Source organism: Prinia subflava, chromosome 4 (genome assembly GCF_021018805.1).
Source record: "Prinia subflava isolate CZ2003 ecotype Zambia chromosome 4, Cam_Psub_1.2, whole genome shotgun sequence".
Lineage (NCBI taxonomy): Eukaryota > Metazoa > Chordata > Aves > Passeriformes > Cisticolidae > Prinia > Prinia subflava.
Genome location: NC_086250.1, coordinates 13,024,792 through 13,137,798, shown reverse-complemented (window position 1 = coordinate 13,137,798; position 113,007 = coordinate 13,024,792). Strand labels below are relative to the sequence as shown.

Here is a 113,007-nt window from a genome sequence, read left to right as displayed (position 1 = left end):
GTCCAGCTCTGGGTGCCTGTTCAGAGCAGCCCCCGGCTGAGGAGCCGCAGGCAGCCCTTTATCCACGTCCATCCCAGCGCTGCCCAGGAATGCCAGAGCCCTCCCCGGGCTGTGTGTCTGGCACGCTGCTGCCCCGGGCAGGGCACTGCAGGCACAGCTCCTCCCCTGCACATCCCCAGGACAAGAGGGGCTGCTTCCCTCTCTGGGGCTCCCGGCCTCCTCCCACCCCGCATTCCCAGCCAGCTGGGACACACAGAGGGGACACCCAGGAACATTCCTGGCAGTGAGCAGGAGTCACCGAGGGCTCTGGGCCAGGAAAGTGGCCCCAGCCTCAGCAGCTGCTGTGACTTTGGGCTGGGAACACTCACCTGCAGGAAACGCCCCTCTGCAGGGGGAACCAGCCCTGCCACTCTCCAGAAGAACTCTGGTCATGGACCAAGTGAACCTTCAGGACTTGTCCTGCTCATTTCTCCCTGGAAGAGCACATGGAATGAGAACCTTTACAGCTGCTGGGTAAATCCTGGAAAGGGCAGGAAACCAGGGTTATTAGAAGAGTCAGGTACCAGGTGGTTCTACTCTAGAACCTTTCTAGGGGGTGGTGTGTAAAGCAGCATTACCAGGAAAGGAGAAACTGTATTTGCTTCCCTTGCTGTTCGCAGCCATTCCCATCCCAGGCAGGACCTTCCTCATGACCCTGAGATCAGCTCAGGTGCTTGGAGCAGGGTGCTCAGAAAGCCAAGATTCCGAATTCAATCCCCACATAGGCCAATCACTTACCACTGTTTGACCTGATGATCCTCGTGGCTCTTTCCAACTCAGAATCTCCTGTGCTCTGGAAATAAAAGAGTAAACAGTTCTCAGTGCCTTTTTACACCCACAGGTTTTTCCATTGGAGAGTGTGAGGCACAGGGAAAGGGGGAGAGAAGGGACAGCATCAAATCTCACCCGGCAGTGTCGGATGGGGCTGGAGCAGGACCGAGCCCCGCTCCCACCCCGGGCAGAGCCGGAGCAGGAGCGACAGCGCCGGGCTCGGCCCCAGCACCCGGCCCGGAGCGCTCCAGCCCCGCTCATTCCGCGGGAGCCCCCGGGGGCGCTGCCCATGCCCGTGCCCGCGGTGCCCTCGGGGGTGCCGGGCCGGGGGCGCTGCCCATGCCCGGGGGAGCGGCGGCCTCGGGGGGTCCCGGGGCCGGCCCGGGCCGTGCCCGCGTCCCGCCCGCTTCAGCCGCGACCCAGCCCCTCCTCCGGCACCGGCACGGCCCCGGCTCCCCATGGCCACGGCGGGACCGTGCCCGGAGCCCCGGCGGGACCCCTGCCCCGCCCCGGCCGAAGCAGGAGCGGCAGTGCCGGGCCCGAGCCCAGCGCCCGTCCCGGAGCGGCTCCTCCCGCCCGGGGCCATCCCGGGTCCCATCCCGGGCCCCGCCCGCCGAGAAAAAGGCGGCTCCGCCCGGGACCCCCAGCAGACACCGTCAGGACCCGGAGCCAGATCCCCGGGCTCGGATCCCGGTGCCGGCCCCAGCTCAGCGCCTCGGGCTCCGCACGGCGCTCCGAGCGCCGGTCCCGCCGCGCCCCGGGATGAGCATCCCCTGCCCCGAGCGGGGCGGGCGCGGATCCGCCGGGATTTGTGGGCGGGGCCGGCTCAGGTGCGAAGGGCGGGGCCGGCTCAGGTGCGCGGGGCCCCAGGGGATTTAAGCCCCGGGAATTGACTTTGGAGCCATTTGCTCCTCGGCGCTCGGGGCGGGAGTCTGCGGCCGGGCCGGGCTCTATATCTTTTTATATCGCTTTTCTTCTGTCCTTTTTTTCTATACCTCTCCTTCCTCCCCTCCCCCACTCCCTACTCCCCCCCCCCCAGGGATCCCCTCCTCCGGAGGGGGCCCTCCCTCACCCCCACCCCCCGGGACCCTCTCCTAAGGAGGGGATCCCCCCTAACCCACCCAACCCCCTCCGCCCCCCAGGACACCCTCCGGAGGAGGGGCCCTCCCTGACCCCCGGCCCCCCGGGACCCCCAGTGCGATGTGAGGACAGCCGCAGTGCCGGCGGTGTCGGGCCGTGTGTTTGACCGGCATGGGGGGACCCGCCGGGCGGGCCCGGCCCCGTGTGGGGACTCCAGCGAGGGCGGGGGCGCCGGGCTCCGGCCCTCTGGGCTTTATTCTCCGGCACCCCGAGCCCCGCGGCTGCGGGGAACGAGAGGGGAGGACGGGGAGAGAGAAGAGACGGGTGGAGAGTGAGGAGAGGTAGGAAGGGGGTCGGGGTGAGGAGGGAAGAGGGAGGGGAAGGGAAAGGCCAGGTGGGGGGAAGAGGGAGGGTGAACAGAGGAGGGGAGAGGGGAATAGAAAGGGGTAGCGGGGTAGGGACAGGAGAGGAAGGCGCGTGGATGAGGGACCCGGGTTTGGGGGGAGGAGGGAAGGGTTTAGGGGCAAGAGGAAAGGGGGAGAAAGAAGAAGAATACGGGGAGAAGGAAGGATGGAGGGGGGGACAGGAGGGGAGGCCGAAGCCCCCGCGCCTGACCCGCGGAGCCCGCACAGGGAGCTCCGGCCGCACCGCACTCGCAGGGAGCAAATGGCGCCGGGCCGATTTCCGGGCTTAAATACCCTCGGCCCCGCCCCGCGCACCTGAGGTGCAGCTCCGGCCCCGCCCCGGCTCCTCCCGGCCCCGCCTCACCGAGCCCGGGCTCCCCCCGGGCTCCCGCCGAGCCCTGCCCGGGCTGGGGCCGGGACCATCGCTCGCGGCCCTGCCCCTCACACCTGGGCCGAACCGGGGCCGGGACCGGCACCGGGAGTTCGGGTCCGGGTCCTGCCCGTGCCCGCTGGGAGTCCCGGGGCCGGAGGACCGGCGGGGTTGGCGCTGCGGTGCGGACCGGGCTCGCCGCGGGCGGGAGGAGCCGCTCCGGGCCGGGCGCTGGGGCCGAGACCGGCGCTGCCGCTCCTGCTCCGGCTCTGCCCCGCCGGGGCTCCGGGAACCCCCAGAGCCGCCCGTCCCTGCAGCGCCGGGGGAATTTGGTTTGAATTTTTCATCCAGCATAGGCAGGTAATTGTCATGGAGAAACCCCAAAAAATAAAGGTCGGGGCACGGGCACGGGCAGTGTTCTCATTTAAATTAAAAAAAAAAATGGGAAAAATAAATCTGTGGAACAGCTCATTTCCAATCTTGGCCCGGCCTCTGTGTGATTGGCTGATTCCAGCTGCTCCCACGGGATTTTCGGCCTGCGGGTCTCTAATGAAATGCCAGTGCTGAGCACGACAGAAAATAATGGGAAAACTCTGGATCAGGCAGTGCCTCAAAGAGCTGGCAGGGCCCAGCATTCCTGGCTGGAATTTGGGGATCCCAGCACAGCCCCTCCACCGTGTTCCTGTGTCTCTGGCACTGCCCAGCAGCCCTGCCCAGGGTTTGGGGGTTCCAGCACAGCCCCCCCAGCACATCCCGCTGCTTCCTCAAGTCCCCTTTAACCAGGATCATTATTTGGGGTGGGGGCACCCAAACCCAGGATTGGCTTTAACCAGTTTGGGGGATCTCCCCTCTGCCCTCCTCACTGAATTCCCACTGCCACAACCCAGCCTGAGGCTCAGCTCCCCATCCCCTCCATCTCTGAGGAACTGCACCTGGATTTCCCAATCCAGCGGGGCAGCACTGCTGTTCTCCTCATTGTGTATCTTGATTGCAGAAACTGCTTAAGAAATAATTCAAAGAAATTCGGAGAATGAAGAGACAATAAGGAAGAGCTGCCAGCTCCAACCAAGGGGTGCTCAAACCCCTTCTCAATTATTTGCTTTAATTAACCAATGCAAATGAACCATACAAAACCACATTGATACAGTTTTATTCTTTTTAATCAAGTTATAAATACTGCTGAATATAAAAGAACTTTTTGAACCTCAAAAACTCTTGTAAGAGTTACACAGGGCAGGGCTGCACTGCACCCCCAAACTGAGAACTGGGAGCAAAGACAAATCCAGGCTGAGATTCCCGGAGATCGGTGCAGCTGCTGCCAGCCAGAGCAGTCCCGGTGCGGCCTCACGGGAGCGCTGCCGGGAGGCGCCCGGAGCCGATCGTGCCCAGCCCCGGGGGAGATCCCTGCCCGCAGCTCCGGCCGTGCCCGGCTGTGCCGGGGTCCCCACGCTGGCAGCCACCGCCTCCTGCGCCCGCTGCTGCCCCGGAGTGTCCCCGAGGGCCGCGGGGAAGGAGCCTCGCACGGACACAGAGCTGGGAACGCGGGGGAGGAAAGGAGCTCTCGGCCTCCAGCCTGAGCCAGCAGCGGGGCCGGGCGGCCGTGGGGAAAGCCCGGCAGGGCCACCTTGTCCAGGGCATTGCTGCCAGAGGCCATTCCTGCAAAATCAGGGGGAAAGGGATGAGCCTTGGAGCTCCTGCAGTTAGCCAGAAGCTTTGCCAAAAGACTGGAAGAAAAATTCACATCCCCAGCAGAGATAAAAACATGGAGAGAAATGCAACCGTGGTGGTGAAAAGGGAATGGAATTATTGGAACCATTTGAAATGGATAAGAGGAAATGGCCTCACGTGATCCCAGGGGAGGTTTAGGCTGGATACTGGGAAGTCTCACAGTGGAAAGGCTGTCCAGCCCTGGCACAGCTGCCCAGGGCAGTGCTGGAGGCCCCATCCCTGGAGGGATTAAAGCTGTGTGGAGGTGGCACTTGGGGACATGGGACAGTGGTGGCCTCAGCAGCACTGGTTGAGCACCGTGACCTCAGAGGGCTCCTCCAACCTGAAGGATCCCATGATTCCAAGGACACCCACACACACACACCCACATGGCCAGCACACACACACCTGTGCCTGCTGCAAACATCATTTCACTCCGTCTCCTCTGCTTGGCTGCCAAATATTCCCTGGTGACAGGGAACACAGGAGCAGTCCTTGCTGCAGGACAAGCCAGCAGGATTAGATCAAATTCCCTTCAGAAAGGGCTGACAGGATCCAGCCAGTCCTGGAGCTGCTTGGGAAGCTCCCAGTCCCTTCCAATAGCAAGAGAGGGAAATCACCTCGTGCAGAGGTGTTGCCATGAATTTTCCTGGTTTGCTAAGCGTTCATATTAAAGGAGAAACGTGCAGTTTCTCACGCTGGTGAATTGTAAACACAGGACCATGTTTTGTAAATATTGGCAATGTTATGAATACTTTCTCCAAGAGAAGGGGAGGCTGAATGACAGCCTCCTAGACCAATGTGACAGGAGAGGTGGCGATACCCTTCTCCAATCCATGGTCACCTTGACACAGATATATAATGGAAAAATAAACTAAGGGCAGGGTCTTCTGCCCTGCTGCTGTTGTTGCACCCAGATCTCTGTCCCCAGTCTGTGTTCCTGGTTGGGCCTCCACAGTGATAACTGGCGCCCAACGTGGTCAAGTTGCAAGCTAGTGAGGAAAGAAAAAAGAAGAAAAAAAATCTGCCTTCTACAGCTGCAAGAAGAAGAAACCCACGATGTTCTCAGAGGAACGATTGATGATGGAACTGCTCCACTCCTTTTTGTTGTCCTGTGACGCTGACTTAACCAGGAAACACGTGAGAGAACTATTTAGCTGGGGAAAGAAACTTGGAATTTTTTATACTGCTGAAAAGGCACTTTATATTGGCCCATGGAGAACCCTGGGAAAAAGCCTTTTCTCTGCCGTCCTTGACGGAAACTCTAAGGCAGGCACTCTTTTACGGGCATGGACAACAGTCTTCCCACTTCTAAAAGAGGCTGGAGAGGACTTTGAAGTTGATTCTGGGTTTTCGACAGGAAGCAGGACTGGCTCCCCTGTGAGCTCCGTCGCTTCTGACGAGGATTGCTCTGATGCAGGGTTAGACCCGATGCAGAAGACCCCCACCCCCATGTCGGGGGTTGGGCGCGCCCAGCGGGGTTTTTGGAAGGGCGGGAAAGCTTTTTTCGGTCTGCTCCCCGCGCGGTTGGCCGGGCGGGGAGCTGGGGTGCCGAGGGGGCGGAGCGCTCGGCATCGGGTCCCACGCCGAGCGCGGGGGATCGCCCGCGCCGCCCCGGGCCGCCGTGCCGCGGCGACCCCCCCGCTGCCCGCCACCGCTGCGGGGTCCGCCCTGCAGCTGCCGCGCGGAGCCGCGCCGCCTCGGGCCCCCTGCGGGGAGCCGGGGGGGCCGTCGTGCGCCGCCTCCCCGGCCCGCCCCGCCCCGCCGCGACCTGCTCCGCGAAGGATTCGGCAGGCGAGCCCGGCGGGGACGGCCCCTCCCTGCCCCGTCCCGCCGCCGCGCCAAATGCTGTGCGCGGGGTCGCCGCCGCCGGCGGTCCGTGCGGTGCCCGCAGCGGAGCCGCCGCCGCCGCCCACCGCGCCGCGCCCCGCCCCACGCGTCCGGTGCCGGTCCGGCGCCGCGGGGGGAGGGCTGGGCGCAACGCTGCCCGCTGCTGCGGGGCCACCCGCGCTGGACAGCCCCCCCGCGCCGCCGCGCGGCACCGCCGCGCGTCCCCTCCCTGCCGCTCGGGGAATGCCCCCCCGCACCGAGCGGGAGGGGCTCTCGGCTGCCGCTGCTGCCGCCGACCTGGCCACCGACCCATCGGCTGGCCGGGCAGGAGCTGAAGGCTGTGGCCGATCGGCCACGCCTCCCTGCCCAGCGCGACAATCGCCCCCCCGCTCAGAGAGGAGTCTGAGCGAGTCACTGTCCCCCGCCCACCCCCCCTACGGGGCCGGGTCGGCTGTGGGAGATGATAACGGGGCAAAAGCGTTGTCTGATGTGCACGCTTTCCCTGTCATGAAATCGGATGAGGCTTTTAGTCCGCAGGTGAACCAGGCTGCTGACCTAAGAGAGCTGCTGCCTGAAGATGCAGCTTTGCCCGAGCCAGTTCAGGGAGCTGTGGACGTGGGTCCACAGCATCATAGCCATGATGACCCATCATGGGCAGTTCCGCTTCCCTTATCAAGGGACGTGGCAGAAGATAATATAAGCTTCACTGAGGCAATTCAATGGATCAGTGCAGAATTTGAGAATCTGATCTTTCCTTATGTAATAAGAGGTCTTGCAACAATGATGCTTGAACCTCAACAGGTTTTTACCTTTGAAAGAAATTGGAAATTCCTAGCTGGACAAATGGCTGTCGAAAATAGCCACCTGCCTCGAGATGATCCCTTGTTTGGGGTCGGAGTTGACCTACTTATGGGGAGGGGTCAATATGCTTGCCCTGATGTGCAAGCTGGCCTTTCTTTCATTGTTTTAGATTCGTGCAGATACATAGGGATATCTGCATTGATAAAAACCAAGTTATCCTTCTCCCCAAAGGAAGACTTCTTAGACATAGCACAGAAGCCAGAGGAAGCTTTTAATGAATTTATATCGCGTCTGATGCATTTTTTAAAGACGAGAGTCAAGGATATAACTTTGAAAATGATATTGCTGGAGCAATTAGCAAGAAGCCATGCTAATTCTGCTTGCCAGAGGCTCCTGGAAACCATTCCAGAGACTTCTAATGTCCTGGAGATGGTCCAGACCTGTGCAGTTCTAAACACCTGTGATTCTATGGTGATGACCCCAACGGCTGCTTCACAGCCGGCTGAACAGAGGCAGAATGATGGACATGAGACACAGGCAGATATTCAGCCTAGTGGAGAACAGGAAAAGGAGGCACAGAAAGTGACTCCCTTGTTTCTCTGCGCACAGTGTGGGGGTTCAGACCATACTGCAGAAACTTGCAAAGCAGTGGGTCATGCTGAGCCCACGCCAAGCCCGAAAACTCGGAGGCGAAGAAAAAGACGAAGACGTCAGGGGGACGAAACAGTTTCCCAAGCTCTAGAACAAGAGCAAAATTCTCTGGCTGGTGTACAGCCAGCATCTCAAGTGTAGGAAATGTTGATGTTGCCACATAGCTATGGTCAGTTTTCCTTGGACCTTGCAGTGGGTTTCTACGTCCACATCCTATGTTGCATGCATTCTTTGAGAAAAAGTCAATTGCTCAATTTGTGTTTTCTAAGTTCTCTATCCTCAGGTTCTGGGATCTTTGCCATGGAGGTGGCCGCTGAAAGTCTGCTGAGCTGCCTCAGGTGCATTGGACTGATCCTGTTTGATCCTGAAACCTTGTGCATCCTGTGCCACCCTAGTGCCACCCATCAGAGAAGCCTCTTCGAGATCTGATTGACATGGACACGGAGTGGCATCCTCTCTTTTCCTATATGGCCTCCATAGAGACTTTGGATCCTGTGGAGCTGCTGGACAAGGACAGACTGAAGCAGTGTGATGCTGAGAGCCAACGGACTGTTAATCATGGACTCAGAGGAATTGTTTGCTACGGCTCAGTTTTATGTATGGTAGCCATTGTGACCTCTGTGGGGAAAGTGCATGTTGTTTGGGGGTTGTGGTTTTGGGACAGAACTTTTGGGGCTCAGAATTTTGAATTGAGTGATTAATTTTTCTTGGAATGCTCCTGCCTTTTGCACCGTATATTCCCTTGTATCTTATAAAAATTTAAAAATATGAGGGTGTTGGTTGAATTATGTTAGACTATGCTCGAGATATTTTGAGCAAGTTATTGCAAGGGGTTCAGGGTGAAACCCTGGGTAGCAAAGGCAGAATCAGACCAACATGTAGCCCTCACACCGTCACCTAAATGAAGGTCGGTGAACTTTATACAGGTTTTTTTTCTTTCTTTTTTCCTGTCATAGAATTGTTCATTTTTCTTTTTTTGTTTTCTTTTTAATATACTTAAAAGGGTGAGATGTTGCCATGAATTTTCCTGGTTTGCTAAGCGTTCATATTAAAGGAGAAACGTGCAGTTTCTCACGCTGGTGAATTGTAAACACAGGACCATGTTTTGTAAATATTGGCAATGTTATGAATACTTTCTCCAAGAGAAGGGGAGGCTGAATGACAGCCTCCTAGACCAATGTGACAGGAGAGGTGGCGATACCCTTCTCCAATCCATGGTCACCTTGACACAGATATATAATGGAAAAATAAACTAAGGGCAGGGTCTTCTGCCCTGCTGCTGTTGTTGCACCCAGATCTCTGTCCCCAGTCTGTGTTCCTGGTTGGGCCTCCACGGTGATACAGAGGGACAATGACAGGAGAGCTGTGGGGAGAGAGCGGCAGAGATGGGAGAGGAACGGCAACACCAGAGCTTTCCAAAGGGAACACCTGCCAAATCAACCTCCAGAACCTGTGCAAAATGTTTTCCAGCTGAGCTGTGAGTCCGTCTACTCCTGTCTTCCACTCACTGACCTTTCAGCCATGGCCAGGAGCTGCTCTGGATGGAAGGTCCTCTCTGTGTCCATGGATGTTTTCCCTCACTGCCCCCGTGGTCCATGGGGAGCTAAAGGAGAAGAAAAGGAATGAACAGGGAATAAAGTATCCATAAATACAGCAGATATGGCCACATGTCCTCACTAAGTTCATACAACAATACCCCAGGTTATTGTGATTAAAGTACCTTTTAGCTGGGAAAAGCAAGAGGAAACATTCCTGGTCCTCATTTCTGACACCTTCCTTTTGCAGTGCCTGTCACCCTGGAGTGCCAGGACAAGGGGGAATGGCTTTCCACTGACACAGGGCAGGGATAGATGGGACATCGGGAAGAAATTCTCCCCTGTGAGGGTGCTGAGGCCCTGGCACAGGGTGCCCACAGCAGCTGTGGCTGCCCCTGGATCCCTGGCAGTGTCCAAGGCCAGGCTGGATGGGGCTTGGAGCAAGCTGGGATAGTGGAAGGTGTCTCTGCCCATGGAACTGGATGGGCTTTAAGGTCCCTTCCCACCCAAACTATTCCAGGATTCCATGATTCTACAGAAGATGACCAGTGCTCAGCTTTGAGCTGGGAATTTTAGGGAGTCAACTAAATGATCAAATTCAGTCTAAGCCGCTATTATTTTAGGGAATAGCAACCTCTAGACAGTAATAAACACATAGAAAGTCAATGAAAGTGCCCAAACTAGCAAACAGCCCAAGGCTGTGGTGTCTGAATATTGGGTTGTAATGAGGTGAACCCCCCACCTGAGCAGTGACTGCCGGGCTGGGACACAGCTGTGTCTTCCCAGTATGGAATTCCCCGAATAACTCTGTTATGGATCCTGTTTCTATTTCTCCTGAAGAGAAAATGACAACAATAATTATTAATAAAAATCAAAAGGTCACATGTTACACACAGATATCTACACACCTATCTCACATATAAAGTATTACATGTATAGAGACTCAGTTAAACACTGAATTTGGCTGAAAGCTTCAAAACTAAGAGGCAAAACTGCTTGTCATCCTGAGGTTTGTTCATGCCATGGATAAGAAGTCCAGGTGTGTTTCTGAAGATGTTAAAGAGCTGAAATCGCTTGTTTTCATTTTTGGATTACCAGAGGAATGGGGAGATGGTGATGCCTGGTTCTGTTTTCCCTAAACACATCACGGACTTAAATAAACCAGAAACATCCACAAATGGACAGCTCTGGGTCTTGCATCACGACTAAAACGATTAAAGACTATTTCTGCAGCTTTTAAAATAAAAGCAATTATTCAAGAGCAGTCCTAGAGGTCTTTCAAGGTCTTTCCGACCAAGACTTGTCTTACTTGTCTTTGTTCCATGCAAAGATCAAACTCATGGGAAAACCCCACCCCAAAAACTGAGTTTAAGCAGGAAAGAGAAATAATAAAATGCTGACCTTGAAGCAGCTTGTCCTGCTCTTTGGAGCCAGTGGTGATCTGGATGATCTCTGACCATTGCTGGTGGAATTCCATGACCGTGGTGAAGCCCATGGGAGCCACTGCATCAGCCTGAGCAGTGCCAGGAGAGCTCATGCCATTCGTTAACCCCCAGTAATTAATATTTCCTGCCTTGTGGAGAGGCACCTGTATCATTCCATGCACATTTCACAGACCTTGCACGGGTTGGTACCTCTGAATAGAACTGAAATTCCACTCCAAGAAAAAGCTCCATCCCTTTTGTGTGTTTTATGGAAATATCCTCCCCTTCAGTTCAGTCTTGTCCTGGTGCATTTTGCCTTTTCCCACCACAAGTCATGTCACACCTCCAGTCACCATCACTGCCCTTTGGAGAACTTCCAAATTCACCACAACGCTTTCAGCCAGCAGAAATAAAGCTGTGGAATATCTTGGGTTGAAGTTCCAGAACATCCTTACTGGGATTTTGTCGGCTTTGGTTTCACTGATGCCTTTAATGTTCAGCAGCTCCTTCCCTGGTGCATAAGCCACAGCCCCCACTGTGAGAAATCCAGCTTCTTCCAGCTTCTTCCAATTACTGGAATTCGGGCCACATTGCTGGGAGGGAATGGGAAAAAAGGACACCTGTTAGTATTTTTGGATTGTCTGTTGTTGTTTTGGGGTTTTTGTTGTTTTTTTTTTTTTTTTCCTTCACAGAATAAAAGTAAGAATTTAGTGAAGAAGTTTGCAGATTCACCTTGTTTTGAAGGAAAACTTTAGGTTGGCTATTATGAGGGAATTCTTCCCTGTGAGGGTGGGCAGGCCCTGGCACAGGGTGCCCAGAGAAGCTGTGGCTGCCCCTGGATCCCTGGCAGTGTCCAAGGCCAGGCTGGACGGGGCTTGCAGCAAGCTGGGATGGTGGAAGGTGTCCCTGCCCGTGCCAGGGGTGGAGCGGGATGAGCTTTTAAGGTCCCTTCCAGCCCAAACCATCCCGGCATTCCACGGCTCCGGCTTTAGCAGGGCCCTGCCGGGGCCAGCAGCCCCTCCCGGCTCCCCCCGCCCGCGGTCTGGAGTTCCCCGCGTTCCCCGCCCGGGGTCCCCTCACGGTGCCCCATTCCAGCCCCTCGTTCCGTGCCCCTCACGGCCCGGCCCCGCTCGGGAGCGCGCACGGCGGGAGCGGGAAGCGGCGCCGGGAATGCGGAGGGAAGGGGCTGCGGCCCTCGGGCTGCGCCGAGCTTGCTTTTAACGGCCTCTGTTCCTCTTTTCCCTTTTCCTTTTGCCCTTCCTCCCTTTTTCTTTTCGCTTTCTCCTGTACGGAAAATCACGCTATGAAAAGCCAGTGTCCGTAAAGGAGACAGAGCAGTCCTGCCACTTTATTGGAATAAAGGGGGAGAGTCCACTGGGGAACGCACCCGCAGGGTTTTCCCTCTCGAGGGTTCGGAGGGTGCAGCCTCCTTTCATCCTGAATTTCCCTTCCCCACTGGCTGAGGTACTGGGAAGGTACATCCTTTCCAACCCCTTGAACCTGTCATTTGACCCCAAAGCTCAGAAACTCAGGCTTGTGCCTCTGTTTCAGGAAACTCTGTCTGTTTCAGGAGTCAAACTGTCCGGTTCTGAAACAAACCTGGGCTTGAAGTTGGTAGAGAACTGCACCCTGGATGACACCCAAGGGTTCCTCCCCCGGCTCCAGAAGGCTGCAGAGGCATTCCCACAGCTCAGCCACAGGGAGAAGGGGAGGCAGAGCCAGGAGCAAAGGCCAGCAGGGGCAGTGCAGCAGCCGAACAAACGGGGAGCACAGGGGGGCAGGGATGAACGCGGGGACACCTCAGCTCCCGGCCCGGCGGGGCCGGATCGGTGCCGCGGCACAGCCCCGGCTCCGGGCACAGCAGCTCGGGAGGGGCAGAGCACACGGAGCCGCCGGCACAGAGGGAGTTTGCCTTTCCCTGAACCCCTCATTCCAGCAGTTCTGGGCTCAACACCCATTCCTGCTGTGCCTTCTGCACGGCGGGCGGATGGAACCTTCCCAAAGGGGACGCTCTCCCCAGCGTGTCCTTCTCGGCCCCTTCTCCGGGCAGGGGCAATGCTGACCCTCCGAGCAAGACCCCGAGCGAGGCCGAGTTCATCCACTGCTCCCAGAAACCAAACGGGCTGTGAACCTCTTGGTGAGAATGGAGGAGTTTCCATCCCATGCAGGGACAGGGCTTTCCCCCTGTATCCCAGCAGCGAGTGCTCAGAGGGAAATTTGAACAGGAAACACTGCCAAGGACAAAGGTGTGAATTCCAGATTCTTCAGAACCCAGGACAAACACTGTGTCAGGCTTGTGCAGGTTTCCTGGGACAAGCTGTTAAACCAAAACTAGAAACATCCAGTCCAGGATGGGACAGAGCAGCCAGAGGGTTGCAATGCCTGGGTCTTTTCAGATCCAGGCTGGGAAGTCTCTGCTTGACCATAACTGAAGTCCCTCACTGCTGCCCCGATATTCCTGGCTCCTCTCTTTCTCCCCTGGCAGACCCTCTGGATTGTGGAGGGGATGAAAAGCAGGAGCACAAAAATGTTCCCAGTGCTACCAGCTCTGCTCAGTGAAACACAAGAGAGCAGGAGGGGAAGGAGTCAGCAGGAACTCTGTCAGTTGTCACCAAACTTGTCCAGCAAACACATCCGACAAGCTCCTTCCTGGGCAGTCATTAATAAGGAGACTCCAGAAATTGTAAACAACCTTAAATGCAGGACACCAAGCTCAGCCTTTTCCTTGAGAAGCAAATAGGGATAACCTGTGCCTGCTGAGGATCAGAAGGAGCAGCTGATCTGGCAGGAGCCCAGGGCTGAGCGTGGAGCAGAGCTGGGACTCTGTGGTGGAGCCCTGCCACGTTCCTCCCCACGAAGCTGCCAGTCCTGGGAAGTGCCCATTCCCTGGGACACCCTGCTGCCAGCAGGTGTTCCCCACTTCCCACTCCACACTAAAGTTTCATCTCTGGCACTTCCAATGCTTTGCAATTCAGGGGAAGCGGGGAGCCTGTCTCCCACGGCAGCAATGCCAGGAGCCAGGGCAGGAGAAGGAGCTGAAGGGAAGCACAGACTGGAGAGGTTTCTCACCACAGCTCAGCTGATTGCTGCTACCAAAACCCAGTTCTTGCAGTAAATCAATCCCAAGTGTTTGCTCCTCCAATCTGCCACAGCCCACCTCAAACACCCCTGGATCTGGAGCATTTCAGTAGCCAGGGCAGCTGCGGGTGCCACACAGACAAGACTTTGGCAAGGACTTTTGCTTGTCAGCAATTTGCCAAGGGACCCTCAGAACACCAATCCTGTTGTTTTCATTCTTGGAACTAGTGGGATTCTCAACCCTGCAAGAGGCAGAAGCAACAATAACCCTGGTCTTTCCTCACTAGGACTTCCAAAATAAGGCAAAGTTTTGTGTGTCTGTTCAAATCACCTTCAAAGACACTGATTTAACAGAGAGGGGATCCCACCCCTCCTGAAATTCATTGGGAATTAGAAATGGGCACAAAATAAAAATGAATGGTTCCTATGTCCTACATCACTGACTCTTCTCATCAGCCAGCAACACTCCCCCCAAGTGGCAGAAAAGACAAGGCACACTCAGGTTGGGTTAAACTGTGTTTCCTTTCTCTTTCCGGGCCAAACTAAGGAAGCAGATCCAGAATCCCCACACTTTGGAGTTGGTGCATTTCCTGTTTGAACCACTGGAATTGGGAAATCTTATTCCCAGGTCCACCAGGAACTCACTTTTTATTTCTAGTTCACACTTAGAAGCAGACAGATTGTGCAGAAAGGTTAGAAAACTGCTCCTGTCTGGCCACAGCTTTCTCAGGAACTTCCAGAAGTGATGCTGGTTGTTCCCAGCCACTGATCCAATTTGCAGCTTGAAGTAAATACAGAAACCTCAGTATATATGAATCTTTCCACCCAATCAATAAAGCATCACTGTGAATAAAAGGGGCAGCCAGCCGGGGTTCTCACTGGGAATCTGCCTGGTTTTACCTTCAGAAAAACATAGAGCAGTATTTGCACTGAAAATAGGAAGCACAAATCCCAGCTTGGAAAAGGAGCCAGGAAGCACACACAAATAGCAAGGTATTTTCCATTTTCTAAAGTGCCAGCTTGTAAGGTCTCTAATAACAATTCATTTGTAGATTAGACTTTGTTTTGACTCCAATCCAAAAAATTCTCACATGCCCCTGAACTGTCCAGGCTCCTTCAAAGAGTTAGGCTGATGTTCCTGCCTCCCTGTGTATCCAAATTTTGACCATTTCCTGCACGTTCTCTCCTCTGTGTGTGGTTTGTGTGTGACCCAGATCCTCAACAGCTGTGGAGGTCCCGAGCTGGCCCAGTCTGTCCTCAGCCCACTGTCTTCTAATGATACCACAGATCTCTTCAGAGACACCTGACACCCAAAGAGAGAAACCTCCAGGATTCCCTGAGGGAGACATGGACCAGATCCAGAGGAGGACAGAGCTGGCATCTCCCCAGGCTCCCTAGGCAGAGGGGATGCTTGGATGCCCTGATCCTCCTGTTTCTCCCTGGCGTGTCCTCAAAGACACATTCCTCGGGAATGTCACCTCATATTCCCACTTTGTGTCCCAGAGCTGAGTGGCCCCAAGACACGAACATCCCCACCTCCATCCCCAATTCCACAAGGACTGGGTACTGCCCACAGAAATCCCTGTCACAGCTTCGCGGGAAAGAGATACCAGACACTTGCAAGAGGAGCTCAGTCCTATGTCCCTGGGGATTTTCTCTTTCCTCTCCTTCCCCCTTTTCCAGAGGGATGGAGCTGTAGGGGGTGTGGTGGTGTGCAACTAGTTGGCTCAAAACTCCGTTGGGTCTGGTCACTCCAGTTAAATACAGAAAGCAAATGAGGCTGGAAAAGGCAGCAATAATCAGCCTCTCCAGCTCCAAGGCAGCAGGACCCACAATGAGTTCCAGGGACACCGGCTTCCCTGAAGGACATGCTCAGCAAAAGCTGCCAGGCCATCACTCATCCACCACTGTCCCTCCTCTTTACTGCCATCGGATTTCCCCCTTCCTGGTAACACTGACCCCACATTTGTCTTTCCAGCCAATGGATATCCCACCTGGAACTCCTCACTCCAGCATTGCCAGAGGGCTGAGCAGACACAGGCTGGGGATGCCTTCCACCAGAACATCCCTCGGTATGGAAATAGGGAATGGATCCACACCCCCAGAGCTTTGGCACCCACCTTGGAACCTTGGGAACCCACAGACAAATACAGTGACACTGGGGATCCTGGAGACAGCTCCCTGCCATTATTAATAACCACCAAGAGAAAATAAAGATCACCCGGGGGACTATTCCCATAAGCACCGCAAAAGTGCCCCAGCAGCTCTGTAAGCAAGGAATCCCAGGTGTTTTCCACCACAGGAGGCTAAAACATTGACTGACTTCATCAGTCCATCCATAGGTCTTGTTTCCCAACATCAGCCCACCAAAGTGACATTAGGGGTCAGGTGCCAAAGATGCTGCACCGTGCTTTAGCACTCTTTATGGGTAGAGATGTTGGAATCATGGAATCACAGAACGGACTGGATGGGAAGGACCTTAAAGATCATCCAGTTGCACCCTCTGCCACGACCAAGGACACCTTCCACTATGCCAGACTGCCCCAAGCCCTGTCCAACCTGGTCTTGAACAGGGATGATCCTTCCAGGGATGGGGCAGCCACAGCTGCTCTGGGCACCCTGTGCCAGGGCCTCCCCACCCTCATGGGGAAGAATTTCTTCCCAATATCCCATCTAAGCCCCCCTCTGGCAGTGGGAAGCCATTGCCCCTTATCCTGTCACTGCAGGTTCTTCCCCGAAGTCCCATTCCAGCTCTCTTGGCACCCCTTTAGGCACTGGAAATGGCTCTTAGGGCTCTCCAAAGCCTTTTCTTCTCCAGGCTGAATATTCCCAGCTCTCCCAGCCTGTCTGCATAACAAAAGTGCCCCGGCCCTTGGAGCACTTCCTGCCCTCCCTGGCCTCCTCTGGATTCCCTTGAGGCTCTCTCCACCCATCCCAAAGCCCCCACAGGTTGCACAGACAGAAGCTGCCTACAAGAGAAATCTGCCCTAAGGGAAGGGCACACACAAACCTTGCCCTGTTGGAAACACAGGGCCAGGGAAGAACAGCAGGAGCTCCCAGTGCTGCTGGAAAACATTTCAGGTAAGGAAGGAGACAGCAGCTCCTTGCTTTAGACACAACCAAAGGCGAACCCCCCAATTAGAGGCTGAATAAAACAATATATTCCAGTCCTGCAGGGAACTGACAGGGTGCCAGGTTCAGACAACAATTCTTAATGAGAGAGAATTCTAAAAAAATGAGGGAAAAAACCCCTCTCCTTCCTTCAGAAATCTTGGAAAGTTCAGTTCCAGCCCCAGAACCAAACAGGCCACACCCTTGCCTCAGGTTTTTTCCCAAGGGAAAGATGGATCTTTCAACAGCCTCAACACTCATTTTCCATGACCAGTTACTCTGTGGCACAAAGCCTTCATCAAAGTACTTCTAGTTCAGAGGCTCCATCTCCTTCCCTGTTTACACAAACTCACACTTTGGAAACTGTCACATCTCCAAGTTCCATCCAACTCTTCCCAAACTCCACATGAATCCTCTGCTGGAGGAAACACAAAGTTTTCAGCTTCTAATCTTTCAAAACTGGAAGCCCAGACCAGTAAAGCACTTGACCATCCAATTTTCTGTAGCCATCTCTAGCCTGGTAAAAACCCTTCAGACCAGGCTGTTTTTCCATGGCTTTCTGTTCTAATCTAAAATACTTTTAAGCTTTACTACAAAAGAGTTCAAATCCACAGCAAAATACCTAGAATCCAATTATACCAGGAAAATAACTCATTTTTCTCATGCACCCCCATCACAGATCCTGGTGGGACTGTCAAGAGGTACAGATGCTGTGTGGAGCAGGGAAAGAATTAGGGTCATTTCTCCAATTCCAGTGTTCTCGGTGAGGTTGGGAAAAATAAGGACAATTCAGTTTACATGAGAAGATAGGACTCTGTTTTTAGTGACTGGCAGACAACACTCATAGGGAAACATTTCCACCTCTCTCAGCACGGGCAAACCATAAATAGCAGGATGGAATCCTGGAACAGAAATTATCAGATGCATTTTCCAAAGGTGGCATCTCCTCAGACAGCAGCCAGTGTAAGCACAACTCACAGGAGAGGAGGATCTCTCTTCTCCTGGGATAGATGTTGTCCTTGTTTCCCTGCCTTTTACATCCTCAACAGCAAATTTTCCTTATGGGTAGCATGTAAGAAAAAAAAATTCCAAGTGAATTGTTAATTTGCCAGGAATACAGCCATGGGACAGACATTTTCCCTGCAGTGCTCCTGCTCTTTTCAGAGTAGTCTGAACAAGTTTTCCAGCCAGGAGACCCCTCATTAGCACAAAAAGGCACCCCTCAGTAGTGCAGTTATTTTCTGTAGTATTTTCTGCAGCTCTTGCCTGCAGAGAAGTGTTCTGAAAGCCCCAGAGGAGCACAACCTTCAGCACAGGTCCCTTTGCACAGTCCAGGTACACAAAAAGGACACACCAGTCTCAAACTACTCCCTCCTGACTCAGTTACCTTCTGGAATGCCACAAAAAAAAAAAGGAATTCCAACTTAATTCAGGCTTTCCTCCCCTTCCCTGTCTTCAGGGCACTGCTGGGGCAAGTGCTCCCTCCCTGGCCTGCTGGATTCAGTTTGACTGCTCCAAGCTCTCCTCCACTATGGAATTAAAACTGAAATTGCAAACCCTTTTTGAATTAAAAGGTAACACTTCTCTTGGCTGGAGATGAAAAAAGTGAGATCTGCTAAATTTCCCTAGCAGAGGCAACATAAACCAAAACAAACAAAAGACCCCTTTTCAGATTGGGTCAAAACCAATCTTTCATTCCACTTTTTCACCATTTTCAACAATCTACCATATTCATTTTGTCTCTCTTCAAACAAAAAGCCAATTCAACTTTGAGAACCATATTTTCTGGTGTCCCAAGCTAACACATAAATGCATTTCTCCTCCCCTCTGCCCCAAATATATCTTAGAATAGAAACATCCAAACTCACTTTTCCTGGGAACCTGCAGAATTCTGTGTCAGCACCTCAGCAGTGCCTGATGAAAACCCCACAGATTTCCAGTGGGTTCTGCCTGCCTGGATTTTCAATTTCCCCGGCTCAAGATCCCTGCCCTGGCAGCTGGGTCAGTTGTTTCCCCTGGGCAGAGCAGGGAGGGGGTCACACCTCATCCTTCCCTGCGCTGCCCTCGGAGCCTGTGGGTGCTGCTGTGTCAGCCCCCAGGCCCTGCAGAGCAGCGTTTCCTTCCTTCCCCCTCCGGAGCTGCCTCACAGCCCCCGGGAATGCCCCTGAGCAAACTCCACGGCTTTGGCTGGCTTGCTTGTTCCCAGTCCCCAGGGATTTCACTGAAACAAGGCCTGAAAGTTTTCCTCAGAAAGAAGAGGAACATTTACGTGTGTCTGAGCACCCCCCCAGATCCCTCCCTTTCTCTCCGTTCCCTTTGCTGCTCTCCTGCCCACACGCAGTGCCCGCCTGGCCGGTTCCTTCCTGCGGTGGGAATTCCACAGTTCAAACAGGGATCCGCATCCCGCCTCAGCCTGCATGGCTCTGAGGGTCACAGAGCAGGACAGAGCACACCGGGAACGCTCAAAAACTGCTCAGCTCTGCTGCTTCAAGGACTTTCACACCCAGGGAACTGAGAAGTCCCAGACATAAACACCACATTTGATACAAATCTGATAAAGGTTTGATTTGGCTGCCAGGGCTAGAGCTGGTTCCGCACAAAGACACAGGAATGTTGCCATTTCAGCAGCTCCCGGGACACGAACACCAGCCACACCCCCCACCTCCTCAGCCGACTCCGTCCAGCACTCCCAGAGAGCCGCTGGGAGCCGGAATTCCCCCTGCTGGCCCTGCCTGGCACACCCTGCCCGCAGCCGCGGCCCCGCGCCTCTCACCGCCTGCGGAGGAGGAGCTGCATCCTGCTGGGTGCTCCCGGCTCCACTGACCCCACAACCCGTTTTCCCACATCGGGATACGCCAGAAAAAGCCGCGCTGAAAGTGCCGGGTCAGCATCAGCACCGCGTTCACGCAGCCGAGTGCACCGATCATGGTGTTTCCGGGCCACCATTTTTCCTACCCAAGGCGCATGCGCACCATGCCGCCATCTTTGGAAGGCAATTAAGTGGCTTACCAAACCGCCATCTTTGGTGTGGCATCACATGACCTTCTCCCTTTGTCGCCATCTTGGGTGCTGGCGGAAGCCATTTCCTGCTAAGCGCCATCTTTGGTGTGGTACAAATAGGGCCTCCCACTCCTCACACAGGCGTCTGTATTTTCGGCTGCCTGAAACCCGCTCCCCCCAACCCGACTCCGACTCCGACGTAGCGCTGTCAACGCGATTTTTCGTGGCATTTCCACATGTCCGGTGCGGGGACACGGGTGGTGGCGTCAACAGCGCCGGGGGCTTGCGGGAGCCGCGTGAGCGGCAGCAGGCAGAGACACGGACGCTTCTGTCAGGGTCCCGCCATTTCGGCTCAATCCCGACCAATATATGGCATTCTGTCACGTGATTTTTGCCACTTTCGCCATCTTGGGAGCGGCAAACTGCGGCTCCCTTTTCGCGCCGCCATGTTGAGAGCGGCACACACGGGCAGCTCCATCCAGGCTGTGCCCGCCCGGTGTCCCCGGGCCGTGTCCTCCGCCCGGCACAGCCGGCGCCACGGCTGTCATTCTTCTCAGCCACCGCCTCGCACGGCGGCCGTTCCTTCTCTGGCCATGGCCCCGCTCGTGCCCGTGCCTGTTTGCATTCCTGACTCTCCTTCACCCCTCCACTCTGTTGACAGCCGCTCGGTCCCGGCTCTTGCCCCGGCCATGCTCGCGGCCACGGAGGCCGCCGGTGTCCCGTGTCCCCAGCGGGGACAGCGGGAGGTCAGGGCGCTGTGCCGGGGCGGCAGTGCCGGTCTGTGCCGCCAGGCGGCAGCAGCAGCGCACGGCTCCGGGAGAGCTCGGGGCCGGGAGAGAACAGAGGGAAGAGTAGGGATAGAGCCCCTTTTATTTCCTTCGCCCCCATCATCTTTCCTTATGGTGTCAGCCACTTGATTGTTTCATTCATATATAAAAATGTTATGTCGTTACTTTCAAACCCTACAGATCTCTATTTAGAGCTTCTTACATTCCTGTATATAATATAGTAGATAGGGTTTATTTTGAAATGAATATATATATATATAAATTAGTATTACTTGTCAATATATATATAAATTAAAAACTTGACAGGTTTTAGTATTCTTCACACACCCCCTCCTGCTCCTCCCCTGCAGCGTGGCTCTCCCAGGGACACTGGGGTGCCCCAAATGACATCAGAGCCCCCAAGGCCCCACTGCCCTCCCCCAGCCTTTTTTCCTCACCCCCAAAGAAAGGTGAGTCAAACCAAGTCAAACTGCCCTGGAGATGAGCATGTTGCTTTAACAAAGCCATTTACATGTGTACATCCCCCTGAAAGGGCTCTGCTGGAATAAGAAACGGGGTCAGCCCTCAGAAGGATTGAGGTTCCTCCCCAGCTCCAGTGTCGCAGGCTCGTGGCTGCCCCACCTGAGCGGGCAGGGAAAGCCTGGGCTGTCTTGGTTCAAATCAACCCAAACTCAGTCCCTGTGCTCTGAAGGGCAGAGAAGTTTCCCCACTATGGTTAACAGGTTCATCTCCATGCAAGAATTAATACATCACCTGCTCCTGCTGTGTTCCTTGCCTGTCATACAGCATTTTCTGGTCATGAACAAAAGCATTTCAAGAGTTTTTAACGATTACTGACCAAGTATTTTTGTTTTGAAAAACAACCAAGAAAATACCATGGATAGGAGACAATTCTGTTTGAACAATCTCTGAATTAACAGTATTTGAAAGGAAAAGTAATGGGATAAGTGCAGGAGTATACAGCCATTACCAATAGAATCAGTAAGTTTCCCAATATTGCTTTTGGTATTTCATGGAAAAAAACCCCATTCAGCCCAAGATTTCTCATCCTGATGTTTTTTCCCTAAAAAGCACAATTTCACAAGAAAATAGCTCAATCTGGGTCACTTTCCCTTAATTTCCCCAGTCCTGGCAGGAGCCTGGGGAGCAGCAGAGTCACTTTGTGACTTTGCTGAGTTCAGTTTTTGACCAGGCCAGTCCCTCTGCCAGTTCACAAGCAGCAGCTTTGGCCTCCCCTTCCCCAGCAGTGAATCCTGCCCTGGTCTGTGAAGCTGCACCTCCAGCAGAAACAGAAGGATCCACCCAGTGCTGTGCTGGGAAGGCCGAGACTGAGGAGAAGGATGACAGTGTCAGCACTTGAAGTTAAAAATAAGGAAAACAAAGTGAGGAAATGACAAAAAGTCCAAACTGACTTCGGCTCCTGCAAGTGGCGTTTCAGGGTTCTGCAGTGTGTATTACCTCCAAGTAGAAAAATAATCTCCTTATAGGACTGTTAACTTCTCCATTAAGCCTCTTTTGTTATTAAGATTTAGGGATTTATTACATCCAGCTTTAGTTCCTGTAACTTTCTCAGTTACTTCTCTGTAAAAAAAAAAAAAAAAAAAAAAAAAAAAAAAAAAAAAAAAAAAAAAAAGGAGGGGTAATAAATAAAGAGACATCAACTCAATTATAACCTTTTCCCTGCTTTTCAGTATTTCCTACCATCAAGCACCTCGCACTGGAGAAGAAAGAATAGCTTCTTTCTACACATCCAAATTCCTTTGAGTTTTAGTATCACCTATTTCCTGGCATCATGAGAAGTGTTTTGCACAGCACAATGAATAAAATGGTCTAATTTTCAGAAGAGACAGTTGCACGAGAACAGACAGCAAAACCGCCTCAAGAGGCAACTTGGGCACACATTTCCCTTTTTTTGCACTCTGCGCTTTCTTTTGTGTCACATCTGATATTCTGAGATTTTTACTACAGTCCCCAGTCTGTCCCTCTCCTGTCAGTGCTGCTGTCACAGGAAAAGAGAGGAATTTTCTTTAGCACTGGATGTCAGCCTTAACATCACAAGAAGTGGTTCAGCAGGCAAGAAACCTGCCTGCTTCTCCACGGCTGCTCAGGCCAAGGATGCCAACTCAGTGAGGGAGCTGGCGTGTCCTTTCTTTGCTCAGAGCTTGTAGTGGGACAAGCAGCACAAAACCCAGCAGATCAGTCACCAGTACATGAAAATTTCCAGTGTGAACCATTCAAAACAAAACAAAAAAAAGCATCTCCCAAACCCCACAGCACCCAACACCCCAAACTATAATTCGGAATTGTTCTGTGCAACACTCACCCTTTACAAAATGAGGCACAGACCCGTGCCAGGGGTCTCAGGTACCTGGCGAACTGACACCATGGGCCCATCTCCATAAGGACAGCGCACCTTTGCAGCCCCTGCCTGGTGTGACACTGCTCCCAGCAGGCTGGGGAGACCCCCCTGTCCATGCCAGCCCTCCCTGCCCTGGCTGGGGTGCAGAGTGTCCCCCACACCCTTGTCTGGCTGGGACAAACCCACAGAACACTTGCATTCAACACCGAGTGATGTCCATCACCGCTTCCTGCCAGGAGACAGAACCAGCAGACTGATGGATTTCAATCCTAAATTAGGTTCTCTACATTCTTTCTCTGCCCCTTCTCTACCACCTTTTCCTTCAATTTTCTCTTCCAGCTCCCTAGTTCTGTCTCAAACAATGCATCTGAACAATAATACAGGAAATACATCGAGTTCAGATAAAGGCACTGAAATCAGCAGCTCCGATGTTACAACCTTCTTACTGATAACAGAAGTTTCTTAAGAGCTCTCCTGGAACAGGGAAAGAGGAGAAACTACATAGGCTTTCAATGCAATACTCTAAAACCAGCAAGAGATTTAGTATTCTTGTGTATTAAATGCTAAAAATCACAAGCATAATTATAGAATACTTTATAATTAAGAAAAATATTTCAAAATCCAACCCTGATAGTTTACTTGCAACTGCTATAAAAACTTCATATCTATCTATGTATATGTGAATATATGCATATACACACACATATATAAACGACGATTTTCTGTAATCATACAGGCATTTTAAGTCTGCTTTGCTTCACAGGTGCTTTTCTGCCAAAGGCATTCCCATCTTTTTTTTATCCTAAATAAAGTTTTGGAAAGCTGAGTTTCATGAGAACTGATTCATATTTTGATTATTCTTAACTTGGAGTTTCCCTTGAAACCAAAATAAGTGGCGTAAACCCAACATGGCCTTGAAGGGCCATAACATCCCAGAGAACCATAAGATCCCAGTTCCCTCAGGATTTGTTTACTGAAGCTTTTCAGGGTTAATTTAGCAGACTTAAGGTTTTGGTGATTTCATGATCAAAACAACAAGAAATCTGTGAAAAAGAAAGTTAACGAAAGCTGGCTAAAACTGGTTCTTGCTGATGACTAATTAAAACAACTAATTAAAAAGGAGATGGTGAGAAAGGTAAAAGTTTAACAGGAAAGTTTCACAGATATATAGGTTTAGCAGAAGGCTCTTTGAATGTGGAACTTAAGAATAGAATAGAAATTAAAGCAAGTTTTGATACAGAAGAATAAAGGATGCCTAAAGTAAGAATTGCTGAGCCAGTTGTTACTGGACAACTAAGAAAGCAAAGGTTAAGTTGAATTGCAAGGAGATTTTATGACTAGAACAAAGGGGATATGTTGACCACAAAAAAAGAAAAGATGTTTTTACCAAGTAAAGATAAATCTCAGGAAAACCCTAGGCAAACAAAAAGATGTTTTTACCAAGTAGAAAAAAAAAGTCTAAGAAATTTCCACTTCAAAACAACTGTAGGTTTAAATTGTAGCATACTAACTCGAGGTGATTGGATTGTACTAACCATAATGGTAATGCTATTAGTTGTGATAGGCTATAGGTAAATGTAAAGGTATTGTGCATGATGCTAATTGGTGTCTACGTATTAAGATACTCAGCAAAGAAAACTATATAATACATTGTAACCAAACCCAAAGTGGCTCCAGGCATGTCTGTAAGCTGTAGCTGGCAGCTTCAGACCTAGGCTCTGTTACCCACGACCCAGGACTGCTGTAACATCATCCATGTAATAAACAGCATTATGCAAAAGAGCCGCCTGGAGTCCCACAGCTCTGGTTTCAGGCTCTTACAAGGAGGTAGGATTGATTCAGTACTCACAAACCCATCTTGCCAAGATCAGAGCTCTCTGCCCACCAAGGACCCAGCAAGCAGCAGGGACGTTTCTCCCACTCTCCAGCAGAGACCTCCTCCCTCCACATCCAGGGAAGTGCAGCCACTCAGGGGACACCAGCTTAGACCTGGGCTGGGAACAAGAGAGGGACAAGGAATATTTTTAAGTTATTCCAACCTCAGTGGTGTTCAGACCTGGGAGAAAGCACTTCCCACCTCACTCTTGGAATTTTCTTCCCTGTCTCTTCCACCTTTGGAAGGTTTCTGTGGGAGCCTGACTTATTTGTGCAGTTCAGAAGCTGTACATGCCTAAATCATTCCCTTGGGAACATGAAGCTTCCCTCATGCATTTCAGTTCTTTATCCTAAATATTCTCCCTAATTATCCACAATCTAGAAAGAAAAGAATGGAAAAGAAGGAGGACAAGTTAATTCTGACATAAAGAATGTTGGTTGTCCCAACACACTTCCAGGCGAAAAAACATTTCTGCCACTCTAACAAATCAACTTTTTATTGTCTCAATTAAATATTAATCATTTAAATATTGTATTAAGAATTTTGGGGACACAACACTTGGAATTCTCAAAAATGGCTCAGCTTTGCTACTTGAAGGACTTTTACAGCCAGGGAACTGAGTGGTCCTGGATATAAACACCACACTTAGATACAAATCTAATATAAATTTGATATTGTTTGCCTACTAAGCTTTTCCAAAAGCTGTGTAGGCTGGAAATCCTTGCTGAGGCTTTTCCTGTCACATCTGGATTTACCCTGTGGAAAACCCTGCTCCAACACTTTGGCTTTAAAGAGGTTGCACTTGGTGTTATAGACACAGAATTCCTTTGGGATGTGGCATTTCCTGCATCTCAAAACACATTAAAAGAATGAAGTGCAGAGTCCTGAGGCTCAGTTATTCCCATTCTCCTCACATCCCTTTTCTCAGGTCCATGTGGATTTGGCCCTTCTCTGAAGGTCTGGAAAGGAATTTGGGAATCCCCTTCAGTTGGTTTGGTTTCCAGCTTTTCCTCTGAGGTGGCCCAACAGGACAAAAAAAGAAAAAAAAAAAAAAGAAAAAGAAAAAAGAAAAGAAAAGAAAAAAAACCAAACAAAAACAACAAAACCAACCAACCAACCAAAAACAAACAAAAAAACCCCACAAAAACCCAACAAAAAACCAAAACAAAACAAACCAGAACAGCACAAATTCCCTGCCCCTCCCAAGATGCAGCTCCTCACACCAAACCCTGGGAGAACCCGTGGTGGTTCCAACATTGCTCCAGTCCCACCCTGAGCTCAGCTTATAAGGTGCTCTGCCTAATCCACATCCAAGACTGGATAGCCCAAAGCCTGCAGGAAAAGGGGAAGCAAAGTGAAGGGGAGAGGGGAAAAAATGAAGTTTTGGGTTTTTCCTCTGTGTATAACAGGATTGAAGGGCAGGATGGAGAGGTTTTATGGAAAAGAAGTACCCAAGGATGCTTAATTCCCAGCAATTAGCACTGCTGAGGTTAAATACAAGAGGACAAATCCACTGGGATCAAACAGGAGTGGCTGACAGAATGGGTTATAACACAGACCTGCAAAGCTGGAGTCTTCTTTCTTCTTCAGGGCTCTCCCAGAAATTCTCCAGGTCCAGACATACGCCCAGTCTCCCCACTGGGGAGGATGGACTTAGATATCCCAGGTTACTGGTTAGGCTAAAACAATAAAGTTATGCAAAATATTTTTCCCAAGGAAATGACATATCCTCTGAAATTGGGATAACCTATCCCACGGCTTTCCTCAGAAAGAGTCACAGTTGGATACGGTCTCTCATAAAGGATTCCACATGGGCTCACTTTTTCTTGGAGTTTGGCTGAATTCCTCAGCAATGCCAGGAAATGAGACCATTTGAGGGTTTTGACAGATTTGGCTCATTTGCGTTTTTAAGCTCTGTTTCCTTCTCTCAGCTTTCCCACTGGATTGTGGTGTCCAAGAAATACGTCGATGTGATTTTATACTTGTTCTTTTGGACAATTTTTGCACGATTTCTGTACAAAATGAGTCCCCCTATTAGGATGTTTTCCCCTACCATTCCCCAGCAGTTTTATCAGCCAGTCCATTCCCTACATTACTTGGGGTCTTCCCAGATTTCTGAGCTTCACAAGGCAGGAGACTGACTTGCCTTAGGAACTAAACATTCCTGAGTAACTGTCTGATAACACCTCCACGTTTGACAGCTGATCCTTATGCTGTCCTTCAGACAATTTCAAGGCTCACTGTTCCCATCTGGTAACAGTCCCCAGTCTGGATCTTCTCATGGAGTTTCCCTGCTGGGATCCTGCTCAGGAATCCATAGGGTAGAAATTTGGCAATTAATTCTTCTCACCCCTGCCCAGTTCTAAGGATTTGGTGTCTGCCCTACCTGGCTGGAGTCTGTTCTTCCTGCTTCTGCTGCTTTCCATTTCCTAGGAATTCCACCAATGGAGGGACAGCATTTTTCACATCCTCCAGGATTTCCTCTGTTGGGTTTGGTTGCTGGAAGAATATCAAAACCTGGGCCCCCAGGGCTTTACTATCAGAAATTACATACCTGGATTTGTTCATTTCCTAATAGTATCTCTTCCCAACAAGACACTGGGCATCCAAGGAATACAGAAATGGATGTGTAAACCACTGGTTACTCCTCTGGAATGTCAGTGCTTGGAGAAATGGGCAGTTTGGGCTTTTCCTGATGGCACCCATGACGTGTATTTTACCTAAGAACCCCTTTCCCACATCTTTCCCTGTATCCACAAAAAAGCCACCTGTTCATTCCCCAGCTGCTTCCTCCCTCTTTTCCTTTATCCAGTAGAGTTTTAACAGGTGACTATTCCCCTCTGGAATAGCACCTTTCATTCCAAACCTAATAACAAATGAATCATTCCCTTTGACCTTCATTATAGGATTTCACCAAGAGCTGATGGATGCAAAACGATCCTCTCCTGCTCCCTGCTGGATTCTTGGATTACTGCTCCTTGATGGAGCAGTAACCACCGCTTATAAAGTAGCATTAGTCCTAAACAGGAAAAAATAAGGCAAGCTTCAGTGGCATGATGATGACCCCACCTAATGTTTATTCATTTTCCTATTCAAGTAATTTATGCCACTGGTGGGGCTAATTGCTATCATTGACAGCATATTTCTGAGATGAATATCCCACTGATCCAAGACCAATCAGAATTTCACCCGGTACTCACACAGAAGTTCTTAACATGGAAAGAGCCTTTATGCCAAGAGACAGAGGTGTGGATAAGGAATAATTATGCATTTCCATTTTATTTTTTCCTGAGACTGATACAGGAATTTGATCCACTCAAATTCTTGAGCTGCTTTCAAAAACACCCTGGAAGGTGTTCATTCAGCACTGAAAAGCATATGGGTGATGGAAATTCAGGACAACCATCTGCTGAGAGGCACAGTTTCCAACAGTGCAGCGGATCACCAGGAGGATTCAGCGTCTGTAGTGAACATGTTAGTCTGGATGCCACCAGATTTTCACAGAAACCACTTCAAATCCAAAGGAGCCAAAGGGCACAGAGGATGAGGCCACTACTTGAAGGCAAGTGAGAGTTAGAAGAGGTTTCCTTTTATCCTGAGAGATTATGTACCCTTGTCATTGCAATGGCACGTAAAGAGACTAATGAAAAGTCAGATGGCCCTGACCCATGTTTTACTGTTCTTGGAAAGCCTGGTCAAAAATTTTTTTGGAGTGGATACAAATAAAGATAAAAATAGTCCATCAGTAAATGTTACTCGTATCAATGTGAAAGAGACTAAATATGAAGAGACTCCACCTTCCAAAACCACTTTTTTATAAAGCAATAAACCAGTCTGTCAATAGAAATCAGCTTTTCCACAAGAGAAGGGTAGGACAACAAGAGAAGGAAAAATGCCATCACAAATATGTATTGGCCAAGGTGAATTTTGCAAGTAATTTAAGCAAAGAGATACTAATTTATGCAAATAATGAGGTTTCACTCACAGTGGTCTCATGGAGGACCATGAGGTCAGGAAAGACTCAACTATAGTTTGTATTGTGCTGAAAACTCATTTCTAGGGCTGTGGTTTCAGACTTCGTAGACTCCTGTAAAAAAACTTAGGTGGCGTAGCAGACAAGCTCTTGAGTAATTCGGATTTTGTTTCTTCAGCAAAGCAAACTCTGTTCCCCCCAGGCAATTTTAAGGCTGCAGAAATTGTACAAGCAATGATGCATCATTTCAATTCTACCTTGATAGAGCAAAAACCTGAAGCAGAGAACACCTAACAGTTGTCTCTGTGAGAACAGGTTCAAGAACTGATGCAAAGGCTGAGAATTGATGTCTGCAGCAACAAGGACTGAAATGTTGCCAAAAGAAAAAAATGAGCTGTGCAGATGCAGCAGTAACTACATTATTAATCAAGGGTTTGAACACCAAAATCAATGCAACCAGTGCTCAAAGTCACAAGCAAGAAGGGAACTGAAAAAAGATCACCAAAGAATGCGCCCTGGCATTCAGAAATTTGGGATATAGACATAATGTTACCAGATTAGTGGGCTTAATTGTGATTGCATTATTGCCCATAGATTGTCAACTAATCAAGGAGAAGAATACCAGCAAGGAAGTAACAGAAAGTTGCAGTGCTGGCAAAGCAGAACCCACTGCGTTTGGGTTGTCTTATCAGGGGTCCCATGATAGCACTTTCCAAACATTTTCCAAAAGATGTCAATATCCACCAAAAAAACCAAACCAAACCAAAACAAAACCCCCAACAACAACAAAAACAACTTGAAGAACCAAATTCATACAAATCAGAATCTGAAAGGCAGAAACCCAGAAAAGACATGCCAGTGCTGCATTAATGCTAATGTGGAACTTAATAAAATAGAAGAGGTTTTTTTCTTTGCAAAGTAGAAGGCCTGGAAATCCAGCTGCTGATGAAACAAACCAAGATACTGGCAAAAACCCACTAGGGGACATATTGGGTTATCTGAGTAATCCTGTGAAGAATCATAGAATATCCTAAGTTGGAAGGGACCCATTGGGATCGTCAAGTCCAACACCTGGCCCTGCACAGACACTCCAACAACCCCACCCTGTGCCTGAGAGTGTTGTCCAAACACTCCTTGAGCTCTCAGGCCTTGGGGTTGTGACCATTTCACTGGGAAGCCTGTTCCAGTGCCCTTTTCCTAATATTCCTAACTAACAGGAAGAAATATGTACAGAAAAATACATCACTTTAGCTTTCAGCACAAAGGTGGTGGAAAATATTTAATATGGTGTGTCCCCAAAGATTCACTGGGTCTAATTTTAATTTTAAAGGTAACAAATTTTAGTTTTCAAAGGTAACAAATATATTTGCTTTGAACATTTATTGCATTAATTAAGATGGTTACATTCAGAAATGTTTCTGAAACATTCTAACAGCAGTTTCATGTAACAAAGAAATATTCACATTATAAATATTATGAGTTGTTCATTAACATTTTTACCCATGTTGCTGATTTGCTATGGGTTCCAAGTATCCACATCTTAGACTCACAGAAACACAAAGATTGCTCCTTGAACAGTAAATCTAGTTCAAGAAACTACTTTACCAGAAATACTAAAACAATGAATTTAGAAGACAATAGAGGTCTACAGGATGTGAATCTTTTTGAATGAAAGAATATGCGAAAATATACTTACAGGCTACAAGGTTTCATATGAATAGACATAAAATGCGGTCTGCTTGTGCAAAAAATCTTTAAATGTTAAAGCAAGAAGGGCATTTATTTAGAAATGTACTAGAAAGCATAACTAAAATAACAGAGGTAAAGTAAACACCAGTAAATAATTGTTCCCCTTCATCAAGATTTATATTTGTGTACTTTGCAGCTGATCCTGGCCAGTCATCCGTGTTGTTTTATGAACATTTGCACAGCCAGGAGATAAACATTAAGGTTACAAAGCAGGCCAGTGAATCTGACAGCTCACACCTTTCTGTTCCTTACAGCCTACTGAATGTGTATTTGCCCCAGTTTGAGCATGTTTCCACTAGCACTTGATCTGGAATGACTCCCCACCCTCACAGGGAAGAATCTTTTCCTAATATGCAACCTAACCCTGCTCTCAGTCAGTGTGAAGCCATTGCTCCTTGTCCTGTCACTCCAGGCCCCTGTCAAGAGTCTCTCTCCATCTTTCCTGTGGGCTCCCTTCAGGCACTGCAAGGCCACAGTGAGGTCACCCCAAAGCCTTCTCCTCTGCAGGCTGAACAATCCCAATTCCCTCAGCCTTTCCTCCCAGCAGAGCTGCTCCATCCCTCTGATCATATTGGTGAGACCGTGGCACAGGTTTTCCAGAGAAGCTGGGAAGTGGCTGCCCCATCCCTGGCAGTGTCCAAGGGCAGGCTGGATGGGGTTCTGAGCAAGCTGGGATAGTGGAAGGTGTCCCTGCCCAGGGCACAAGATGATTTTTAGGCACCTTCCAGCCCAGGCCATTCTATGACCCTATGACTCTGTTGAGTTTAGTAAACAAACTGACTCTCTGCACCCTAAAGGTCTCTGTGACACACCTGAGACTGTAGTGGGTCCACATGGACAGGTAAGAGCTGTCAGGAGTCCACAGGAACATCCAGCTGGAGTGGTTAAGAAAGAACATAACAACCTGAAAGTGAGTATTGGAGGCAGACGGAACCAAGCTTATTTTAATATCTGGTAATGGACATTGAATTCCTGCACTAAAGTACGAACATTCGCTGTGGGAGTCCAGAGATCTCCCATGGAGCAAACACAGACCTTCCCTTCACTGCCATCAGCTGCTTGGACTTGTGCTTATGGCAGGAGCTGCTGAGTGTGCCACTGACAGAATGGAAAACTGTGTTAAAAGAAAACATTGACACCAAAATTATTGCTTCTGGACTCTGAGGAAATAAGTCTCTGAAATTAGACTGTTGTTTTTCTCTGTAACTGGGTAAAATAAGTGCTGCCACCCATATAGCAGGTGGGGTGTAGGATTTCTGTCATCTCTGTCTAGCCAGATTTTAAGGTTCCTTGCAAAGGCCTTGGAATTGATTGCTCTTATCAGATGATGAAGGAATTTCCCTCAATGGCTTTGGATTTCCTTGTGAACAGACAGGTAGGCAACAGAATTAGTAGCCAAGGCATGTAAAAGAGACTATGTTTAATAGTTTGCAAGAGTCATTGTCAATATCTGTATATGTGGTGAGGTTTTTAGCCTGTTCTTGTCTTGATTTGGAAAGACAGGTATCTGTCAGGGAAAAACTGGAGTTTCCCTTGGAATGGAGAATTTAAAACCTCCTCCCTCCAAATTGTTACAAATTTGCAATTAGGAGCTTTCAGGAGAGAAAAAAAAAAAAAAAAAAAAAGGGGTCCTAGAAAACCCTGACAGAATCAGGAATACAACCTGACAGCCTCTTGGCCAGGGTGTTGGAAGCAGTCCAAATAAGTTCTCCTGGAGTAACAGATGTGGTTCTGTTCGGGTAGAGATGATCCTGTAGGCAGGATTCAGTGGTGGTGAGGTGAGTCCAGTCTTCTTCTGGGAATCCAGTGGAAAAACAGGATGCCTGGAGTCTCTGTGTCCCCATTTTATCTGGGTAGGGAATGGTTGGTTCCTCCCCACTGGGTGGAGCATCTCACAATGGGATGGTGTAATGTCCATGTCACTGGTGATCCTTAATGGCCCAGTAACAGAAGATATCCCCCGGAGGGTGGACAGTAAATGAAAGAGATAAGAAACACTGCCCCACCTGGTTTAACAGCTCGTCTATTATCAGAAGGCATCTGCCCCCCTCCACCCTGAAGTTACAAGAGATAAAAAAAAAAAAAAAGAAACCATCTTCCAACTGCTTTCTACAGATGAAATAGAATACACATTTTTTTTTGTTACATAACCCAAGACAGTTCTTCATGCTGCTTTCTGTGATTTATCTCATCACTTGAATTCTTTTCCACTTACTTGCCTAGTGTTTTCTTCCAACTACTCTCAAAAATGTTGAATATCCAGTATTGGTACAATTCTGTGTCCCTAGAAGCCAGCAAGAGGAAATTTAATCTTTACTAGTGTCAGGGAGTCAAGACCCTCCTCAAACTGGGGAGGAGTGGAAGAGTGCCTTCTGCCTTGCTCTGTTGGAAACAGTGTCCAGCCTGATTGTCATCAGGCCCTATCTCTGGCACAGCTGATGGTCTCCAGCTGAAGCTTCAGAGACTCTCATTTTCAGTCAAGGTATAAATCAGCTGGTAGACTCATACCATGAGTGCTGGGCGATTTATTTGTGTGCCTTAGCTTGCAGCAGCAGCAAACCTGAATTTAGAAGTCCCAGCTGAGCTCCAGCTGTTATAGTGGTGCTTAAAATACATCTATCTGATTCACTGTCCTCAATCAGCCTGAAGATTCCTTTGTAAAATAAATGATTTCCAGGTTTTGCTTTCCCACTGAGGATATTATTTAGGATTATATTTCTCCAAATATGTTAGCATGCATTTTCCAGGCTGAATCCTGTTTTATTTTCAGCCCACATTTCAAATGCCTGCGTGTTATTTCTCTGTCATCTTTCATTTGCAGTTCTTCATCTCATATGTGTATTTTCTTAAACTTTAGTTTGTATATAAATGGATTTAAAACATTACTGTACACCTTCCCAAGTTTAGCATGTTCTTGGCTAACGATCCTGTTTGTAGGCACAGAATCCAAGAAGATAAATTTACAGGAGACCTGAAGAGATCTCCTGCTTTATTCTCCTGCCCCACCATAGCATCAGCACCACCTAAATTGCTCCTAGCAAGCATTAGACTGGTCTTTGCTTAGAATTCTCCAAAATTAAAAATTCCATCATTTCTCTAGACAATTTATTCTGAAAAAGTGTTACAGTGTTTAGTTTAGTTTTCTCCTGAAAGATTTTAAATGGCTGAAGAATCACTCAAGATCCTTTGTCTTAAGCAGTTTTCATTCCAGTGTCTTCCTTCAGGTTCAACCTAACATCTGTGCTTCTGACTAATTATCAATGAGAATGGAAATTCCTTTACAGTCTCATTATTGCTTTTTGTTATTATTGTTGTTCTGTTTTCCCAGTTTAACTTCAGAGCTGTCCATAACAGAAAAGTTCTCAAGGAAACACTCTGACTTGCCATTTAAAATTTTTCACAGCACATCAACTGCAATAACTAACAACCACACAAAGACATCTTGGGAAACATTTTACACAAAATTCACAGTGAGAGCAGATTCTAAGAAGTCTCAGTTATGTTTGGCAGTGTAGTAGTCATAGGTCAATTCTTGGATTTTTATTTTAAAACAGCAGTTCAGGGAGTAAAGGGAGTCAGCCTGACCAGCACAGCGACTCCAGCCTGCAGCTCCCTGCATCCTTTGGGAAACAGAATGGCATTTACATTTCACTGTTCCTCCAGACCCCTCGGTGGGAGCAGGTGTGGACTGATAAATTCATTATTATTGCCTTCATGCCTTTTTCTCCCTAGTCTTCTGACCCCAGACCACTGTGAAGAATGAAAAATATTTTGTGTCTGCAGCCATTGGTCACAAAATATGTTATTGCAACCATCTTTTTGCTTAATGTGATCCTCTGAACAGTCATTGGTTGGTAGCAACTTCTGGTAACTATGGGCCTCAATTGGATCTCATCCAGTCTCTCTCAGACCAATTCAACACTCAGAGAGACAGAGAAATCTTTCCATTGACTTGAAAATGCATTAGCTCTGGCCTCTCCATGGACTTCACCTTCTATCACAGTATTCTGAGCCTCTCAGCTGTTACTTGCAACCTTCTAGAGTCTATCACTTAGCCACAAGTAGAGCTAAAGATTTCCTCTCAAAGTGCCTGAAAATTGCATTTTAATTTTATTTTAATCTGTAAATATTTCACACCGGTGTGTTACTGAAGACAGCCAGACCCCAGACAGCCAGAAGGTTTTAGCAGGATTACATTAGCATAGGTCAGGGACGACCCTGGAGGACTAATAAATGCTGGCAGAGTGGTTGTGCTGGGTCCTTAAGGAGAGATTCCACTGCCTTAAACCAATTGTTTTACAGGTTCATATTACTGAATGTTTTTTAGAAGTTCATGAACTGGGAACTGGGGTTAGCAGAGGACTGGTGAAGGGCAGGATGGTTTCCCTGCTCACCTCTTTCTCTTTCAAATCTCTTTCTCACCTCTTCCAAATCTCCCTCGGGATAGTGGGGAACAGCAGGCATCAGCTGATTTTGGAATGACCATACTCTGTCTGTGCTCTTCTGCTATTTGTTAACTCCTTTTCTCACTGTTTTGTTGTTGTTGTTTGTTTTTGTGGTTTGTTTTGTTTCTTTGTTTTGGTTTTTTTGTGGGTTTTTTGTTTTGTTTTTTATTTCAAGCCATTCTTTCTCCCTGTCTTTCCTGCTCCTTCACATTCTTTCGCCCATATCTCTTTTCATGCCCATCTGCACTCTTCCACCAGCTGATTTGGTTGGTTTGTGTAAATTGTTTACATGTTATTATTTCAACTGCAGTAGCAGCAACAGGCCTGAACTGAGTTCCAATTGTGCAGTTTAAATATACAGGAACGGACAATCATCACCCTCAGGAGTTTATACTATGAATGGGCAAGAAAACAGAAACAATTTGAGTTTCCCAGATCCTGAAGCAGTTCAGTGGTACAGCAGGAGTTAGCTGAAGTCTCTCAGCCTGGTCTCCTGAGTCTCAGCCTAGTCCCTGTCTGTCATCATTCTTCCTCTTTTGTGTGTGAAAGTGCATAATTTGTTCCTGGCAGTCTCGATCATCTGTCCATGCAGGACCAGCCTGGGGAATGTTGGTGGTTTTGTGTTGTTTTTATGTTGTTGTTTTCCCAGAGTTTTGTCCCCAAAGTTGAGACACCCTCCAGGATTTGCATACAAAAATGTTATGCTGTGTGTGCTCCAAAGCCTTATAAGCTTTCAGCAGTCTGTGGAGGAGCAGAGCTGGAATAGTTTTTGCTTCTTAAGGTGTGTCAGAGCTCCTCTGTGCAAGGCATGGAACACAGGGAATAAGCAGGAATAACACAAGCAAGGCTATCGGGTTCAAACCACAGGGCAGACAATCTAAGGTCTTGTTACAATTAGTCTTGATAGAAAGCCACTTAGCCTGGCCTGCTTAATGCTGCTTCTCACCTCACAATACAGGTTTAACACCAGCTATTCCTCCACTTACTACAGCAGCTGGGAAAAGTCAGGAATTAACACATTTCTAGAAGGAATTATTTCAGAGCTGTGTTTCCCTTGGAGAATGAGGGATGACATTATCTTGTTAACCACTTTCACCTTGCCCTTGCCATATTTGCCACCTTTGTCAGCTCAGCTTTTGGTGGAAACTCTGCAAATGTACTTCCAAGAGCTCCTATGTGTCATAAGTAGGGAGTCCATGCAAAGAACAAAATTTAAACTACAACAGAAGTACCCTCAGAAGATTAATCCTGAGAGATTTTCCCCTTTCCCCCTTCCTTTTTTCTAGATATTCTCCCCACTATATCCAAACATTGATCCAATCACTTTAACAGTCACTAGGTAAAAATACCCCTGTATTTTCAGTCACTTGAACAAGTGTTTGTATAATTTTTTTCCAGTCTTGTGGTAAGAAATCTGAATTTCTAATCACCAACTTTGTCAGTGAGTCTGTGCCATATTAGCATTTAAGAAAGCAAAACAAAGACAAAACCCAACCCCAGGACACAAGCTCACCTGAGAGGCATAAAATTAAGAAAAAATCTGTGTGGACAACAGCCTCCTCTCCACAGTAAATCCTGAGCTTGGAGCCATTTTGACAAACCAAGTGCTGGAGTTGCATGATTTATAGGTGCTGCTGTCAGTAGATTTATTTTGTGGGTCTCTTCTGAGATTACCTCCAGTTCCGTGGTTTTGTATCCTGATGCAGGGCTCATTTGGTACTTTGATTGTCTATGTGCTGGAGATGTTCATTAGGCTTTCAGAGGGATATTCCATAGCTGTAAGCCTTTTAAATCACATACAATGTGTTTCTTATTTCCCTATGGCATTCTGCTTGCATCTGCTTGGTATGTGGGACATCCAGGCCAGCCGCATTTCAGTGGCCCGTTTGTCTCCCAGGGATGGAGCACGTGGCCGATAATACAGGGACATGTAAGCATTCATGGTCCTTTCCTTTCAAAAGCACGTGCCCAGTGTCTAATACAGTCAATACTTTTAGGGACAGAAACAAGACAGGATTGTCCCCTGTGCCCAAGAAGGCAGCGAAATCCTGGAGCATTTGCAGTTGTGGAAACTTTGCATTTAAGGTTCACAGAAAACAGGCTAGAAATTCATCCTCCTAAGGAAAGGATGAGGATTCATAGAGAATGTTGATTATGTTCGTGAGTTTATTTGCTAGCAAAGAAACTGAATATGTCTCAGAGGCTGTGGAATCACTGCATTGCTGCTTTACAATAAAATTGTTTAGTGAGGGCTGCAACAGACAAGCAGAGTGAAGCCTGAGGAATGCTGAAGGAATATCTGAGGGAGAAATCCTCCTGCTCCTCCTTTTTTTTTTCTTTTCACTCATTGCAAAAGAACAAGGAGAAAAGCCTAGGACATGGGCTGGGATTCCTTAAATTCCACAAACACCATGCAGCTGCCTAAGTGCCCTTGCCTCTCCCAAGTGTTTTCCCACAGGTCACTAAGCATCCGAACATCTGCTGCTGGATAGATGTACTTCCCTCCTCTCCCTGGCCAGGGTGAGTGCATTGAACCCTGGTTAAGCTCTGTTAGTCTCTGCAGGAGCTCTCCGTGTAGTTCAGCTGCAGAGTTGAGTCTAATCCATGTTTTCAGAGCACACTTCCTACTAGGTGAGACTCCCCACAGAGGAGGAGTTTCTTTCCTCGCCTCCTGCTGGGCACTTGGATAAAGTAGTTAACATCCAGAGTAGTTAAAATCTCTCCAGATCAAGCACGTGTGTTGGAAAACAGGTGGTGAATACTCAGGACAACAAGTTCAGAAAAAAAGACTTTCTGGGTGCCTTCCTCAGTCAAGGGCTCTGATTTCCATTGAATACTTTGGGAATATTAAAAAGCTGAGAAGCCTGTCATGGATCTGGCATGGAAAGCATCCCTACTGGAATGGTAGTTTTGCCGGAAGAACTCCACAGAGTTATTGGGACAGCTGTTCTCTCTGCCTTCCCTTTTCAGCAGCTCCCAGTTTTATGTAAAAGGAATGTTGGGTATATATTCTGCTGTTTCCAAATTGAAGATATTTAGGGAGACAGAGACTCAGCTGCATTAAGCCATACTACTTCATAAAAATTGGGAGTGTCAGTTCATATTCACTTAGGAACTGCCATGGGTTTTAGCCTTTTTACTGCTTATTAGTGTGATTCAAAGATCAAAAAATCTCCATATCATGCTTTTTAACGGAGAAAACTGCAGTGTTTTAGAAGCTCGGAACATTAACAAGACATAACTGTGCCCATTTTGTTTCTCCACTTAAAATTTTGCACGGCCTGACGGAGCAGGAGGCGCCATCAAATGGGCTCAGTATCCCCTTTCACAAATAAAGCGTGTACAAAGTGTGTCAGCATTTCAACTGGGGCCCTTCTCCTGAAGGCCTTTAATTAGTGCAGAACGCAGACTTCAGTTCTTTTGCCAGGGTAGATGAAAATGATTTTGGAAGACAGCCCAGACAGAGGAATTTGTCATAGGTTAGAAGTGTTCCAACTCTAAGAACCAAGTGTACAGCTTATGCAAATCACTTTGCTAAACACAGATTCTGTGTTAATTTTTTTAAGGCTTTTTCTTTGACTAGCAACAAGAGCTCACTTGCCAGATCTTGTCTGAAATCAAAAAGAAGTGATTCCTTCTCTACACCCAGAAAAAAAAAATGTTTCTAGTCTAAAACATGCCGAGAAAGAGCTGGCACATAAGAATAAGGCAAACGTTCATAGGAAGTAGAAATGGAAAAGTCGGATGACATCACCTCTCCATCTGCCCAGAGCCCTCAGATTCCTCAGGACAATGTGCTCCACAGTCCACTGGGGATGAGGCTGGATGGAGCACTGAGCAGTGTCTCAGACTGAACTGAAGAAATGGGCCTACAAATGGAATGTCAGACTGCTTTCCTAAAAACTGGCAGGTGCTGCCACCATTGCCCCCCACAGCCCTATTCATCGTGCAGGTAGGTCTGACACCTGCTTCAAATTATTAATGCCAAATTACATCAGCTGTTATCAAGTTTTTTTGGTGCTTCAAAATCTGCCAAACCAACATTTGAAAAACCAACAAAATCAACAAGAAGGCAAAGCTTGATTAGGAATTGCCTAGTTTCAGGTTTTCCAAATGTGGGTGCATGCTTATACCAGAGATGAAATTCAGCTTCAAAACAAGATCTCATACACCTTCTTCAACCACACCACTACTATACCTCCTTTTAGGAGTTCCTGAAAACTGCAATTCTCCGCAGGGATTGGCCATCACCAGTGCTCAGCTCAGTACAGGGCAGCAGAGAGACTTACAACATTGTAACTTCCAGTAGATAGTTTCTGCTCATCTGGTTTAGATGACATATGCAATCAGAGGTCAGTGACTTTGTCACCACAGAGTGATGCTCATTCGATTAATTTTGTTGTGATATTTTCACTGTATCACCTTAAAAACTGCTTTTGAACCCTGAAGTTGGGTAACTTCATTTTGGATCCACAGAAAAAAAGAAATCACCCTCTCCTTGGCGAAGCTGGAGATTCAAATAGGAAGTTGTCCTCAAAATGTAACAGGTTTATATATATTTAAGGTTTACTGTGTGACCCCCAGCTATCATAAGGATTTAACCATCTTTTAATTTATGACAAGACATAAAATACAGAGTAAAGATAGCTAGTAAAATTTAAAAATTACTAAGAAATATGTATGTTATGATGTTTGGGAGTTAAAGCTTCAACAATTCCATGTGATTATATTATATATATATTATATAATTATATTTTTTGTATATATAATTATATAATTTTGTATATACAAATATACAAAATATATTAAATACACAAATGAATGATACATACTATATATTATATACACATTTAATATGCATATTCTTGTATTAATTTTTAATAACTAATAAAAATATGAGGGATATGACACAAACATAAATGGTACTTTATACCTTCTCCTAATTTTACATTCCCAACAATCTTGTGAATCTAATTTCTATAGTAATTCCCAGATTTATTAACTATAATAATTTCCAGTTACAAAGTTTTATTTGAGACTGAAAATGTAATAAAAACATATTTTCCAATTTGAATCCCTGTTCCTGTGGTTCTCAGCTTGTTAAAATCTTGCTCTGAGATCTACAGAAAAAGAGTTTGGTTATATTGTCACAGACTGATCCCTGTTTCCTGAATCTTACACAAATCAGGGAAGTGCTTCAGTCTTTCTTTGAGGCTGTTCTTTGTCTTAGTCTTCTCCATTTAAACTCAGCAGCCTCCTTCACAAATAAAATCAATTTCTACAGTACCTGGACAATAGGACTCGAGGCTATAGAATTATAGAATCACAGAAGTGTGGATTGTTTGGGTTGAAAGAGTCCTCCAAAGGTCATCTAGTCCAATCCCCCTGCAGTGAACAGGGACATCTTCAACAGACCAGGTTGCTCAGAGCCTCCTCCAACCTGCCCCTAAATATTTCCAGGGATGGGCATCCATCACCTCTCTGGACAACCTGTTCTAGTGTTTCACTACCCTCACCATAAAAAATTGTCTTCCTTATATCTAGTCTGAATTTGCTTTCTCTCAGTTTAAAACCTTGTCCTATCACCTTTATTAATGTGCTTAGTCTCAGCATCAAATTGTACAGAAGATTTTGTTGTTGCCTCCCCAATCCCAGGCAATACCCAGGACTGCAGGGAATTGCTGAGGTCTGGTGAATGCAATCTAAATCTAGCACAGGTGTGGAAAAAAAAACCCAAACCAAACCAAAAACCACCAACCACCCCACCCCCACCCAAAAAAAAAGAAAAAAAAAGTAGCTATATGAGTCAAACTGGGAATACTTGGTATATTTATAGATGCAAGGACTGAGATCCTCGTACAGCAGGAAAGGCTGAGGGAATTGGGATTGTTCAGCCTGGAGAGGAGAAGGCTCCAGGGTCACCTCATTGTGGCCTTCCAGTGCCTGAAGGGAGCCCACAAGAAAGATGGACACAGACCCTTGACAAGTGCCTGAAATGACAGGACAAGGGACAATGGCCTCACACTGACAGAGAGAAGGCTTAGGTTGGGTATTAGGAAAAGATTCTTCCCTGTGAGGGTGGGGAGGCCCTGGCACAGGGTGCCCAGAGCAGCTGTGGCTGCCCCATCCCTGGCAGTGTCCAAGGCCAGGCTGGATGGAGCTCTGAGCAGCCTGGGATAGTGGAAGGTGTCCCTGCCTGTGGCAGGGGGTGGAATGAGATGGTTTTTAAGATCCCTTCCAACCCAACCCACTCTGTGATTCTCTGATTCTGTATTTAGTGGTTGCAGTGACAAAAGTCCCAGCAGATGGTGCCAGCACTTCCCTCAATGAAAGAAATTAAACAACATTTCAAAACAAGGCACTGAGTGTTCATCAAAGACAGAGTGGATAAAGGCTTTAGGCTTTGTGGTCTGTCTGGTTCAGAGAAGCCATGTAGTGATGACATTGGTGCATATAATGGCAGGGTAAAACAAGAAAGATACATTCTTTTAAAAAATTCAAATAATTTCAGAAATATATTTGGGTTTGGACTGTTTTTAAAACAGTTTCTTATTTTATCTTTTTTAATCCACCGAATTTTGCTCAGAAAACTGCTGAGTTCAGTGAAAGGAGATGACAGACCTGGCTTTGAAGCAGAGATATTGCTACTGAAAGTAGGATTGTCACCACAAGCAGTGTGCCATAAACACATCAAGGCTTAGGAAAAAGAAAAAAAAATCACTGGTTGACGTTAAACCTTAGACTTAACTATGGCAAAAAAAAGTGGGTTTAAAATTGACACTTTTACACTAGAAGCTGGTTAGCACTTAAAGCTCTATTAAGTACCAGTGCTTAACTATTGCAGGGGTTTATTTGTTTGTTTTTTGTTAAGTCCAACACCATCAAAACTTCAGAGGTACCATTTTTATACTCTTGTAAAGGCAGTGGGAGGATAAGAACTTTATTCACATTTAACCACAGCTCTGCAATGGGAGTTTAGAGGAATGTTGCATTACTTTCTCTTCTTCCCATGGTGTTTTCTACCACAAGGATTAAGTATTTCCTTTTTTCCTGCTCCATCCTTCTCAGATCAGCAGAGATCTGAAACAGAACCTCCAGTTACATTAGTGAGACTGCAGTTTGTCTCAAGGTCCTCTTAGAGTGCCATGCAAACTTGCCCCATGCCTTACTGCACATAAACCATTACAGCTGATTGAACTTACAGGCACGTCAGTCGAAGAAAACATAGGTACTGACTGCTGCTGGAGACTGAAAAAAAAACCCAAAGCACACCAGTTGTGCCTTTTGCAAGGGAAACGTGTTGGCCAGAGAATAAGCTGTATTCCCAGTAGGATCTTTCAAAACTGACACAAAGCATTTCTAGGAATTATGCATGTTTCTTTCGATGGCAATTCAATGCATTTCTCTCTCTCTCTCCCCCACCTGCCCAAATCTTTAGCTTCAGTTCGCCAGAGTGGCTGAGAACAGCGGCTGACACCCTTCCCCAGACATATAAATGTAAGGAAAACCCCAAGGCCTGATTGTATCTGTCATTTGTACCAACAGTTGTGGGCTGCGAAGGCTGAAAACAATCGTCCCCCCTCCTGTGCCAGGACCGCGCCGTTATTGTTGTTCCCACTGTTTTGTCCTGCGGCTGTGACCCCGGGATCCCCAGCACAGAGCGTGGAGAGACAGGGAGCAAAACCCAGGGCAAACCATGAACCGCTTCCAAAGGGGTTCAGTAGATAAACAAGAGGGGGATGATATTTGTTGTCTCCATTTTGCAGTCAGAGAAGCAAGAGCTGGGTCAGTGACACCAAAGGAAGCCAGAAAACCTCTGGCTTGTAGGTCTCAGCCAGCTCCTCTGGTCAAAGGTATCACTGGCTTCTCCCAAAATATCTGCTGCCTCTCCAGTGGATGGCTGCTGCTCCCAGTTAGCACCTCCCAAGACCTCAGGCCTGGCGGGTAAAGAGTGCAAAGTCACAAAATCATGGAATCATAGAACAGTAGAATCACAGAATCAGAGAATCACGGAATGGGTCGGTTTGGAAGGGATCTTAAAAACCATCTCATTCCATCCCCTGCCATGGGCAGGGACATCTGCCACTAGCCCAGATTGCTCCCATCCAGCCTGGCCTTGGACACTGCCAGGGATGGAGCAGCCACAGCTGCTCTGGGCAACCTGTGCCAGGGCCTCCCCACCCTCACAGGGAAGAATCTTTTCCTAATACCCAATCTAAACCCATTCTCTGTCAGTGTGAAGCCATTGCCCTTGTGCTGTCACTCCAGGCCTGTGTAAAGAGTCTCTGTCCATCTTTCTTGTGGGCTCCCTCCAGGCAGTGGAATCTCACAATTAAGTCACCCTGGAGCCTTCTCCTCTCCAGGCTGAACAATCCCAATTCCCTCAGCCTCTCTTTACAGCAGAGCTGCTCCATCCCTCTGATCAGCTTGATCTCCCTCCCCTAGACTTGCTCCTTGTAGTCCTTGCCTTGTTCATGACTGCAGCTCTCCATGGCTGGGGTGGGAGCATTTCTGCCCCGCCTCATAATCACACACATCTGTGCCTCCATCTCTACTCTGGTCCCATTTTTCCACATACAAGCTATACCTTTCCCCTTTAGCTCATTTTCTTCTCTGCTCTTTTCAACTTTCTGCCTTGTGTGTATCTGATACTTTTATTAGTCTCTTTTATTTTCTATTTCTGATCTGCCATTTAATTCCTATTATGACTATTTGGTTGCTATAAAAAGTGAAGTTTATTGTTGGGACTGATTGAAATCTGGAAGGAAAATGTCATTGCATTTTTTCTCCCCATCAAAATTTGAGGTTTCAAATTCAGCTGTCTGAGTGGGTGAGGGCTTTGTTATTTTCAGAAACATTTCAGTCAAAATCTCCTATTCTGTTGTCAAACAAAATCTGAAATTGTGCTGAAAGTTTTCACTGAAGCTCTGAGTTCCAGCCAACTCTGTCCTACTGCTCAGTTCTACTATAATGACACTTTGTGGCCATGTTCTAATAAACAGCTCCCAGTATGGGGGGAAAACAGCCTATTCTCATTAAAAGGATTGCCTACCCTGCAGAGTCCATTGCATACAATAATAAGACACCTAGAAGAAATCAGAAAGATGCCCCAGCTTCAAGAGACTCAAATTTTGAAGGGCATTTCAACTTTGTTAACAGAGAGAACAAGGCTCTTCACAAGCAGAGTTTATTCTGCTTCGTGTTATGGCCAGCTCTGCACATTTAGCACAGAAAGATGTGGATATGTCAACTCGAAAGATGAAGTACGACTTCTAAAAGGTACCAACAGCAAAAGCAGCATGAGTTCAGAGCGGTTTCATAGCTCATACCATGGGTTAAACCTGTATTTTCTGCTGTATTCCTATTCTTGCTTCCTGACAGGGTAGCTGAGATGCCCAGAAAATGGTGGGGAAGACATCTCCCAGGATATGGCAAGATCACTTGAGGGTGTACCACAGCTGGCTCGGGAGGGTTTTGTTACCTTCTGGCTGCACCTTCCTGAACTGTGTTGCAGCTCTCACTTTCATGGTTCAGAAATGCATATCCCATGTGGCAGCGTACAGGATGCTGTTCCTGGTAGACACCAACATACAGGCATTGCACAGTGGATCATTTGAAGAAGTGTCCTCCTTTGCACCCTATTTCCAAGCAGTCCAGAAGAAGTGAGGACCTTGGTTACATCTGGTGTAATATCAGGTTAATACCAGATATTAAGGTAAGGAGTGACAAGCATGTAAAGTATGATGCTCTCACTGCTTTTCCTTGTGGAAAAAAATGTGTGTGATAGTGCTTACCTGCATGGTCAGGAGATCTGACCACAGCAGCAATGAAAGACCCAGCTCAGCACTTAAGCACACACTGAATTTTATAAAGGTCCTTAATTGTTTTCTGCTGGCTGGATTATTTCTTCAGATCTCTGGATCACTCTGCCAAATGGAGGGACTCAAACCACACCACTGAGGTATCCAGAGCACAGACAACAAGAGCACAGTCCCACTATTCCTGTCCACAGAGAAATGGCTGGAAGGGATACAAACCCAATGGCTGTCATTGTCATGCGAGGCTCTCTCTGGGCACAGCAACGTCCCAGCTCTGCATTCTGCACGCAGCTCTCAGGGCAGCTGCTCACAACAATGGGGCCTCTATTCCTTCTGGCCCAGGCAGGGAAACAGAAGCATGGTGAAAACATAAGCTACTCAGACAAGATTAAATGCAACCCATGTAGTGATGAATCCCACGAGAAGCATTTAGGTTTCCATTCTCGAGTCTGTGCCCTACTGCCTCAAGTAGAGGCCTCTCTGGGACTCCGGAGCTCACCTCCATTTCTATCTCCATTTGTGTTTTCATCATCCCCAGGACAGACATGGAAATGCTGGAGTCCTATTTGAGCTCAGCTAGCAGAAACTCCTTAGTAAATCTGTGAGCAGTTTTGCAACTGAATGCAAAGAAAACATTTCCACCATAACTATCATAAAAGGAGTCTCCAGGACAGACCCCAGTACAGATCCCAGAGCTCTGCCAGTTCATACCATCTAACTATGCTTTCTTCTACATGAGAAGACAAAGATATTTTCACAAATAATCAGAGGGGCAGGAGGAAAAATTTCCACCAAGGTAGAAATTTTCAGAGTATTTCATACTCCAGCTTTTGTGCAGAAACAATTAACAAGCAAATACAAATGTTGTATGTCTGATCCTGGAAAATTCTGTCCCAAATCAGCTCAGCACTGTGATTAACAGAATGCGTTGCACTGCATAGTCTGTCCTGTAACAGTTGGAAGAACAGTCTTTTCCCTTGATAATGCCTGAGTGTCAGGTTCAGGGAGCCGGTGTAGATTTGGTGGCCATGCCTTCTCCCCTGACTGAGATTAGCCACCATCTGGTAGTGCTTCAGAGAAGAACCTTTCCCCATTGTCACTTCCTTTGTCTGATGGTCTGTAACATCTGACCTCTGCTTCACAGGTCGTGGCCTTCACCTCCTTTCTTTCCAACAGGAATAATGACAGCAGGGTTAAGTTTATATGATACCTCTGGTAAGTGCTACTTCTGAGCACTGGGCTTTCGCAGCACTCCTCCTTTCTTTGATGCTAAAGTTTCTGTTTTGACCTCCGTGCAACATTAAATCAGTCTGTCCTATCTGCCACCAATCTGGCTCCTTGGTTGCAGGGCTCTGCACTCCTGTTTCTCTCTTCTGGCACATGGTCTGTGGAGAGCTTGTAAGGTGTGTGACAGTTGTCTTTGCAAAGGTAAATATTTTTTTCTTTTCCCATAATCAGAGCCTTAAATTCTCTCAATTATATAGCTTTTATTCTTGTTCCATAATGGAATAAGGGACCACCAACTATCAAAGCAAGAGACAATCTTGCCCCAAAGTGCTTCCTCTCTGATGTCAAACAGGAGACATTTTACATTTTTCTTTATTAAAGGACTGAATTCCATGGCAAGACTCCCATGAGCTGCTGTGAGAACAAGATTCTATATTAAGTGATTTCCTTAAATTCATGGCAGAATGCTCTGGTGAGACAAGTATGGAGCCCTAAATTCCTCAATGTTGAATCCTGTGGCACACCACTAACAAGAAGAGCACTGAGGGCTTCAGTGTTAAAAGGACACCATGGTGTTCCAGTGTCATTCTTCCTACCACTGTGGAGTGTCTTCCCATTCTCATTCCCTAGACTGAGAGATTCAGGCTGACAAGGAAGTGAATTTAGACTCCATATAAATGACAAACTTGACAATGTTGGAAATAAACATTTAGCCACACACAAGAGGTTTAGACATGGAAACAGAAATACAAATGTTCCTTGCATGAACCCACCGATTCCTGGGCTTGGGATAGAAGCTCTCTCTGTACAACAGCAGTTTTACTTTCCCTGAACATTCAGACAGTGGGACTGTTTTTGAAGAATTTGGTCAAATGTTGGTGCTCTGCTCTCCTGGAAACCAGTTCAGGTCAGATACTTGATTACTTTTAGGTCCCCTGACTGTCATGTCAAGAAGAGATGCTGAATGCACGGGCAGGTTGGTGATGTACCTGGTGTAAATGTACAACCAACTCCTGCCACTGCCTGGGACAACAAACCAAGAGCAACCTTTGGTTCACAAGCTCTGCAAGCACATGGCTTCACAGCATGACCAGCAGCAAGGATGTGACTGCATGTGGGCAGCTGAACAATATGAAGCCCTTGCTCTGGCAAGAGGCAAGGAAGGATAGTTCACCCTGGGAACAAGTCACAGGCCCAGCCAGACTTGCCTCAGTCCATGATGGAACAGGAACCCTCAGGAATCCCTTCTGTATCTCTGTGTCTGACTGGCCCCAGGGCACCTCTTCCCTGGCTCTCCAAGGTGTAGTTTGCTCTCATGTTTTCAGGCACAGACAGATTTTGGTGTGCAGTTCCTGCCTGAAAAAGACTGTAAACTCCTGAGGTACAATTCACCTCAAAGATGCATTTCAGACATAGGGCCACACAGTGCCATCACTGTGATCAGGGGCTGCCTCAGGTGCAATTTCATTTGTAGGTGCTTTTCAGCCTGGTTCCTCTGACACAGCCATGGAAGTGCCATACAGGCAATTTCGAAAGGGGTTGTCACCACTATTGTTTATCCAGAAGGGCCTCGAGACAGGACAAAGCGAAATGGCTTCAAACTGATAGAGAGTAGGTTTAGGTTGGATATTAGGAAGAAATACTTCCTGTGAGGGTGGTGAGGCCCTGGCACAGGTTGCCCAGAGCAGCTGTGGCTGCCCCATCCCTGGCAGTGTCCAAGGCCAGGCCGGATGGGGCTCTGAGCAAGCTGGGATAATGAAAGGTGTCCTTGCCCATGGCAAGCGGGTTGACACTGTGTGTCCAAGGTCTCTTCCCACCCCGGCCATACCGTGATTCCAAGATTTCCCAGCTCTTCCAGCAGGCTCCGGGCGCAGGTGCTGGCGGTGCCGGTAGGGGCCGCGCGCGGGCCGCGGTGCCGGAGCGGATCCCGCTCCCCGCATCCCAAAGCGCTGCACCGGCGCTGGCACCTGCCTGCTGCTCCAGCAACAAAAAATAGCAACAGCCCGTGGCTGGGGCTTTTAAAAGGCAAGTTTTCTATCTTCCCTTTTCCATCGGGTTTTGCTCCTTCTCTTCTTTCACTTACCTGTTGAAGCTTGAGCTGCTGGGATGGATTCTCCTCTGCAAGCACCCTCCGTTCGGGAGAAGATCCCGGCACAAAATACCTTGCCTTTCCCGGGGGGCTCCTCTCTGGACTAGGAGAACCTCAACTGAGAGGGAAGCCCGTGTTTTACGGCTTCTTTAGCCTGATGTCTCAGAGTAATGGCCAACACAGACATGCACAACTGCTGGAATTGTGTACAGGTAACAGAAGGCACACAAAGATTTGCTCGTCGTCATTCCCAGGTGATGCCTACTTAAGAATAATTATGTACATTCTACTCAAGATGCATTTTTTTTTCTTCTTCTTCTTCTTTTTCTTTTTTTTTTTTTTTTTTCTAGACAGGATAATGAGACATTTTCTCTGCACATCCAAGGATGGCACATGACATGATTCTTGGACTAGATGGTCCTGATGAGCCCCTTCCAACTCAGCATATTCTGTGGCTCCAAGAACTTGGAAAACCTAGGGAAACATATTCCAGGGCATCTCACTTTGGATTTGGCATTGACTGTAGCACTCAGAAGTTAAACACACAGCTAATAAACGAATGTGAAGTAATTAATTTTTAATTATCGTTTCCTGGGTGTGGCAAGTGGTTTTGTCGCTTTAAATTCTTATGCAAATAAAACCAGGCTAATCTTCTTAAATAGGTAGCTGTAGCTGTGTCAGCCTATTCCGAGCTGGCAGGAGTGCTGCATAATACTTGGAATTCTCTAAATTGTTCATGTCAGTGGGATATCAACTATCAGCACAATAATAATGATAATAGGCATGTGTTTGCTTGCAAAGAAGTTATTGCATAATTAAGGGCCTCATTAAGGGTTTTCAGTACCTCAGAAGAATGCCCCTAACTTTCTGGTTGTTTTCATCCTATTAATACCAACATCACACAAGCCACTCCCCAGGCAACTTGTTGTTTTAATCGCTGATCAGTTGGGAAATTCAGATGCAGCAACATATCTGAAATGAATTAACAGTGCACTTATGGCCAAAGTGCTTTCATTTAAAGGGAGGAGTGCCTGCTTATGAGCCTGCCATCTCTCCAAAGTGATGCTCTTGCATTCTGACTTTCCTGGACCGTGCAACCATGGCCCTAATCTGATTCCAGTCATCCCACATAAGTGGTATGGAAACAGTAATTATTAAATGTAAACCTTCTAGTATTCTCAATTTCACTAAAAAAAAGAGAACAGTACCAACAATACCTCACCCCAGCAACACAGAAAACCAAATGAGTGCTGTGCCACCCAGGAAAAGTCACCCACATCCACAACTCCAGGGCATCGCATTCATAAGCATCCTGCAGGCTGACAAGTTCCAGGGAGCATCCATATCCCAGTGCTCATCACAAGGTGCTCCATCACCCAAAACAATCTGAAAACCTGCTGCACCACAGGGAAAGAACCAAGAGAGAGTTCCAGTATGCCCAGATTTCCAAACTGCACACTTACAGAGATTCTGTTAGATGGAGATGCCCAGACCACAGGGCAATCTGAGGGATGCTGAGAGCCCTGGGGATGCCTTGTGCTGGAGTCTCTACACAGGGGCCCAAAGTAGCTGCAGTCACTCTCTGAGGCAGGCCTGAGACCTGCAGGGTTGGATCTACAATTCCACCTGTGGACCTAACGCCTGGATCATTAGCATTTCTTAAGATGGCAGTAGATAATCTAGGAAGCCAACCACAACCCACACTGCAAAGCAAGGGAAACAAAAACAACACAGTCGTTCCTGCCAATGTGACCTAGGGCAAAATTCCTTCCTGACCCTAGATCTGGCGATTGGTTTAACCCAAGTATGTGAGCCACACCTGCCCACAGGTACTTGAGAAATTTTCCAATACCACTACAAGCATAAGCATGCTTGTCCAGCCTCCTTTTTTTTCATCCAGAGCAATGCCGGTACTTCAAAAGTGAAATTAAGCTTTATGGTGTGGGTGATAAATCATAGGAGCTGTGAAAACTCTTTTCTTCCTAGTTCTCAGGCAGCCAGCAGAGCATGAAGTCTGTGACTGGCACCAGATAAATACAGGACAGAAAATGGCACCTGACTCACCTTCAAACTGATTTTATTCATCCTCATTACATCCTTGAGAATAACAACACATCAACCCCAGCATCAACCTCAGCTTTGTAAGCGAAAGCAATTCCAATGGCACAAAATCCTGAAAAGAGTCTTTAGCACAAATACTTCTGGTAAAAAAATCTTCAACCACTCAAATACTTCTGGTAAAATATATCAGCCTACCTGTGCTTTTACCCCTCCTGCTGTGGAATGGAAGACAGCTCCCTTTTCTCCTCTGAAATTAGAATGCGTCTATGTATTTTAGCATAAACAGTGCAAAGACAAGGCAATCACAGCACTTTGTGAAAATCAGAAGGTCTGTGTTCTGCATTTTAACCCTATCAAGCAGTATTAAAAAGAAAAGAAAATTGTCTGCACCTTTGTTTTTAAACTACTATTCTGACAGCCTAAGATAAGGTCAGGGCTGGAAGTAAGAGCAAGGCTGGGGAAAGAATTATGGTTAAACACACTTCAGAAGTGAGGCAAAATGAGCATGTGCAGTTCTTCTTAGGTTATCCTGAATCCTGGTAATCCTGAATATGCAAAAGACATCAGGTGGCCAGCAAATAGAAATTGGATTATCTATGAAGCCATAATTTTCACGTGTCTCACAAACCTGGTTGTGTATTTCAGCAACAGGCAGGAAAATCATAACCTGATCAGTGCAAGGTGGGCTGCCAAGGTGTGAGGTGTTTGGGCTCAGTTCCACTCTGGGCATGGACTTGCTGCAGGAACTCAAATCCCTTATCCAGGCTTCTGCTTCCCCCTCACCTTTAGTGTGGTGTTATTTAGTCTGAAAGCCTGGGAACAGGCACTTTTTTCCAACAAGTGTTTTTTTCGGTGCCTGGCATGACAGAGGCTGATTTCACAAGACTTTCCATCCTACAGAAAAGAGACAAAAGCTGCACTAAAAGAATGTTGTTTACACTGTGATTATCTATAACACTGTGGTCCAGCAGTAAAAAAAAAAAAAAGAAGTGGTCAAACTCATCTGCCAGGCAAGAAAGGGGAAAGACCAGAGTCTAGAAAAATATTAAATCCCCTGGCCCCCCTTTATCCCATTTTCATGGCTTGGACAATCAGGATGTATAATTTCCTCACTTTTAGACACATGGCTGAGCCAGTTCAACAACCCTGGTTTTGTACCTGTTTCCCTCAGATTTATTTAGAGGTAAAACCCTATAAGAACTGTTATGTCAGAATCCTTCTACTCATCAACCTCACCAAGGAAAACTTTTTCACCCAAAATACCTAGAACTGCAACATGCATCCCTAGGGCTTTGTCTTCAGGCCTGTGCTCAGTCTTAGCAGAAATCCCGGGAGCTCAGTACTGGTTTCTTCATGCACTGTCACTGGGCCTGGGATGAAAAATAAAGGCCAGGTGCCTCTGTAAGAAGCTATTCCCAGATATTCCCAAAGGAACACTGATCTGGAGTGACATTTCATGGGGAGCCTCAAGTGTCTGTGTCCAGTGGTATTGTGGAGATTTTCCTGACAATCACAGGGAAAGAGCAAAAGGATTTTTAAAGCCATTTCAGCAGCTAAATCTCTCTGGAGTTTCTTAGGAGACAACAGGTTTTCCCATTTCAAAACTTGCCTTAGGTACATTTCAAAGCTCCACCATAACAGAGGAAAGCACAGATAGGGGTCATCATTGCTCCATCCTGGAACATCAGCAACAACACCAGCAGAAGACAGACCCAGCAAGGTCAACACACCCGACTTGGAGCTGACAGGGCAACTCTGTTGAAAGCAGGAGAGGTATTTCCAGGCAAGTGAGAGAAGAAACCAGGCAGTGTTTTGTCCTGTGGAGCTGAGGTACCACCACCACCATTGTTGTCTCCTGATTTTTCTGCAGGACCACAGGTGACATTGCACAACAGCTGAAACTGAACCCAAATACTTAGATTTGACAGAAGAATGAAACATGTCTGAAAGAGGGCTCCGCAACTCAGTCTTTCAGGCACTGCAGGAGTAACAAACTATTGAGGCAGTGCCTTAACATACCAAGATGTTTCTGAGATAATGCCTTCTGAGAAAGAGATCAAATGAGAATCTGTTTTGCATGGCTGTGTTTTGCACCACTGCCTCCAGAATTGTGCAGCTCTTTCTTCTTTGTTTTTGCTCCAGATTGTACCAAGAATGTCTCGCATCAGGTGCTTCTTAGAAGCCCTTTCAATAGGAGCAGGATAATTGAGGCATCAAATTGCATCCTGTGGGAGTTTCAGGATTAGGCCATAGTGCAGGTCATGTTATATGTTCGAAAGGACAAAGAGCATTTTATGTTTTGTCTATTCACTTAGCTATGAAATGGTGAATTTTGGCTTGAAATACCTATCATTTGCCTTAATCTTGTTCTCCTAGACTGCCACACCCCAAGTGGTTTTTGCTAGGATGCTGTATTAAACTTAACATCTCCTGATGCAACAAACTGAATCACAGAGTGGTTTGGATTGGAGTGGACCTCAAAAATCATGTCTTTCCAACCTCCTGCCATAGACAGGGACACTTTCCACTAGCCCAGGCTGCTCAGAGCCCCATCCCACCTGGCCTTGGACACTGTCAGCTTGCGCGGGAGCAAGAACCTGGCATGAGGAACTAAACATCAAGGATCCAGTATCTGGCCTTTTCAAATTCCAGGCCTGAATACACAGTGGGTTGGCTGTGGACTTCACTCTTCCCTTTGCACACAGTTCAAAGCAGGAAAACCACGATCCCTTTGGACCACTGAAGGACTGCCCTGGAGAATTTCTCTTTTCCTCTTGTGCAGCAAGTTAAGCTTCTGCCTTTTACCCTGCCAGACCAGAGGCTGGTGGATAGTTATGGTAAATTTTGTGGCTGATAAATTATCCTGTGGAAGAATTCTTGTACTGTTGCTAATATTTAGTATTTGCTGAGTGTTGGCAACATGCTTCCATGCCGAAAGGGAGACTTTAGGCAGGGAAGCTTTTTTATTTGCATGTGCACATACATGTACATGCATATGTCCTCACTTCTGCCCCTTGATCCTTCTGGACTTGGGGGCCACAGCCTGAAAGCTCTGGGGCAGCTCCTTTTAAACTCAAACCGGAATCCAATATGAGCATGAAAAATACAAGCTGCACATCAGCCTCTATTGTTTATTTTGATACTGAGGAACATTTATCTTAGCCTTTCCCTAAACATCCTCAGCAGTCTTCCGCTGAAGTGGGAAGAGCAGCACAAGGAATACCGCAAATACCAAGGTAATGTTATCTGTTTTTTCTACAGCAAACTTGGCGGATTTTGAAAGGATACCCACTGTGGCAAATTCAAGGCTTCAATAAAACCTTTTGATAATGAAAATAAGGAATGTAGGATCAATATCGAGGCAGATTCTGTGTTTTGTGGTGGCCTTTTCAGACCGGGGCAGAAAAGGATCCACTCAGCTTTGCAGCAATGGAGTGTGAGAGAAGCTTAGGGATGTGCCTGCCCCTAAAGCATCTGGAACAAGGGACTCACCAGGGAGATATGGAGATGTGTTGGGAACACATAGCTCCAGCTGGTGAAACAGCATGGAAGGCTGGGTCAAACTGGCTAGGGAAGCATCAATAAGTGTTCAGGGACAGGTTGGATGGGGCTTTGAGAAACCTGGAATAGTGGAAGGTGTCCTTGCCCATGGCAGGGAGTTGGAATGAGATGATCTTTATGGCTCCTTTCAACCCAAACCATTCTATGATTTATGAGTAATATTTTCTTTTTACATCTCTCTGCACCTCAACCGACCCAATAATTTCCAACTGAACCATACATGGACATTGGGCTGTATGGAGAATCTGGCCATTGAACTGGTATCTAAACATTTCAGAGAACTTTTAACTTTGTTCACTCTGCTATTTACTGTCATGATAGGGCTGCTTGTGAAAACTTGCTCCCTCCTCTTTGGGCAAACAGATGCATATTCAGCACGTTATCAAAACAGAGACAATTTAGTCCAGAACACTGAGGAAAATATGATGATGAGACACTGAGTAGCATCAGTGTTTAAAGAAGATCCCGTGTTTGAAGCACCAAGGACTTTAACATTTAAAACCCTAGATCCCACACGTGGATGGTCATGCCATATGTCCTATCAAATTTTTCTCTCCCTGAATGTGCAATGTAGACAGCTCTGAGGAAGAAACCTCTATCTCTGTTCCCTTTTGTAGGAGGACTTTGTATCCACGCTGGAAGTAAGCTCTGTTTGTGTTGGCTGGAGATGAAGCAGTCCCTTTGCATCCATCAGTGTGTTTGTTTTCACCTCTACATAAGCACGGGTACTACAGCGAATGTTTCTAAACAGCAGATTAATCAGAAAGCACGAGGTGCAGCTGCAGCCAGACTGTGGTTTCTTCTCTCTCTCTTTGAGGCAGAGAGCATTTGTAACCACTTTCCTGTCTTCACAGAGCTGCTGATGATCGCATCTTCTTGGAATTTGCTGCTTGTGCTGGCGCACAGCGACAGCAGAACCACGGCGGCCGCCGGGGGCTCGCTAATTGTCTCTCTTCTCCTGGGGCCTGCCGGAGTCACTCCAGTTCCTGCTTCCAGGGAAGGGGAGCCCGGAGGGGGGGGGGATGTGATCTGGCTCCAGCTAAATTCACGGAGGAGAGCAAAGTCAGGGTGGAAGGAAATGGAAGTGAAGAGGGATTAACTCGGCTGGAGGAGGTGAAACCCCACAAGGTGCTGAAACCCGCAGCGGCAGCTGATAGGCGACAGGGCGGGTGTGGGACATTTGGTCGTCACCTCTCTACATCAAAGCTCCCGAGGAAGAAAACAGCATTCTGTGAAAAAGGGACGGCAATTCACCAGTGTGTGACAGTGCCTCTCCTAGGGAGAGCCGGCACTTCTAGCAAAAGGCAGCTGACCAGGGCAGGGGGGGCTGAACGCAGTTTAGGGAAGATGTCTTGGCATTGAACTTCTGATGAAATCTTTGTGTGGCCTCAGAGGACCATGGCCCCTTGACCTCTCCCTGTGCAGGGGATGATCGTGGGCTCAGACAGAAGCAGCAGCAGCAGAACACTCATGTAAAGTTTGTCTCTTGCCATCAGCACACCAGGTCAGGTCTCAGCTGGGATGAATCCTTAGCCCCTTTGGTGGGAAGAGCTTTCCCATTTCTCCAGGTGAGGATTTAACTCACCTCCTGTGGTATCCCTCTAGTAAAGCCACATAGCTAGCATTTGGAAATAAGACTCTGAGGAGTTTCCCTTTTGATGAAATCTCTCTGCCTGTCATCTGTCTGTCTTGCTAATCTTACCTGCCAGGATAATCTTTCTATCACTCCATTTAAAGCTGGAAGCTGGTCATCTTTTTTTTTTTTTTTTTTTTTTTTTTTTTTTTTTTTTTTTTTTGTTTTTGTTTTTGTTTTTGTTTATCTCCTTTTTGTTTTTGCCTTTTTCCCCTGCCCAATCCAGTTATTTCCAGTCAGGAACATGTGTGCTTGCACTAGTGCTGCTCCCTGTTGGGAACCTGCTGGGGGGTGCAGACTGTTGATACTGAGAGCAGAAATGAGGGGGTTGGAGCCTGTGGACCACCTTTTGCAGCTCCTTCTGCCCAGGCTGCCTGTGTGACCTCCTTGTGGGCTCTGCCATGACTTGTGCAACCCACGGTCTCTGAAGAGCAGCCGTGTGAGGGAGGGAAGTGACTACTCAGTTTTGCCCAGGCCTGCTCAGGGTTTAAAGTATGTTTTGCTTGTTTGCAGCCTCCTTAAGCACACACAGCAGGATTGGTGCCAGCCTCCTTGTGCTGCTCCATCAGCTGTTTTGGCTTGATGTTTCCAGGGAGAGAGTGCTGGAAATGATGTGGATCTCCCCATCTCTCTGGTGGATGACATCCCCTCCTCTGTGCCAGCATCCTTGCTTGAAAAGCTGTGTGTGTCAGATCTGGGCCCAAATCCATTGACAGATAAACCTGGGATAGCAAATTATCTGTTTTCCACCAGTTTAGCTCCCCCATTCCCCTGACCCTGTCACAGCCTGAAATCCCACAGAGCTACAGCAGAGTGGGCACAAGCAGCCAGAGCAAAGGAAAGAAGGAGAGCGCCATCACTTTTAATGGCTTCCCAGCTAAAAGTAATTTTATCTCAGCTGAGAAAACCACATCCTTGCTATTGCCTTCATTCTGAATATCCTGAGTCCTGAATCCTGCTCCCACTTTCCATGCAGTCCTCTCCTATCCAGCTGTGCTAGACACATCACTCTCCCCCAGGTCTGGATCTTCTGCCTCCTCACCTCAGACCTTCTGATGTGCAGTTCTCAGCCTTCCCCGGCAGTTCTCCCTGATGGTCGATTATCACCATGGCTGACACAATTAACTGAAGCTGCACTGGCCAAATCTTCTACCAAAACCATCCCCATGCTTTCAGAACAACAGAATACTTGGTCATACTGCAACAAGCAGGAGGACAGTATAAGCAATTAATGCCAAGAAACAAAACAGGAGGGTAAGATTAAAAAACCTGACCCAAACTCCAGGATACTGGGCTGAACATAGGTCTGCTGCAACAACAGTGTCTGTGTTTCCATCAAAATCCACGGATGATATATATTGCTGAGAAGGGCAATGGGGAAATGAAGATGTAGCCCTAAACAGCACTTGGGAACTTCTTCCTGGAAGAAAAAGGGAGGCAGAACTAGATGAAAAATCATTCTCATGCTTCAAGAATTTTTTTCTAGATTCCTTGGGGTGTGTCAGGCTCACAGCATGCCAGCAGCTGCAAAATGCACTTTGAGTGCTGTCCTTTGCCATAAACTCCTATTGCTAATCAGACAAAAAAGGGACCTTCACTTCATCTGACTTACTCTGTAGTGCTATTGGAATATCCCTCTTAAATTGTAAAGTCACTGCCCAAATGGCTCTCAGCCTGGAGAAAAAGAGTGTTATCCACTAGATAAAACACTGGGATTTCTTGTAGAGGAGTACCTTTAGGTCTCAAGAACAGCAATAACTGAAGGAGGCATACACTGCTCTTCCTGCTTTTATTCCATTTCAGCCTAAATTCAGAATAATGGCAATGTGTCTTCCTGACTTAGGGGCAGAGCCAAAGTCTGGATTCTCACAGAAAATTCTCAAATTGGCTGCCTGCTGGCACTGGAAAACTTGAGATTTTTGTTAGTACACATGATCTCTAGCACAAGCAGCAAAGGCAAATTGAAAAAAAAAAACCACAAGCAAACCCACATTTAGTTCAAGAACTAAACAGATAAATAAAGAATAGATTAAATGTAAAAAATGTGCCAGGTTGAAATATCAGATCTATGTCCTTTGCACATCAAAGACTGTAATACCCAGAAAGGCAACAGCCACTCCAATTCTATTTAACCTCTGTAGAGAGGAGAGGAATTCAGGTGTGACTCATGCAGGTGAGTTAAACTACAAACCAAGAGCTGTTCCACATTTGGAATAAAGTGATTAGTAAAGACCCAAGTGCTGGAGGAGGGGTATACAGATTTCACAGGGGTTTCAGAGGTGAGTGTTGGTTCTTTCTGAAGTCCACGATCACTTGGAGCAATGACAAGAGCCTGGCAGCACTGATTGCATTTTTGAATCCTCCTAAAGACTTGCCTCCTCAGGATTGCTCTAATCTATAGCCAGAGCACAGGAGGTATAGCTGAAGGATGCTAAAGGATTCTCAGGACAGATAAAGGGAGGAATTTCAGTTCAGGAATTTATAAATAGAGAGCTGAGAAACAGTTAAGCATAAAGCAGAATCAGGCTGAGCTCCTCCACAACTGCCTGTGTGTGAGCAGGAGGCTCTCAGGGTCACCACTCTCATTAGGGGGTGCTTGGCACCTTCTGTGTTTTTTCCTGTGTCTGTCCTTCCATGCACACCTTCCAGTTTAAGAGAAAGATCTCATACTAACACAGGCTCAGTCCCACCAGACCATGGCACTCCTGCCAACCCCAGCACCATCACTATGAGAGGGACCAGAGAAATGATGAGGCAGCAGAACCTGGGGCTGTGGTGTGCCAAAGTCACACTGCTGGGTGTGTAATGGGCTGCACATACGTTGTCTGCTTTGTATGTTTGTGTGAGTGGGCATAAGACATGCCTCAGCCTTCAAGGTTTTGAATGACTTTTTTCTGCTTTGGGCAGCATGGGAAGGCTGCCTCCCACTGCTCACCACAGCCTCTCCCCCCTCCCTGGCTGCTTCAAACCTTTCAGCTGCATCCATCGAACCCATGCGAATATTAAAGCTGTTAAATTGATGGGCTGAGTAAATAGGATTAGCTCCATGTGCCCAAGGGGGGAGGCTGCTGCTTGCACAGACTGATAGAGAGACGGGGGAAGGCTGAGGAGGAGAGGGTTGCTTTCAAGCCGACAAGAATATGCTATCTGGGAGGTACACGGATAGCTTCCAATCTGCCCCTGATTGGATTAGACATGCTCCTAAATGTGAAGTGCCTATACAAGTCTGGGGCTTAGCTGGTGCCGGGCCGCTGAGAACCTGCCGAGGTGCTCCCCAAGGATTGCTGCCACCCCAACGGGCCCTGGAGACGCCTGACTGTCAGGGGGCAGAAAGCCCCTGCTGCTGGGCCCTGTCTCACCCACCGTCCCAGGCGTCGGATCTTTAACCCGCTCCCGTGAAAGCTGAGATCCTTTGCCTCCATCTGTTCACATGGGATGGCTTTACAATTCCCCTCTAACCTACCAAAGGGAAGCGTGAAGTGATCTCTCGCTGCCTGGTGGAGGGAAATCTCTCCCTCCTGCCATCTCCCCCTCCTCTTTTTTCTCTTCCAGATGAAGAATTTGAATGTCTTCATGGTCTGTTTAAAATATAAAGTGAGTTCTTGACATATTTTTTGAAGCTGTGCTTGTCTGGGCATTGATTATTGTCACTAACAGCGATGTGAGCCAAATGCTTTCCCTTTTCCCCAAGCTTTGATAATATTTCCAAGAACTTCGGCTGCTTTTTTGCAAAGTTAGTTCCAGAACAAAAATACTAATAAAGAAATTTATACCTAGCCTTTATGTAGGATAGCAGGGAATGGTATTGGCTTAGTTAGGCCTTTCTTAGGTTTATAGAAGAATAACTCGAAATATTTTTAATTGGAACAGAAAAAATCTGAGCAAAAATATTGTAGTTGCTGAACACAGGAAAACTGTACAACTGTGATAACTGGGGTTTATTCCATGGATATTATCCTTTACTTATTTTCTAGTCACAGGGAAAATAATGGGGAGGAAACTCTTTGTTTAACATCTATTTTGACAGTAGTTAGGCAGCACTCTGATGTCCATGCACTCACTCTAAATTAAACACTGTCCTTGTTTTTGAAACAGATGCTTGCCCTGATATTCTATAGAGGTAAAAGGTATACATATTTATTTTCTTTTTTCCTTATTTTTGCTTATTCTGGCTGGAAATAACAGTAACTCACCTGTGAGGTCTAAGCTGCAACAATAATTTAGATTAATAGAAATAGCTGAGAAAAATACAGGAAGGACCATGAGCTCTGATGCAAAAAATTATTCCTGCTTTAGCCAGGGGGATAAAAAAGAACAAGGAAGTGATTTTACTTCAAGAAGTGAGTTGTGGAGCCAGAATTCAGGTCCTGGTGCTCGTACTGACTCCTAACCTGCTGCTCTTGTTACTTATCCTGGTAAAGGCAGGCAGAAGTGTGAGGCAGGAATGGAGCAATGGGAACATTCAGAATGGAATTGCAGCATTTGTCTCTGCAGGAAAGGTTTAGGCTTCCTTATCATCACCCAAAAGCTGACTGAGAAATGCATCTAGACTTCAGGGAGACATTTTTATCAAAATAATACCCAGCTATGAATACCCCTGTGATACACCACACAGATACTCTTCGTAAATGATAGTAAACACTGTCATAAATAGAATGCAAGAACATCCATCGGTGTTAAACACCCCGTTTTTCCCCAGCCCTGCCCACATGAACAACTGAGAACATGAATTATCTCTTCATTAATTTAGGAGTTGTGGTGACAACATGTTTGGCTGTGTTGTTTTCTCATGAGGCTTGGGGGTATCTTGAGTGGGCCTAATTGCATTATCTTGTGTGGGAAATTGAATTGCTGTGTTCAGCGCCCTTGAACTACTGTGTAAATCAAAATTTCTGTCTGGCAGGCAATGGCATCCTTCACTGGAATATTCTACTGGAATAACTGGATATTAACATATACTCTTCATAGGAGATGAAATTCTCCTTCTTTCCCATCTTTGTATCAGGTTTAATTTTAACTGATAAGTTAATACAAGTGGATGCAGCAAATTGATGCTTTCTGTACAAATGTGTGCTCCTGAGCCACCCCAACCCTTGCTGGCCAGCATCAGTCTTGGCCAGACCTCTGTGTGGATGTGGCCATTCCTCTGTGGCCATTCATCCCTCCTTATCTGTGTCACTCCCCTATTCCCTCCCCCTGCAATAGACACATTACAGCAGGCAGAGGTGCATGTCTGCACAACTGGATGTTTACTTACCCAAATTCCTCTGTGTGTTCCTGACACCATCTAACTTGAAAGCTCCCTGCTGAAACCAGCGAATGCTCTGCTAGTTTCAAATCAACCTTCTGACTCCACCCAGCTTCTTCTGTTTTAGCAGTATTCCCATTTATTGGCTTGAATAGCACCAAAAGGACCTTGAAGTTCCCCTGAGTCGACTCCGTTTTTCTTCCTTTTCTGGCCTCATTAAAGCTGTTCTTGATTTTATCACATCTTCCTGCACTCCTGCACTTGAATGTTGTGTAATTATATCAGATAACCTATTCAAACAAAGGAAGGGGAAATTAGAGATGGAAAGGCTTCTTTAGATTGAGGAGACAAGCCCTACTCCCTTGGGAAGAGGACAGGAAAGGACCATGCACTCCTCACTCACCCAACTTACATGGGGTTCACGTCTCCCTTGAGATCCAGCTACACTTTCAGACCTCACTGCTAGGAGGAATTTCCTGATCCTTTCTTTAACAGTTCCACTGCTTCATTCCTCAGCCCACACCTAGTTTTGCCCTTCACAACTCAAAATAGTTTCTAAGAGGTTAATTTTTCACATTTTGTAGTTAAGAAAAGTGATACTGAGTAGGGTTAAATGACTGCTGTAGACCCACAGTACTTAGGACAGATAGGGATCTCGGGACCTTAAATTTGCTCATTGAAATCCCAGAAAACATGTCCTAACACTTCTTCCCAAAATTCACCAAACACCACCTTAATTAAACATCTTAATTAGCCTTTCTGCCCCCATGCCTTTAGTGTGGCTGAGCTCCAAACTGTAGTTCATGCAGTTGATATAGGGCTTGCTCTATGCACAAAAGTCACTGGTTTGTTGAGCTTGGTTTCAGGTTTCCTGCATTGGCCATGAATTTGGGGAGGTTTAGGATTTAAGCAGCCATGTCTGCTCTTTACTCAGCCACACTGAGGTGACATTAGGACATGGCACAGCTCTCCAGCAGTTGGCCGTAAGGTCCAGCACAGCCTGGCTGAGTCCCCTCTGATTGTTGAGTCACCCTTGGCTTGCTGTGTGGATCCCTGCCAGGGCAACCTGAACTGCTCCTGCTCTCCTGGCCAGGCACTGCTGCCTCCTGCTCTTCAGCCTTCACATTCCACACTGCTGCAAGCACGTGAACAATGCACGGCATCCCTCGGGTTGTTCCCACCCAACCTCCCTGCTTTACTGCAAAGGAAAGCCTTTCCAGGACGAAGGAATCCCTTGAGATCCAAGTAGAGGTTCCCTAAGCTGGCTGCTGTTAAGAATAAAAGATCTGAGAACTATTTCCGTTCCTGGTTGTGCAACACAAAGCAAGTTCCCTAACCCTTCCATGCCTTATTTTCCCTCTGGATGAATTTCGTTGTAGTATTCCACTTTTTTTGAGGGGGAATGCTGTGGTGTAATACCAGGGCAGGCCTTCAGATGCCTCTGAAGGCTGCAACTGATCTATACATAAGCTGGTTGCCATCCTAGGGGCTATGAAAGACCCACACGAGGAATGGAGCAGCTCTGCTGGGAGGAAAGGCTGAGGGAATTGGGATTGTTCAGCCTGCAGAGGAGAAGGCTTTGGGGTGACCTCATTGTAGCCTTGCAGTGCCTGAAGGGAGCCCCAGGCAAGATGGAGAGAGACTCTTGGCAAGGGCCTGGAGTAACGGGACAAGGGGCAGTGGCTTCATTCAAAGTAGATTTAGTTTAGATATAAAGAAGAAATTGTTCCCTGTGAGCGTGGTGAGGCCCTGGAACAGGTTTTCCAGAAAAGCTGTGGCTATCCCATCCCTGGAAATGTCCAAGGCCAGGTTGGATGAGTCTCTGAGCAGCCTGGGATAGTGGAAGGTGTCCCTGCCCATGGCAGGGGTAGGACCTGGGCAATCTTTAAGGTTACTTCCAACTCAAACCATTCTATAATTCTGTGACTCTGTGTCTGTTTTGCCCTTATCACCCTGGAGTCTCAGCATTGAATACTTTCCAAATTCCACCCTCCTTCTGAGTAGTTCGATTTCTGAGTATTTTCTTCCAGATGTTTGAGAATCTTATTTTTGCCGAACAGTATTTCCAGTTCCCTCTGTACTGTCTGTCCATCCCCACCACAGTGCAGTTGTATAATATGCCAGCATTTTGATCTTCTTACTCATGTCAGCTAGCAACTTCTTGCAGGAGTTTCAGCAGCTCAATCTGTCCCTCTCTATCCATTCTGTACCATAAGAGCCTTGCAGTACTCTTTAATCCCCCCCCCCCCCCCCACCTCTTTACAGATACAGATAAAACCAATTTCAACAACAATCCAACTCTGACCTCTATCAGGCTCCTGTACACTCTCAGAACTACCCCTTGCACAGCAACTTTCAATTCCCTCTACATATCTGACTCCCCAGCTAGGCTGAATTTAGTTTTCACATTTCATTTCACGGCTCTGCATCTCCTGCATCTTTGTTCATTAATTAAGTGAACAGGCTTAGACAAGTTTATCTAAAAGGCTGAGGCTTTGAAAAGTGTCCTTCGATTATGAGTTTCGCATGATTTTAAAGCTCACGGGTGAGGCTTTCTTTGGGATTTGTTAAAGGAGAAATAGGCCCACACAGAGTTTTCTATAGCCAGCCAAAATGCAGAGGGGCTGGTTTCATGGGTAAATATTCTCACTGCAAGAGGCAGCAAGACAGAGAGAGTATTCACAGAATCATTTAGGCTGGAAAAGATGTCCCAAGATAATTGAGTACAACCTGTGACCAATCACTACTGTGTCAACCAGATCAGAGCTCTGAGTCTTGAACACCTCCAGGGATGGTGACTCCACCACCTCCGTGGGCAGCCTGTTCCAATGCTTGACACCCCTCTCAGTGAAGAAATTTTTCGTGATATCCAGCCTGAACCTCCCCTGGCACAGCTTGAAACCATTTCCCTTTGTTCTGTCCCTTGTTCCCTGGGAGCAGAGCCAAATCCCTCCGGGCTGCCCCCTCCTGTCAGGGACTTGTGGAGAGCCTGAAGGTCCCCCCTGAGCCTCTTTTTCTCCAGGCTGAGCCCCCCAGCTCTCTCAGCTGCTGCTCATATAACTGACTCTCTAGACCCTTTCCTACCTCCATTCCCTTCTCTGGACACCCTCCAGCCCTTCAATTTCCTTGTCATGAGGGGCCCAGAACTGGAGACAGGATTTGAGATGTGACAGTCAATGCTGGCCACACCATTGCTGACCCAGCCCAGGTGCCTTCTTGCCCACCTGGGCACAGTTGGCTCATGTTCAGCTCTCGTTGTTGAGAACTCTCAGGTCATTTTCGTCTGAGGCACAGTTCTAGGAAGGATAGCCATGGGATGGGTAAGCTTGCAGTGCAACTGCACCTCCCCAGCAAATGCACACATCCACGCCTTCTTCACTCGATGAGGAAGAAGCAAAACTGCGTTGCCATCCCAGAGGGTGCTCTGGGATACCAGCAGGACACAGCTGATTGCAACCGGGTATGATGGAAGTTCACGCTCAACCCTCTCGATAAGCCCTTCCATCCCTGCAGGAGGTGTTCCTGCGCTGCTCTGCCCCTGGACTGAGGGCACACAAGGCAGTGTCCGGCTGGCTGAGGCTGTGGCAGAGCTCAGGGAGCAGGGACGGTGCCGGTTCCTGCCGTTCGTGAGGATGCTGCGGGAGGCAGTGCCCGGCGGGGCGGTACCCAGCAGAGGGCAGCGGTGCCCGCGCTACCGCAGCCACCCGACCCGCGGCTTTCCCCTACACTAACCCCCGCAAAAAACATCCTGCATTGCCTCTAGGCTGGCACACAGCCCACACGTGTAAACCTGCCCTCCTTCCCTTTGCAGCTGTAGTCTCGACCACCCAAGCATCGACATCTGCCAGCGCTTGCTGACCAACCAGCTGGGGTCATGGCTCCCTGGCTGTTCAATCACATCATGGAATGGCCTGGCTTGGAAGGGACCTTAAAGATCCTCATCCCAACCCCCTGCCATGGGCAGGGACACCTTCCACTAGACCAAATTGCTCAGAGCCCCATCTTATCTGGCTTTAGTCCTCCTGTCACTTGAACAGCTATGTGTAAGAAAACTCTGGGATGGAGGAAGATACAGTGGGAGTACTTCTAAATGACATCCCCCCTTCTGGGAAAATTGGTTTTCTCAGGGAAAAAAATAAAACTGTGACCTAGTGGTTAATTTACATGCAGAGGAGTCAGGAGTCAATTTTTATGTGGTTTGAACTGGTTCATTCATATCTAATTAAAACAGTAAGGGGAGGAAGGTTCATTTTATGCTCAGTTAATCAAAAGACTGCAGAAGCTACTTCTTTTCCTCTGGGGATATGGATAACTGCTGGATTCAGCCCTATGGAATTAGTTTGGTTAAACTATTCCTCTTCAAAATCTGTGAAGCCTAAATCCACTTGAAGTCTTATTCCAGCCCTAAAATACATCTGATCCCAGCCCTCAAACTCATTCTATTTTGATACATTATAGATGACCAGTTCTGTGCCTATAGGCATATTGTAGAATCATGGAATAGCCTGGGTTGCAAGGGACCTTAAAGCTCATCCAGTTGCCACCCCCCTGCCATGGGCAGGGACACCTTCCACTATCCCAGGCTGCCTAGAGTCCTGTCCAGCCTGGCCTTGGACACTGCCAGGGATGGGGCAGCCACAGCTGCTCTGGACAACCTGTTCCAGGGCCTCACCACCTTCATAGGGAACAATTTCTTCTTTATATCTAAACTAAACCTACTCTCTATCAGTTTGAAATAGATACATCAATACATATCAATATTGGGGAATTCAGAACTTAGCTAGAGAAGACCCTGAATTTTTTTTACGACAGAAATTATCTTGGCTCTGTATGGAGCTTTGGACCTCACAGATATCTGTGGATCTCAATTATTCTGTCACCTTCTGAATTTATGGCTCTGATCCTGCTATTCATGTATATGCTGGATACTCCATGCAGGATGGAGGTGGTGAGAAGGACCTTCAGCACTTCCCACTCTTTCTGCCCAATCTCCCTGGACTCACAGAGTGGCCAAGTAAGCACTGAAATCCACTGCTGAACAGCTCTGCATTTTGTGATCCTATTCCAGGACAGGGAACTCAAGGTGCTCCTTCATAAAACACCAGCATGTTGCTATTCTTATTCTCCTGGAGTTGGACTCAATGATCCTTGTGAGTCCATTCCAGTTCAGGATATTCTATGTTTCTATGATTCTAGTTGGATGGGAACTGTATGTCATGTTGTAAATGAGGATCCTGTGGTGTTTCTACAAACCTTCAAGGACCTGCCAGACAGGTCAGCAGTAATTTCCTATTGACAAAAGCAAAAGAAGTCAAGATCTTAGGGTCTTACAACAACAACCTGTAATTTCTTATAAACTATAACATAGAACAGTAGATCCTTAATCACTGTTAAAATTTGTCTTCTGAAAGATGAAAAGGAAAAAACTTTAGAGGTTCCCAACTTGTCTGTATCTTCTAATGTTGCCATCTGGACTTATAAAGGATATTTTCCTTCCCTATAAAACTGACCTCACTTATAAGGACAATCACATGCAAAGCAGCAGAAGTGATCAGTAGACCAAAGTAAACTGATTAACTGAACTGATGAAAAACGAGCTCTAAATTCCACTATATTTTCTTAAAAGCTGCTTCTCTCAGGCATATGCAAACAGCTTAGCAGAAATAGTTATAGAATCACAGGACCTCGTTCTGCTTTCCCATCAGAGCAATTCTGAAGTAATTCCGCTGAAGTGAGCAGAGTTACACTGATGTGAGATCACAGTCAGTCAGAAATGGAAAATTCCTAATAGCTTATCCAGTTCATAACCCTAGGGCTAGTGTAGTTATTCCTTGCACTAAAACCGCATTTAATTCTTCCAAATATGAATAGTGGAAAATGGTGCTTGAGAGGTGTTTTAGTCACTTGGTGGAGTTTCTTTAATTCCTCATCCAATTCCTCTCCTTGGGAAAATCCTTGTTTTTGACTGAAAGCCAAAACCTCAGTTACATTGCCCAACAAATGAAATATGGAACAAAATGGATATATTATAAGAGTGTAATTCTGGGTGCCTCATGTGCCTGTCCTCCACCCTGTGCTGGCTGTGGATTCTCATTAGGCTGGTGACACATGGAGACTTTAGAGAACTTATTGTAAAGACAAAGCAACAGGGCAATGCCAGATACATTGGGGTGTCACATCCAGGGCTCTCCGGCAGAATTCCTTGTGTGTAGCACTGGGTTAACACATGGCACAGCATCTATCCTTTTGTCAGAGGCATTTCTGCTTTCCAGTGAAATGTCTAAACATTCTGTAGCAAGAAGACCTTCCTCAGTGAATCCACTCTTCTGTGAGATCTGCTCTGCCTGAAACAGCTTTTCCTGTTGAAGAACAATTTCAATAGAAACATTTCAATCAGATGTCATGGTAAAGAGACAAACAAAAAAGAAACTCTCTCCTTTTTATTTTTTCTTTATCCTAGTAATAACTAATTGTATCAATTTGGTTGTTTTCAGGCACAAGGGCATTGCTGATGTGTCTGACACAGGAACACTGAAGTTGGGCAATGTCCCTGTACTCTCTCCTTGCTTACTTAGCACCAGAGGTGTTTTCCAAGAGTCATTTCTGTAGATGCACCTGGGATATCCCATGGTTGGTGTGCACTGCTTCCTGCACGTAAAGGGGTCCATACCAACTGCTCTGTTCTTAGATGCTAAACAAGGTTTCAAAAGTGAGTTTTTATGAATGAACCATTTGTCTTCTACCTTTAAAAGCTGGGGTCTAAAATCAATCTGCTTGTACAGGTCCTTGCTGAAGCACGTGAGATAAATGTGACAGTAAATCACACAAGCCACTAAGCAGAGTCTGATACCATTTCCCTGTGAATGAAAAGCAGTAAGAAATCTCACAGCTGCTGTTCCTGCCCTTCAGCAACTTTTAATTTTTATTGATTGACACAACACCTACATGCCACATCATCCACAAGAGGCATCAGGTCTCTTTCAGGAAAAGCAAATTATTTGGTATTGTCAACAGCTGGCAGAGGCCACCAGGAACTGCTTCTTCATTCATTTGTTTTTCTCAGACACCTATAAAGAGCTGTCATCACATATCAAACGAAGCAAGTATCGGACAGCATGTGTGTCTCAATGCTGGCACACAGCCTCCATCGCTGGGAGGCATGAACTGAGGTGTGTCAGCCATGGCAAGTGAGCAAAGCAGGGACAAAGTGAGTCCTGGGGCAGTTTGGGGCACTTCAAATATAGGAAAAATATAAAGTTATTCGAGAGTGTCCAAGAGAGGGCTACAAAGATGCTGAAGGGTCTGGAGGTGAAGCCACACAAGGTGCAGCTGAAGGCATTTGGTCTGTTCACATGGAGAAGACCAGGCTGAGGTCAGAGCTCACAGCAGTTCCCAGCTCACGAAGGGAAAAGCAGGGGCAGGCCCTGAGCTCTGCTCTGTGTGACCAGGGACAGGACCCAGGGAACGGCTGGAGCTGTGTCAGGGGAGGGTTAGGGTGGATACCAGAAAAGGTTCTTCCCTCAGAGAGTGGTGGGGCACTGAACAGGCTCCCCAGAGAATGGTCACGGCTGTCAGAGCTCCAAGAGCATTTGGACTCAGGGATGCACAGGGTGGGATTGTTGGGGTGTCTGTGCAGGGCTGAGAGTTGGACTGAACGGTCCTTGGGAGTCCCTTCCAGTTATGGATATTCTGTGATTCCAAAATGAGCTCAAGTACAAACTTTGCAGAGTTGATTGCCTTCAAAAATCACTGTTGCTGTGGATGGAATAGCAAGAGGACATGGTGAAGAGTTTGGACCTTCTGTGACCAGGGGAAGCTATCTGTGCTGAAGGTTGTTGCCTCAGTGACATTAATACTTGCACTTCACTGAGAACTGATGGTGTAAAAGGACTGCATTATTAAATCAACAGCCACCCCCTTGTGTTATTTGCCCTGAGATAAACTAGGCTGTGAGACATGTGATGCTCTTTTTACCTATGCAGAGTCTTGATCAACAGCTGTGCAAGTACTGTGCATTTGTGAGCAGGATGAGCAGGATATCCCTTGATATGCATAAAAGAGGTATATGGAAAAAAGTTTTGCAATGTGTGTGCAAGCCATTTTGACCAATGTTAAAGCCAAAAGGCCACATGAAATACTGCATATCCTTACCGATGCATTGTGCTGCAGTAGTGAAGAATGAAGTGTTTCACTGGGGTAAAAGAGGGAGCTGGAGGTAAGTGAAATACATTTTCCACACTGGAATGTGGTCAAGATAATGGATAAATGCCACTTCTGCTGAGGAAGGACCACAGATGTTCCTGAAGAGATCGGTGGTTGGAGCTTGGTTTCCCAGTTGTGACCCAAAGCCAGCAGCTGGAGCAGCACAGTCCCCCTTAGCACCCCTTGACTCAGCCCTGACTCAGAGGGAAGAATTCTGCCCACTGAGTCACCAGCCCAGCCTCCACCAGCTCTGCCTCCTTCTCCTGGTGATCCACTCAAGCCCAAACCTGTGCAGCAGATGGGAGCTGACAGGGCTGAGCCCCGAGCAGGATGGGTGGCACAGAACAAATTCTTGGCAGAGCAAACACATCCATATGACCCACAGGAGAACCGTGCTTAGGGGGTCTGCTGTGGGATTTATGGGATGGACACCATGGTCACCTCAAGGAGAGCTCACTCTGGATGTTCACTCTGCTCTCTGGGGCCTCCACAAGCATGGCCTGGGTGCTTTGGACAGATTGCTGAGCCCAAGCTCGTGTCCTGCAAGGGCAGGACTGAACAGCCTGAGGAATGTTACTGTCTCCCACCCACCTCCTCTGGAAATGTCTGAGCTTCCCAGAAAAGACAAGAAACAGCACAAAACCCATGGTATGCTTGATCTGGACTGTGCTTAGCCTATCTCTTTTCCTAGAAACTATTCTGAACTTATTTTGGGGTGTTGAGAAGGGAGCTTGCACTAGAAATAGAAGATCTATAATTAACACATGGTCCTAACACAAAATAGAATCGCAGAGGCCTCTCAAAGTTAGAAACTTTGCTTGGAAGTGCATTCCAAGTTTTATCAGATTTCTCTCATCTGCAGAAACAGAATTTCCTAGATCTGTTGTACTTGCAAGCCCAACAGACTGGACCCAAATATATACTTTAGTTTTATGATTTATAAAAATCCTCCACTGACACACATTGTGCACATGTAATTTGAAGTCTTCAAGTACCAACCCTTCCCACCCTGCAGCAGGGGCAAAATTCTCCTCTCTTCTCACAGGCCTGCTACCACTATGCTAGCTTTCATTCTGAAACCAAAACTAGTGTGAAAAACACCCAGGTTAGTGAATCTGAAACTCAGCCTCCAACCATTCAGCAACCCAAATGAAAATGGTCTGTGTCTGTTAGCTCATTCTTTTTTTTTCCTCTCAGGGGCAGACTGCTTATTCTCCCAGCAACCCAGCTCATCCTGCCATTTATGAAGTTTTTTGCAGGTACAATGACGTGCACACTTGAACCTGTATAACCTGTATCTTTCCATGTCTCCAAGGAGAAATGTATCTGAAGTTCAACAAGGGCAAATGCAGGATTCTGCACCTGAGGAGGAATAGCCCCATGCACCAGCACAGCCTGGGTGTGACCTGATGGCCAGCAGCTCTGCTGAGATGGATCTGGGGGTCCTGGTGGACAACAGGCTCTCTGTGAGCCAGCAGTGCCCTGGGGAACAAGAAGGCAAAATGGAATCCTGGGGTGCACTGGGAAGAGCAGTGCCAGCAGGTCAGGGAGTGATCCTGCCCCTCTGCCCAGCCCTGGGAGGCACATCTGGAGTGCTGTGTCCAGTCCTGGGATCCTCAGCACAGGAGGGACAGGGAGCTCCTGCAGCAGGGCCAGCAGAGGCTGCAGAGATGATTCAGGGCCAGGAAAGGCTGAGGGAGCTGGGGCTGTCCAGCCTGGAGAGCAGCTCCAGCTGAGAGGGGCCCTCAGTCCTGGGTGTCCCTGTGTGCAGGGAGGGCTCCGAGCAGGGCCCAGGCTCTGCTCCCTGGGGCCCAGCAATGGCACCAGAGGAACAGGCAGGGACTGATCCCAGGGAGTTCCACTGGCATGAGGCAGAACTTCTGTCCTGTGCAGTGACCGAGGACTGAACAGATTGTCCAGAGAGAGTGTGGAGTCTCCTCACTGGGGGTATTCCAGAACCATCTGGACACAATCCTGTGCCCTGTGCTCTGGGATGGCCCTGCTGGAGCAGGGAGGTGAGAGATGACCCTCTGTGGTCCCTTCCAACCTGACCCGTCCTGTGAATCTGTGGTTCTGGGGAATGAAGTTTCCTCAATCTCCACAACTACTTTTTCTGTATTTCTCACTGTATGGCCATGAGCAGTGACCTTGGATGCTGCAAGTGGTGCTTTCTTACCCAGCTCCCCTCAGGCCCAATGCTTCTGCTGCTGCTGCCAGGTGATCTCCACATGAAAAAGTTTATGAGACAAGTTTCAAGTGATAGAAGATGAAGAATAAAGTAGGGTTGAAGCCTGCAGAAGTCCTGACCACAGGATAGGATGAAAGAAATATCAGATCTATTGAAGAATTAATCAGTATTTCTGCCTTTAGTTTTTCCCACATATAAAATTAATAGAATAATATTTACTTTTTGAGCTCTTGTAGTATTGTGATTAAAAATTGCTTATTTTTTTAAGCCCTATGGAGTATGTGCTATTCAGAGATACAGGTGGGAAAGATTGCCAACATACATCAATATCCAGAGAGAAGACAAAGAAATGAAAGCACAGGTATTAAAGGTGCCAGAAAGAATTTAAGATGGAAGCAGGAAGGAACAAAGATTAATAGGTATATCTAACTGCTAGACAAAAAAGGGAGGGGATGAATATGATATGGAAAAGATAAAGGAAAGTTAACTTCTCATAAAGATAAATGGAGAGAAAAAGAACAGTAGCAAATAAGGACGAAGAGAAAAACCAGTGAGGGAAGAAGTGATGAAGATGAAAGCACTGGTTTCCCTAAGTAGGACTGGTTACCATGTAAGTACCACCCAGTGGGCTGCACATGACAAAGAGAGGGCAGAAAACAGAAAAATTAAAGAAGGAAGAAAGCAGATTAACAGGGAAAAAAGTAAGCTGAGCTTAACATCTTAATGATTTTTTAAAATTATTTTGCCAGTAGCTGTGGTTTTCTTTGGCGAACCAATATTTTTTGTTAAAAAGAAATCCCAACAAAAATCTTCAGTGTTGGTCAAGAAGAAGAACTTAAAACCTAAGCTTGGTAACCCAAAATCTTTCTGCATTATACTTAAAAGCTCCACATTTTTAGAGTTTTTTATGAAAACCTGATGTTTCTATGGGAAAATCATCACTTCCCAGGCACATCTATTTTTAGGCCTGTGTACTCAATTAGCCTGGTACTTATTTGCAGCACCACAGCAACAGGGTGTGTCAAAGTGTTACAAAGGAGCCTGCCTGGCATTAAAAACCCACCCCGGTGACTATATGGTAGCTGCCAGCCAGCCTTTCTTTTCTCAGAAGAGAAGTATGAAGTGTCAGATATTCTGCTGAGAACTTCTCATGATGTGAAAGAAAGTGAACTCCAAAAGCCCAATGTAAAAGAATTATAGCATTATGGAATGGGCTGAGTTGGAAGAGACCTTAAAAGATCATCCAGTTCCAGACCCCTGCCATGGGCAGGGACACCTTCCATTATCCCAGGCTGCTCCAAGCCCCATCCAAGCCAGCCCTGAACACTTCCAGGCATGGGGCAGCTTCTCTGAGCAACCTGTGCCAGAGCCTCTCCATCTTGACAGGGAACAATTTCTTCCTAATATCCAATCTAAACTTCCTCTCTCTCAATGTGAAACCATTGCCCCCTGTCCTGTCCTTCCAGACCCTTGTCAAGAGTCTCTCTCCATCTTTCCAGTAGGTTCCCTTCAGGAAAGCCACAGTTGGGTCACTCTGAGGCTGAACAATCCCAGTTCTTTCAGCCTTTCCTCACAGCAGAGCTGCTCCATCTGTCTGATCACCTTGGTGTCCCTGCTCTGGACTCATTCCTTAACAAAGCTGAACTCTGAATTGCACTTTGGATATGTGATTGATCCCAGCATCATCCATAAGTAATCCTTTTGCTTCTGCCTTTACATGTCTGAATCATCAGCTAAACTTGCTCTGGGAGAGAACCTGCAGTGGCTCTGTCAGAACAGACAACTGCAGTGCTAAATGTGAGTAAGTCACCCGAGCAGAAATTTGTCCTAGTGGCGCTGTTCCCACTTACAAGCTTTGTGCTTGAGGGGATGAGAAAAGCTGTCCAGATGATCCTGGGAAAGTTTGTACACACGGCAACTCAGCCAGCAAAGTGCTGGGCGTAGCACGCTGCCCATGAGTGGGTGTTTAGCCTCAGAGCAGGTTGGATCCTGGATCCGTGGATCTGCTCCAGCACCTGCTTCACCTTGGTGACCAGAGCAAAGCAGGCCTCTGAGGGGCAGGAGGGCACCATGCAAGAAATGAGCCACCAAAGGGCTCTGCAATGTTTTGGTGGACTTATATATCTCTTTCTGCTGTGTGGTTGAGTGTTTGGAGTCCTGATGGGTGAGCATCTCTCTCACCCCACTGACTACCCCGAACCTCTCCACTGGGCATCTCCTAAGTTCTCTGGCGCTGCCAGAAGATCACAACCTGGCACCTCGCTGTGATGGAAACCCAGAGACTGCTTCTCTGAGCTTCACCAACCTGGCACAAGGAGCTCTTGTATTTGTCATCACCGGTGTTGCCATGGCCACGGCACACAGGTATAAACCTTGCCCAGGGGACATTGTTACAGCAGAGCAGGGTGCAGCCCAGGAACCAGTACTGCTTTACTGACATGATTTATCTCTGTGACCCGTCCAGGTCTCTGGAGTTTATCCACTGAGTTGCTTTTGCAGGAAGTCTCCTTACGATAGAGCCCTCAGTGCATTTAGTAATAATATTTTACATCTATATTGGGCTCTGTGCATTCCAAGTGCAATACTAACTCATTCATCTTATCTTTTTATCTCATGACAGTTGCCTGCAGTGCTGAGTTGGTTTGATCCCAGCCTCACAGGGTTTTCAACAGTGGAATTGTTACCTAATTATCCATCTAAGTCACGATGAGGGACTGGTGGCTGGGCTCCCCTCTCAGTTTTAACCAGCAGCTCCTGCCCCTCAGTGAGAGGGCTCTTGGTCTTTCTGCTGCTGAAGAGAGGGAAAAGAAAATCTTGGAGGCGATTTTTGTTTAGTTTGTTTTAGGGTGTTCACAAGGGGCAAAACTGTTCAGAAATAGAAATACACTTGCCATTGACCTGTAGGAAACACAGTCAAGCATCTCTGTTTTAATTTTACCCATAGGAGATGAAGCTAACATGGGCCCATATTGTATTACTCCTATCCTTTCTCCATTTGCTCCACTAAATGATGCACTAATTCAGTGTGGAGTCCGTGGCCATGCCTTTAGAGATTATTTATATTAAACTGGTAGGTCACTGGTTGCAAACAAGAAATATTTTCCATAGCAGGCACTCTTGCATGCTACATGGAGCTCAGGTCACTCAGTGCAATAGTGGGTCTTTAATATTAATGCTGACCACCAGCATGACAGATATGAGTAAAAAGAATGCTCCAAGCTTAAGTTCTCAAAACTTAGTCTACCCTAAAGAATGGGAAACCACACGGAAAGGCCTCTCACTGGGCATCATCCCTCCCATCAGTCCTGCCTTTAGGACTCTGCTTCACTGCAGCAAAATGAAACACATCAGCACCATAGTTACTGTTTTTTAAGTGACTTCCAAGAATTTTCTTATCAGGATTAAAGTGAAGCAAATTACATAATGCTGTGGAGCCTGGATCCAGCAACTCTTAAGGCTGCCAGAAACATCAGCCGTGTAAAACAGATGGGCTATATTAGGTGAGACTGAAACACACTGAGAAAATGCATTATAGGTTAGTTGTGGTTTTTTTTGAGGCCTCTTGCAACCTGCTACCCTCAGTTTTTGCTACCTCAAGCTTCACCTACAGAGTTGGAAAATTGTTCACCAGGAATTTTATATTCAGTTAATGTATTAAAAGTTCTTTAAAACTTGTCAAGCTACATTTTGCACAGAATCACAGAATGGCCTGGGTTGGAAGAGAGCTTAAAGATCATCTCATTCCACCCCCCTGCCATGGGCAGGGACACCTTCCACTATCACAGGTTGTTCCAAGCTCCATCCAGCCTGGCCTTGGACACTGCCAGAGATGGGGCAGCCACAGCTTCTCTGGGCAACTTGTGCCAGGGTCTCACAACCTTCATATGGAAGAATTTCTTCCTAATATCCAATCTAAACCTACTCTCTATCAGTTTAAATCCATTCCCCTTTGTCCTGTCACTCCAGTTCCTGATGAAAAGTCCCTCTCCAACTTCCCTATAGCTCCTTCAGATACTGGAAAGGGCTCTGAGGTCTCCATACGACCTTCTCCTCTCCAAGCTGAACAGCCCCTGGTCTCCAGGCCTATCTCCACAAGGATCTCCAGTCCCTTTATCAATTTTGTGGCCTCCTCTGGACTTGCTCCAGCATTTCCATGTCCTTCCTTATGTACATTTATCCAGCACATCATTGTTACTTTGCAGTGGAAAGGTAAGTTTGCCACCCAATTCGGTGTTTAAGACCATGTGGGATCTTGCATCCTCTCCTGATGAAGTCCTTGTGACACAGGGCAAACAAATTTTTATGCTACTATTGCCAGTTCCCTATCTTCTGTTTTGTATGTTGTGTCTTCAGCATCTTCTTTGTGGATCTCTTCCTTCCTCTAACTGAAAACCTAATCTGTGGAGAGGAACTAACCCTCCACTCCCAACTCCAAGGATTTGGTTGACTTATCTACCCAAAATAATACTTTCTGGCCTTCAGTGAGTAATTCCATGACAGAGCACAATCTGAAGCCACGTTTGCTATATTGTGTAAGACAATTTGTCAGGTACATGTAACCTTGTTCTTTGGAGACATGTATAGACAAATTTGTGAGCTGGAAAAACCCCATTTCATGAAGCCAACAAAAGCTGAAGGGATTCAATACCTCTATCTCTTCTCAAGAAAGGTACTGTTTCTTTGTCCAAGTTATTGATTCAAGTCAATTCTATGTGTGAGCATTATCCACTACAATCATCTGGAAACCCTATGGCTTCAACACTCTGCTTGAGGAAGCTTGAAGTTTGAAATGGTCACCTCTGCTAAAACACAAATGTGACTGTTCCCAAGTCTCACCTTTCTGTCACCACTAGAGATTGCTGTTTTAATACCCATAAAGAGGACTGTCCTCACTGCCAATCACTTTCAGCCTGAATAGGGGCTGATCTATGAGACTCTTGGTCTCAAAATGATTTTCCCAGTCTGGCAGAACTGGGTTGGTGACAGCTGAGCTTCTTCTGGTGGCCTGAGGGACACGTTCTGCCTGGGAGCCTTCACCAGGTAGCTCCTGGTGCCCTGGCTGGAGAGGCACTGCCCTGCCCAGCCTGCCCTGGAGAAGGGGCTGCCACCACGGTTGGGCACCATCTGCTGCAGCCTCTCCTCAGCTGCCAGTGCTGTTTGGGTGCCCGCAGGGATGTGAAACTGCTGTTTGCCCACGAGGTGTAACTGTTTGTCAGCCCAGCCTACCATGTCCTTGTTGCTCCCTCAGCACGGTTATTGCTGTCCCAGCCTTTGATAAGCCGAGGGCTGAGATAGCTACTGTACTTTCAGGCAAGGCTCCAAGTCAGCGGCTACCTTTCATCTTCGTTTTATTGCCAAGGACAGGGACAGACAGGCCAGACCACTAGCTAGCTAATAAGTAATTGGGAGCTTTGCTGAGTCCCACAGGCCTCCTCATCAGGTGGTACATTTTTGGTGCATGTAGATTTATATACATTTTTTGGGTATCTACAGCTCCCACAGAGTGAGGAGCAGGACAGGGCCAGCTCATGGTGTGTGTGTGTAGGCTTGTGGAAATGCATGTCTGCAAAGGGACTCAGCTGTAACTGGGTAACTTGACAGGCAGAACAAACTCTTGCAGCCCTTTGCTCTTTTCAGTCCCCAAATATGACAGCTTAATCATTTCCTAGGCGCAAAATGTCACGGAGATAAAGCAAAGTTTATAAAGGACGGCTGGTCACATCACAGAAAAATCTGGTGATATATAAAAGCAAAGAAACTCAAAGTTCAGGAAGCATTTGTTTTGCTCTAAACTTCCCTCTTTCCTCTCTCTCAACACTCACAAAGCTGGAAATTCGGCATGAAGGTTCCTTAAACAAATATAGCTCTGTCCTTTGGATCACCATACGGTTCACCATCAATGCCATGTTAGGTAAACTGTGAAAGTCGAAACCCAGTTGCTTTGTTCCAGGCCTTCAAATGTACAGAGGTGCTGAAATTTTGCTAAAATAACTGAAATAGGAGTTTCCTGTAATAATTACCTTGTAGCTTTATGTGTCTTATAGTATCACCAAACACATTCAAATTTAGACATGATTTTCTCCCTGACAAAGTGGGAGCATCTTGGTGCTTTCAAAGACATATTTCAGCTGACAGGAGATGCACTTCCTCAAAACAAGGGATGGGGTCACAGCCTTCCACCTCCCTTCCAGGGACAGCACTTACAACTCCATGGAGGCTCATCAGCCTCCCCTGCTCAGATTCCTAACCCACTAATCTCAGTTGTATTCACTAAATTTCAGCTTAAAGGGCAGGATCTGCTTTTACCTTTGTGCATGTAGCATGGCTGAAGCCCCTCACATGAAATGCCATCACACAACAATCAGCATAGGCAGGGGGCAATTTGGGCCTTTCACGTTTTGGTTTCTGCTGTTTGGGGAATTTTTTTTGTTGTTGCTTGTCTAATTATTTTGTCAGGTGTTGGGCATAAAATATAATAGTAGGAAAAGGAGCCCAAGAAGAAGTTTGTTTTTCCAAGCAATTCATACCATTAGGTCAATAATACCATTAGCACAGCAGATATTATTTACCTTGAGAGGACAAGGGTTGGTTTTTGTGAGATGTATAATTACATGTGCTGACTGCACAGCACCGTTCCTGAGCTCCAGCATGATTAGTCAGGTGGTTTCTTGTAAGTGTGTTTTGGGTGCCTGGATGAATCACTCTAGTTTGAGGTTTGTCAGTTTTTGGTATTTTGGTAACACATCTTAGCCAGCAGAATGATTATCCATATTTGTTTGCTTTTGATTTGACATTCCTTTACCAGAAGAGCTTTGGGGAGGTTGGTGGCTTTCTGCAGCTCACAGGCTGAATGGCAAGATGGGGCTCACTCACTGTGTTTATTTGTAATGTCTTAGCAACCGTAAAAACACCCTGGGGCCTTCACAGACATGCTGGAGGATGCAGTCCTAGCCCTGGGCAACTTCAGTTCTCTATCAAGAGCCACAAGGTGTGGAAAAGCCATAAGAAAATCTCTGAGAACAAGAATAAATTTGACCCCATTAGCTGTGGCTTTGCAGAAGGTTGTAGATACTACATAATCATGGAACAGCGTGGGTTGGAAGGGACCTTAAAGATCATCTCATTCCAACTCACCTGCCATGGGCAGGGACACCTTCCACTATCCCAGGTTGCTCCAAATGCTTTTCAACCTGGCCTTGGACACTGCCAGGGATGGGGCAGCCACAGCTCTCTGGGCAACCTGTGCCAGGGCCTCACCACCTTCACAGGGAACAATTTCTTCCTAATATCCCATCTAAACCTCCTCTTTGTCACTTTGGAGCCATTCTCCCTTGTCCCTCCTCCAGGCCCTTGTCAAGAGTCTCTCTCCATCTTTCCTGTGGGCTCCCTTCAGGCACTGCAAGGCCACAGTGAGGTCACCCCAAAGCCTTCTCCTCTGCAGGCTGAACAATCCCAATTCCCTCAGCCTTTCCTCCCAGCAGAGCTGCTCCATCCCTCTGATCCCCCCTTGGTGTCCCTGCTCTGGCCTGGCTGCAGCAGTTCCCTGTCCCTCCTGTGCTGGGCCCAGGGCTGGATGCAGCCCTGCAGGGGGGTTCTCAGCAGAGCTGTTGTCCTTGTCCTCTACTTAAAGTGAACAAAGCCAGGACAAGTAGTGAGATATCACTGAAGGATGAAACACGGTATTTAGGGTTTGAAATTTCTATAAAAAGAAAAGATACTTTGTTCAGAGAAGTCCAGTTTACACAGTATGCATTGCAGCCACAGAGGCAGTACTCTCCTTTAAAATCCTAATCTGAAGTTACCAAACTTGCCCGCCACTCAGATTATCCTGAACACAGCTCTGACAGTATGCAGGACTTGGCCAGCCAGCCACTGACTTTCACCTCTGGATGCTTTCTTGATCTGTAACTCACTGCTGAAAATATTATTTTGCCTTCTTTTCCTTTTCAGGAGTGTGGGTGCACATTAGCTGTTAAAAAGCAATTGACATACCTTAGCTGCACTCAGCCAAGAAGCAGCCACAAACCCCCACCCAATAAATCACAACAAGGGGAAAACAAAGAGGAGGTGCAGAGCGAGGATGGCAGGACACTCAGAGTTGCAGCCCAAAGGAAGGGGAGATGAGTGTTTCCAGCAGTGTCCAAGAAACAGTGCTCCCATATTCAAACTCTGTCACAGTATTCTGGTGTAGTTTCTGTTATCTGGCCACGTCTCATCAGTAGTTTCTTCTGGAACCATAAGAAATCACATAGAACATCTTGCTTAGATGACAGAAAACTCTTTGCTTTTTAGAAGGGTTTGCTGCAGGTTTTGTGGGATGGATTTACCTTGTGAATTACAGGAAGGGAGTGAGAAGGGGTAGGGCAGCCCTGGTTCAGATGAGCTGCAGTCACTGTGGAAGCTCAGCTACAACCTGAGTTTACAGCACACTCAAAACAAATGACACTCAGGATTCACCCCCTCCATTCTGAGGGGAATGTTGGCTCTGGAACTGTGTGGTAGTAACACAGATAAGATATCTGGCTGCTGGGAGCTTTATGAGAAGCATCCATCTAATAGGATAATCCCAAATTCAAGCAGCTCTCCCCAGGGTCAGAAGCCACAACTATGCTCAGCCCATACAGAAAAACCACAGGTTTTCTCCACAACAGCTTCCTGTAAAAGTCACACATTTGTCGATACAAAAATCTGCTGGATATTTGAAACAGAGAATGTGGGGAGACATGAAATGAACATAATTTAAAACAAATAACACAGGGATTACCACCAAGTGTACTACTGGCTTTTATATACAGCTGAGTGAAACCTATTGGAGTTTTCCTGTTTAAAAGAAGCTGCCACATAATTTTGAGATTGTAATCCCAGTGCCACATATCTTAGGAATGTCAGAAGAGACTTTGCCTCTATTTTGGCACAAATCACATATGATCTTACTGAAAGCCCAAACTCAAACACAGAAATGGATCAGATTAAATACAAAGGGAAAATGACAAATAACTTAAGCCCAAATATTATCTGAGGGCAACCAGTGATAAGAAAATGGAAAATAAGGGACAGATATCAAATTAACAAAATGTCTTCCTGAAATGCTGTGACTTGTACATCAGAACTCTTTCCAAGGAGTATTAGAAACAAAGCAGAAGCCAGTTGGAAACAGCAAATGATGTTGTCTTGCCTGCTTCACTTTCACTGAGCAAAAAAGCAGAGAGTAAACAAAAAGTTCAGGAAGAAAATGCAAAGGTTAAAATCCTTTTAGCTTTAAAATTTTAGGTTTAAAATTTCAGCAACACATAGGCCTGAAGCTTTAACTCTTTGTGTCTCTCTGAGTGGTACAAAATTCTGTCTGTATTTTCATCAGTGCTTTGTGGGTTGTTCTGACACTTTGCTCAGCATGCACTTGCCTTTCCAACAAGCCAGGGCAGCTAAAGGATGCACTCCTTGGTAATATTAAAAGAGCAGAAAACCACTCCAGAAACACGTGGCAGGGATGAGTAAGCAAAGCCTTCCTGGTTGTTGATCAGTGATAGACTCAGCAACTCCAGCAGAGGAAATATTTATCTTAGAAGGGTGCACAGCTTCCGTTAGGTTTTCACTCCAGCACTAAAACCTGATGCTGAAAGTTTTCATGATGAGATGATTTTATTTCTTTCTTCCTTTGAGTCATAGCAGTGCCTTTTGCTGTGTGCTGTACCTGCTTAAGCAAACAGCCAGTGCTATTTGGTGAACTTTGGGGGCCAGGCAGGAAATTTCTCGCAATGGTGCAGTGACAGAGCAAAACATTCACCTCCACTACAAGTTAGCAACAAAGATAAATAGCAGAGCAGATTGGCTGGGTCACAGGTAGGAGACCTCCCCTCCTCCAATAAAAGCTGCCTTCCGAGGCTGGGTCCCTGGAATCCTAACAGTGCTGTTAGGCCAAGAGCAGAGATCCTCATGCCTGTGGTATTTGCTCAGAGGGCATGACCACTTTGGGCAAGTCTTTCATGTGAGTCAGCTTTAGCTGATCCATGGGAAAATTCCTTTGTGTTGTCAGGCAGGGTTTGCTCACAGTTTCAAAGGATAATCCGACTGAAAGGAAAATACATCTAAATTTTAGCATATTTTGGTCAGGTCTTTGAATAAACACGGTGCAAAGCGAAGGATGCTCAGGTTTTTTGCAGGCCACTTTTAATGAGGAAAGCCCACTATAAAGAACATGTAGTAATACTTCACCCTATCTCTGGATTTTACATCATCTCTGTCCACACCAAACATCATATGTGCAAATACTGATGAAATAGATTCAGGTGAAAAGTGTAAGTTTCAATAATGATGCCTGGAGAAAGTAAAGACATAAATCCTGCAAGCATTTATTTGTTTGGTTTATCCTGTGTCTTGTCAGGTTCTTCAGTCATTTAAGAAAGGGCAGCAGGGTCAGCGCAAAAGCAGGGCAGAGCATCTTCCAGTCTCCTTCTGTGTCTCTGCGTGAGGAGCATCCAGAAAGCTCCACTGCCCCATTGCTGTGGAAGAGCTGTTCATTCAGAACTGAACAGGGGCCCTGGAAATCTTTGTGTCATTTCGTTGCCACATGGCTGTGACAGTCAGTCCTCTGTCAGTTGAATCCACTGCCAATAAATGTGCAGCTTTAATAAGATGGCAGAATGCAGGTCTGCCTTCTTCCAAAGCCTTCCTGTACTTGAAGGGAATCTGCAAGAAAGGTAGGAAGAGACTTTTTGCATGGACAGGACAAGGTGTAATGGATTTAAACCGACAGAAAGTAGGTTTAGATGGGATATTGGGAAGAATTTCTTTCCTGTGAGGGTGGGGTGGCCCTGGCACAGGTTGCCCAGAGAAGCTGTGGCTGCCTCATCCCTGGCAGTGTCCAAGGCCAGGCTGGATGGGGCTCAGAGCAGCCTGGGACAGTGGAAGGTGTCCCTGCCCATGGCAAGGAGTTGGAACTGGGTGATCTTTAAGATCACTTCCAACCCAATCCACGATTCTGTGATTCCATAACACACACACACCTTGCCCAAACTTGGTGTCCTGCCATGTAAAAAAATGATGGTCCCTGTAGGATGATGAATGTGTCCTGGGCTTTCAGAGCCATGCTGTACCTGCAACCTGGCTGAATTCTCCTCAGGTTCAGGTATTGCTTCCCTAAAAAAGCCAGTTTCCATGATGCCTCAAAGACAAGTTCAGTGACTAGAAGGGGTTCATTTCTTGTGGCCAGCAAGAAATCCTGCTCTTTTGGCACAAACAACTTGAGGAGACAGTTGCAGGGAATGATGAGCTTGCAAACTGGATGCATGGACACAGTAGTTCAGTCACAGACCCCTGGCTAATGTAAATTCTCATAGCCTTTTGCCTTCAGTGGATGAAACTCTTGTTCTACACCAGTTGAGAAGGGCAATACAATGCATTGTAATCACTCAGCCATCAGTAGTGTCAAGAAAGAAGTTGCTAATCACACTTTTTTTTTCCAGTGTAAGTTGCCAGTCCTTTTTTATGAAGATAACCTTCAAAATGCCTTCAACCTCACTGCTCCTGAAAGTCTGTCAAGGTGAGCTCTCTGACAGAAATCAGATTAGTCACTACTCTTGCCTTTACTCACAGAAGGCTGTGAATCTTTAGAAAGTATAACCACAAGATCCATACCCTGAATCACAGTCCAGCCCCAGCATCCTCATGAAGTGAAGGATCTGGGTGCTGCTCTGAAGATGTGTCACAGGTGAGGTGAACCTTGTGAGGAGATTTCTGCAAATGCAGAGAGAGTAGAGATCCCACTAGATGTCCCTCTGCCCCTTATGCTCTTGCAGAGTGTTGGCATTATGAAGTGTCCCAGCTGTGCTCAGGTGCTGGACCTGGACAATGGGATGGCTAGATCCCTGTTACATGGAGCTTAAGGAAGAAGCAGTGCATAAAACAGCTGGGAGATGCTTGAATACTGCAGCAATGGAATTCATAAACATTCCTGAATGCACCCTATGTCTGATGGCTGCCCGTGCAAATAACTACATATTACTCAATTCTGCCACACTCTTTGCTAACAAGAGTCTTACAAAGAAGGAGAAGGAGCCTCTGGTCCTGTAGAGGATATCCTGGTGGGCACCGAAACTCTCCATATGATGCAGCCCTTCTGGGGATACATGCTGACTAAAAGGGCTTTAGTGACTGCTGATATTTTCACCATATAACAAAGGTTTTATGAAAATCTGTTTCAGCTTCTTGGCTGTTTATGAAGAATTTGTTGTGGCTACAATTTGCCTATTTGGTGTCCCCACAGATGTTTGCAAAGACCTTGTGAGTGTGTGTATATGTGTGTATGTTACTTGCAACAACATGAAGAACTTGAAAAGTAAATACTAGGAGAAATATCAGTACATAACATTCCTCAGCACAAGCCACTGGAAAATTGGAGGTTGTGTGTCATGTACAGAGGTTTCCACAGGTGCTCCCTATAAACTCAGTTGAAAGTCCTTGTTTTACAAAGGCTGCTGTACAACCAGTTTCAAGTCCCATGTGCTCAGACCCTTACAGTTGCATGAGGCCAATCAGGATATTTATTTCAGTACTGAATTTTAGAAGATGATTGAATCAGTCCCAAAGGGCAGGCATCTAAACCCCATTGAAAATACTGACAATTAGACACTTAACCACTCTGAAGAGCTGGGGATTTAGATATTGTATCAGGTGGAAGGGGGCACAATATTCACACTCACAAAGAGTAAATGACAAATGACAGCTGACATAGTTTTCCCCTAGAATAGGGAATAAACTAATTTGCAAACCAGCAGGGTAAAACCCACAAACAAATAAATGACGATTAAATCAGATACAGTTATCCCCCCATCAGGGTGAGGGAAGGGATTCTGCCCCTCTGCTCTGCTCTGCTGAGATCCCCCTGCAGGGCTGCATCCAGCCCTGGGCCCAGCACAGGAGGGACAGGGAGCTGCTGCAGCCAGGCCAGAGCAGGGACACCAAGGGGGGATCAGAGGGATGGAGCAGCTCTGCTGGGAGGAAAGGCTGAGGGAATTGGGATTGTTCAGCCTGCAGAGGAGAAGGCTTTGGGGTGACCTCACTGTGGCCTTGCAGTGCCTGAAGGGAGCCCACAGACAAGATGGAGAGAGACTCTTGACAAGGGCCTGGAGTGACAGGACAAGGGGAAATGGCTCCAAAGTGACAGAGAGGAGGTTTAGATTGGATATTAGGAAGAAATTCCTCTCTGTGAGGGTGATGAGGCCCTGACACAGGTTGCCCAGAGAAGCAACCATCTTTTCAGTCTGATGCAGGCTTTAGACAAGATGTTTTCTGTGATAATCACTGCTTACTTAATTAATTACTGAAGGGACCAATCTCTTCCTGGCAATTTTAAATCACTTGTCATGCATTCAAGATCAGTTGAAAAACATTTGGAAGTGACCATAGTGTCACTGAAAACACAGTAACTTGGTTATTAATACTGCAAACAAGGCTGTGTTACATATATTGTTCATCTGGGGAAGAGCAAACTGAGGTCAGAGCTCACTGCAGTTCTGCAACTTCTTCACAAAGGGAAGAGCAGGGACAGGCCCTGAGCTCTGCTCTGTGTGACCAGGGACAGGACCCAGGGAACGGCTGGAGCTGTGTCAGGGGAGGGTTAGGGTGGATATCAGAAAAGGTTCTTTCCCCAGAGGGTTGTGGGCACTGAACAGGCTCCCCAGGGAATGGTCACAGCCCCAAGGCTGCCAGAGCTGCAGGAGCATTTAGACAACTCTCTCGGGGATGCACAAGGTGGAATTGTTGGGGTGTCCTGAGCAGGGCCAGGAGTTGGACTGGATGATCCTGGTGTGTCCCTGCCAACTCAGAATATCTACAATTCTATGATGTCGTGTTTCATCTCTGACACATTTAATAACTTCTGTGTGACACTGTCAGCCTTAGAAACTCTTAGTAGTGGTCTAAGTCAGGTAACCCAAGCCCCTTCACAAGTGTACTCAGTGTAATACAGCTAATGGGTGTTTATAGGTACATGCTTACTAGTACGTTTGATACCAGGGCTAAGAATAATTTGCATGTGAGATAGAATCCAGTACTCAAGTTTAGGCCTGTAGACACATGACTTTTGCCTTTACTTTTGAAAGCAGAGATTGCTTTCTGGGGTACTAGGATTATTTGCACAGAGGGCTTCTTGAAACTAAAAAAGGCACCTCTGCCAAGGCCCCGCTTCTTTTTGAGACACTCTTTGCACACAGAACTGCCCACAGGCTTTGCCACGAGGCAGAGCCTTGGGTTCCTGGACCCAGCAGTGAAAATGAGGCCTGGGAGGCAGGGAAGGTAGCTGGTAGGCCAGAGAATCACAGGGTAGGGGAAAGGGGACCATCTCAGCATCTCTGAAGGAGGCAGAGGAGGAAGAAGCAATGGCATCAGGAGTCTCCATTGCTCAAGAGCTGCAGACAGAGTCCTGAGCTTGCCATGCAGTTTTTGGTGTAGCTTTCCATTCCTCAAAAATTCCACAGAACAGCTGTATCCAGCCATCAACATACCTCATTACAGAGCACTGTGCCTTCTGCAAGGTCCCTGATCCCACAAAAACATGTCCTTGCAATTAGAGGCCATTCCACCTGAGCAGAGGAACATAGAGGAGAAGACAAGCTTCTGGCACTAATAAAGAGCTTTCTGGAAATGTGGAGCATTTTTCTTTCCCCCTTGCTTTTCACTTAGGTCACAGCTTGGGCTTTTCTAGCAATGGCTAGGAGCCAAATTCCCTAAAACTGCTAGAAAGGCAGTTCTCATACTATTTACAGCATAACTGGAAGCCAGAATTAGCAGATATCTCATGAGTAAGCTAATTCTCATGAGATTTTGGTCCAATTTTGCTCAATGGGGGAGACAGAAGTGTTATGGCAGGACCATCTTAAGCTCCATACAAATATTACACGCCCAGACGGGTGCATTGTACTTTAAACTGAAGTATTTTAATCAAAGGTGTGCCAGCACCCCAGAAACAGAAAAAGGGAGTTCCCTAATGACACGTTTATCTCATATTCTGGCAAGAGAGAGCTTTTCAAAGCCTCTGGTCTGTGTGCTGCACACAGATGGGACCAGGAAACAAGATGTTAACTGGCTGGTTTTGGTGGGGCTGTCCTTTTTCATGAGCTAGGAGATGTGTTTTGGGTTTCTCTCACTTTTCTCCAAACAGACCTTCTCCTTTCTCAAGATGAATCATTAATTATTGGGCTATGAGGAAAAAGAAGACACATTGCAGAAAGGTCAGGCTCTTGGGCTTCTGAGGATCCTTCTGGTCTGGACTCAAAGGTGACACAAGCTGGGGTGAGACGTTTCAGGATGTGGGCATTTGCTGCATGTCTCCTACTGTAAAAACTCCAGTGCCAAGGGAACTTCAACCAAGCAATGCACCTGGAGTGTCCAGGTGCACTAGGAATGAGTATTTCAGAGCTTCAGGGTGCCTCATGTTGCACTTGAGGAGCAAATAAACACGTTTTATGGGTTTGGACCAATGTGCTCATCCCTTTTCTAGTCCCTCTTGCAGATTGGTGTCTGCACTTAGTTTCAATTTATTGTCAGGTAGCAAAAGTGAAAACCACATAATTATTCTGAGTGAACTCCCCATCTAAATTATCACTTCCTTTACTCTGAAAACACAAGGTAAACCTCAATTCATAAGAGCATCTTCTTGCTAAGTAGCTATTTATTTGATGATTCAACAACACTTGAGGTTCTCATGTCAAACTTTAAAGCAATTAGAAATTATGATTTATGAACTAAAGTTGTATGAAAACCATATGTCAAAAGACACACGGAGCTTCATGGGCTTTCCTCAACAGCAGGATTTTATTTCAGTGTGTTTAGACTTTAGATTCAGCTTTTAAATTGAGTCCTTTTCTGTTACTGTTTCTGTTAGAAAGGAAGATCTGTTCCTATGCATACTAGAGGCAAGGCCAAATTCTTTTTTTAATATATCTTTAAGAGCAGGATCAAACCACTATTTATTTATATACCAATTAAGAAGTTCCATCCTTCCAGCTGGGAAAATGCTGTCAGACCAAATTTGTTACGTACTGTACATTTTATTTTTGGAGCAGAGAGCTAACAGTAAGTTGAGAGATTTTTTTTCCCAGCAGAAAAGATATAGTGCATGTTTTCAGGCATTCCTGAAATTAGATCAAGTTTTGAACTGGAGGCAAAATCAGTGGCTCACATCATGAAAAACAATTTTAAAAAACTAACAACAAAGAAATAAAAAAACCAAAAAACCAAAAAACAACAACAACAAAAAAAACCCCTGTGTAATTATATTAGTTAGACTAATATTAACAGCAATTCATGTCACCGTTATTTATTGAGCAAGGCCTATTACAATTGGCATTTGGGAATCAATTCCCAGAGCAGCTGTGGCTGCTCTATCCCTGGCAGTGTCCAAGGCCAGGCTGGATGGGGCTCAGAGCAGCCTGGGATAGTGGCAGGTGTCCCTGCCCATGGCAGGGGAGTGGAACTGGATGATCTTTCTGGTCCCTTCAAACCCAAGCCATTCCGTGATTCCGTGATATCTGTGGTTCCAGGAAAAGTGTAGTAATTTTTCAGCAAATTCTCATTCACTGTTTCCAGCACATCAGTCCCACTTCTCCGTCCTGCTCATGCTTGGTCTTCACAGCAAACAGCCTGGTGAACTTTTTATGGAAAAGGTTTTCTGCTTCAGGGTAAATTCTACCCAAATCCTGCAGAACAGTTCCGTGAAGCAGCTGGAATGAACATTTGCGATTTGCTTTAGAAACCTAACTGAAGAATTTACATTCCTCAGGGAACAAGGACATTAGCTCTGATGACATTTTTTCCAGTAAACTGGTTGGAAGTTCAAATATTTGCAGCAAAATATTTCTGTTGACCACTGAGATATGTGTATGTATCACAACAGCACCACAAATAAATTTTAAATAGGTCAATGAGATAATTTCCAGGGCTAGTCAGGAAACAAGGATTCCATTCCACACCTAAGAAAAAATTGACACCACTGAGAAAAGTACTACTCAACAAAAGCTGAAATTTCACGAAGTTCCATGATCACCATTTTCAAGTCAATTGAAGGAAGGTTCATCAATTAAATGATTTCTTTTACCTCAGTTAATCTTACTGAATATAACACTCAAATCATGGTTTTTAATCATAGTCTGGAAGAAGTTTTCTCCATCTGAAACAGCTGCCTCTTTCAGCAGGTCTCTCTTGAGCTCAGAACATGAAGAGAAGAGGGGTAGCTCAAGAAATTATTCTTACAGACTATTTTCTGTAATTCTGTCATTATGCAGAATAATACAGAAAACAGTATTTTTCTTGGGAAAAAATAAAAAAGCAAATAGTTATTTAATTTTCTAGTTTGTTCATATGGAAAAATCCCAATCAACCAAAAACGCAAAGAAATGGTCAAAACAGTTTATTGAAACTCCACAAACTTTTTGTACCCTGAGATCAATGCAGCATCCAAAAGGATTTGGCATCAAGGGCATCCCATGGTTTGGGAATACCTGATGTATGAGCAAGTGCTCAGAGGGAGGGATGCCTAAAGCTTTTTATAACATCTGCAATAAAACCATGTAAACTCACTCCTCTGGCTCTGATTTCATTTACCTTGGTACATTGGGCCATCATATAAAGAACTTGATGTCGTAAAATTCTGAGGAACTCCCAAATTACTGGCAGGGACCTGCTAGAACTGGTGGAACTTGACAATAATAAGAACACTCAATTTCCTCAGGCACTGATGCTGAGAAAGCAAAAGTTTTAGCCAAGGACAGGCAGCAGGACTCTTCAGATCACCCTGTGCTCCAGCAAAAATGAGTCCTGCAGGAAGATTTGTATGGATTACCCTGTGCTAGTAGCAGGTTAGCAAAAAGAAGGCAATACACCTAAAAATGACTGCATTATGAAATATATTGTGTCTTGGTTAGTTTGTGTTATTCCCACAGCAAAAACAGCTCATCCTGTTGTTTTCATTCATTAAAGAGTTTTTGCAAATGCAAAAGATTCTTACAAAATTACATGTTTGGGATTTGAAACTTCTAGAAATTCACTTTTTCCCAGACTAAGATGGGAAAATATCCTTCTCAGGAAAAAAAAAAAAAAAAAAAAAAAAAAAAAAAAAAAAAAAAAAAAAAAAAAAAAGGTGTTTTGAAAAGCTGTAAGCATCTGAAATCAACATGTTTTAACAGATAATAATTTTTAATGTCAGCAGACCCAAAAGATGCTTGCAACAATCAGCATGAAAGACAAGTGCAATGCAGATTGATTCTAGCAGATATTTTTCCTCTTCTGAATCTCCACAAGTTCCTTGCTGTGGCATCTGAGAATGGCCTCATGGCACACTTATCCTAGCTCCTGGTACTTTTTTTTTCAAAATATTAAATTTCTTTTGTAGGAAGCATGAGCTGCTGGTGTGAGGAGAAGGAGGAGGAAGGTAAGCAGGTCTGACTGGGTTCTGTCCATGTCACTTGGTCTCTTAAGTTCTGGTCAGTTTTGGATGTTATGTGGTTTTGTCAGTGCCAGACATCTCTGTTTATCAGTTTGATTGAAATTAACTCGTGTGGTCCTTAATCCACCAAATACCCCTGTGTTGGAGTCCAGGGACAGCGGGAAACCCAAAATGCTCAAAAACTTGCTCATTAACTTCTCTCAAAGATGAGCACTGCTCTAAGCAGGAGTTTAGCTCTGCTGCTTTGCTGGGAGAGACAAGAATGTGTAGTTTGTGATCTGATATCTCATAAGGAAGCAGCAGAGGAGTTGCTTAAATATCCCAGCCTCTAATGTGTTGAATGGGCACCGAGGCTGCTCATTCCCTGCCATCTGTTCTGCGAGGAGTTAGAGCACTGTGGAGTTCTTCTTTCAGCCTGACAGATCCAAAGACACTTTTATCTGGGAGAAAAGTGCCCTCAAGGGGGAAATGGAAGGAGATAAACCTTCTGCTAGGACTGTGTTTGCTGGCATAGTGGCCATCATTCAGGAGCACCGAGGAGAAGTGGGATTAGAGCAAAAACTGTTGACGTGTTTGAATGAGACCGTTGCAAGGCTATTGGTCAAGTAGTTCCCTAAATCTGCATCTATTCCAGGTGCATGCCATGATTGGTCTCCACAGGGGGTAGGGATGAGCCAAAGGGAAGCAGATCACAGAGTCTGATTTTGGCATCCCCACATTTTGGTTGCACAGCCACACACAAGCATGACCTTAGGCTGCCATATGGATGGGGCACCCTTGTGAGGTAGATTTTTTGCAGCCTGGGTGGGCAAATGGAGCACCAGGAAAGAATGCCAGCGCAGGAAGCCAAGAGTGTCTTGCTCAGCCCAGAGTGTCTACAGGGGTAGCTGTTTCCATCATAAAGCCTTGGCCCAAGAGCACAAACACTGGGCAAGCAAAGCATTGCTGAAGCTGTCTGGGAGACAGAATGGGTTCCTTGTGTCTGCTCCACCATTTCCAGTGAAGGGCTGTGGGAGCAGCAGTCACCTCTGCACCCATCTAGATGCTTGACAGACCCCAATGCACACCCCTGGGGTCCAGCTGCCTGTGCCCCAGCCCAGCTGTGGTGCAGCTGCGTGACCTTGGATCTGACTGCTGGGAAAGAGCTGGGAAAAGCCTCACTGGGAGACTCTCCTCTTCCCTTGGGAGCCACCCTTAAGGCCCTCAGCCTTGGTGTTTGCATGAGCTACAAAGCAGCTGTGCCTGTGCCTGGCCATGCACCTCACTGATCCACACCGGGTTCCTGCCTCGTTTCTCCAAATTTTCCATCACTGACCATCACTGGCCATCACAGGCCACATGGCTGCTCCTGCTCACTGGCACCCAGGTCCTGTGAACTCTTGCATTCAGGTGCTGCAGGGCTGCACCCTGGTTGGTGTGACACCACCCTGCCCATCCTGTTGGTTCTCATATTACCTTCCCATGGGGAGCATCATCCAACTCCCAGCCATAGCTGCCTGCTCCATCACACCAGTCAATGGTGGGCACTCAGGAGAGGGAATAGCTGAGGGCTATTTATCACTGATTTAAGTCAACTAAATTCAGGGACCTGTTTCTGATGCTTGGTAACCAGAAGAGAACCACTGTGCATTCATCAAGGGTGGAAAGGCTTGTGCATTTGTTTTTGCTGTCTGGAAAATATTGCCCCCTGTAATCTCCAGAGATGTGTCCTGCTTATCTTCACACGACTGAGAAACTGGAAAATTCATCATTTCCTAGAAAGGCTATCATACAACCTAAAAAATTCTTAGCATTAGGAAATATGAAGAAAGGAAGCATCTTCTGGGAGGAAAAATTTTTAATCAGAAGCCCGTGAATTGAGCCACTGACCAAGTAGCAGATTCTATGCTTAGGTGGGAAGTAATTTTTGCCTTTGAAAGCCATGGACCACTGGAAGTGGGGCCCACAAACATCCCAGAGAAACCAGCCAACCAAAATGTTTCAGGGACCAGCTTTCCTGGTGCCAAAAGTACAAGAACCACTGAAAGTCAGAGTAACCAGGACATCTGAGTTGACATGTTTTACATTCTCCCCCAATGGAAAACTCCCCATGGCTCCTGAGCAGCCTGGGGATCCCCATGGATCTACCTGTTGCCCCATAGTTTGTTGCAATTACAGTAAAGCTGCCAGGGAAGATTCCATTAATGTCCACAAAGATAGTTTGCTGTTTATAGAGAACTATCTTCACGCAATTCATGGAATTCATGGAGACCTGATCTCCAGTGTGGGGGGTTTTTGTTGTTGGGTTTTTTGTTGTTGTTGTTTGTTTGTTTTTGTTTATTTGTGGGGTTTTTTGGGGGGGGGTGTTGTGTGTTTTTGTTGTTGTTGTTTGTTGGTTTTTTGTTTGTTTGTTTTTTGTTTGGTTTGGTGGTGGTGGGGTTTTTTTGGGGTGTGTGTTTTTGTTTTGGTTTTTTTTTTTTTTTTGTTGGGTTTTTTGTTTTTTTTTTTTTGTGGTTTGGCCGGTATAAAAGGTCACTATAATATAAAAAAATAAAGTTCCATGTATATGGAAAATCACACTATGAAAAGCCAGTGTCCGTAAAGGAGACAGAGGAGTCCTGCAACTTTATTGGAATAAAGGGGGAGAGTCCACTGGGGCACGCACCCTCGAGGGTTCGGATGGCGCAGCCTCCTTTCATCCTGAACTCCCGGCCGCATGTTGCCCTCTTCCCTTCCCCACTGGCTGAGGTACTGGGAAGGTACATCCTTTCCATCCCCCTTGAACCTGTCATTTGACCCCAAAGCTCAGAAACTCAGGCTTGTGCGGCCCCATCTGTCTGTCTGAGGAGTCAGACTGTCCGGGTTCTGAAACAAACCTGCGGCTTGAAGTTGATAGAGACATTAAGACCCACTTCAAAGATGTTAACACCCATACCTTCACCCCTGGAATTGTTTGTAAAGACATTACCGTACCTTTCCTTTCATATGTAACCACTTGTTTTCTTTTTTCAGTGACTACCCCAACCTGATATGGTTGTCCTATAATATCCTTCCCCTTTTAAGGCTATAGATTTATTACCTCCTACTGGCACAGTATTTTTTAAGCATTATTGCTGGAAGCAGAGAGAAAGTTTTGTTTTAAAGGCAGTGAGTGCAGTGCCTGCCTGGAAACCCCTTTCCCAATCCAAGTGTGGGAGGGTATGTTTCTTTAAGGCTAGTTATGTGTTCATGTAACAAGGCAAGTGCATACGTGAAACGAGCTTCTGCTGAAGCTTTAAGTCTGCAGGGAACTTTCTAATGATCGTTTTTAGTTAATAGGCACAAGTTGTTAGCCTGAGCTGGGAAAGCCTTTTTTTGTGTGAGCCAATTCCACCCTCTCTTTTTTTTTTTTTTTTTGTCATGGATTTAGTTCCCACAGCTAATGCACCTAATAATGAGACTGGGCAAGCGAATGCCAGCGTAATGATATGGAGCTTGTTTGGCCCTGACAAAGAGCACAGAGCGGCTGGATGGCCTAAACGACAGGCCGAGGGCTCTATTCATCGCAAAGGCGCTCTCGCCTTGCTGCCACCGAGCCGCACAGAGGGAAGGCCGCACCTCAGGGCGGCCGAGGTGTCCGGCAGGCCCCACAACGCCCCCCACGCTGCCCCCGGAGCCCCCGGCGCGGGGCCTGCCACTAAATGGGCCGTGAAACACAGAAACAGTCAAGGGTTAAGCCCTTGGCTGAATATTTTAATTGCTGTTTCCTAACACACAGACGCACCAGCCAGTTAGAGAGAGGGAAAACATCCTTTAAAACTCACCAGACAGGTTACAAGGACCTCGCTCAGCCCCAGCTCCCTGAGCTCCGCTGGACAGCAGGGGGTGGTGGTCTGTCTTTTTAACCGGCATTTTCCCCTCAGCAGTTTTCCTCTGCCCTTCCCCTCCTCTTGCAAGCTGAGTTAATAAACACCTAGCAGCTTACTCCGTGGCGTCTGTGTGCAAACAGCTCCCACTGAGCCAGTGAAAACTGTCCCTGCAGGAATTCCATTAGAGCCTTTTCCACCTTGGCCTCCCAGAGCACTGCACAAAGGAAGGTGGTGTTCCTGCATTCAGTCCATGGGACGGAGCAGGCCAGCCCACATCCCTTCCCACCGTTCGTGTCCCTCCAGTTCACTCACTCTCACTCTCTATTTCTGCGGCTTGGCTCCAGTTTTCCACTTGTCACAGCCCACCAAATCCTCCTCAGCTCGGTGCACGGAGCATGAGAGAAGAGCAGGTTAAAATCACTGTGGGCGTGAGAGACATCGGGGTGGGATAGGGCTGGCAGCAGATGGAAGCTCAGTGGTGTCCTAGAAGACCCCACTAGGACTCCTCTTTAGCACGAATCAAACCAGAGGAAATTATGGGCTAAGCCTTGAGGGTTGTCTTAGATTACAAAGATCTCTTTTTAAGTAGCTCTGTGGGTAAGTAATTTGAGAGAAACCATTTACTTTAATGTATTTTACCTCTTACAGAATTTCTGCCAGCAAATAATCAGATTCTCACTACTCTACAAAAATATTCAGCACTGAGGAGATTTTTTTCATAATTTACATAATATTGCATTATTTTAAACAGATTTCTCTCTTTTCTAGAGGAAATAATTTGCTTTGGTGTAGCTGAGTCTATGACGTGTTCTTGTCCTGAGCTGTATGACCATGAACTCCAGTATCTATATGTGGAAATGCTGACCCATCCAAGGCTGAAATGTGTATAGACTGGTTGTTGATGATAAATAAACTGTGAATGCTCACAGAAAGCTGAACTGAGGGAGACATTAGGATGGCTGGAGCAAATTCCTATATGGATTTTAAGGAACTCTTATGGAGAAATGTTTGCAGAACCAGTTTGAGCTGAAAGCCTCTGATGAGATGCTCCGATATAGAATCAGTACTTGACATATTGGCAGGATGTCCATAAAACTGCCTTCCACACTCTTTATGATCTTGTTATCAGGCACAGGGGAGATGCCATTACATAGATACATTCTCTTTGCTTCCCTCTACAGAAAATTCCTAATCCGGCTTTGCCTGTGGTTATGACAGGCAGGGAAATCCCACAGGAGGTTATGGATTCTGCTTTGCTACTGCAGGCTCTAGAAGGAAATTCTCAAGAAGCAATAGTCTGGGTTAGAGGTAGCATTGAGGTATACATTATTATTTTTTTAATCAAAGCCTTTTACTGTACACTATAAAAACCCCCATTAGCATTTTCTTTTCAGATGCTCTGCTGCACCACAGCTGCTGTGACTCTGCAGTCAGGAAAGCAGAACTGGTGTGACTGCAATTCAGGAAAGAAGCTGAAAAGAGAGAAGAAAAAAAATAAGGCTTTCTAAGACAGCTTGAAGAAAGCATGCCAATTAAATTTTTAAAGAGAGACAGAGGGTAGGAAGAAAGGAAAAAAAGAACTAAAAATCTGGAGGAACCTGAGGAAAGTTGGGGAGGGGAGAGGGGAAGGAGCACAAGAGAACCATAGAAATGAGAAATGGGATGAAGGATGAAGTGAGGAAAGTTAAGGCATTGTACAGCAGCAGCACACAGATTGAAGCTAATTACTGAAGGAGAAGAAGGAATGGAGGACCAGAAGAGGACATATGATGAAACAAGGAAGTCATTGCAAGAAAATAAGGAAATCCACACAGAAACAAGAGAGAAAGCAGTGAGGAATATGACCAGGACAAGAAACCTTTCTGAGAGCAGTGCTGTATGACTTAGCAGGAAGGCAGGGAGAAAGTGAGACAGCATGTGTATACAAACACATTTTCCCATTGTTCCCTCTAGCAAGCATTTAAATTTTGCTGTGAGCATTGGCCTTGCGCTTGGTAAGGAACCTCAAGTGTCACATCCCACTGGTGGGGGTAGAAACAGCCATTCACCAGCTTGGGTGCGGTGAGGAACCCTCTGGCACCATCGTGGAACCTCCAAGGAAAAGTGGAGGGGGGTCGGCCCCTGGGCTGGGCTCAGCCTGCAAGCCTTGGATTGTTGTAGTTGTGAGGCTTAGTAGGTTTTTTTAATATTCACTGCACCTCTCAGTGCAGTGCTGTGTGTTCCACATGGATGTGACACCATCCAGCTCCTCAGAGAATAATTCAGAGCACAGTGGTTGTACTGTGACATCATGTAAAGCTCAGGATTCAAGTTGTGTTTCCTACAAATGACATTTCAGAGGCTGCCTGGCATTTCCCACCCAGCTCAGTTTAATCACATCCTGGGATAAGAGAAAGGGCAGCAGCTCCTGTGTTCTCCGTGCCTCTCTCAGGGATCCTCTGTGTCACAGCTGCTCTGGAAACCTGTCTTCTGGACAGAGGAAAAATTTTAGGAACAGGTTGAAGGTATGTGGGCACCTAAAGGCATAGCCAAACACACACAGAATTTTTCAGGAACGCCTCAGCTGCCTTGGTTCTTTCCTAGTGCCTGTCTTCATCCTAAGGTGCCTACATGCTTTTGAAAAGTTGGCCCTTAGCCCCTTATAAAAGTATTTCCCCTGGAATAAATGACAGGCAATTAGTTTAAGAATGAGGCACTCCCTTTTAAATCCAGTACAAATAGTGAGAGTAGATAAATCACAAGACCAGTGACTCCAGATAGATATTTCACCAAAGTAAATCATAAGACTATAATTTTTAAGCTGCCTATGTTGATGCATGGATAAAATGTTTAAATCCTGTTACAGAAGTTTTTTTAAATATAGTTCTCACTTAGCAACTATTTTCCAAAATAGAGGTACTAAGGTCAGAATTAAGGTGTGTTGAAAAAGAGGTTTTCTGAAATCTCTTGATGCATCCTGAGATGCAGATGTGAATAAACAACTAGAATGTTAAAAATAAATTAAATAATAATTTATTTAAAATACTAAAAATCTTATAATATTTAAAAAAAGAAACACAAAATCCATCAACTAGCTAGGCCAAGGAAGAAAATTCCTTCACAAGTACAATAGTGCAAAGTTCTTCATTATAAAGTGCTTGACCCACCACTAGCAAAGATATTAAATGAGAGAGATAAAATGTGATATTACCCACAGAGATGATTTTTCAATACATTCATGTCTCTTAATGCTCATTGACAAAGATTCTCGATGAATCAGATGAATCACCAGTTATAGAAAAAAACCTTTCCAGCTAATTCAGGCATTCAGGGATGAATAACTGCTGGGGAGGAATGAAATCCATTAACAAACAAGGACAAGAAGGAGGAAGTTCAAAAGAGCAACAATGAACTTTTCAAAATGTATCATCAGGACAATACACCAGAGTTCTCTGAGGAGGAACGAGTATCCTGTGAATATAAACTGTTGGTAAATGGCAGGAAAGAGACCTCCTGGCACTTGTGAACATGCAAGAAACATCTGGTGCTGGCCACAGTCATCCAAACCTCAGCTGACACACGGAGCATAGTGACACCCTGCACTTCAGATGGCAAGTAGCCAGGGGACATTTCAAAATCAGAGGATGAGAGGTTGCAGGAGATGTCTCTGGATTTTAGTCTGTCATGTGCTTATCCAGTGAAATAATAAAAATCAATCAATCAAATCTTCAATTTTGCTGAAAATTGAATGGTTTTGACTAGACAGAAAATTCACTGAAACCTGTTGAAATTTATTTACCCTGTAATTTTAATCTCTTTGGCTGTAAGAAACCCCGCTGATGCTGATTTACATCTTCTGAGATAGCAGCTCCATTTCTAGAAGGTGTTCCAAAAAATAGCAAAATGCTTAGCATGGGAGGAGTCTGATGGGTTTATTTGGGTTTGGTTGCATTTCAGGAGTGCCCAAGGGGGCTGAGGAGGAAAACTGATGCTGTAGTATAAATTGTGAGTCTTTCTGCACTAGGAGAAGAGGGGATGAATAACTGAGGAGAGAGGGAAATAGTCAAAAGAGGCAGTGCCATTGAAAATAGAGAGGAAATAAAATAACTTTGTTTAGAAACATACTTTCTTCAATCAAGCCCTTTTCACAGTTTATTTTGACTGATTATATTACAGCACACCATACAGATGATCATAACAGCATCTTCTGGCCTTGTACCATGACCACAAGACTTTTAGCCCTGTTGCTGGGAATGGCATCCTCAGGTGCCAATCCCTGACAGCCACACCTCCCAGACCCACACACTGAAAGCTCTTGTGAAGGAGCAAAAAGCTAGGAGGTCTCCCAGAAGAGACGTCCTCTGAGGAGAATACCTACACCATAAACTTCATGGTAGGTGTAGAAGACACAAAGGCATGGGCTGGAATACACCGTGCTTTGTGGCAGAGCTGTCAGCTCCCTGTAGTGACATCAGGACTCTACCTATTGAAATTACTGAAGTTGAAGCAGTTAGGGCTCTCAAAAGAGCATTCCTTCCCATTCCTTGAGCTGCTGCCAAGATTTTCTTCCTGCTGTTAGAAAGGCAAGGAGCATCACCAGTGTAAAGCATGTGCCAAGTAGGAGAGAAACCAGACTTCTTAGGTTCAGTCTTTGCACTCAGAAAATAGGACAGCTGCAGAGGCTCTGCAGTAAGATGTGGTGTGAGCAGTGGTGGCCCCAAGCCACAGGGGCTGGTGACAGGGTCACATCAATGTGGAACAAAGCATGGCTGAAGAATTTTCACACTGCAAATGTACTTCAACCTCATAACAAGCAACCCAAATATAGGCTTGAACATGCTGTTCCTCCAGAGCATGGGTATGTTCAGTGCGTGCCCTATTTCATTTTGGTATCATTGTCTAGCTAACTAGCACTGGAAAGGAGTATATGTTTATGTAAATAAACTGCTGCTTCTCTGATCCTGTCTTAAGAAAAATTCCAGTTTATTAATTTATTTTTGTGGATGAGAAGGTGTGTCCCCAAGCATCCTCATATTCTTTGAGAACACTGGTTCAGTCCTGCCTCACCTACCAGCAAGCAAATTTGACTTCCACATTGCAGCTCCAACATTTATTCTTATTTTGTGGTTGTCTTTTTATCAATCTAGCCCAAAGTACAGCATTCCCTTTTCATTTGTGTTTCTGGTACAAACACCATGGCCACCAGCAGAGTTGTGATCCAGATCTCTGGAGACACAGATCCTGGGTCCTGACTGTGGAGACACAGTCAGGCTGGGGAATAATCATGGAATCATGGAATGGTTTGGGTCAGGAGGGACCCTAAAGACCATCTTATTCCTTCCCCCTGCCATGGGCAGGAACATCTTCCACTATCCCAGGTTGCTCAGAGCCTCATCCAGCCTGGCCTTGGACACTTCCAGGAATGGGGCAGCCACAGCTTCTCTGGAGAACCTGTTTCAGTGTCTTCCCACCCTCACAGGGAAGAATTTCTTTCTAATATCTTAACCTATTCTCTTTCTGCTTGAAGCCATTATCCCTTCTGCTGTCATTACATTTCCAGATGAAGAGTCCCTCTCCAGAAATACCAATACCAATAACAAAGGAAGGGCTTGCAGCCATGTACACTTCTTACACATAGCAGTACCTTGTAACAGATTTTCGGACCAGGAAGTTCCATTATGATCATCTAATACTTCAGAATCCAGGCAATAATATCAGTATTAAGGCCAGAGTTCTGACTGAGTTAGATCAAAACATTTACAATAATCCAAAGAGGCAATAAAGACCCCCTTCAATGCTCCCCTGAGAAGACATGGCAACAGTTCCTCCCCCTCCTTGTTAAAAATGTGCATCTTGTTTCAGACGTGAGTTATCTGGGGAGCTTTATGACTGGATTTTGTTATGCTTTTGTCCACACAAATGAATGGTTCCTGTCCAGCTGTAATTATCCCCTCACTTGGAGACGCTCTCAAAGGGATCACAACTCCACCTGCAGCAGGTGGCTTGAGGGTTTGACCAGCCCATATTGCACGCTGGCACCAGCACCTGTGACTGTTGATTATCACACCTGAAGCACCTTTTTCCTGGGCTTTCCCTGGCCAAACTCCAGCTGCCCAGCAGCACCCACGCACTGAACAGTGCCACGCTCCGGACATGGCTGCGGCTCAATGGGGGGAAAGGCGCATGAGTGTGTGTGTGTGTGTGTGTGTGTGTGTGTGTGTGTGTGTGTGTGTGTGTGTCCATGGGATCTGCTGCTTAAATGTTTTCCTTTCCCAGGGGATATATTTGACATCAAGATAAAGGGGCAGTGTGGAAAACAAACTTACTTTCCACTCCCCCCGCTTGGAGTCTGGTATTGTAAAACAAGCTGCGCTAGCTGGGATTCCTTTTGAAAGCTCCCGGTTATCTTAGCAGCTGTAATATAAACCACAGTCTCCTTGAAGTATATCCCTGCCACAGATCCCTTCCTGGTGCAGGCTGGAGAGGCAATACATACCATAGTATTCACAGGGAATAATGCCTTTTTTTTTTTTTTTTTTTTTTTTTTTTTTCTGGAAGGTCAGGCATTTTGTGAAGCTGGCTAATGCAACCCCTTGTGTTTTCTCTAGGAGTCTGCTAAAAGGGCTCATCACAGATGTGCGAAGTGTGATAGCATCCATCCCCCTGCACCTCATTAACGGTATCTCCCTTGCCTTTTGTTTTGGTCAGCATGAACTGGAGTGGGAAGTAAAAGGGGTGATGGTTATGAAGTGTGCGTGTGAAGGGCATAATCAGAGTGGTTCTGCCTGAGTGTTGCTTGTTTTGGTGTTAAGGGTGTTTGAGGTGCCTCCTGCTGAACTGTGTCCCATGCAAGCCAGCTCATGTCTGTGTGCTGCAGAGGAAACATTCCTGTCATTCTGACACCCTGCGAGGAGCATGCCTGGAGTACAAGCACCTGTATGGTTGGCAGTCACAAGACTTTCAGCTGGTAGCTCTTGTGGCTGCCCAAAGGGACCTTTCCTCTTCTTGCAGCCTCTGACCTTTGGAGGCGAGGGGCCTGGCCCTCGCCTGGAAGGTGTCTGGGCTAGGCAGTGATGTCCACACTCGTGTTCCTTAACCCACTCCGTTTTTTCCCCCTCCTTCTCAGTTTCCTCCTGAGCAGGTGTGAAAATGACTGGAGAGAAACGAGGAAACTGGAGGTGCCAGGCTGGAGAAGACATGGGCTCCCTCTTCTGCAGCTGATTTGCCACTACAAGCCGTAGCCAAAACCTTCCCCCTCCTCTGGAAGCCCCGGGCTCCCTGCCAGGCTGAGCACGATGTTCCCAGCGATGCAGCGGTGGGAGCCCTGGGCCGGGTCAAGCCAAAGGCTCAGCAATAAAGGAAGAGGAGGTCATGGAAACCTATCTCCATTATGGTCCTTGTAAATAGCCTTCCAGATTATCTTCTTGATTATCGTGCCCTACCTGTGCTGTTTCCACCTCCAAGGAGCTGAGGGCCCTTGCAGCCCCACCCATGTGGCACAAAGTACCTGCAGGGGCAGAGGGCCAGCAGGAACCTGGCTCAAGGGTTTCAGTGCTTCTGGAAGAGTGTTTCTCCCCCTCTCATGCAATGCCTGACTTCCTAAGAGCACTACATGAAGGAGGGAGGGCAGACCTGGAGACTACCCCTCAATCACGTCTGTTGTTGGTTACCCTCTAGAAAGCTATCTCTGTGTTATCCCATCTTTGACTATAATCTGCACCTTAAACTGTGTCCTGCAAATGAAACTCTTTTTCTCTGGAAAACAGATTTGTCAGTCTTTCAGTTGCTTCAGAGAAGGAAATAAGCAAGTAATACTTTCAAAGTTAGTCAATTAACCCAGGAACTTGTGTCCCATTGTTAGCAATTCTGATTGATTTTTTTTTTTCAACTTGGCCCAAAATCTAATTTCCCAGAATAATGAAGGCATTTTGGAGCCACAGAGTCTAACTGTAAATTGAATTTGGTTTCAAAAGTCACCTGCATGCTTTGGAAATGCTAACCTTGATGTTCACACAAATCCAGTATGACTGCCAGCACTTGTTACACATTGTTGCTTACTTCACATAATTGAAGGATGGGACTGAAGGGTTCAAACAACAACAGATTAAAGCACCCCAGCTGAACCAAGGTAGCTGGATAGGTGCTTATGCTCTCACTGCCCAGCCAGTATGAGCTGAAAAGTCCTTAACTTTTGCCACTTTCTTCTGAGGTTTCACATAACCTGGTTTTCCTCACCTCTGCCTTGGACTGAGCACGCATGCAGACACCACTGAGCAGAAGATAGCCATAATTCATCAAGCAGCAGCGGCTGCCATGTGTCTGGGTTCTTCCCTCCCAGTCTGATCCTGGGGCTGGGTCCCTCTGGCCCTGTGGAACTCAACTCCAGGGATCTGCTGGAGGCTTCCAGCCTCAGCCAATACATCATGCATGGGTGTGGATGTATTTCAGTAATGAAAAGCAAAAATCCTTTTGTCAGCTCCTCAAATCCAGACTCTTCTTGGTGCTGCCAGCCACTAGGACAAGAGGAATGGACAGGAAACTGATGTGCATGAAGTTCCAACTGGATAGGAGGAAGAACTTTTTGAAATTCTCTCTTCTTCAGTTAATCTTTTAAAATTAGAAGCATGAAAATTAGGTTGGAGAAGATCTCCAAGATCAGCAAGTCCAACCTTTGATCAATGGCCATGCTGTCACCCAGACCAGAGCACTGAGTTCCATATCCAGTCATTCCTTTAATACCTCCAGGGATGGTGACTTTGCCATCACCTCCACCACTCAGGAGTGATAACACTACTAAGGATTTATTTTACACGAAGTAATCATGATTACCAATACTTCAAACCCAAATTCTTTTATGGAAATGCCAGTTATGACAAAACCTTGGGAATGGTTAATGGTTTCTAAGGTCCTGGATGGAGCCCATTGCAGCAAGACAGACCCAAGGGCAAGAGTGGGCAGAACTCTTGTGCTGTTCTTCTCCCCTCCTAGGTAGCCATGAAATCCCACTTTTTCCTGGCAGTGCCTCTTCTCCTGAGCTACACACCTCCCTCTCAACTTTCAGCTGAAGTACCTCCACAGGTATCTCCAGACTGAGGAAGCCAGGTGACCCTCTTGACAAACGGTGACTAAGTTTCTGCCATTGATCCCAAGCAAATCAAGAAGTGGGATCAGTTTTAGTACAGGGAATGATTGGTAGTTGCTTTTTTCTCACTTCAAAACTAAACATTTCAACTTGTTTTGAATAAAGCGTTCCAGGCTTGAAACAGGAGGTTCTCTCTTTCCAGTTCAAACCAAACCAAGCCAAACCAAGCCAAACCAAAACTAACAAAAAACAATGCCCCCAAAAACAATCAAAGACAAAAATAGGTAAAATTATTAGTGCAACACACTGAAAAAAAGGTAGTTATGTCCTCTCTTTCCCAGATGTGAGTGGTGGGGCTCGTTTAGACCACTCCTTTTGTCTTAGGAGACTCCCCTCAGGGAAGTGACTTCACCACTTCAGTGCTTTCACCTGGAGATGAGGAATCAAAGCTGCTCTCAACCCCTTGGCTGACCTGAGTCTCCTTTGCATGAACAAATATGCAAGAGATTAGATCCTGTGACTCAGGTGCTCCCTCTTTGGTAAATGTCTTGTGGACAGACTGGCCATCACTTTTTCTCATTCCCATCCCTCTCTCCCTGCCCCTGCTTGGTAAATATTTGAGTATTCCATGAAGAACTGAATGGCTCCCATAGGAGAGGTCGTGAACATCACCAACCAAAATAGCCCAAACATGATGGAAAGGTAAGATCATGTCACCTCAGGAAAAAGAGAGAATGGAACTTGTCTATCCCACATCCCTGATGCTAGGAGATAAAAAGGGACACATATTTTTTCCTTTGATTTTGTCAGTATGCCTTAATACATTTTTTATCCAAATAACTTTTAAGTTAATACCAAATTTGTGAAAAGTTTCTAGACAATAAAACCAGAGTTTTTCTCAGCAGAATTCCCATTTGCCACCAAGATGAAAGAAAAATCACCTAGCTCTCTCTCACTACACGTAGGCGAGCTGTGTTTCATGTGAACTCAAATCCTAGCCTGAAGAAAAGCTGCAATGAACCAAGACCAACACGTACACTTGACCTCAGCACCATGGTCTGACTGTTCCTACACACAAATATCATTTTGAACATTTCCTGTGACAAAAGGTGAGGATTCAGGGCAGGGAGAGAGTTGTGTCTCTGCCATTTTCTGGAGATGTGAACAGCACCTCCCTTGCACAACCCCATGTATTATATTCCACTTGTCCCTGTCACGCTCTAGATATTGTTGATTCTGTGCTGTGAAGGGTGTCTGGCTCTCCCCTTGACTAATCCCTGGGTGCTGGAGGGCCCTCTCTGGAGCTTGAGAACTTGACCTCTGCTGACACAAGTTTGACAGGGATGCAGATCCATGTGGCTGCCCTCACTCATCCCCACTCACCCCAGGAGTTCTCCCCTGATGCCCTGTCAGCACAGGCTTTCAGACAAAAGATACTGGTGAAATCAACAACACCAAAGGAATGTGGCCTCTGGCCTTTGATTGATACTCCTTATTTCAATAAAACCTTAACTGAGTTGAAAATATAGTGAACAACCTGTTATGGCATTTCCAGACAGGACATGTCTGCAGAACTTGCAGGGTCACTGAGGCAATATGTTTCAAAACAAATAATGGGTCTCGCTTTCAAAATCACAAGGTCACTTTATCTGTACTTCATTCTGCAGTCTGCCAAGCTGCCGCTCTCAAACATAATCAACTCTTAGTTACTACCTGCCTTACAATGATGCCTAGAAATTAAGGAATCCCTGGTGCCAGATGCATAATGGGACACATCTCCTGCCTTACAGAGCTTCCCATCCCACCAGGCTGTTTGCAGACAGGAATCTGGGGAGAGTTGAACCTGCAGAAGCGAGAGCTCAGCACAGCAGCCTGCTTTGTGAGCCATGCCATGCCCCTTGTACATCCCTCTCCAAAACAGGAGCCCCTCTTCCCAGACAGTGACCCTCTTGGTGCCTTCTGGCTGGGAGCTTTCTGCCCATCAGCTTGGAGCATGGTGACCACTGTGCCCAGTCTCTCAGAAAGGGGGAAAGCTGCACCAGCCAGAAAAGCCAGGAAAGCAACTGTGATGTCAAACAGACATCATACCCTTCACAGAACAACCCTTTGAAGGGTGTCTTCACATGCTTTTCCTGCTCTCCACGTGGAATTTCATGGTTACTCCCGCTCTAAGAAAAATTGCACATGAAAAATTGCACACTCTCTCACATGAAATTGGAAACATTTAAAAACTCAGGCTATGGCTGGAATCTACTCCAGGCCAAATTTTGATCCCTTTAATGGAGAAGTGAGAGAATTTCCACAAGGGATAGGGAGTCAGGAGAGATTCCATGTGCAGAGACCTCTGTCTTAACAACAATATTTTACTGAAATATTAACTATAACATCAAGGTATTTTATAGCTCCACCCTTTGGAAATGATTTTCTTAGAGAAAAGGAAAAATGTTTAAAGCTCTAGTTTTCTCAGAGCTATTCAGCCCCCACTTGCAAACAAAATTTTTCAAAATATTTTTCTTTCCTATCACACCCTCTTAATTTCTTTGGGTGTCAGCAAGTTCTTCCCTCTGATGCAGTGGCCCTGCCTTCCACCAGCATGCCTGGCTCCTGCTGCTCTCACATTAGGAAGGAATCATTTGTTGTCCTTTGCAAAGCTGCCAGGTACTCCTACATGACAAAAAGCCCCAACTGTGCTTTAGGCAGAGCAGCCACCCCCCTCCTGCTCAGTTCTAGCTGGTTAATGAATAGAGTGATCCCAGGATATCCCAATATTTGAAAGAGACACTTCCAAAAACAACAGACAAGTGCAGTGAAATGTATTTGCAATTCAGGAAGGTGGAGCAGGTTTCTTTGCAAGTCTGTCTTCAGTCCATCCTGACAGGAAACCTCTCTGCAACCTAGAAAATGCAGGCTGCTGACAACCTCACACAAGCAGAACTTAGGCCTTTATTTCTGCAAATGCTGAGAGCTTCACAGAACCAGACGGAATCACAGAATCATTTAGGTTGGAAAAGACCTCTGAAGTCTTTGACTGATCATCACCTTGTCAATTAACTATGGCATTGAGTGCCACATCCAGTTGTTTTTTGAGCAAAGGACTATGAGTCCATCACCTCCCTGGGCAGCCTGTTCCTATGCCTGCCACCTTTTCCGTGAAGAAAGTCCTCCTCTTGTCCAGCCTGGGCCTCCCCTGGCTCAAACTGGGGCCATTTCCAAACAGGAACACCGATAAATACTGAAGTAATGAACTTAACTTGTCTTTATAAGACTGTATCTACTCAGCTGCCCATAAAATGTTTTAGGGGTGGGGGTTTTTGGGTGGCAGGACCTTTTGCCCATGTTGGTACAAATTGTCTCAGATTCCCTTTGAATAAATCAGATTTCGTCTTCTCAAGTATAAACAACAGATTCCAGGAATTTTAACATTCATTAAGACACATTAAATACATTATTTGCACTGATGATAGTCCAGTGTGAGACATTGGAGAAGACAACAAAATTTACATGTGAGAAATATATCAAAGGAGGCAAAAGCTGCGGTTCAGTAACAGCAGCAATCTGGAAGTTTCTGCAATTTAAGATCAGAAGGTGTGAGATCTTCAGCCAGCACCAACAACTACTAATGGGGCTAAAGCAATTTGTATAGTTTGAAAATGATCTGGCCCAAGGTAGACATCATCTTTTAGCAATTCTAACATTAAAAACCCCCCTTTATTAGCCAAGCTATTCCTCGAACATACTACTAAAAACAAAGCCTATATTTACCTTGGATGAGCTGATCTTTACAGCAGCTTCAGGGCACAAAAATTGCCTTCTGCTCAGTGTAACCTGAGTATAAATACACTCATATCTTACTCTTCCCCAACAGGTAACTACTTATTAAGTGAAATACACTGCCCCACAACCCTTAAACCAAAAAACAGGACACAGCCCCTCGATCATTATTCTGGGATGAGCACACCCAAAATCAGTGTAACCTCAGGTTATTTTGTATGTTGAATATCAGAGTCTTTTAATATGAAAGCCACATTTAATATGAGAACAACAAACACTCTACATTCCTCCTCTCAAGGTGCTTAAGGACAGGTGAGATGTATTTATTCACACCTCTTTACCTCCTCTGCCTTGGCTATATTCAGAGAGCTGTGCCAGCAGTCATATCTCACTGGAAGATCTACTTTGCTATCAGGGCTACTTATGGTCCAACACCCTTCTCCCTCCAGAGCTCAGTAGATGAGATAAGACTACTCTGTCCTCAGCAGACTTCCGTTATTGGAGCCCCATCTCTGATCAGATGGCATCTCACAAGCTGCCTTCTTCTGATTGCCTGTGCTACTCAAATCTCATTGCTTCCTTGAGGCTGTGGGAGATGGAGAATTGTCCACTCTGCTCAGCTGAAAGCCTCTGGACACAAACCAGCTGCATGGAGAACCATCACTTTTACAGAGATAGATGGTCAGAAGCTGCTGGAGGCTGGAGTCCAGAACCACTTTGTTACCAGTGATTTATGTGACATCCGTAATTTCTAAAAGCCAGCTGCTTCTAAAACCAGCTACAGACAAAGAGGCTCTAATCTTTGTTATGTCAATTTATCTCTGCAGTTACTCCCGCTTTACACCAGGTAAGCAGAGATCAGAATCTCCCTCCGTCTTGCTTTGCCTGGGCCATAAATAAACCCATTAGGGTTTGTCCTGATGATGTAATGCAATACCCCACATCTCTTTGTGTCACTGGAGCTGCTGTGGGGGCAGCCAGAGCTGGGATTAGATAATTCCCGTGTTTTTCACACAGGGAAAATTAGACTTTTATTCCTAGCCCCCATCCCACCATCCAGGCGTCTCTTAACTCCCAGCTCCAGACAGCTGCTTGACTGTTGCTCCAAATGTGGTGGTAGGGGCAAACAACTGGAATACATCCTGCCCACTGGGCCTGGAAAATCCCAGAAGGAGACAGCAATGACCATTCTCTTCAGCTGAAAAGTCAGCTACCTTCAGTTTCTATCAATCTTTAGGACTAGGAGAGGGAATACCTGCTGGAGGGAATCTACATAAAGCCTATGGTATTGAGGTCCTTGATTTGTATGCAAACACTAAATACTGTTGCTTCCCATCATATACTTGTAAATCAGAGTAGTGTTTACTGAATTTTTATCTGAAGATCTTTTATCTGATTGCTGTAAACCAGTGTGAGTCTCAGTTCTCATATTCCAAGATATTAATATTCTGTCCCTCAGCTGCAGAGAAATGCTTGAAAACAGACTGACTGAAGACTACTATTGCAAAAGAGTAAGACAAAGAAATAAAACCTCAAAATTCAAGCAGTGCAGGACTTGGGAAACCCTTGGAACTGGAAGCAGTATCCATGCAATCTCTGTCACTCTCATATGCACTCATATTCACCCCCCAAACTGGGGCATAGCAGCCCTTTGCCACCCTGTGCTAATGTGGGGAGATACATGAAACTGAGGTGCACCAAGAGACTCAGCAGCTCTTTAGAAACTGCAGCTCTCACTGGATTTGCACCAACACTTGCAGCCTTCAATGAATCAAGCACCAGTAACTGTGCTAGAGAAGCCAGAACAAAGTTCTGCAACTACCCTGGGAGCAATGTTTGCAATGGTTTCAGAGAAGGAAAAAAACAACCCTTCCTAGCCCAGCCTTGAGAGCAGCCCATACAAGAGCTATAAGAGAGGTGTCCTGTTGGGAGGCTTCCATCCCTGTGCCTTGCCTGCAGGCCAGTGCCCTGTGTTCTTGTGCTACAGCTATGGCTGGTGCCCTGCCAGCTGCAGGGAGGGCCCCTCTCCCTCTCAGGGTCTTCTGATCCCAATTTCCAGCTCACGGCTCTCCCACTCTCAAGAGCAGCCAGCTGCTGCCTGCGTTCCACTGCTCCTGCTCCCCTGCAGTTCCCACTGACTGGGGCCCCTTGTGCCTGGAGATAGTTGGGAATTCGTCAGCAGGAGCAATTTGGAGCAGGAAGACTGGCAGACATTCAGCTCTAGGCTGCTGGAATATTCCCATTGTACATGGGAGAAGCAGTTTCACATCTTTCCTATAAAACTGCCCAAATCACAGAGCCCAATTTAGTCCTTCTCACCTCATGCATGTATTCATAGATCATTGAATTACAAAATCAAAGAATGGTTTGGGTTGGAAGCTCATCCAGTTCCAACCCCACTGCCATATACAGGGACACCTGCCACTATCAGGGGTTGCTCAGAGCCCCATCCCAGCCTGGCCTTGGACACTGCCAGGGATGGGACAGCCACAACTTCTGTGGGCAACCTGTGCCAGGGCCTCACCACCCTCACAGGGAACAATTTCTTCCTAATGTTCCATCTAAACCTCCCTCTGTCAGTGTGAAGCCATTGCCCCTTGTCCTGTCACTCCAGGCCCTTGTCAAGAGTCTCTCTTTGTCATTTCTGTGGGTTCCTTTCAGGCACTGCAGGGTCACAGTGAGGTCACCCCAAAGCCTTCTCCTCTCCAGGCTGAACAATCCCAATTCCCTCAGCCTTTCTTCCCAGCAGAGCTGCTCCATCCCTCTGATCCCCCCTTGGTGTCCCTGCTCTGGCCTGGCTGCAGCAGCTCCCTGTCCCTCCTGTGCTGGGCCCAGGGCTGGATGCAGCTCTGTAGGTGGGATCTCACAAGGATTTCTCAGCCTTGTCCCTGAGGGTGACTGTCCAGCTTTACAAATGAATAATGTCACTGTTAGATTGACTCACAGGAAGCTGACTGAAACTGTTGTAATTTGTTAAATGCCAGTCCTTTCTGATCATCTCCCAGCAATTAGAGCTACCCTTCATTTACACATCAGCTGGTTCATAACACTATCGAAGTGGAATGTCAAGGATGTAACGTTTTTAGTTAATTCAAATGCTTGGATGAAACTCATGACTATTTCTTGGGAATAGAGCGTGATTTAGAAGCAGACATTCCTTGAAATAAGAAGAGTGTGTCAGAAAGAACACCATCATAACTACAGCACTGGTCCGTTTCAGCCATCAAAACAAAATCACTCTCACAATCCTATGACAGAGCTTTATACATTGCATAACGGAATAGTCTTGTAAGTTCATAGAGGATGCAGTTTCCTGGCACCAAGGAATCACCACAGAAGGCAGGAATATACTTCCAACATAGAGGAACACTTTTCTCCACAGGGTGTTGTGTAGTGGGACTGTTTACAGATCAAGGGGCTGGTCCACGTGAGCTTAAGAGCAGAATCAGATACCTTCAGGTAACCTTTAATGTTAAATTCAAAAATCTGAGGCTGAGGGAAGAGTTTGAAAGGCTATTGTCCAGTCATACTACATTACAGGTGTTTGCAATGCAGGGCTCAATTTTCTTTCTATTTTCACTGCTGTAAAAATAACTCTTATTCCAAGGTCCTTGGAAAACTTTAATTTGCAATGTAAAGGCAAACTGGTTACACGTCAAGTCACTACTTTGAATAACTTTGTCAAATCCCTGAGTAAAAACTTATCCTGACAAGTGACCATCCCTGGCCCCAAGGTAAACCCCCTTAAATGGTCATTAAGATGATCTTAATTCCTAGCAATGGAGTATTGTATTCCATAGCAATTGACACCTAGCTAAAATCCAAATATCAAGAAAATGGTTCACTTTATTTTCTTCATGTATTCTGTATTTCTTTTGCCCAATTTAAATGCCTCAACACAAAGAACATACATCTAAATTTAATTCAGAGATGTTTCATTTGCAGGCCTGTTCTTCCTATCCTTCTGTCACATAACTACAAACCTTCTGCCACCTTATGTGGCAGAGAGGCAGCTGAGTCCAGCAGTTCTTATGGATATTTTGCCTTTGACTGCACAAAAAACAACAAAATACTTTTCAAACTCATAGCAACTCCTCCCACGAACATTGGGAAATAAAAAAAAAAATCTACCTGTGAGTTACAGTGATAATTCAGCCCTGAGGATCCAGCTGGTGTTCAAATAGCTGAACTCAAGAAAGCTCCATGTGTGAAGCATGCATCAATATTTTTCTACTGGGGAGGGGAAAAGTGTTTGAAAAGATTTTTTGATTAATCCACATATTTGGTAAAACTGGTTTTATGGATAAATCAATTTTATTCACACTTTGACAGGCAATATTCAGGTATTTTTACTAATCACAGAAAAAGATCAGATTTATTTTTAAATCTGCAAGAATGTTTGTGTTGCTCCATAATTTTATTCAGTATTGCCATTTGATAATAATTTGAGCATGTATCCAACAGAAAAAGGTGTTCATTGCTCCTGGAGTTCCAAGGGTCCCCCCACCTGCCTCACATGGAATCTCCACCTCATGCCACTGCCCTCCAAATCAGCACTTGAGGCTTGAATGGCTCTCCTGGCAGATTGCTGGGAGCCTTCCCTTTGGATCCCCAAGTGTGCAGCAGCCAACTGGCCTGCGAGGAGCAGCAAAAAATGGTTGAGATAAAGCAAGCCCCCCCAAAGTTTGGATGCCCATCTGAATGCTGGCTGCTTCCATGAGGAATAATGCTTTGTGCGGGGAGAGAGCTGGTGCTAATGACCCCTGCTCAGGAGAGCATTTAAACAGAGGCTTAACTCTGTCTCTATTCAGGCTGGCACTTATGTCTCAGTTTAAGTGCTGTGCTGAATAGACTTTTTTCCCCTGAATCTGGGCCAATTTCAGTTCATCATCCCGGAGGAACAGATGCGTTCTTTTCCCCCTTTCCGACAAATGTGGAAAAACGTGTAACTAATATTTAACGTGGCAGAGGGGACGTTCTGGGTTAAAAAGAGGAAGCTCCTGGCCTCGTATCAGCACACCTGTGTTCCCCCAACTTTCAGTGGTACTCGCTTCTCGCAGAAAGATGGTGGAGGTCACAATCCACTGCCTTGTGAAGCAAAAGGATGTGTCACATCAGGCTGGGTTAATGGGGAACACCTCCTCCTAAATCCATCTTTGCATTAGTAGGAAGCAGTTTTTTCAAAATACTTTAAGACACAGAGAAAGAGCTAGAGATGGAGAAAGAGCTCCAAAAACCAAAATATTATTAGTCATTATTCAATGAGTCGTGCCTGATTACCCCACATGGACATAGTGGTAAGAACATACCTCCTAAGGCTCAACCATGGCCTTAGGAATAGGGGATGGGAGGAATGCAGGAACTTCACTCATCACAGAATCACAGAATGGCTGGGATTGGAAGGGACCTTAAAAGCTCATCCAGGGCCAACCCCCTGCCATGGGCAGGGACACCTTCCACTGTCCCAGGTTACTACAAGCCCCATCCAACCTGGCCTGGAACACTTTCAGGGATCGGGCAGCCACAGCTTCTCTGGGCAACCTGTGCCAGGGCCTCACCACCCCCACAGGGAACAATTTCTTCCTAATATCCAACCTAAACTCACTCTACACCTGGGCATGAGAATAGTCATATTTCTGTCTGAGTTCATCCCAAGGAAATAAAAGGGACACTGAGACTTTTGACTTTGTGGGGGCACTGGTGATGCTTGCACAATACACACTGCAGCTTGCACAGTCCTGGCAAATCAAATGCTGTTTATATTCAGCACAAAGCAGGGGAGGAAGGAAACAGGAAGACTAATTAAAAGTTTTCTAGGTGGTAAACATGATGACTAGAATCCATGGAGCAGCTGTCTGTCCTGCTGGGAAAAATGATATCCTGATGTCTTTAGCCCCACTACGACTCATAAGCTCCCCTGTCACTAAAATGCCAAAACCAGGTTAAAATTTCATTGAGCTCATTATTCACACGGGAAGGAAGAAGAGGGGAACATTAGGATGGTGTCTCTAAGATCCCTGGAAGTCTAGTGCTAGAAAAGCTTTGGAATCTGTTGCAGGGAGTCTGGAAAAGTGAAATCCATATTGAACAATGACAATGTTCTCATTACAATCAACATATTTCACAAGGTTCAGCTATGTAAATACAGCGAGTGCTTTTTTTCCTCCACACAGGGTGCAGCTTGCAAAGAATAAGGAATTTCTCATTTCATTTTCTCATATATGATCTTGCAGCCTTCCTTTCTCTTTCATATTATAAACATATTATTACAAACAGGCAGTGAATAGACCTTTTTTTTCCTTGCATTACATTTTAAAAAAATGAATTGTTATCAGATTTAATGATATGATAAGCTTTAAAGTTCCCCTGGGAAGCTACCACAGCTATACTGATTTACATAAGCATTTTCCTACACATAATACAGCATGCAAGCTCTCTGATCTCATTATTCATTAGAAAATTAATGATAACTCTCAAATGTGAAAGCAGAGCAGTTCTGCAGAGAGTGCTGGAAATTGGCTAGTTCTCGACGCGGTAGTCATTTTCAATTTACTGCCTTGAAAAAAAGATGCTTTTAAGCAAATAAAAGGGTGCTGACATCAAACAGATACTTGTCTTGCTGCCAGGGAACGAGATGCCTTTTAAGGCAGGAAGGTGGGACTTGAGTGATGTGAATAGGAAGAAAAGAAAACAAGCCAGTCAGAGTTAAGCAGCTCTAACCCATTCATGAAAAATGTCTAGGCTCATTTCCTCATTGCCAGAGGTCTTTTTTGCTTAAATTCTAAAGCCCATGCTCTGTTCTTGCCAATAATAAATAGCAGCTTGTTGTTAGAAAAAGTGCAAACTATGGAGGGTTTTTTAAGTACTTTTCCCCAAGCTACACAAATTGTG

General features: G+C 46.3%; 1 protein-coding gene across 12 annotated transcripts; it reads right to left on the bottom strand.

The window, feature by feature from the left end:
* Window positions 1-3,766: 3,766 nt before the first annotated feature.
* LOC134549692 (uncharacterized) lies at window positions 3,767-93,591 on the bottom strand. Of its 12 annotated transcripts, XM_063395544.1 has the most exons (8): window positions 93,240-93,591; window positions 60,638-60,918; window positions 48,120-48,599; window positions 24,798-24,942; window positions 10,590-11,205; window positions 9,931-10,022; window positions 9,166-9,256; window positions 3,770-4,320 (listed from the first exon to the last, which is right to left on the bottom strand). In XM_063395544.1, exons 5-8 carry the CDS (start codon window positions 10,783-10,785, stop codon window positions 3,827-3,829), a joined length of 873 nt encoding a protein of 290 aa, XP_063251614.1. In that variant the 5' UTR covers window positions 10,786-11,205; window positions 24,798-24,942; window positions 48,120-48,599; window positions 60,638-60,918; window positions 93,240-93,591; the 3' UTR covers window positions 3,770-3,826. The 12 variants fall into 12 exon arrangements, 10 of the variants coding, with proteins under 10 accessions (XP_063251614.1, XP_063251617.1, XP_063251616.1 ...); XM_063395547.1 differs by lacking the exon at window positions 48,120-48,599; XM_063395546.1 differs by lacking the exons at window positions 60,638-60,918; window positions 93,240-93,591 and adding an exon at window positions 49,589-49,847.
* Between the last annotated feature and the right edge of the window lie 19,416 nt (window positions 93,592-113,007).

Coding starts and splice junctions, on each gene's coding strand:
- LOC134549692 (XM_063395544.1), bottom strand. CDS start 10,785: ATGATACAGGTGCCTCTCCACAAGGCAGGAAATATTAATTACTGGGGG. Junction 9,257..9,930: donor GCCCGGCAGTCACTGCTCAG/GTGGGGGGTTCA, acceptor CTTCTCCTTTAG/CTCCCCATGGACCACGGGGG. Junction 4,321..9,165: donor CTCCTGGCCATGGCTGAAAG/GTCAGTGAGTGG, acceptor CTGATTTTGCAG/GAATGGCCTCTGGCAGCAAT.